The sequence below is a fragment of the Canis aureus genome, chromosome 6, assembly GCF_053574225.1.
Source record: "Canis aureus isolate CA01 chromosome 6, VMU_Caureus_v.1.0, whole genome shotgun sequence".
In the NCBI taxonomy this organism is placed as follows: Eukaryota; Metazoa; Chordata; class Mammalia; order Carnivora; family Canidae; genus Canis; species Canis aureus.
Genome location: NC_135616.1, coordinates 5,527,128 through 5,651,198, shown reverse-complemented (window position 1 = coordinate 5,651,198; position 124,071 = coordinate 5,527,128). Strand labels below are relative to the sequence as shown.

The following is a 124,071-nucleotide window of genomic DNA, read 5'->3' as shown; positions in this document are numbered from 1 at the left end:
ATTTTTATTTATTATTTTATTTTATTTTATTTTATTTATTTTATTGTTTTTGAGTAAAGAGACAGAAGTTTATTAAATAAAGATACAGAGAAAGCTCTCAGGGGTGAGAGGAGTCCCAACAGGCTTGCCCTATTTATATTTTTTTTAAGATTTTATTTATTAATTTATTTAGAGAGTGCAGGCATGTGCACACATGAGGAGGGCAGGGTCACAGGGAGAGGGAGAAAGAAAATTTCTAGCAGACTCTGTGCTGAGCGCAGAGCTGGAGAGGGTCCCAATCTTACACCCACTGAAATCATGACCTGAGCAGAAATCAAGAGTACAATGCTTAACTACGCTTAACCCAGTGAGCCACCCAGGCGCCTAAAAACCCAATTTCTAATAGTATTTTTTTAAAAGTTTTTATTTATTCATGAGACACACACACACACACACACACACAGAGGCAGAGACACAGGCAGAGGGAGAAGCAGGCTCCATGCAGGGATCCCCATGTGGGACTCGATCCCCGGCCCCCAGGATCAGGCCCTGGGCTGAAGGCGATGCTAAACCGCTAAGCCACCCGGGCTGCTCTCTCATTTTTTAGATAGCTTTGCAGTAGACGCATAACAGAACAAGGAGGAAGGATGGAAGAGAAAGGCAGTGATGGGGAAAAGAGGTTTCTCCTCAAATGAGCCTTCTATCCCCAGATCCACCCTCCCACAGGAGCAGGCTGGGAGGCTGATAAGCTGTGACTCACTTCATTTCAAATCTGTAAAACCAGATCAGTTAATTTGGTTGAGTCAGCCAAATAGAGAGATGCTGAGAATGGGACTGTCTGTGGGTTCCAAACCAGAATCCCTAACCTCTGAAGTGCTGGCCCCTTGGGAGACATAATAGTTTTCTCCACTGGAAAAATAACTATACACAATTTTTAATATTAACCATTCTAAAAATATATACACTACTTGTAAATGTTGATGTATCACACACCAACAATATTCATCTGCAATACTAGTTCTCAAAGTGTAATCTGGGGACCCTGGAAATCCCAAGACCTTTGCAGGGGGTTCATGAACTCCAAACTCTTTTTATTTAAATTCTAATACATTATTTTCCTTTTTAATTCTCCTGTCACAAGTTTAGAGTAGTTTACTAGAGGCTACATAATACATGATATTGCAACATTTTAAATGCAGAAGCCAATAGAAAAATCCAGCTGCCTTCTATTAACTTTGACATTTAAGAGCACAAATGTAAAATAATACCCTTTTTCTATTTTTTTGTTTTGCAATATATACTTATTTTTCATACAATGTTGTTCATGTTACCATATAATAGTCCATTATTTTTAAGTGAAACAATGAATAAATATTTCTTAAATTTCTCTTAAAAAAAAAAGGATTTTCTTTATTTAAGGGAGAGAGCAGGCATGTGAAGGAGTGGAGGGGAGGGGTAGAGGGGAAAGAAGAGGGAGAAGGAAAGAATCTCAAGCTGACTTGGTGCCGAATGCAGAGCCCCACTTGGGGCTTGATCTTACCGCCCAGAGATCATGACCTGGGCTGGAACAAGAGTGGGAGGCGTAAGTGGTGCTCTTCACGGGCCAAGAACGGGAAGTGCCCGAGCTCGGTGACTCTCCACGGCAACCCCGAGGGCTGTATCTGTCCCGTCATGGACTTATTAAAAACGCAGGTTTCTGGGTTCTGTCTCAGACCTACTGAATAAGGATCTCCTAGGTGCCTCATTAAATTTCTCAGTTTAAACTTCAAAAATTTTGATAGATGCTGCACACATAAAAACTCTTTGGTGTCCTTAGTACTTTTCAAGAGTGTAAAGGGGTCCTGAGACCAAAAATGTGAGAACCTCACATGTTTTCATCATGTTTTAATAGCTGATTTAATTCATTGCACTGGGGTATCGTAATTCATTTAACCAGTAAGCAATGCCAAAGAACAAAATCCATAGTTAAGTTTGTGTACACTCTTTATGTCTTTAAGATAGTTTTCAGGGATGATTTTTAACATGCATGTTTACTTATTGTAAAAAAATGGACAATGTAATCCGCCCTCAGCTAATCACCTCTTTCCATTCTTTTCTGTTTTCTGCCCAGCAACAAAGGGGAATGTGAGGCATTTAAGATCACTAGTTTAAACTTTATCACTAGATCACCATTTCCAAGGGGAAAATACTTCGTGGATCATCTCGCAAGATGGGCTGCACCTTAAGCACGCTGAAATCTTTTAAAAATGCAAATTCCCAGGGGCGCGGGAAAGAACTGAGCGCATTTCTCAAATGCCCTTAACGGTGTTACCTATTTTTGTGAAGCACAGGCCGAAAAGCGTGCTGCGTCACACATGCCCGGGCGGGGGGGGGGGGGGGGTCCTCCTGAGACGGCGCGGTGCCCGGAGCCAGCTGTGCAGGCGCTGCAGGGCCCCCGCTCGTCCCGAGCCCGGGCCTCCTCCGGGACCAGCACCACCCCGGCGCCCCGCTCCTCCAGCCGGGCTCGCACGAGGGGCGCAGCCAGTTGAGCGACTGCGGCACGAAGGCTCTGAACCCAGAGACCTGCCGCACTTGTAACAAATCCAGGACGGGACAGATCCGGCTGCCTCCGGGGCTGCCGTGGGGAGTCTCTGCGCTCGGGCACGTCCCACTCTCGGCTCCGGGAGGAGCACATGCTAAGTGCAGAGAACAGGCCTCGGACAAGGTCGGCCGCAGCCCCACGCAGGCCAAGAAAAGCCGAGACCGGGCGGGAAAAGAGCGGCGGCACAGCGCGCGTGGTGCCCGGGGCCGGAGAGCGGCCTCGGCGGGGCGTGACCGGAGGGCGGGGCGGGGCCGAAGCCGGGGGCGGGGCCATCGCGCGGGCGGGGCCGGGGCCGCAGTGAAGACGGGGCGGTGGGCCTGGAGGGCGGGGCCGGGGCCGGAGGGGAGGCGGGGCGGTGGGCCTGGTGAGCGGGGCTGGGCTGGAGTGAAAGCGGGGGAGCCTGGTGGGCGGGGCCGGAGGGGAGGCGGGGCGCTGGGCCTGGTGGGCGGGGCGGTGGGCGGGGCCGGAGAGGAGGCGGGGCGGTGGGCCTGGTGGGCGGGGCTGGGCTGGAGTGAAAGTGGGGGAGCCTGGTGGGCGGGGCGGTGGGCGGGGCCGGAGGGGAGGCGGGGCGGTGGGCCTGGTGGGCGGGGCTGGGCTGGAGTGAAAGCGGGGGAGCCTGGTGGGCGGGGCCGGAGGGGAGGCGGGGCGCTGGGCCTGGTGGGCGGGGCGGTGGGCGGGGCCGGAGAGGAGGCGGGGCGGTGGGCCTGGTGGGCGGGGCTGGGCTGGAGTGAAAGTGGGGGAGCCTGGTGGGCGGGGCGGTGGGCGGGGCCGGAGGGGAGGCGGGGCGGTGGGCCTGGTGGGCGGGGCTGGGCTGGAGTGAAAGCGGGGGAGCCTGGTGGGCGGGGCGGTGGGCGGGGCCGGAGGGGAGGCGGGGCGCTGGGTCTGGTGGGCGGGGCCGGAGTAGAGGCGGGGCGGTGGGCGGGGCTGGGCTGGAGTGAATGCGGGGGGCCTGGTGGGCGGGGCCGGAGGGGAGGCGGTGGGCGGGGCCGGAGGGGAGGCGGGGCGCTGGGCTTGGGGGGCAGGGCCGGGGCGTGCGCTGACAGGAGCGCCCCGGGAGTGAGAGACGCCTCCTGGCGGGAGCTGGCGGGAGCTGGCGGGTGCGGGGAGCTGAAGACGGGCGGAGGGCCGCGGCGGAGGGGAGGGCGGCGGCGGCCTGTCTCTTTAAGTGCCGGGGGTTGGGGCGCTGCGCCGGGGGACGGCGCGGAGGCGCGGCCTCCTCCCTCCGTCGCACGGCCCCGCGGCGCGCCCCGGGCTCGGCCGACCTGCGGGGGAACGAGGGCCAGGCGGCCTCGCGGCGCCGCGGCGCACGGTGAGCGGGCGCGGGCGGGCAGCGGCGGAGGCCGGGAGAGGCCGGGGCCGGGGCCGGGGGCGGCGGGCTCCCGAGGTGGGAGGGGCGGAGCGGCCCCCGCGCGGCCTGGGCCCCGCCTACGCGCGGGACAAAGCTGGGGCCGCCGCGGGGGCGGGGCGGGGGGCGCGGGCGCGGGCGCAGCGCGGGGGGCGGCGGCAGAGCCGCGGGGCCTCCGCCTCCCCGCGGGCCTGGGCTGGGTCCGGCCGCACAAAGGCTGCTGTCAGAGCCGCCCGGGACCGCACGCGGGGCGCCGAGCCGGGGCGGTTCCGGGGCGGTGTCGCGTCTCAGCCCCGGGGAAGGGGAGGCCCTTTCCGTACTTCTGCCGGTTGCTCTCTAAATGCCATTATTTACCTGAATACGTTTCCCAGCAAGGTTAGGGGAGTAGGGTGAAGACTACCGTAAGAGACGAAAAAAACATCCCATTTTTAGTGAGTGTAGGATGAAAACTAGTTCTGGAAAAAAAAAAAAAATCACTTTTCAAATACCTTCTTTGGCCTCCACGAATATGCACCAGAAATCATCCGACTTGCTAGGTGCAGTTGAATAATAAGTTAGAAAACTGGGTTCCTAACGGTCTTTACTAATACTTTATGGGCCTCGTAGCAGTCACCAGGGCTTTCTCTTTCAAAATTGAGTCATACCGGGTGCAAAGCCCTGTATCCTTTTCGCCTTCGTATTGCGTTTGCTTTATTGTGCTTTAGGATACTTAGAATAAAAGTTTACAGTGATCATAAAAGCCCTATGAACTCACTTTTTATGTATCTAACACTGGTAGTCATTTATTTTACTTGATTCTATTTTGGAGAGGGTTTGTTACGTATTTCTAAACCACGTTTAAAAGACGTTACATCTTTTTAAAAAGCTTAATAACCATGTAGGTTGTTTAACCAACTATCAGGATTTGTGCTGATCTTTTTTTCAAAGTGTACTATCTGATTAATATACTATCTTCTTAATAACAAACATTGACGGAGGCCTGGGTGGCTCAGCAGTTGAGCGTCAGCCTTTGGCCCAGGGCGTGACCCCGGGTCCCGGGATCGAGTCCCGCGTCGGGCTCCCTGCATGGAGCCTGCTTCTCCCTCTGCCTGTGTCTCTGCCCCTCTCTCTTTCTGTGTCTCTCATGAATAAATAAATAAGAGCTTTAAAAACAAACATTGAGGAATCCATGGTACCTAAGGTATAGAATTAGAAGAATATCTTCACATTTCAATAAATTACCCAAGAGTTTGTAATACAATTAATAATTTACTATTCCCTTTTTTAAAAAATATTTATTTATTATTTATGATAGACAGAGAGAGAGAGAGGCAGAGACACAGGCAGAGGGAGAAGCTGGCTCCATGCCAGGAGCCCGACACAGGACTCGATCCTGGGACTCCAGGATGGCGCCCTGGGCCAAAGGCAGGCGCTAAACCACTGAGCCACCCAGGGATCCCCAATTTACTATTCCCTTTGTTATTTCCTGGGTTAAGGAATGACTGCCCACTCCTTTCCCTAAGCTGCTTCATCCTGCCTAGTTATATTAAGAGGTAAAATGAGATAGTTATAATCATTAGACTAATTTGCATTTTAAAATTTTGTGAAACGTTTTAAGTTATGATTCAATATTAATAGTTTTATTTTTTATTTTTTTAAATTTTATTTATTTGTGAGAGACACAGGCAGAGGGAGAAGCAGGCTCCATGCAGGGAGCCCGATATGGGACTGGATCCTGGGTCTCCAAGATCACGCCCTGGGCCAAAGACTGCACTAAACCGCTGAGCCACCCAGGCATCCCTCAATATTGATAGTTTTAAATAGGAGTTTAAAGTTGAATAATAGGCCTACAACTAAAGTTGAATAGTAGTGGTGCAGTATTATAACTAGTTATTTGCCTCAGCAACCTGATGATTCATATATGTATGCATACATATATTTTATATACTTATATTTGAAGTTGGTTGACAAGACACTACTGTATAAAAAGTGTAGTTTAAAGGTTTAATCATTCATCGAGAATGTCCTTGAAATGAACACTCAAAAGTCTTTTAACACAAACAATGAGTATTGGTTTACTTGTTTTTGTTTTTTTTTGTTTTTTTTTAAACACATTTTTTTTTAAAATTTTTATTTATTTATGATAGTCACACACAGAGAGAGAGAGAGAGAGGCAGAGACACAGGCAGAGGGAGAAGCAGGCTCCATGCACCGGAAGCCAGGCGTGGGACTCGATCCCAGGTCTCCAGGATCGCGCCCTGGGCCAAAGGCAGGCGCCAAACCGCTGCGCCACCCAGGGATCCCTGGTTTATTTGTTTTGCTTTTCATTTCTGTTTGTTCTTAACCTAGCCCTTGCCTTTGAATTAAAGTTTTTTTAGTTTTTCCTTTTGTTTGTTTATTTAGCTTCCGGGAAGTTGATCGTCTTTGAAGAAACATGAAGTCACACGCTGTTATTATGCTTACTCTAGCTGTCCTGGTGTTCCTGACATGGGTCCCTGTGTCGCTGACTTGTAACAAAGCACTCTGTGCCAGTGATGTGAGCAAATGCCTCATCCAGGTAGGACTAAGCATACTTTTTATTAATATTAAAATGTAGAGCAGATATCGAGTGCCTATATAAAGTGTGTGTGTGTGTGTATGTATGTATGGATATATATATATATATATGCCTGAGTATTAGGTAGGTCTGCTCCTGAGGTACTGAACTGCAACACGCTGGTCTGGGTTTTTATCTCCATAGTTTTCTTGCAGATGTGCAATGTCAGATTTAAGAAGTTTGGTGCAGAAAATAATATCCGTCTTCATAAATATGCCACTGCAAAGTGATGAGCACTCCATTGAGATAAAGTAAAAGGTTTCCTTTTATTATCTAGTTTGTAAACCAAGGAAACTCAATTACTATATTTAGAAAATATTTAGGTATACAATGAGATACCACCTCACACGGTGAGAATGGCTGAAATTAACAAGTCAGGAAACGACAGCTATCCTAAGGATGCGGGGAGAGGGGAAACACTCTTACACTGTTGGTGGGAATGCAAATTGATGCAGTTACTGTGGAAAACAGTATGGAGGTTCCTCAAAAAGTTGAAAATAGAGCTTTCCTGTGATCCAGCAATTGCACTACTAAGTATTTACCCCAAAGAATAGAAATAGAGTGTATAAATGTATACATACAAATGCAGTGATGCGAAGGGACACCTTTACCGATGTGGATGGAACTAGAGGATATTATGCTGAGTGAAATAAGTCAGTCTGAGAAAGACAATTATCATATGATCTCACTCATATGTGGAATTTAAGAAACAAAACAGGATCAGAGGAGAAGGGAGGATAAAAATAAAACAAGATGAAACTAGAGAGGGAGATAAACCATAAGAGACTCTTAATCTTAGGAAACAAAGTGAGGGTTGCTTGAGGCTATGGGGTGGGAGGTACGGGGTAACTGTGTGATGGGCATTAAGTAGGGCATGTGATATCATGAGCACTGGGAGTTATATAAGACTGATGAATCACTGAATTCTACCTCTGAAACTAATAATAACAAATTTTAGGGCAGCCTGGGTGGCTCAGCGGTTGGTTTAGCGCCGACTTTAGCCCAGGGAGTGATCCTGGAGATCCAGGATCGAGTCCCACATTGGGCTCCCTGCATGGAGCCTGCTTCTCCCTCTGCCTGTGTCTCTGCCTTTCTCTCTCTCTGTCTCTCATGAATAAATAAATAAAATCTTAAAAAAAATTTTTTTAGCTAATCAGATAATAGTCATATAATTCCCTTATATAATGTAACAGTTGTGTATTCTGTGCAACAGGCTATCCCAAATGTAGCTACTTAATGCAGTAAACATTTATGTCCTGTGGTGTGTGAGGGTTGAGAGTCTAGGAGCAGTTGAGCTGGGTGCTTCTGGCTCGGGGTCTCTCACAAGGTTGCAGGCAAATTGGCTGAGATTGTGGAGAATCTGCTTCCAAAATACTTGACAATTATCTCTCTTTCAGTCATCAGGATAAGCCTAGTTACCATTCTCACTTTTCTGAAGAAAAAGGGAGGGTAAGTAGTTTGGTCAGGTTCATATAGCTAGTGATTGACTTTAGAACGAGGTCTCTGACTCCAAAGCCTGTGGCGTTTCTACCTAACATACTGGTTATTACGCCATAAAGTTGTGTTAATTAGTGGTGAACTTCACGTCTTACAGAGCTGTTTTCTTTTCTCATTGTGTTAGACCATCAACAGTCTTGTGCCTTTTGTGTGTCTGTATTTATTAGTTTTTAGCTGTTGGCTAAGAAATTTGGTAACTACACACATTAGAATTCAGTGTAAGGTATGAGTCAGCTACCTCTTGGCTATAATCCTGACATAGAGCAATTGTGTGTATGTATTAGAAGTGATAATGATTTTTATAGAGTTGAGGCATTTTGTATTTATTTTGGACATTTTGGTCCTTCTCATTTAATAGTTGAGATCCTAGGAAGCCTGACCTTTATCTAGTAGTTTGCCACCATCTCATGCTCTCTTTACCCTAACTCTACATTTCAAACCAAAACATTAAAATAGGGAAGTTTGTTGGTTGGTTTGTTTTTATTTTTTTTTCCACCGTGGACATCTTTAAGAATAAGTAGAAGAGAGGAGTATAGTGAAGGGCATTTCCAGCAATCATTAATTCCGGACCACCCATATTTCATCTCTGTTCCTCTGCGCTGCTCAACCCAGATACGTCTTAATTTCAGGCAAATTGCTGATATTGTTTTATCATAATTCTAATATATACATCTTAAAGATAAGAACTCTGAAACACAGCTATTAGCAATTTTAGGGGTGCCTGGCTAGCTGTGTTGGAAGAGCATGAGACTCTTGATCACAAGGTTGTGTATTTGAGCTCCACGTTGGTGTAGAGATTACTTTAAAAAAAAAAAAAAAGAAAGAATTAACAGTAATTTTAAATATGGTCTAATTTTATACATGAAAGTTTTGATATGGCATGTTTGCTTAGGCTCATGCTGGCAGAAAATTTTGAAATCTATACATGAAGCCCAGCTTTGTGCTCTGGTCTGATGGGGAAGCTGTGTCACTTCCCACGTTGTTTCAATGTAGTTTCATTATTATTAGAAATAAAGTATAGCAACAGTTGCTATATTAATGTTCAGGTGGAATTTCACTTAAATCCTAAATTATTTTTGACTCTCCAAATCTGTAATTTCTGTTAGTTTGAATAATTAAAATTGGATTTTATTAAAATAACTTGCTTGGTAAAGGAATATTTTAAAGATAGCTTTTGGTTAATATTGATAAATACTCTTAAGAGTTTTTGGCTTGTTTCTTTTGTTTTTAAATTCAAAAACATGTAGGGGCACTTGGGTGGGCTCATTCAGTTGAGCATCTGCCTTTGATTCAGGTGGTGTCCCTTGTCAGGCTCTCTGCTCAGAGTCTCCATCTCCTTCTCCCTGTGCCTGCCACTTGCCTACTTGTGCACGTTCTCTCTCTCTCCCTCTGTCTAATAAATAAAATCTTAAAAATGAGTGTAAAAACTGGAAAATTGAGCTTCATTTGTTAAATGGTGACTCTAGTAAATTCATTGGAAAGAAGCTAAGACTTTAGCTTTACCATTAATTCGGTGATGCTGACATTTCTTAGGTTCCTATTGTTCCTTCAGAGCCAGGAATCATCAGATCTTTTTCTGAAGTGGTAGAGACAACACTTCTGGTGCATAGTGGCAGAGTGTTTGAAGTTAAACTTATCATAGGCTCCAGAATTGGGGATTTTCTTGTTCATTTATTCACAAACAGTGGACATTGAAGTAAAATGTAATTAGTTCCACCATTTGACTCATTTTATGGTCTTGGAAACTCCAGCAGATTATTTCACATTCTGAGCTTTATTTTCCTCTTACTCCTCTTACTATGCTATGTAACAAACAAACCACCCCAACAATCAGTGGCTGAAAACAATGTTGATTTTGCCCACAAGTTTGCATTCTGCAAGGTTCAGTGGGTAACTCACTACACAACACTAGGGCAGCTTGAAGGCTAAGGACTGGAGTTATCTGAAGCAGCACTATTCCCTGGAATGTTCTACGATGATAGAAACAGTCTGTAGTAGAAACAGTCCAGTGCAGTAGAAACTAGCCACATAAGGCTATTGAGCACTTAAAATATAATAATAATCGCTTTTGTGGTTGAAAAAATAGATTTTTAGATTTTTAGATTTTAGTTTTAATTAATTGAAATCTAAATAGCTATATGTACCTCACTGATAAGTCTAACTAAATTAAGAAGATTCTTCAGCACTCTCATTCTCTCTCACTCACTCGCTTTCTCACTTTCCCAGTTGTCTCTCTATATACTTCTCTAGTGTGTTGGTTTAAGACTAGAGATATCTCACATATTGGCTCAGGGCTCCCAAGATACCTGCTTTATGAAAGAAAGCTGAAGGAATATGTATTTTATGGTCTTACCTTAAAGGTTACAGTACTACCACCAAAGTCATAGGTCCACCTGGATTTAAGTGAAGGGAACATAGTCCCTACCTCTGATGGAGGAGCATAAAAAGAGTGTGTGGCATAAAATGGCATGGACATCTTTGAAAAATAGAGTATGCTACATATGAAGTGTAAAATAGATTAGTTGGCTAGATGATCTCAAAGTTTCCTTCTAGCTCTATATAGTTCTAATGAAAGAAACCGACTGTTATGTGGTAAATATTCTCTTTATTAAAAATCAGAGTAAGAAAGGCATTTTTCTCCTTTTTTAATTGAAGTATAATTGATATACAATGTTACATTAGTTTGAAGTGTACAACATGTTGATTTGACAATTCTTTTTTTTTTAAGATTTTATTTATTTATTCTTGAGAAACACACAGAGAGGGAGAAAGAGGGGCAGAGACACAAGCAGAGGGAGAAGCAGGCTCCATGCAGGGAGCCTGATGTGGGACTCTATCCCAGGCCTCCAGGATCATGCCTTGGGCCGAAGGCTGCGCTAAACTGCTGAGCCACCCAGGCTGCCCCTGATTTGACAATTCTATAGAGAACTCAGTGCTCACTGATTAAGTGTAGTTACAGTTAAAATATTTTTTAAAAGATTTTATTTATTTAAGAGAAAGAGAGCGCACACTCAAGCGGGCTGGGGGAAGGGCAGAGGGAGAGGGATAAGCAGACTCCCTACTGAGCAGGGAGCCGACTCAGGACTCCATCCCAGGACCCTGGGATCATGACCTGAGCTTAAGGCAGATGCTTAATCAGCTGAGCCACCCAGCCACTCTTGTTGTTACAATATTATTGACTATATATTTCCATCTCTGTGACTTATGTTATACCTGGAGGTTTATAAGTATACCTCTTAATCTCTGTCTTATATTTTTCCTGTCTCCTCACCCCCACAGCCGTTAGTTTGTTCTCTATATTTAAGAATGTTTGCCTTACTTTTTAGATTCCACATTTAAGTGAAATCATATAGTATTTGTCTCTCTCTAACTCTTTTCACATAGCATATTCTAGGTCTGTCCATGTTGCTGCAAATGGCAAGATCTCATTTTTTTTATGGCTAAGTAAGACTTGTTTGTGTGTATGTGTGTGTGTATACTACTCTTCTTCATCCCTTCATCTGTGTGTGGACATGGGGTTGCTTCCATATCTTGGCTACTGTAAGTAATGCTGCAATAAACATAGCACGTATCTTTTCAAATTAATGTTTCCCTTTTCTTTGGGTAGTTGGATTATGGTATCATATGGTATTTTTGTTTTTAATTTTTTGAGTTACCTCCATACTGTTTCCTACAGTGATTGCACCAACATAAATCCACATCAGCAGTGCATGAGAGTTCCTTTTTCTCCACATCCTCCCCAACACTTGTTATTCCTTGTCTTTTTGGTGGTAGCCTTTCTGACTGGTATGAGGTGATGCCTCTTGTGGTTTTGATTTGCATTTCCATGGTGATTAGTGATGTTGAACATCTTATGTGTCTGTTGGCCATCTGGATATCTTCTTTGGAAAAATGTCTCTTCAGCTCATTTGCCCATTTTTAATTGGGTTATTTGTTTTTTGTTTTTTGTTTTTTTTTTTTTTGGTGTTGAGTTATATAAGTTCTTTATGTTTTAAATACTAACACTTTATCACATATATTATTTGCAAATATCTTTTCCCATTCAATGCGTTACCTTTTGTTTTATTGATATTTTCCTTACACTGTGCAAAGGCTTTTTATTTGGGTGTAGTCCCACTAGTTTGTTATTGTTTCCCTTGCCTCAGGAGACAAACCTAGAAAAATATTGCTAAGGCTGATGTCCAAAATATTACTGCCTATGTTTTCTTTTAGGAGTTTTATGGCTTCAGGTCTCATATTTAGGTCTTTCATCCATTTTGAGTTTATTTTTATATATGGTGTAAGAAAATGGTCCAGTTTCATTCATATGTAGCTGTCCAGTTTTCCCAGTGCCATTTATTGAAGAGACTGTCTTTTCTCTATTACATATTCTTGCCCGTTTGTTGTACATTAATTGACAATATGGGTGTGGGTCTCTTTTGGGGCTTTCTATCCTGTTTCATTGATCTACATGTCTGTTTTTATGCCAGTACAATACTGGTTTAATCACTACAGCTTTGTTAACTTGAAGTCTGGAATTGTGATGCCTGTCAGCTGTGCTTTTTCAAGATTGCTTTGGCTATTCAGGGTCTTTTGTAGTTTTATAAGAATTGTAGTATTATTTGTGCTAGTTCTGTGAAAAATGATGTTGGTATTTTGATAGGGATTGCTTTAAAAGTGTAGATTACAGGGATCCCTGGGTGGCTCAGCGGTTATGCACCTGCCTTCAGCCCAGGGCGTGATCCTGGAGTCCCGGGATCAAGTCCCGCATTGGGCTCCCTGCATGGAGCCTGCTTCTCCCTCTGCCTGTGTGAGAGGCAGACCTCTCTTTCTCTCTGTGTCTCTCATGAATAAATAAATAAAATCTTTAAAAAAAAAGTGTAGATTGCTTTGGGTAGTATAGACATTTTAACAATTTTTGTTCTTCTAGTCCATGAGCATGGAATGTCTTTACCTTTCTTTGTGTCATCTTCAGTTTCTTTCATAAATGTCTTACAGTTTTAAGAGTATAGGTTTCTCAGCTCCTTGGTTAAATTTATTCTTAGATATCCTTTTTATGCAACTGTAAATGGGATTGTTTTCTTTCTCTTTTTGCTACTTTATTATTAGTGTATAGAAATACGATAGATTTCTGTATATTAATTTTGAATCCTGCAACTTTATAGGATTCATTTATCAGTTCTACTAGTTTTCTGGTGAAGTCTTTAGGATTTTCTATATATATATAGTATCAAGTCTTCTTTAAAGAGTGAGTTTTATTTCTTCTTTACCAATTTGGTTGCCTTTTATTTCTTTTTCTTGTCTGACTGCTACAGATAAGACCTCCATTACTGTTGTGAATAAAAGTAATGAGAGTGGACATCCTTGTCTTGTTCCTGATCTTAGAGGAAAAACTTTCAGCTTTTCATTATTGAATATGATGTTATCAATGGGATTTTCATATGTGGCGCTTTCTGTGTTGGAGCATGTTCTCTCTAAACCCCCTTTATGGAGTTTTATCACGAATGTACTTTGTCAAATGCCTTTTTCTGCATATACTGAGGTAATGATATTGTTTTTATCCTTCCTCTTGTTAATATGATGTATCATGTTGATCACTTTGCAAATACTGAATCACCCATGCATCCTTGGAATAAATCCCATTTGATCGTGGTAAATTATTTTTTTAACGTACTGTTGAATTGGTTTGCTAGTATTTTGTTGAGAATTTTTGCATCCATGTTCATCAGAGATATTGGCTTATAGTTTTCTCTTTTTGTGGTGTTTTTGGTTTGGGTATCAGGGTGATACTGGCTTCATAGAATGAATCTGGAAGTTTTCTTCTATTTTTTTTTTTGGAATAGTTTGAGAAGAATGGGTATTAACACTTCTTTATTTCTTTATTTTTCACACTTTTATATTTTAAAAAAGATTTTAAGAGGGACTGAGAGGAGGGCCCGAGGGAGAGAATCTTCAAACAGACTCCCTGCTGAGCCTGGAGCCTGAGATCCTGAGATCCTGACCTGAGCCAGAGTCAGATGCTTAACTGAGTCACCGAGACATCCCAACACTTCTTTAAATGTTGGGTGAAATTCCCCTGTGAAGCCATCTGGTACTAAACTTTTGTTTGTTGGGAGTTTTTTGATAACTGATTCAATTTCCTTAGTTATAATTGGTCTGTTCAAATTTTCTATTTCCTCCTGATTCAGTTTTGGAAGATTGTGTTTCTAGGAAATTACCCATTTCTTTTCAAGTTATCCAAATTGTTGGCATATAATTTTTCATGATACTATAATCCTTTATATTTCTCTGGTGTTAGTTATTTATCCTCCTTTATTTCTGATTTTGAGCCCGCCCTCTTTTTTTCCTGATGAGTCTGACTAAATGTTTATCTGTTTTGTTTATCTTTTCAAAGAACAATCTCTTGGTTTCATTGATATATATTTTTTTTAATTTATTTATTTATCCATGTGCAACACAGAGAGAGACAGAGACACAGGCAGAGGGACAAGCAGGCTCCATGCAGGGAGCCCGATGTGGGACTCGATCCCGTGTCTCCAGGATCACGCCCCAGGCTGCAGGTGGCGCCAAACTGCTGTGCCACCGGGGCTGCCCTCATTTATATTTTCTATTATGTTTTTTATCCCCATTTTATTTATTTCTGCTCTAATGTTTATTGTTTCCTTCCTTTTTCTAGGTTTGGGCTTGGTCCTTTTTTTTTTTTTTTTTTTAAGCTAATACAACTAAATTGTAAAGTTAGGTTGTTCATTTAAGACTTGTTTTTTGATACATTAGACCTGTATCACTATAAACTTTCCTTTTTGAACTGCCTTTGCTGCAATCCAAAAAGATTTTGGACTGTTGTGTTTTCCTTTCCATTTTTCTTCATGTATTTTTTTAATTTCCTCTTTGATTTTATGGTTGACCCATCTGTTGTCTAGTAGCAGGTTGTTTAGCCTCCAGAAATTTTCCAGAATTATTTCTTGTAATTGATTTCTAGTTTTCATTGTGGTCAGAAAAAAAAAAGTCATATCAAACATATGACTTCAGTCTTCTTAAATTTATTGATATTTGTTTTATGGCCCAACATGTGATCTATTCTGGATAATGTGTATTTGGAAAGAATGTGTTTTTTGCTGTTTTGGGATGGAATGTTCTGGGAATGTCTGTTAGGTCCTTCTGGTCTAATGTGTTGTTCAAAGCCACTGTTTCCTTGTTGATTTTTTTTAAAGATTCTATTTATTAAAAAAAATTATTTATTTATTTGAGAAAGAGAGAGAGTGAGTATGAGTAGGGGGAGGGGCAGAAGGAGAAGCATGCTCCCCACTGACTGGGGAGCTGGATATGGGGCTCTATCCCAGGACTGAGATCATGACCTCAGCTGAAAGCATACGCTTAACTGGCTGAGCCACCCAGGTGCCCCTCTTTATTGATTTTCTATCTGGATTATATATCCATTGATGTGAGTGGGGTATTAAAGTCCCCTATTATTACTATATTGCTATCAGTTTCTTCCTTTATGTCTGTTAATATTTGCTTCAAACATTTAGGTGCTCCTATGTGGGATGCATAGCTATTTATAATTGATACAGGGATCCCTGGGTGGCGCAGCGGTTTGGCGCCTGCCTTTGGCCCAGGGCGCGATCCTGGAGATCCAGGATCGAATCCCACGTCGGGCTCCCGGTGCATGGAGCCTGCTTCTCCCTCTGCCTGTGTCTCTGCCTCTCTCTCCCTCTCTCTCTGTGTGACTATCATAAATAAATTTAAAAAAAATATATAATTGATACATTCTCTTGTTTCCTTGATCCCTTTATCATTGTGTAGTGCCTTCTTTGTCCCTTGCTATAGTCTTTTTAACAAATTAATTATTTTGAGAGAGAGGGCACACAAGCAGGGAGAGGGGCAGAGAGAGAGGAAGAGAATCTCAAGCAGACTCAGTGCTGAGCGCAGAGATCCACACAAAGATTGATCTCACAACCCTGAGATCATGACCTGAGCCAAAACCAAGAGTCAGGCACTCAGCTGACTGAGTCACCTAGGTGCCCCCTATAGTCCTTGGCTTTTTTGTTTTTTGTTTCAAAGATTTTTATTTATTTGTTCGTAAGAAACACAGGCAGGGGGAGAAGCAGGCTCCCCACAGGGAGCCCAATGTGGGCTCAATCCCAGGACCCTAGGATTACAACCCAGGCAAAGGTAGATGCTCAACCACTGAGCCACTCAGGTGCCCCCACTCCTTGTTTTAAAGTCTGTTTTGTGTGACACAAGTATTGCTACTCCATTTATTTTTTCTTTTTCATTTGCATGGTGAATGTATTTTCATCCCGACACCTTTAGTCTTTATGTGTCTTTAGGTCTGACATGAATTTCTTATAAGCAGCATATAGATAGGTCTTGTTTTTTTGTCTATTTAGTCACCATTCGTCTTTTGATTGAAGCATTAGTCTATTTTCATATAAAGTAATTATTGATAGATATGTACTTTTTCCTGTTTTGTTAATTGTTTTCTGACTGTGTAGTTTCTAAAGGCCTTTTTTTAAAAAGTTAAATTGTGGGGCACCTGGGTGGCTCATTTGGTTAAGCATCTGCCTTGGGCTCAGGTCATGATTATGGAGTCCTGGGATTGAGCCCCTAGTCGGGCTCCCCACTCAGTGAGGAGTCAGCTTCCCCTTTTCCCTCTGCCCCGCCCCCCCCTTGTACTCTCTAATAAATAAATAAAACCTTTAAAAAAATAAATAAAAAGTCAAAAAAAATTTTTTTTAAAGTCAAATTGTTGGAAGGATACATAAAGAAAAATAATCCCTTGAATAATTTTTTCTACTCTTATTTTGTTATTCGGTTAAAATACTTTTTAAAAAATATACTTTATTTGAGAGAGAGAGCAAGAGAGAGTGGGAAGCAGGCAGAGGGAGAGGGAGAAGCAGACTCCCTGCTGAGCAGAGAGTGTAATGCATGGCTTGATCCCAGGACCTCAGGATCATGACCTGAGCTGAAGGCAGGCACTTAACGTACTGAGTCCCCAGGTTCCCCAAGTTTGAAATACATTCAAACTTCCAAGTAATAGCTTCTGCTTGTTCTTCATTTAGTGTTTTTGTTTTTGTTTTTGTTTAGCCATATGGTTAAATAATAAGCTTCTACTACTGTTTTTTAACTTACCAATTCTAGATTATGTATCTAACCTGCCTTTCTGCCAGGACAGAACAACAAGCTTAGATTAGGCCATGGCTTACTTACCGTTCTCTCCCCGTCAACTCCTGCTCTGCCCTAATTGTTGCACTGTTTTTAGTTTCTCTCATGATTCTCTCTCTTTTCGATTTCTACTGTGTACTTAAACCTTTTTTTCTGTCCTATCATTTAAAAACATTATCTCTTGGGATGCCACACTTCATTGATCGCCACACTTAATATCATAGAAAGTAAGGAAGTCAGTTTTCTTGCATCTTGTGAATACTGCCTTCAGAATTTTCTACTTTTGGAATAACTTCTTTTTTCTTTTTTTTTTTTTAATATTTTATTTATTTATTCATGAGAGACACACAGAGACAGAGAGAGAGAGACAGGCAGAGGGAGAAACAGGCTCCCTGCAGGGAGCCTGATGTGGGACTCCATCCCGGGACTCAATCACGGGACTCCAGGATCACATCCTGGGCTGAAGGCAGGCGCTAAACTGCTGAGCCACCCAGGGATCCCCCTACTTTTGAAATAACTTCTGATGGCTATCTCAAAGTCTGTGGGGAATGGGGTATAACCTGTACTCTTACTTTTATGTCATCAAGCTTGATAGCATCTATATTCTGAAGGCACATAGTGTAATAGTTAAGAGCATGAACTCTGAAACCAGACTGAATTTGAATCCAGTTCTGTGATGTACAAGCTATCTGAACTTGGGCAAGGGAGTTAATGTTTCAGTGCCTCAGTTTCTTCATCTGTGAAATGGCGATGATAACCATCCCTATTGTGTGTGGATTTTGTGAGGATTAGATATAGAGTACTTAGATCTAAGCACTTACAAACTATTACTTATATATTGGTATTTACATATTAATAAGTATTAGTATGTAAGTGCTATATCCATAATATTATGGATTATATTTATCTGTAATTTATCCATAAATGTTACTAACCCTAGTTCTTTGTTTTGTAACCATTTTTAATCTTCCATGCTTTATTTACAGATATATTCTAAAATTGACAGTCAATAAGCCATGTTTATTTTGTAATGATTTTATAAATATTGTTGACTGTATGGTCCCACAGGGCACTATGATTACATTTTCTTTCTTGAATGATTTTGTTTTTCGAGAGTTTCTAATTGTCTTTCTTGATTTTGCATCATCAGTCATTAATACCTTATGTTGTTTTAAATTCTTAATCTGTTTTTCCACCACCAAGGAGCCTCCTGTGTTGTTGTTTTTAGACTTAACTGATGACTCTCCAGATCTAATGCAAGTTTTCCTGTAGTGGATCCCCACTCTTACTTTCCTAAGTTGGCTCCACTATTTCTTTGATTCCATGTCTTGTTCTTCTCCTGATTTAGTCTCATTTTGTTGTAACATGCCCTTAGACTATCTTCTGACAAAGGCAATATAGGGAGGAAACATTCTGGGTACCATATCTCTTTAAAATACATTTATTCTCATTTTATTTATACCTGACTGGTAATTTGCCTGAATATAGAATTCTGTGTTACATTATTTTCCCTGGAAACTTTGAAGATACTTCCTGTCTTTATGTTCCTGGCATTCTATATTGCTAGTAAGAAGTCTGATGCTGGTTTTTTTTTTTTTTTTTTTTTATTCTCTGTAGGTGACTTTGTTAGTTTGTTCCTTTCTTTTTTTTTTTTTTTTTAATTCATGAGAGACACAGAAAGAGAGAGGCAGAGACACAGGCAGAGGGAGAAGCAGGCTCCATGCAGGGAGCCTGATGTGGGACTCGATCCGAGGACCCCGGGATCACGCCCCAAGCCAAAGGCAGACGCCTAATCGCTGAGCCACCCAGGCGTCCCTGTTAGTTTGTTTCTTCCTTCTCTCTGGAAACCTTTAGTTTCATACCCTTACCTTTGGTGTGGGCACTGTGATGGGTACCTTATGAATCTCTTTTAGGAGACAGGAGGTGTGTTGTGAGCTCAAGACTGGAACATTTCCTTTTATTATTATTTTTATATGTAATACCCACTCTTTTTTCCTGGAACTCTGGTTTCTGTAAGTTTAAGTTAGATACTCTAAGTCTTAGTTGTTTTAAACAGCTTTATTGACTTATAATTCTAATACTATAAATTGCACACATTTAAATGTCCGATTCACTGGTTTTTAATGTATTCACAGAGTTACACAACTATCACCACAATCGAATTTTAGAATATTTTGGTACCCTAAAAAGAAACTCATACCTAGCACTCACTCCCCATTCCTTCTTCGCAGCCCCTCGGCAACCACCAGTCTACTTTAAATCTTTCTGTATGTCTATTCTGGACATTTAATATAAATAGAGTCATATATGTTGTCTTTTATGTCTGGCTTCTTTTATTAAGCATAATTCTTTCATGATTCATCCATGTTATAATAAGTACCAGTACTTCATTATTTTATGGTCAAATAGTATTTCACAGGATAGATCTGTAGATTACCACATTTAACTTATACATTCATCAGTTAATGAATATTCGGATCGTTTCCACTTTTTGGCTATGGCAAATAATGCTACCACGAGTATTCATCGACAAGTTTTTAATTAGGACATATATTTTCATTTCTTTTGGGTATATACCTAAGAGTAGAATTTGTAGGCCATACTTGCTGTGTTTAACATTTTCAGGAACTGCTAAAGTATTTTCCAGAGTGACTTCATACATTCCCACCACCAGCGTTTGAGGGCTCCTGTGAACCTATGCCCATTTTTAAATTGGCTTTTGTGTCTTTTCATTGTTGAGTTATAAGAGTTCTTTGTATATTATGCGTATAAATCTCCTATCAGAAATATCAGTTGCAAGTAATTTCTCTCATTCTGTGAGTTGTTTTTTACTTTCCTGATGGTATCATTTGGAATACAAAAATTTTTAATTTTGATACAGTCTAATTTATCTACTTTTGTTGCTTGTGTGTTTGTTTTGTGTGTGTGTGTGTGTGTGTGTGTGTGTGTTTGGTGTTTTGGCTAAGAAACTATTGGCCTAATTCAAGGTCACAAAGATCTACTTGTATATTTTCCTCTGGTAATTTTATAGTTTTAGCTCTTTAGGTCTGTGATTTATGTTGAGTTGATTTTTGCGTGTCCAACTTTATTCTTTTATGTATGGAATTACCCCATCAACATTTTTTGAAACAATTTTTTCCCTATGGAATTATCTTGGCACACTTGTTGAAAATGATTTGACCAAAAGGATAAGCATTTATATCGGAACTTTCATTTCTATTCCATTGATTTATATGTTTATCTTTATGTCAATACCATGTTTGTCTTGATTACTATAGCTTTGTGGTATATTCTGAAATCAGGAAATATGAGTTTTCCAGTTTTGTTCTGTTCAGAGACTGTTTTGACTATTTTGGGTCCCTTGTATTATCATGTGAATTTTAAAATCAGCTTGTCGATTTCTTTAATAAAACCAGCCACGGATTTTTTTTTTAATACAGACTTTACTTTTTAGAGTAGTTTTAGGTTTAAAGAAAAATTGAGCAGAAAGTATGTGAAGATCCAGTATACTCTTTCCCCTATACACACCCACTGTTTCCCCTATTATTAACATCCTGCATTAGTTGGTACATTTGTTATAACTGATGAACCCATACTGACACACTACTGTTACCTAAGGCCCATAGGGCTTAAGTTAGGGTTCACTCTTTGTGTTGTATAGTTCTGTGGGTTTTGACAGATGCATAATGTCATATATCTGCTATTATGATATGACACAGAATAGGTTCATTGCCCTAAAACTCCTCTGTACTTCCACCTGACCCTCCCTTTCTTTCCCTCCCCCAAGCCTCTCCCCAGCCTTTGGCAACCACTGTTCTCTTTCACTATCTCTGTAGTTTTGTTTCCAGTATGTTGTATAATTGGAATTGCACAGTATATAGCCTTTTCAGACTGCTGTCTTTCACTTAGCAATATACATTTAGGGTTTTTCCATGTCTTTTTGTAGCTTGATAGCTAATTTCTTTTTATTGCTGATTTATATTCCATTGTATAGATGTACCATAGTTTGTCTATTTACCTGTTGAGGGACATCTTGAATCCTTCCAAGTTTTAGCAGTTAACAGGAAAGATGCTACAATCAGCCATGTGCAGATTTTTATGCGGACATAAGTTCTCAGCTCATGGTAAATGCCAAGAATCACAATTGCTAGGTCATATTCTAAGAGGAACTGCCAAACTGTCTTCCAAAGTTGTACGTTGTAAGGAACTGCCAAACTCTTCCAAAGTGGCTCTACATCCTTGTCAACATGTAGTATTGTCTGTGTTTTGAATTTTAGCCATTCTGAAAGGTGTATATTAGTGTCTTGTTATTTTATTTGATTTTATTTTTTTTAAGTAGACTCCATGCCCAGTGTGAGGCCTAGAGTGAGGCCCATTGTGGGGTCTGAACTCATGACCCTGAGATTAAGACCTGAGCTGAGATTGAGAGTTGGATGCTTAACCAATTGAGGACACTCAGGTATCCAATGTCTCGTTATTTTAATTTGCAATTCTGTGCCAGCATGATATTGAGCATCTTTTTTTTTTTTTTTTTTAAGATTTTATTTACTGGGATGCCTGGGTGGCTCAGTGGTTGAGTCTTAAAAAAAAAAAAAAAATCTTAAAAAAATCTTAAAAAAATAAAAAAAAATCTTAAAAAATAAAAAAAATCTTTAAAAAAATCTTAAAAAAAAAAAAGATTTTATTTACTTATTCATGAGAGACACAGAGAGCAGAGACACAGGCAGAGGGAGAAACAGGCTCCATGCAGGGAGCCTGATGTGGGACTCGATCCTGGGACTCTGGGATCACGCCCTGAGCCAAAGGCAGATGCTCAACCACTGAGCCACCCAGGTGTCCCTTGAGCATCTTTTCATATGCCTTATTTGCCATCTGTACATCATCTTTTGTAGATGCCTATATCTTTTTTTTTTTTAAAGATTTTATTTATTTATTCATGATAGTCACAGAGAGAGAGAGAGAGAGAGAGGCAGAGACACAGGCAGAGAGAGAAGCGGGCTCCATGCAGGGAGCCCGATGTGGGATTCGATCCCGGGTCTCCAGGATCGCGCCCTGGGCCAAAGGCAGGCGCCAAACCGCTGCGCCACCCAGGGATCCCAGATGCCTATATCTTTTGCCCACTTTTAAAATAGAATTGTTGGGATCCCTGAGTGGCGCAGCGGTTTGGCGCCTGCCTTTGGCCTAGGGCGCGATCCTGGAGACCCAGGATCGAGTCCCACATCGGGCTCCCGGTGCATGGAGCCTGCTTCTCCCTCTGCCTGTGTCTCTGCCTCTCTCTCTCTCTGTCTCTCATGAATAAATAAATAAAATCTTAAAAAAAAATAAAATAAAATAAAATAAAATAGAATTGTTCATTTTCTTAATTGTTGGGTTTTAAAAGTTCTTTGTATATTTTGGATAACAATCCTTTATCCTTTATGTCTTTTGCAAATATTTTCTATCCGTCTGTGGCTTGTGTTCTTATTCTCCTGACAGTGTATTTTGCAGAGCTTCTGCAAAAACTTTCTGCAGAAACTTTTTGTTTTTGTTTCTTTAATCAAAAAAAAAATTTTTATGTAAGTAATCTCTACACCCAATGTGGGGCTCAAGCTCATGACTCCAAGATCAAGAGTCACATGTTCTTCTGACTGAGCCAGCCAGGCACCCCGCAGAGCAGAAGTTTTTAATTTTAATGAGGTCCAACTTCTCCATTTTTTTCTTTCACAGGTTATATCTTTTGGTGTTGCCAGCTGGGATTCTGAGAGGGATTGCACTGAATCTTAGATCAGTTTGGAAAGTCTTGCCATCATAATAGTGTTATGTCTTCTGATTCATGAATGTGAATGTCTTTCCTTTTATTTAGATTTTTCTTCAATTTTCTTTCAACGGTATTTTGCAGTTTTCAGTGTACAAGTCTTATATTTCTTTGTTAAATTTATTTCTAAGTATTTTATTCATTTTGCTGATGTCATAAATGGAATTGTTTTCTTAATTTCATTTTCAGATTGTTCATTTCTTGTATATACTGCTGTAGATATTAAATCTGTTTTTACCATCCTGTTTGGCATTCTGAGAGATGTCCTTGACTTTACCTTGAACCCTTTCTATTAAATTTTTAAATTTTAGCAATAACTTGAATTTCAGGAACTCTTATTTTCTACTTGTCAGTTTTTCATATTAACACTTTTACTTTTGAATGCAGTATTTTCTCAGATATCTCTGAAGATACTTATTAGAAGCTTTACTGTATATGTTTCTCCCTCCACCCCTCCATTTTGTTACCTGGATTTCTTTTTCTCCCTAGACTGTTTTTTTTTCTTTTAGCTTATATATTTTTCATATGGCAGGCTTTCCTCAAATATACGGCATTCCTTAGCTGTCCATTATAGTTAAGAATGAGGCAATTAAGCCTGGTTGGGAGATTGTGTTCTTAGGCAAGGCTGACATACCCAACAATAGAGGACATCACTTGAGGGGGTGGGAAGCCCTTGAATGCTGAAATATGTTCTCTGCTCTGAGACTGATCGTTCTTCTAAAGAGAAGTTTTTAGTTAGTTTTGATTGGTTGGTTATCTTGCTGTGGTTGGGATGGTTGAATAGTCAGTAGATGCCTAGTTCTTGTCTTTTTGCTCCAATGCAGGGAAACAGCTGGAACAGTCTGATAGAAATGTGACCTTTAATGTCCTCTTTTATTTATATTTCTTAGGTTGAAGAACAGATTGGCTACTGATGTTTCATGTGCTAAGAATTGGCAGCTAGGGTTATTGGATCCTTTAAAGGCTTTAGGGGATTCCCAAAATTATATTCAAAATTGTTTGTGTACAGTTTTCATGGCAGAAATGTTCATACCGGGATCCCTGGGTGGCGCAGCGGTTTAGCGCCTGCCTTTGGCCCAGGGCGCGATCCTGGAGACCCGGGATCAAGTCCCACGTCGGGCTCCCGGTGCATGGAGCCTGCTTCTCCCTCTGCCTGTGTCTCTGCCTCTCTCTCTCTCTCTGTGTGACCATCATAAATAAATAAAAATTAAAAAAAAATTAAAAAATAGAAACGAAATGTTCATAGCTTTTTTTTTTTTTTTTTTAAAGATTTTACTAATTGGGCAGCCACGGTGACTCGGCAGTTTAGCGCTGCCTTCAGCCCAGGGCATGATCCTGGAGACCCAGGATCTTTTAAAAAATGATTTTATTTATTTATTCATGAGAGACACACAGAGACAGAAAGAGGCAGAGAGACAGGCAGAGGGAGAAGCAGGCTCCCTGCAGGGAGCCCGATGTGGGACTGGGACTGGGACTCCATCCCGATCCCGATCCCGATCCCGGGACTCCAGGATCACGCCCTGGGCCAAAGGCAGGCGCTAAACTGCTGAGCCACCCAGGGATCCCCCCCCCCCTTTTTTTTTTTTTTAAATGTCCATACCTTTCAGTAGGTTCTCAAAGTGTCTGGAAAGGTTAGGAATTACTGGGATTTTGCTGGTTTCCATTCCAGGTATTAAGTTGTCATTAAAATCCTTTCAAATTCAGCAAAGTACAAGACATGTTGACATTTTAGATGACAATAATAGCTTTTCTCCTTTAACTATGGAAGAACAGGTATAGAAATGAAGGTGGGAGATAAGTACTTTAAGAAAGGCAATGCTATAGAAGTTTAGGAAAGATGTTACTTCCCTCTTACAGGGAATTTCGGTTCTCTTTTTGTTATTTAGATTTGGTTTGAACAACATCTGTAGTGTTGAAGTGGTGTATGTGAGGTTAAGTTAAAACATTTATTTATGTTGAACCCTCTGCAACTCATGAAATAACTGAGTATAAAAAATTTTCTCTGGAAGCTCACATCATGTAAATGTTTGTTACCAGCATGGTTGCAAGGCAGCATGGTCATTCCTACCACTCCTACAAGTTGCTATGCATCAGGGTGGTCCCTGTATAAATATTTATTTTTTTGTTTCTGGCAGGAAAGAAATCTAACTTTAAACATTAAGAAAGTAAAATTGTCATCTTGTGTATTTCCTTGCTTATATAATGAATGGTTTAAATGTTCTATTTCAGAGGGAAAAAATGGTCATATAAGATTTTGCTTTTAACTATATCTTTATTTTTTTCTGTAAAAGAATATTTAAAATTTGTATTAGTATTGTACTTTTACCCCAGAAATCTTAAGATCTATATTTTATTATGAATGGAAAAAACCATTATTGCTTTGTGAGTACCTTTGGCTAATGTTTATGGTCATATTTAGTATAGTATAAACATTATATTTCATGAAAAAATTCAAACTTATGTTCAGAGATCATTGATGCATTATTTTAGCACTTTACTGGTTATCTGAATATTTATTTAGCACTTATTTGTACTAAATCAACAGTCTGCTTTTTAAACTGCCAAATCTTAGATTTTTGAAATAAGTTGGGATTTCTAAATAATTTTTTATTAATCTATTTTCTACAAGTGTATTTTGTCTTAAGTTAAAAATGTAAGTAGTTCAGATAACTTCAGGCCTTCTTAATCACAATAACCTAAAAAATTAACTTTTTCTTCCTTGCTTTGGGTAGTATGGACATTTTAACAATATTTATTTTCCCAATCCATGAGCATGGAATATCTTTCCATTTATTTGTGTCCTCTTCAATTTCTTTCATCCATGTTTTATAGTTTTTGGAGTATAGGTCTTTCACTTCCTTGGTTAAGTTTATTCCTGGGCATTTTATTCTTTTGGTGTAATTGTAAGTGGGATTATTTTATTTTTTTTTATTTAAAAAAATTTTTTTTTTTAAATTTATTTATGATAGTCATACAGAGAGAAAGAGAGAGGCAGAGACACAGGCAGAGGGAGAAGCAGGCTCCATGCACCGGGAGCCCGATGTGGGACTCCATCCCGGGTCTCCAGGATCACGCCCTGGGCCAAAGGCAGGCGCCAAACCGCTGCGCCACCCAGAGATCCCCTAAGTGGGATTATTTTAATTTCTCTTTTTCTACTTCATTATTAGTGTATAGGAAATGCAGTGGATTTCTGTGTGTCAGTTTTTTATCTTGCATCCTTACTGAATTCATTTATGAATTGTAGTTTTTTCATGGTGTCTTTAAGGTTTTCCATGTATAATGTCATGTCATCTGCAAAAAGTAAAAATTTTACTTCTTTCTTACTACTTTGGATGACTTTTATTTTTCTTCTCTGATTGCTGTGGGTAGGACTCTCAGTACTATGTTGAATAAAAGTGGTGAGAGTGGACATCCTTGTCTTGTTCCTGATCTTAAAGGAAAGACTCTCAGTTTTTCATCACTTGCACATTGAGTGTGATGTTAGCTGTGGGTTTTTCATATATGGCCTTTATTGTGTGAGGTATGTTCCCTCTAGACCTACTTTGTTGAGGGTTTTTATCATGAGTGGATGTCATACTTTGTCAGATGCTTTTTTCTACATCTATTGAAATGCTCATACGGTTTATGTTCTTTTTCTTGTTGATGTTGATGTATCATGTTGATTAATTTGTGCATATCGAACCAGCCTTGCATCCCAGGAATAAATCCCACTTAATCATGGTAAACAATTTTTAAATGTATGTTTGGATTCAGTTTACTCATTTTTTTTTAAAGATTTTATTTATTTATTCATAAGAAACAGAGGGAGAGAGGCAGAGACACAGGCAGATGGAGAAGCAAGCTCCCCGGGAGGAGCCTGATGTGGGACTTGATCCCAGATCCCTTGATCCCAGATCCCATGCCCAGAGCCAAAGGCAGATGCTCAACCACTGAGCCACTCAGGCGTCCCAGTTTTACTAATGCTTTGTTAAGGATTTTGCTTTGTGTTCATCAGAGATACACACCCTATATTTCTCTTATTTTGTGATTTCTTTTGTCTAGTTTTGGCATCAGGGTAATGTTTGCCTCATAGAATGAATTTAGAAGGTTTCCTTTTTCTTTTATTTTTTGAATCTGGCTAAAGATTTGTCAATTTTGTTGATCTTTTGAAAGAACCAGCTCTTGTTTCATTGATTTGTTCTGTTTGTTTTTTTTTTTTTTTCTATTTCATTTATTTCTGCTCTAGTCTTTATTATTTCCTTCTTTGTACTGGTTTTGTGTTTGTTTGCTCTGTTTTCTTCCCCAGATTCAGGAATTTTTCAGCTATTATTTCCTCAAATAAATTTTCTGCCCCTTTTCTCTCTCTCCTTCTAGGATCCTTATAATGTGAATGTTACAATGCTTGATGGGGTCATTGATTCCCTTAATCTATTTTTATTTTTTATTATTTTTTTTCTCTCTTCTGTTCAACTTGATTGCTTTCTATTACTCTGTCCTTCAGGTTACTGATCTGTTCTTCTGCTTCCTTTAATTTACTACTTATTCCATTTCATGGAATAAGTAGTAAATTTTTTACTTTTAGTTATTTTTTATTTTTATTTTTAGTTATTAAGTTCTTCATTTCTGATTGATTGGTTCTTTATGTTTCTTATGTTTTCTCTTTTTTCATGTTTCTGTCTCTTTGTCGAGGTCCTCTGAGATTCTCTACTCTTTTCTTAAGTCCAGTGAGTATCTTTATAATGATTACTTTAAATTCTCTATCAACTATATTACTTATTTCTGTTTCATTTAGCTGTCTTGTTGTGATTTTGTCCCATTTTTTTCACTTGGGACTTATTTCTCTGTCTCCTCATTTTGACTAATTCTTGTGTCTGTTTCTGTGTGTTAGGAAATTCAGCTATGTCTCCTGCTCTTGAAAGTAGCAGCCTTATGAAGAAGAGGTCCTATAGTGCCCTCCAGTGTAGTGTCACCTTTTCATAAGAACTTGGCACTTCATGAGTATCTCCTATGTGTGCTGTATGTGCTCTACTGTTGTGGCTGAGCCACTTTGCTTTCAGTCATCTGCAATGGCTGTCTTTGCCTGTTGTGGGCAGGATTTGGTCCCTGTGTTGTTAGAGGGCCCAGTCGGGGGCTGCCTTTGGCTTGCCAGTCAGACCAGGCATTTGCCAGAGATGCAGTAGCACCAAACTGCAGGGTGTTTTCCTTATGTTTTCCCCTGAGAAGCTTTAGTTTCATTTCAGCATGGCTACAATCTGACTGGTGTGAGATGATCTTCCCCTCTCCTTGGGACAGAAGTCACTTTGGAGTGGTACTGGCCCCTGTCAGGGCCCCTTGAACACTGCCAGGCTTGTGGCACTGCTTTGGATGGGCTCTAGCCAAGGGCCTATGGGAGGGGCAGGTCTGCAGGAGACGTAAGCTGGGAGGAGAGCTAGGTGGAGAGCGTTGTGGTGTGCTGGTTCCCGCAGGTGTCCTCTCATGTGTCTGAGTATCTAGGCTGGGAGTCTGGGCAGGCCATTGGCACCCTCCAGCTCTTTTATGTTTGCAGAAGCCTCCCAGCATTCCAGCACCTCTTGCACACGCTCTAAGATTCCTAACCAATTTCCCTTCTCTATACTCAGGCATTTTTCACATCGCTGCTTCTGTGCTGTATCTTTGAGGGCAAGAACTCCCGTTTCCTATGCCCTTTGGCTTTTCCAGAGCTGAGCTCACTGGTTTTAAAGTTCCGAGTGTTAAGCCCCACTGATTGTGAGAACTTGAAAAATGATGCCCCTCTGACTTTCAAAGCCAAATGTTGGGAGGATTCATCTTCCCCACGATGGTTCCTCGTGCCAGGGGTGCTTGGCATGAAGGTCTTTTTCTCTCCCCTCTCGGCACCACGGCATCCTGCCCTCTAGCAGATAGTCTCACAGGTCTGTTTGGCGCCCCTGCATCTTCCACCTTTCCTGTTCTCTTCAGTGAGGCCTCTCCTCTATATTTAGCCATGGAGAGTCTGTTCTGACGGTCTTCGGGTCGTTTTCTGGGTTATTTACACTGATGTGGGTGTTACCTGGTTGTAGCCTTAGGATGAGGTTAACTTAGGGTTCTCCTACTCTGCCATCTTCTTGCAGGGCCTTATGGGGGAAGGGGTTAAGATCAAGATACTATAAATACTTGTAGTTTGCTTAATTTAATGTTTAAGAACCTTGGTTTGTGTTTTTTAGTGTCTTTTTTTTAAATCATACAAACATTAAACTGGATTAAGAAGTCACAGTAGCCAAATAAATATTTAGTTGCCATTATAAAAATATTTTATACTCACAAAATAGGAAATTTTTTTAAGGAAATTCACAAAATACATTGAAGTAAAAAAAGGAAAACAATCATTCACAGTACTATTTTCCAAACACAGACTACTCTTAATACTTTGATAAGCCCTTTCTAGGTTTTTATTCTATGTTTAGGTGATTTTTTTAAAAGATTTTATTTATTTATTCATGATAGACACACAGAGAGAGAGAGAGAGGCAGAGACATGGCAGAGGGAGAAGCAGGCTCCATACAGGGAACCTGATATGGGACTCAATCCCAGGACTCCAGGATCACGGCCTGCCTAGTCCAGGGCTAAAGGCAGGCACTAAACCGCTGAGCCACCGGGGGATCCCCTGTTTAGGTGATTTTTTTAAAAGATTTTTTATTTTTAAGTTAATCTCTACACCCAGTGTGGGGCTCCAGCTTAAAACCTCAAGACCAAGAGTCACATGCTCTACCAACTGAGCCAACCAGGTGCCTCTGTTTAGGTGATTTCTAACAATTACATATACAAGTTTTGTGTTCTGCATTTTTCACTAGCATTGTTTTAGATTTCTTTGTAAAAAGAAAAGTATGTCAGAGAAGTTTAGTTTTAGCTTAAAAGTAAAATAGAGAAATACATTTTCAGAGTTAGAATTGTCTTCTGCATTGCTTTCTTTAGTACCAGCTTGTATGTATTTTGAATTCAGGTTTATCTAAATAATAAATTTACAGCCCACAGTGTACCATACCAGTCTTTTAAAGGTGAAATAAAGTATTCCCTCATCTCTCAAACCATTTTTTGGAGTCAGATTTATTGAGGTATAACTCACATACAATATAATTTACTTTTTTTAGGTTTATAGTTCTATGATTTTTGACAAACATACTCTCGTGTGTAACTACTACCACAGTCAAGGTAGAGAATATTTTCCCTTAAAAGTCCTCTTGGGTCTCTTTGTGGTTGAAACTAGCCTCCTTCCCAGACTCAGCACTTGTCAACCACTAATTTGATCTTTTTCCTTATGGTTTTGTCTTTTCCAGAATGTCTTATGAACAGAATCGTACTATTTGTAGCCTTTTGTGTCTGCCTGACTTCTTTCATGCTTTTGAGATTAATCCCTATTATGCATATTAGGTTACTGCTGAGTAATATTTCATTGTGTGGATATACCACATTTATTTTTCCATTTACAAGCAGATGGACATTGGATTATTGCCAGTTTTTGGTGATTATGAATAAAGTTGATTTTGCTTTCACTTACAGGTCTTTGTATGGATGTATGTTTTCATATCTCTTAAGTAAATATGTAGTAGCAGGACTGCTAGGCCACCAAAGCCCTTTGATAGCCATTATCTGCCTACGTTGTCAAAACCTATATGGGAAAATCCAGCAGTACTATCCTCTTTTTATGACTGAAAAACTGAGAACTACTGTTACACAGAGCAGTTATGGGCTAGGAGTCTAGATCCTATAAATCCAACTCATTTCCTATCTTCTAGACTATCATGTTTTTTTCAGTGATGTTCCCCGGTTTTAACAACAGTATTAACAAATTTCTAGATTTGGCAATGGTTAGAGAATGGAAATATTTATCAGTAACCAAACACTGGAATATAAATAAGATTCTTCCTTAAGTTATTAGTTTTTCATTGTTGGCCTGGAGATTTCGAAGTTTACAAAATTAACTTTTTTCTCTCTTTTTTTTTAAAGAGAGTTCGAATGGAGGGGGTAGGGCAGGGGGAGAGGGAGAGAGAAAATCTTAAGTGGGTTCCATGCCCAGCCCAGAGCCCATTGCAGGGCTCCATCTCACGACCCTGAGATGATCTGAGAGCAAGATCAAAAGTAATATGCTTAACCAACTGAGCCACCCAGGTGTCCCAATAAATTTTAACTCTTAAAGTCTAGTCTTAGATGAATACCACCCTTTCCCCCCAATTTATTTTGCAGAGGAAGTATAGACAATAGTAGACAATAGATTTGATGGACTCTTGATTGAATAATTATGTAAAATCCTTGTCTTCTGGCCTTCAGAGATTTGAAATTTCTGAGATATTTAAGATTTTTCTAATACATTAAAATGTAATACATTTTAAATTATTAGACTCTACCTAAAACTTTTCATCCTGTCAGATTTTCATCTCATACTGGCTTTTTAAGCGGCTTGCCAAATTCTTTCTGGATACTCATTCTGGTTCATATAGGGTAGCCCAAATGTAAAAATTTCTATTTCCTCTTTAGTATAAAGTTTTGATTTTTTTTCCATTATAAATTTATTGAACCATGCGATTACTTCACAAACATCTAGCATAGTACTTGTTGCGTGTTCCTCTGACTCCAGCATGCAAGAGCAGTGTTGATAGAACGGCCTTGAGTCAGAAAACCTGATGTCAGAGCCCGGGTTGCAGGAACTCAGACAAATTAATCACTAACCTCCTCAGCCTTCTTCTCATCTGTCCCAAGAGCAACATCCACACTTTCTCTGAGAGTTGCAGACTAAGAAAGCAGATGAGATAGTCTTTAGCTGAAACAACAAAAAGAATTAAGTATTAAATTCCAACTCACTGGTTTTGCAACTCTTAGCCAATGATACTTATTTACCTCTACAGGCAATGATTAAACTTGGGCAATAGCACTTTTAATCGTATTCAGGTAGAGAGTGAAAGATATAATAATGCCTTTGATTGAACAACCTAGAGTATTATCTAAGTTTAATTATGGGTTCATTCTCTCTAAGAAAGTAATAACTATAATTATTGAAATGCTAAATTAATAAGAAATAAGCTTTATATTTCTCATTCCAGTGTTTAAAAAACAAGAATATCTAACCAAAACTGGCATCAAATTTCATCCCCTTACTAAATGAATGTTGTATAAATTTTATAATCTTACTTGAAAAATGAGGATAATAACTGCCTTGAAAGGGCCTTTATGAGAGTTGAGATAATGCATATAAAATGCTTAGAACGGTGCCTATTAGTATTATATAACGCTTACTTAGGAACTTTAGGGGAGGTAGTAGTTGTAATCATGGAAGCATTGAATCAGTCTTTATTTTGGACTTATGTGAACTTTGCCTTAGGTTGTGATCACATGTTCCATTCAACTGAGCAGTACTCAAGTTTGGTCATTGTACGGTTAGGAAAATATATAAATAGCCAGTCCAAACAGAAAAATTCCACATCTCAAGTCAGCCATCTTTTCTACTAAGTAGAAGAATAATGATGATAAAAATTTTGATAAAGAATAAGAAAGTGGGAAACCCAGAAAGTGAAGGGGTCCAACCACATTTATCTGTGTCTGTATCTGCCTTGTGTCGGGAGCATTTTCTACAGCAACAGCTTGACCTCCTCGACCTCCACGTGGGGACATCCATGGTATCAGGGTCTAATAAGCCAGACCCACAACAACTTGCAGCATGCCCCAATGCCGCTCTGCCACCCGTCTGTGCTGCCACATGTTTCTGAAGCCACTGCAGGTGGCAGAGCAGTGCCAGTGCATCCCGATGGTGGCCATTAAAAAAAAAAACCCAAGATTTAAAAAAAGAAAAAAAAAAAAAGGTGAACAAGATGTGGAAGGGATCAGGATTTAAGGTCTATTTCTGAATTTTGAATATACTATTTGAATAGAATATACTATTATGCAGTTATTAAATTATGTTGACAGATTCTACTAATAGGGAAATGCTTTTTTTTTTTTACATTGGGAGAGTATGCAATCATTATTTTGTTAAAAATGTGTAGAAGCTTACCAAAGTGGGTGGAATTTGGGGTGTTATTCCTTTGACTCTAGTATATATTTTTGAGTCTTTCATAATTAAAAAATACTTTTTTTTTTTTTTAAGTATCCCTTGACTATAACCTCTTTAGGAAAGACTTTCTGGATACTGAAGATTCATTTAGGTCTTCATAACTAAAACCATTAACGATAAAGACTTCTTTTTAAGTGAAGAAGACTGCTTAATTTATTTATTTTCTTAAAATTTATTTATTTTCTAGAGAGAGAGAGAGAGGGAGAAGCAGACCCCCTGCTGAGTGAGTAGCCCAGTGCAGAGCTCCATCTCACCACCCTGAGATGATGGTCTGAGCCAGAATCAAGAGTTGAAGACTTAACCAACTGAGCCACCCAGGCACTCCTCGTCCTAATTTATTTTTTTTTATTTTTTTTATTTTTTATTTATTCAGAGACAGAGAGAGAGAGAGAGGCAGAGATACAGGCAGAGGGAGAAGCAGGCTCCATGCAGGGAGCCCAACATGGGACTCGATCCTAGGTCTCCAGGATCACACCCCAGGCTGCAGGCAGCGCTAAACCGCTGCGCCACCGGGGCTGCCCTCCTCTGCTTAATTTAAATGGAATAATTATTACTGTTTTTTTGTGATCCTTGATAATCACAGAGTTACTTACTGAGTTGGGGTTTTTTCCTTTTGTATTTCCAATACTTAGGTTCAAAGCATGTTAGAAGTGTTTTTTATATTTAGAAACATTCATTATAACCATAGTTCTCTTGCTGTCAAGAAAATTATAGTGCACATTTCCAAAGATCTTTATGACCAAACATTCAATAATGTGATTTTGAAAGACATGTAAAGTGAATAGAAAAGAATGAATTTGGTGAGCCACACATGGTTGTTATTCATCTTATTTACACATGGAAATTCATTGCTTTCAATTTTTTTCTTGACTTAACCATAGTCATAGTGCAAAGAGTTTCTATATATTTTTGCTCTCCTGATCTGCAGTGAGGTTTTTGAGATCCTAACTACCATATATTAAATTTGCTGGAATTTTCTTCAAGAAAATAAGAAGTTAAATGTGGGTTTGAAAATTGAAAAGGCATAAATCCTGACTAAAAGGTTGGTTGGAGGATCTCATTTTCTTATTTTTGAATCTCCTGAAAAGAATACTGACATGATGGGGATCCCTGGGTGGCTCAGCGGTTTAGCGCCTGCCTTTGGCCTGGGGCATGGTCCTGGAGTCCTGGGATCGAGTCCCACATCGGGCTCCCTGCATGGGGCCTGCTTTTCCCTCTGCCTGTGTCTCTGCCTCTTTCTCTCTCTCTCTGTCTCTCATGAATAAATAAATAAAATCTTTAAAAAAAATATTGACATGAGCTATGAAGAATAGAGATTATTTGATATATTTTTAGGCTTATTTACTCTGTAAATGTTTTAATTTATGAGATTATTTTATTAAGACAAAGATTTTGCATTCTTTAGTAAGATGGAAAGAAAGAAAAGTACTAGTTGGCTTATTGTTACTTAGTATTCAACCAGGTAGCACAGTAATTTTTATCAAGAAAGACTTAGTCTGGGGCAGCCCAGGTGGCTCAGCGTTTAGTGCCACCTTCAGCCCAGGGTCTGATCCTGGAGCGGCAGGATCCAGTCCATATCAGGCTCCCTGCATAGAGCCTGCTTCTCCCTCTGCCTGTGTCTCTGCCTCTCTCTCTCTCTCTCTCTGTCTCTCATGGCTAAATAAATAAAATCTTAAAAAAAAAAAAAAAGATAGAGTCTTAGCCTGGTTTTTTGTTTTTTTATTTTTATTTTGTTTTTTATTTTGTTATTTTAATAAGGCAGTAATAAAACTTACCTTCAAGTTATTTCCCTCATATTTTGGCTTCCTATAGCCTTTCCTTTTATATCCTATCAGTATATTATAAATCATTAAGCATATTACTAGAGTATATTATTCCATCATACTGGCATGTAAAAGTATAGGCATCTATTAAGAGGGTGTGAAATAGATTTAATCTTGAGGGCTACGTGATCCAGGCAAGTTGAAGCAGCTTTAAATAGTCTTAGTTTTAACCTTCCATTAGTTCTCAGTAATCTTAAGGTATCACCACCCTTTCATTCCAATTTAAAACACCTTACAGATTCATGTCAGTAAAAAGACATAATGAATGGTTTAATGACTCAGACGGGAAGCTGTTACGTTGACATTCATTTTCAAATTATTTAGTATGATATACAGTAATTCATTTAATAAGCATTTGTTTAGAAAAAGGAGAAATATATTCTTTGAGTAAATTTGTTACTTTCTAATTTGCTTCTTCTGAGCTAAATAGATCATGAAATTCAAGCAACTAAGAGAGTAAAGGGATATTTTCTATGTATAATGTAAATTAAAATTTAAAAGAAGCTTTATTTCTTGTGACTAAGTGGTAGCCTATCTAAAACTAAAAAACAATAAATATCAATATCCTTAACTCTGATGGTGTTTTTAAAAGATGTATACTCAGAAAACATTCTCTCATTCCAAAGACAGGATAGACAGATTTTTATGGAGAAACAGTCACAAAGTATATCTTTGGCAACTGTGATTTTTCTAGGTTTCCAAGTAAGCTTGAGTTTGTCTGAATCAAGCATCACCAGTTTTATGATGAAGCACCTGTACTTAGCAAGTTCCTGCCCTTTTAGTCTCTCTGTAAGAGACCTAGCAAAGTTACCTAAGGTCTGCAGTACATGAATTCAGCCTGACTGGACAGTTCTGAAGTTTTAATACTTAAAAAAGGAAGAGGGGATCCCTGGGTGGCGCAGCGGTTTGGCGCCTGCCTTTGGCCCAGGGCGCGATCCTGGAGACCCGGGATCAAATCCCACGTCGGGCTCCCGGTGCATGGAGCCTGCTTCTCCCTCTGCCTGTGTCTCTGCCTCTCTCTCTCTCACTGTGTGCCTATCATAAATTAAAAAAAAATTTAAAAAAAATTTTTAAAAAGAAAGAAAGAGAGAGAGAAAGAGAAAGAAAGAAAAAGAAAGAAAGAAAGAAAGAAAGAAGAAAGAAAGAAAAGAAAGAAAGAAAGAGTCTTAGCCTGTTTTTTTGTTATTTTAATAAGGCAGTAATAAAGTAATAAAGTATTGCTGCTTGCATGTATCATCAGGCTACAAGTATGCGCTGACATGAAACTAATGAACTACTTAGAAAATAGTGCAAATGTTGATTCTTGAAAGTGCTATGAAATAGCTAAGGGACTTGTGGAGAAGAAACAAGGAATTAAATATCAGTGTTGCAAAAATCATGTCATACTAGAATGATGGAATGACTTCAGTAGTCTAGAAATGTAATAAGATAAACTTAATAGGTATAAATATTATGTGCTATGTTTGTTTTAAAAAAATGTATATGGTATCTGAGTAGGATAATGGAAAGCTGAGTAGGAAATGGTGGCTACAGAATTTCCCTTCAAGTTAGCTTTGTTTAGGAGTGGCTGCCTGGTGGCAAGGACTAAAGGAATTACCTTAAAGCCTCATTTAGGAAGCAAAATTTAGCGGCTTAACAATAACCCTTTATTTAGCTCTTCTGTGAGTTGGCAGTCTGGGCCTTTATCAACTGTATGGTTTTTCTGGGCTCATTCTGTGTCTGTTGTCAGCTGCTGGTTGGTTGGAGGCTGGATGAGATAGGGTGCTTCAAGTGGACCAACCTGCCCATCACAGAGTTACTTACTGAGTTGGGTTTTTTTTCCTTTTGTATTTCCAATACTTAGGTTCAAAGCATGTTAGGAGAGGTAGGTTCTGAGAGGAAGAGGAAAAGCACTCAGTGCTATGGAGACCCAGACTCAGAACTGACATGTCACTTTCACCAAATTCTGCTGATTAAAGCTAATCTGAAAATAAATACTGTCCTCCTGATCAGAAGAGCTGCAAAGTTCCGTTGCAAAAAGGGTGGGTGGACACAGGGAGAGAATAATTGCTGTCTTCTTTTAAATAGTCTACCACACTAAACACACTGCTTTAATATGTTGTAGGCCAATAAAAATAGCAGTTTTTGAAAGATGCTTTTATTCATACTCCACATATTGAGAAACCACAGCTCCCACTACAAACTGACTATTTAATTTGAACAATAACTAATAGCTGAAAAGCATGTTTTATACTCCTACTGAATGATTTTTCAAGGCAGTATAGGGGGTAAAGTTATGGGTTATAAAGTAAAAGGTTTTCTCTATTTCAAAATAAGATAAGAGCATCCAAATAGATCACTGAATGCATCCAAAAGAAAAAAATCTGGGGTGCCCAGGTAATTCATTGGTTAAGCATCTGCCCTCAGCTCAGGTTGTGATACTGGAATCAAGTCTCATCAGGCTCCCTGCATGATGGGGAGTCTGCTTCTCCCTCTCCTCTACTTGTGCTTGTCTTGTGCGCTCTCTCTCTGTCTCTCTCTCAAATAAGTAAATAAATAAATAAAATATTTTTTTAAAAAGAAAATATAAAACTACTTGATGTTGTAGATATTTATGTTCCTACAAACAGTTAATGATCTTTAAAAAAATTATGTGACGGGTAGATTACTATAAATGCAAATGTGGGGGTTTTGCTGCAAAAAACTAACAATTTTAAATATAGTTTCAGATTTTGAAATTTAATTATCTTATTTCTAGGAGCTCTGCCAGTGCCGACCTGGAGAAGGAAACTGTTCCTGCTGCAAGGAATGTATGTTGTGTCTTGGGACCCTTTGGGATGAGTGCTGTGATTGTGTTGGTAAGTTGACATGCAGTAAAGCTTAATATTTATCACAGAATCTTTGTCTTTAAGAGACTTTAAAGAATATATGTGTATCTTATTTGTATAGAGTAGTGTGGGTATAAGATGTAGTAGGTATATAGAACATGATTGCATTTGCTTGTTTTGAATGGTATTTATATATATGCACATTTTTATTTTTATAGAGAAAGGTCTGGAAGGAAATTCAAAGTACTTATTCATGGAAGGAGGAATGGAAGAACAATGGGAATTTTTTTACCTTTTATTTTTAATATCTCATACTGTTGAATTTTTATTTTTATTTATTTATTTTTTTTTGTTGAATTTTTAATAAGAATAAATACTATAAAATAAATCTAAATAAAATAAAAATAAATACTATAAAATACTATGAAAATAATCTATAATTATATTAAAAATAGGTTATCTTTCTTCTATATAAAACTTCACTATGGGGTGCTTGGGTGACTCAATCAGTTAAGCACCTGATTCTTTTTTTTTTTTTTTTTTTTAATTTATGATAGTCAGAGAGAGAGAGAGAGAGAGGCAGAGACACAGGCAGAGGGAGAAGCAGGCTCCATGCACCGGGAGCCCGATGTGGGATTCGATCCCGGGTCTCCAGGATCGCGCCCTGGGCCAAAGGCAGGCGCCAAACCGCTGCGCCACCCAGGGATCCCAGCACCTGATTCTTGATTTTGCCTTAGGTCTTGGTCTTCGGGTGGTGAGATTGAGCCCTTGTGGGGCTCTGCACTGGGCATGGGGACTGCTTCGGATTCTCTCTCTCTTTCTCTCCCCCTCTCTGCCCCTCCCTGCCTCTAAAAATAAATTAAAAAATGAAAAGATTTCACTAAAGATCCTTGAGAAACCAAAAGCCTTTTTTTCTTCCTTCCTTCCTTCCTTCCTTCCTTCCTTCCTTCCTTCCTTCCTTCCTTCCTTCCTTTCTTTCTTTCTTTTCTTTCTTTCTTTTCTTTCTTTCTTTCTTTTCTTTCTTTCTTCCCTCCCTTCCTTCCTTCCTTCCTTCCTTCCTTCCTTCCTTCCTTCCTTCCTTTCTTTCTTTCTTTCTTTCTTTCTTTCTTTCTTTCTTTCTTTCTTTCTTTCTTTCTTTCTTTCTTTCTTTCTTTCTTTCTTTCTTTCTTTCTTTCTTTTGAGAAACTAAAAGCTATTTTTAAAGGCTTTCTGAGGAATAGTGCCCGAGATGTATTAAATAAAAAGGGGGGGGGGGCACCTGAGAGTGGCTCATTTGGTTGAGCTTCCATCTCGATTTCTTTTTTTTTTTAAGATTTTATTCATTTATTCATGAGAGACACAGAGAGAGAGAGATAGGCAGACAGAGACACAGGCAGAGGGAGAAGCAGGCTCTATGCAGGGAGCCAACGTGGGACTTGATCCCAGGTCTCCAGGATCACAACCTGGGCTGCAGGCGGCACTAAACCGATGCACCACTGGGGCTGCCCCCATCTCGATTTCAACTCAAATCATGATCTCAAGATTGTGGGATTGAGGCCCCCTTTGGGCTCCACTCTCAGCAGGGAGTCTGTTTGAGATTCTCTCCATCTGCCTTTCCCTCTTCCTCTCCCCCCTGCTTGTGCTCTTTCTCTCTTGGTCTCTCTAAAATAAATAAATGTTTAAAAAAAATGCAGTGTGCAAAAGTGTATTTATGGAATGTTATCACGTGTTTTTGAAAGAAAATTTACATGTGTAGACTGCTGATGGGAGAAACACTCATCATCCTCTCTCCTACCAGTTAACCCTTTTTCATTCTCTAAAACCACAGTTCAAGTGTCCCCTTGTCTCACAAACATTTCTTTTGACTGAGATAGGATCCTCTCTGCATTACTCAGATTGTCTGCTTCTGTTAGGTCATGTACTGCACACTACTATCATTGTTGTGTAGCATGTCTCTTCTAACATAGTATAAACCCCTTAAGAACAGGATGGTGTCATTTCGATCTTTTAAAATTAACCATTATTCTTATAAAAGTGGATTATATGTACATACTTGAAGTACATTCATGTCATACTAAACAACCTGCTGGCATGCTTGTTCCCAATGCTTTGATCCTGTGTCGGAGACAACTTCTGACTCTTTGGTATTGTCTTACTTCCATAATTTTAAGTAATATCCTTATACCATTGTCTTGATTCTTTGATTTTTAGAAACTATTCATTGACTTCTTATGGTAGATGATAGTTTCGCTCTTTTCTTTTATCTTCCCAATACAGTTATCACTACTTCTAGTTAAATCAGTAATTACTTTAGCAATCTTTTTTTTTTTTTTAAGATACTGCACTTTTTTTTTTTTTTTTTTTTTTTTAAGATTTTAAAATCTTTAAAGGCTACATGCTGGGAGCCCGACGTGGGAGTGGAACCCAGGTCTCCAGGATCACACCCTGGACTGAAGGCAGCGCTAAACTGCTGAGCTACCCGGGCTGCCCTTACTTTAGCAATCTATTGAATAAATTAGTGTTCCATATTAGTTTGATGTAAGATAGTATAAGCACTAGTTTATTAAATGAATACTATTATTTTGTCTTTTTTTTTAAGATTTTATTTATTCATGAGAAACACAGAGAGAGAGACAAAGAGGGGCAGAGACACAGGCAGAGGGAGAAGCAGGCTCCATGCAGGGAGCCCGTTGTGGAATTCGATCCCGGGTCTCCAGGATCACGCCCTGGGCTGAAGGCGGCTCTAAACTGCTGGGCCACTGGGGCTGCCCTTATTTTGTCTTTTTTATATTGGAGTATACTTCCTGAAATATTTCTTAATCTTCTAGACTTTGTGTTCGTGTTTAAAATTTTGGCTTTCATTTTTAATTTCCAAGCGCCCTTCTTTGCTTGTCCTTTTTGGGGAGCATACTCTTCCTTTTTTATAGATAAGATATTTTTCTTATCTTCCTAGGACTGTTAATTATGGAGTTGAGTTGTGGTTGAAGTTTTTCCTTCTGTTCTTTGCACTGTTTCCATTTCCTCAATTGACTGGTAATCCTTGGCCATCTATTGATGGATAAAAGTTAGGCATTCTGATCTAATTGGGAGCCCTGTGTACATAGACAGGGCATGGAATCTATTTTGCCAGTCAGATGATTGCAGACTTTTTCACTGAGGAGCTCTCTGTCTCAGTATCTATAGATTTTTCTCTTTGGGATCATATAGCTTTTCAGGGAAGAATCTGAGTGTCTTACCTGGGGTAGGGTGGGTGATATGGCTGGCTGCAAATGTTCGGGGGTCCTGTCGGTATTCAGAAAGCATACTGTCATTTACTTTCCTTATTTCTTCCCATCCTCATCTCCACCCTTTACAATTTTTGATAGTCCCAGTCTAGGCCCTCTTTGGTTTAATTTCTCTAGGGAATAACCTATCATCTTCTACAACTGTGAGAGGAGAGAGGCAGGGACCGATCAGGAGGCATAACTATCCTCAAAAGAAGCTTGCTTCGCCTTACCTGTTTGTCTGCAACTCCTGAGTCTTCCTAGAGTTCTGTGGTGTACATACATTTGCCTGTGGGGCTGACTGCTTACTCTACTACACTTAGCTCTAAGGTTCTTCCAAGGTGGAATGTTTCCATTTCTTGTTTTTCTGATAGTTTTGTAGTGAATTCTGAGAGAACTGGGACAGAGTGTCTTTTCTCTGTCATCTTATGTTCATCTGGTACCTCTAATAGCTGGTATAGTTTCTGACACATAAAAGGTACTTCAGTGTTTTATGACTGTCAAATAAATGAGTTCTTACTGCATTATTCTCCCAAGATTGACCGTTTATAGTTAATGCTCTTGATGGGCATTTTTAAAAAGATTTTATTTATTCATTCATGATAGAGAGAGAGAGAGAGAAGCAGAGGGAGAAGCAGGCTCCATGCCGGGAGCCTGACGCGGGACTCAATCCTGGGTCTCCAGGATCATGCCCTGGGCCACAGGCAGAAGCTAAACTGCTCAGCCACCCAGGGATCCCCTCTTGATGGACATTTTTTAAGTTTTGTTAATGAAAAAAAAAAGAAAAGAAGGTTTTAATTATTTCAGAACATTAAATATAAGTTTATTTAATATGTACAATGAAAGTAAAAATGAGAAAACAAGTCCTTTAACCCCTGAATAAGCATTTAATTCAACATGGATGCCAAATATACAAATATACTTTTAGCATTGCCTAAAATAATGTGTGTGTGTGTGTGTTATGTTTTGCTCATCACACAATGGAAACAGTGCCATTCAGCTTATTTTTTTCAAAAGATTTATTTCTTTAAATGATGTCCACATGCAATATGGGGCTCAAATTCACAACCTGGAGATCAAAAGTCACATGCTTCACAGACTGAGCCAGCCAGGTACCCCCATTCAGCCTCCTCTTCTAGGAAAATAGTTCTATAATTCTGCTGAAAAAGAACACTTAAACTCAGTCATACCTCTACAATTCTAGAAGCAACTGGTGAGCTTCTAGGCTAGTTCATATTTAAAAATATAGGGCACCTGGGTGGCTCAGTGGTTGAGTCTCAGCCTTTGGCTCAGGTCATGATCCTGGGGTCCTGGGATCAAGTCCTGTATCCGGCTCCCCATAGGGAGATTGCTTTTCCCTCTACCTATATCTCTGTCTCTCTCATGAATAAATAAATAAAAATACATATATTATTTACCTATAAGGATTTAATCACTAGTTTTGTTTTTTGTTTTTTTAAAGATTTTATTTATTCATAGAGACAGAGAGAGAGGGGCAGAGACACAGGCAGAGGGAGAAGCAGGCTCCATGCAGGGAGCCTGACGTGGGACTTGATCCCAGGTCTCCAGGATCACACCCCAGGCTGCAGGCGGCGCTAAACTGCTGCACCACGGAGGCTGCCCTAATCACTAGTTTTAAACTTCAAGTAAGTTCATACTGTAACTTTATCTCTCATTTAAAATTCAGTTAATCTTTCTCCTCTCTAGGATAAAATTTCCATCTTCCAGGTTTTGTTTTTGTTTTTTTTGTTTTGTTTTGTTTTTGTAAAGCAGTATTCTTTTTCTTATAAGCAGTTTTCTTCCACACTAGGCTCTTGTGATGTCCTCTGCAAATATGTGGCTGGTCCTCCTTTCTAAGTTGAAAACCACTCCCCATACTTTTCAAGGATGGGGCACAGGCCTCTGGGAGGACCTAAATTAGAGTACAGCCTTCCCTTCCCTTCCCTTCCCTTCCCTTCCCTTCCCTTCCCTTCCCTTCCCTTCCCTTCCCTTCCCTTCCCTTCCCCCTTCCCTTCCCCCTTCCCTTCCCTTCTCATTCTGTGGATTTTGAGCACATAACTTGTCTAGCAGGCTCCTCCAGCAACTTTCCTAAGAGAATCTGTTTCTCTTTTCTGATTTTCTCTTAAGGTAAGAGTAGCCACCGTAGCTCATTTTTATGTTGAACATATTTCTCAAATCCTGTAGTTTTGGGATGCTAGATCCTTACCTGCAGCTTTTTTGGATTTGTTTTAGTGTTTGTTTTGTTTTTACCTTTCCAAATGTACACAAAAAGAGAGAGTACAAGGAACTGCTACGTACCTACTCCCTGGCTTCAACAGCCATACTTGATTCATCCATTCATTCAACTGTGTATCTCCATTCCGCCCCCCCCCGCCTTCTTTTTTTGGAGTATTATAATTTCACTACATCTCCAAAGTCCCTTGCTGTACATCTCAAGAAAAAAAAAAAAAGTAAATTTTCTTACACAATACAGTGTCATCACCATACCTAAAACGCTTAACAATTCTTCCTTCCCTCACCACCTTTTAAAATTTTATGGACTTGTTAAAGAAACTAGTGAATAATGATGGAAAATATATCACATTCTGGATTTGGCTAATTGCTTCCCATATTTAACTTGTTATTTTGTCCTATTTCCTATAGATTGGAGATTATATCTAAAGACTGATTAGATTCTAATTCAGTTTTGGGGAGGTGGGGTACAGTGGTAAATTATACACCATAATTGGTTATCCTCCAGTCTGATCCTTTCATAGTAAGTTCCCAGTTCTTCATTTGTATTTTAACCTTCTTTGTTATTTTTTATCCTGAAAAGCTTTTTTATTTTATGTAGTCAACTTTATCAGTGTTTCCTTTCATTGTTCGTAGATTTTGAGTCGTAGTTAGGTTTCCCTCTAATCCCAGAGAGTATTTGTATGGTCTTGTTTGTTTATTTATCTACATATAATTAACTCTAATACATTTGGAATTCATCCTGATTTATATATGAACTATGGATCCCATTTTTTCTTTTTCACACTACCACTGTTCATTTAAATATTACTTATAAAGTCATACGCCTATTTATTTAAAAGTCTCCCAGTGATTTCAGTTGCCACCTTTATCTATGTACTTTGCTTTATTTCTGAGTTTTCTGTATGCTATACTGTTGGTCTCTGTGTCTGTTCATACATCAAAACCACACTGTTTTCTTTATAGAAGCCTTATAAATGTTTTAATATCTAGTAAGGCTAGGCATCCATTCATTGCTCTTCTACTCACAGTATATTAATTTCAAGCATACCTACATACGTACTAGGGTTAATAAAAGGATTCTTTTCTTCCCTTTAGGCTTACATATGTTCTTTGTAAAAGACTTTCCAACCAGGCTTAGCCCCTGAAAACTGATTCTCAAAAAGTATTAATATATTAGGCTCCCCTTTTTTCCCCTGAGATTTTCTGCCCTGAAGTGCAAAAACAGACCATTGACAATATTAAGTTTTTGTGTGAATGAAATGCTCTATTTTATATTTTGGGTCTGGCATTAGCCTGCACTTTTAGGATAATGTACAATGAAAACAAGTGAGCCTAACAGCTATGAAGGAGCCCCTGTCCAGAATAGCAATTTGGTCTACCTAAACAAAATGTAACCTGAATTAAGCTTCTTGTTTCGACTTCTGTTCTTATTTACTTGTCTGCTTTATAGTTTTTGATTCTTAATTCCCATTTTATAGTTATTGTTCTGAGTTTATCTACTTAGATTAGTTTTGCTTGTTCTTTAATTTCCCATAAATGGAATCATACAGTATCATGTGGTTTAAAATGCATTTTAGAAAATTATGAAATGGTACGTACTATAATAGACTCTACAATTAACCATAAAAATAAAATTGTCAGTTTTTTTTTTTTACAAACAAAGATGAGTTTATTTGAGGATAGCAGGAAATTGCAATTTGGGATATGCAAGCTATAGCAAAACAATAGGCAAGTCCAGAAAACAGAGAGGAACATCCTTTTATAGAGGACAGGGAGGAGTTAGGAGTACTGTTGTAAACAAAAAGTGCACTGGAATAAACTAGGAGTTGAAAGTATAGTGGCTTCTCAGTGGCTCAACTGAGATAGTCTCTCGTTTGGGCTGTTGCTAGGAGAGAAGAAAATCTTCCTTTCTCCTGCTGAGGTAGCAAAGTATGTAGGCTTCTTCCTGTTGGGAATTCAGTGGTCCACTGTTTGGGTGTTAATTTGGAAATACTAGATTCTTTCTGATACTAAAGTCACTATTAGTACTTAATGAAAGAAAGTATCATAGATTCCAAGACTAGGCTAGGGAGCCTTCTGAAAAACTGCTTAGAAACAATAACTTGTCGAACTATTTTGGTCCACACCATTTCAAAGATCCCAGATCTCACCCAGGTGAGGAGAAAAGCCTATGAAAAGGGCAAAAGAAGGTGGAAGGTGTCAAGTAAGAGGCAGTGCCTGCAAAACCCAGGAAAACAAGATGAGACAGCTATGCACTTGGTACTTGAACCACAAACTTGAGCCTTAAGATAACGGCTCTGCCACCCTATTGATCACATGTTTCTTCTGTATTCCTGCTCCTTTATCTACCTTATGAATTCCTTGAACTCTGATTTTCAACTCATGGCTACCATTCTAGTACCAACCTACTTGAAATGTTGGCCTCTTCCTTTTAGCACATCCAGGCTTTTTTTATGATTCTGCCTTTTACAGCTCAGATCAAATCCAGGTGTATCCATTGGCTACAACACAGAATGGATTTCTGTCTTGCTTCACACCAATACTTATTACTATCTAATATTAAAGAACAAATATGTGCTAAGAATTCAACTAAAATACTAGTGTGGTAAGTGTTTGTTTTCTTAGTTATTTTTAGACACAATCAAATTACATTCCTACTTCAGGAAAACATGAATGAAGTTAGAATACAGCAGAAAGCACCTTCATTAAAAATAAATGACTTTGAGACCCTACCCTATGTTGTTATTTTTTGTTTTAATTTTGATTTATTTATTCTTACTGAAGTATAGTTGATATAGTGTTAAATTAGTTTCAGGTATACAGTATGGTGATTTGACAACTCTGTACCTTATGTTATCCACACCATAAGTGTAGCTACTACTTATCATTATAAAATTCTATTTCAGTACCATTGACTATATTCTCTATTCTGGGCCTTTCGTCCTCATGACTTATTCACTCCATAACTGGAAGCCTGTACTTCCCACTCCCCTTTACTCATTTTGCCCATACCTCCACCTCTTCCCCTTTGGTAACCATCAGTTCTCTGTATTTATGAATCTATTCTTGCTTTTTTGTTTCTGTGTTTGGTTTTTAGATTCCATATATAAGTGAAATCATATGGTGTTTGTTTTTCTCTTATTTTACTTACCATAATAACCTCTAGGTCTATCCATGTTGTTGCAAATTCTTTTTTATGCTGAGTAATATTCCATTAGATATATGTGTGTATTTCTACTCTTCATTCATTCATCTATCAATAGACACTTAGGTTGCTTCTATATCTGGGCTATTTTATTTATTTGTTTGTTTTTTTCTTTATATTTTATTAAAAGATTTTATTTATTCATGAGGAACAGAGAGAGGCAGAGATACAGGCAGAGAGACAATCAGGCTCCATGCAGGGAGCCAGACATGGGACTCGATCACGAGTCTCCAGGATCATGCCCTGGGCTGAAGGCGGTGCTGAACTGCTGAGCCACCTAGGCTGCCCTGTCTTGGCTATTTTATTTTATTTTATTTTATTTTAAGATTTTATTTATTTATTCATAGAGACATAGAGAGGCAGAGACACAGGCAGAGGGAGAAGCAGGCTCCATGCAGAGAGCCTGACATGGGACTCGATCCAGGGTCTCCAGGATCACGCCCTGGGCTGCAGGCGGCACTAAACCGCTGTGCCACCGGGGCTGCCCATGTCTTGGCTATTTTAAATAATGCTACAATAAACATGAGGGTGCGTGTATTTTTTTTGGATTAGTGTTTTTATTTTTCTTGGACCAGTAGGTGGAATTACTGGATCACGTGGTATTTCTATTTTAATTTTTTTAGTAACCTCCATACTGTTTCCCAGAGTGGCTGCATCAGTTTACATTCCCAGCAACAGTGCGTGAGGGTTCTCTTTTCTCCACATCCTTTCCAACACTTGTTGGCTGTCTTTTTGATACTAGCCATTCTGACTCATAAATGAAGTGATATCTCATTGTGGTTTTGATTTGCATTTCCATGATAATTAGTGATGTTGAGCATCTTTTCATTTGTCTGTTGGCCATCTGAATGTCTTCTTTGGAAAAATCTCTCTTCAGGTCCTTTGCCCATTTTAAATTGGATTATTTGTTTTTTGGTGATGAACTGTGTAAGTTCCTTATATGTTTTAGATATTAACCCCCTATCAGACATATTATTAGCAAATACCTTTTCCCCTTCACTGGGTTGCCTTTTTGTTCTGTTGGTGGTTCCTTTGTTGTGTAAAATACTTGTATTTTGGTGTAGTCCTACTAGTTTTTGCTTTTGTTTCCCTTGCCTCAGAAGACATATTTAGAAAAATGTTGCTAAGGGCAATGTCCATGAGGCTGTTGCCTTCTAGGACCTTTCTGGTTTCAGGTCTTACATTCAGATTTTTCATCTGTTTTTGAGTTTATTTTTGTTTATGGTGTAAGCAAGTGATCCGGTTTCATTCTTTTGCATGTAGCTGTGCAGTTTTCCCAGCACTATTTATTGAAGAAACTGTCTTTTCCCCATTTATATCCTTTTTGGGGGAGAGAGAGGGAAAGAGAGAGAGAGGATCTTAAGCGGACTCCATGCCTAGCGTAGAGCCCCACACAGGGCTCAGTCTCACAATCCTGAGATCATGACCTGAGCCAAATCAAGAGTCAGACACTTAACCAGCTGAGCCACTCAGATGCCCCTCCATTTATATTCTTGCCTTCTTGTAGATTAATTGACCATATAGGTGTGGGTTTATTTATGGGCTCGCTATCCTGTTCCATTGATCTATGTGTTTGTTTTGTGTATCATATTATTTTGATTACTACAGCTTTGTAGTATGTCTTGAAATCTGAGACTGTGGTACCTTTAGCTTTGTTCTTTCTCAAGATTGTTTTTGCTTTTTAAGGTATTTTGTGGTTCCATACAAGTTTTAAGCTTATTTGTTCTAGTTTTGTGAAAATTACTATTGATATTTTGTTAGAGATTACACTGAATCTGTTTTCGCTTTGGGTAGTATGGTCATTTTAACAATATTTATTCTTCCAATCCATAGTTTGTCTTTTCATTTGTTTTTGTTATCTTCAATTTCTTTCATCAGTATTTTTTTTTTAACAGTTTTTTTTTTTTTAATTTTTTTTTTTAATTTTTATTTATTTATGATAGTCACAGAGAGAGAGAGAGAGAGAGAGAGAGAGAGGCAGAGACACAGGCAGAGGGAGAAGCAGGCTCCATGCACCGGGAGCCCGACGTGGGATTCGATCCCGGGTCTCCAGGATCGCGCCCTGGGCCAAAGGCAGGCGCCAAACCGCTGCGCCACCCAGGGATCCCTCATCAGTATTTTATAGTTTTCAGAGTACAAGTCTTTAACCTCCTTGGTTAAGTTAATTCCTTGGTATTTTATTTTGGTGCAATTGTAAATGGATTTGTTTTCTTAGTTTCTTTTTCTGCTACATCATTTTTAGTGTATAGAAATGCAACAGATTTCTATATATTTATTTTGTATCCTGTAGCAAATATTTATTTTTAAATCCTTATTGACAAACATGATTTTCTATTTTCTCTTTTTAAAATACTGATAGTATTTAAGAAAGCTATGCATATTATTTAGATACATTATGGTCTCCACCATAGCTGTTGTAAATGTTGTGTTGATTTAATAAATATGCCAGAATTGATATATCAAGAAACATAGGATTTTTTTACTTGATTTTATTTTGCTAAAGATGTTTGATTGGCTATTTGGTATTTATAATTGTTACCCAACAAGTACTTAAGGACACCCAAGACTAGGGTCATATATGCCTATTCAGAGTTCACTTTTAAAGCTGATTTATTGATATTGGAAAGTGATAAGTAACAAAACTGAATTTAATTTATCTGCTGTAAAAAAACAGACCAGGAACTAATCCCAAAATGACTCTGGACACAAATGTTTTTTATTGGTAAGAGTCGCTTCTTTAGAGTGAATTTTCTTTAAGAATAGTCCTTAAATATCCTTTTCTTTACTTTCAGCCCACCATAATCTGTTACATATATCAAATATGAGTCACAGCATAATAAATAGGAACAACTTCAATTACATTTTTTCCCAAAATAAGCTATGTTAGGCAATTATTTTTTTAATTAGAGTGAGGTTTTTTTGTTTTGTTTTGTTTTGTTTTTTTGTTGTTGTTTTTTTTGCCAGAATGGAATAGTAATCACTTAACTCGGGTATTTCTTGAGAAGTTGAATAGCTATATCTTTATTTCAAATTAACCTTTAAAAAAATATATTCTGTTTTGTGATATCCATGGGACTATTATTCTTAGAAATGACAATTGGCCCCACACTTCTAACATAAACTACTTATTATCTAAAAGTCCCTTAGGGGCAGCCCCGGTGACCCAGCGATTTAGGGACGCCTTCAGCCCAGGGTGTGATCCTGGAGATCCAGGATCGAGTCCCACATTGGGCTCCCTGCATGGAGCCTGCTTCTCCTTCTGCTTATGTCTCTGCCTCTCACTCTCTCTGTGTCTGTCATGAATAAATGAATAAAATCTTTAAAAAAAATTAAATTAAAAAATAAAAAGTAATAAAAGTCCCTTGGGATGCCTAGGTGGCTCAGTGGTTAAGCCTCTGCCTTTGGCTCAGGGCATCATCCTGAGGTCCTGGGATCGAGTCCTACTCGGGCTTCCTGAATGGAGCCTGCTTCTCCCTTTGCCTATGTCTCTGCCTCTCTCTCTCTCTCTGTGTGTCTCTCATGAATAAATAAATAGAATCCTTTTTAAAAAATTAATTAAAAAAATAAAAGTCCCTTAAGTTGTCATAAAAACAGTTTTGGGAATTACATTATGAAATTATTTTGCTTTTATATTTGTATATGAGCCCCAGCCAAAGCAAAGGGCCTGCTTTGATTTAAAGGATTTTTAGAATCACTCATGTGTATACTATCCAAGAAAGAACTTTGAGTTTGTTTGTAGTATATGTCCTGTATATCTTCTGCCATTTTATTTTTTAAGAAATATTTATTTATTAAAAAAAAAAAAAAAAGAAATATTTATTTATTTATTTATTTATTTATTTAATTTAAAATCAATTTGCCAACATATAGTATAACACCCAGTGCTCATCGATGCCAACAAGTGCTAAAAAGACATTTTAAAGGGGGATCCTGCCCCAGTACCAGTACCATGAGTGCACTTGCACTCAGATCTTGGTTTCTAATATAATTCTCCAATAAGAGAAGCCATGCTTCTTGGAGAAACAGCTGGCTCTAACACCAAGGCAGGAAATATAGAAGATCAGCCTGGAACATGTTAAAGTACCAGAAGTTAAGGAAGTGCTTTAAAAAAAAATAGCCATTTGACGTGTGTGTGTGTTACCTTTACGTGGGAGCCAACTGAAAGAGCTCCTGGTGCCTAAAGCTAGAAAAAATAAGCAACAAAATAAAGTAGTATTGGACTGTAACCAAGAGTATAAAATAAATATTCATGAGTCTGTATTGATATAAATAATTGATTAAGTAAGTTAACTAGTGGAAGAGAAGAGACAGATCTCCAAAGCAGAATTCAAAGTAACTATATAGATGCTCTGCCCTCAAGGCAGGAGAACATAACTGCACCCTTCATGGTGTGGGCTACTCATAGTGACTTCCCTCTGAATGGTTCAGTACAGGAAGGTAGGAGAAATCTGACCTACACTATTTCAGCCAGGTGATCAAGGTCGATATAAGCAGTCAGAAATCTTGTCTGTAGTTTGTATCTTTGATCCAGTTTGATGGAAAATAGCATTTTATCTAGGTGGTCTCCCCCCCAACCTATAACCTAAATCTTATAATGAGAAAAACAACAGACAAATTCTAAAAACAGTGCATCCTACTAAATACCTGACTTAGTACTACTCAAAACTGTCAGAGTGATCAAAAGCTAGGAAAATTGAGAAACTACCATGAGAAACTAAAGAGACATGATGGCTAAATGCAGTGTGACATCCTAAATGGGCTCTTGGAACAAGAAAAAGATATTAGGTAAATACCATAGAAATCTGAGTAAAAAAAAAAAAAAAATCTGAGTAAAGTATGGACATTATTTAATAATAATTTATCAGTATTGGTTCATTAATTATAACAAATGTACCATATTATGTAAGATGTTAATAATGGGGGAGGGGTGCCTGGGTGGCTCAGTGGGTTAAGTGCATTCTGCTCAGGTCATGGTCTCAGGGTCCTGAAATCGAGCCCTGTGTCAGACTTCCTGGTCAGCAGGGAGCCTGCTTCTCCCTCTCCCCTCCCATTCCTGCCACTTGTGCTCTTGTGCTCTCTCTCTCTCATAAATAAATAAATAAATAAATAAATAAATAAATAAATAAATAAATAAATAAATAAAATCTTTTAATAAATAAACTAGGGGTGGGGGTATTAGTTATACTCTGTGCTGTCTTTTCAATTGTTCTATGCAACTGTTGTAAAAAAGGTCTGTTAAAAAGAGAGAGAGAGAGAGAGAGAGAGAGGCACCTGAATGGCTTAATCAGTTAAGTGTTTGACTTGATTTCAGCTCAGATCATGATCTCAGGGTCTTGGGATCGAGCCCTGCTTCAGGTTCCATGCTTGTGGGGAGTCTGCTTGAGATTCTGTCTCTTTCCTTCTGCTCCTTCCCCCATTCACATTCTCTCTGTCTCTCTCAAATAAATCTTTTTTTTTTTTTTTAAGATTTTATGTATTTATTCGTGAGAGACACAGAGAGAGGCAGGAGCCTGATTTAGACAGACTTTCTGAAAACTGGACTATATTGTTAAAGCCCTTCCTAAAGCTGCCTCTGCCCTACTATACTTGGTGTTATGCACTGAGTCTGCTTTGAGAGGCATTGTATTGCTATGACAACTCATGAGAGGACACATGGTGGAGAGATTTTTTTGTTTATAAAAACAGGGCATGGGGTTTAAAGGATTAAAGAAAGTTGCTCTAGACAATGGCATGTCCTCCTTTCTCAGTTTCAGTCATTATTTGCCTTCCCAGTGTCCTTTTTTGCATCACTGTATCTTCTCCATATCATTAGACAAATTGTTTCCTTTTTTTGTAATCTGTAGTTTGAAAACAATAAGAGTTTGTTTTCAGGAAAAGATAATTATACTATTAACTAAGTATTGATTCTTCTTAAAACTATACGTACCCACAGGGGATTCTCATTTATGCTCTATATTCACATGAGGAAACTAAGAGGTGAAAACTTCCATCCATTCTCATATGCTGCTCAAAATGAGGTCTGTTGGATCACATGCTCTGAATCCCACTGCCCTTTTTGGATAACTGTAGGGCACATTCTGCCTTAGAGGTATAGCTACAATGGCTACAGTCTCTTTCCATCTGTTCTTGTAATGCAGCTGTTCCAAAACTTTTTTTTTGAATCTCAGAACTCCTTAATACTCCGAAAAATTCAATCTTTAGTGATCTCTTGCTGTGGTTGAAATATATAAAGAAAATCCAACCTCATACAACTATGTAGTTGGAAAAGAGAAGAGTATTTTAATAACTTTTCCAGATAATTGTGTATATTCTTTTTTGATTCTACACCAAAATGGGACAAGTGGTAATTTCTTAAAGGTTACTTACAAAGTAGAACCTAAACCAGATTCTAAAATTCTTTATACTCTTACTTCAAAATCCACTGGTCTGTCTTGAAACTTTGAATAATTTTACCCATGTATAATTTTGTAATATTATGTATCAGTCATTTGGATATTATGAGTTCACTGAGTTATGTAGATTTTCCAAATAGTGACACATTCATTATCCAATATATATTTTTAAAAACCCACATTAGTTCATTTTACCACCAATCTCATTAGAATGTATTATATAAGTTTTAGGAAGCAATTGAAATCATGGTGGCAGAGAGAAGTTCTCTAAAATTCTAATTTTTGCTGGAAAATCTGTTTTTTCCACAAATACTGTGAGCTACATCCTTGAAGTATCATGTTCACTTCATGCATTTTCAGTGAAATATCTGCTAGATACATAATTCTTCATAATCATAGTTTGGTAGTCATTTTTTTCTTAAGTAAAAATAGTATTCTAAGAAAAAGTAGCTAGTTCAGCTTGCAACTCAGTAAGCACATTTCCTTGACACAGGCATTATATGTAAGTATGCAGCAAGTATTTTCTGCATATTTCCCAGTTCATCACACAGTATATTAAAAAGTCATGTATTCAGGGGTCCCTATTTAATGAATTAATAATTGTTAATGTTTCATTAAGCATTGTCTTAAGTGAAACTGGCCTTTAAAAAAAAAAGCAACAACAACTATATTTGGTGGTGAAGAACACAATGACTACTAGTAATTTGGTGCCACTGCCTTGATTCAAGCTAAGATGCCAGATGTTTTACCCATCATTGCTTTTGCACCATCAGTGCAGATGTAAGACCTGGAAAATAAACAAAGTCATCTAAAAATTATTTTGACTGTCTGAATCCTCTGAAAGGATTTTGAAAACTCCACGAAGTTCTTAGACTGTTTGGGAACTGCTATTCAAATGTATCCTTTAAAAAATATCTAAAGTTTTATATACTCCATATTTTAAAGAAAACTCCTAATGAAATAATAATTTTGCATATCTAAGAATGTTATTTAAGGTGAAAGTACTGTGTTGAATTGTAGTAAAATATAGAAAAGAAAGACCTTCAGTATCTGCTACTATTAACACATACGTATTTTCCTTTAAAATACAATTTAAAAACTAAAATTACTACTTATATACAGTAAATTCAAACAATGCTAGAAGGTATATATATATATAAAATGTCTCCCTTCCTGAATACCTCCATACCTCTCCCTAAAATTAAATATTTCTCATATATACTTCCAGTAAAAACATACATATTTTTTACACTTTTTATTTTATAAAAGTATAATGAACAGTATCCAAGAATACTGTTAGAATAATTTTATTTTTACTTAGAGAAGAAAGCATCTTTTTTTAAATTAAAATTCATTTAATTAACATAGCATATTATTAGTTTCAGGGGACAAAGCATATTTTAATAATAGTTTTGGTCATTTTTTTTTTTCATTTAGGGAAAACATTTAAGTGAATAAGTCTCAAAGAGCTTTTGTTTCCTCTTGTCATGGAAAGTTTTAACTTTTGAAAGAGCAAGAATCAATCTCCAGCTAACTCTAGAAATTATTAACTTTAGTTAACCAGTACCAACAAAAGATTGATGTGAACCACTTAAGATGTCAAAATAGAGGGATGCCTGGGTGACTCAGGGGTTAAGTGTCTGCCTTCGGCTTAGAGTGTGATCCCTGGATCCGGGATCGAGTCCTGCGTTGGGCTCCCTGCGGGGAACCTGCTTCTCCCTCTGCCTATGTCTCTGCCTCTCTCTCTCTCTGTATCTCTCATGAATAATTAAATAAATGTTTAAAAAACATATATATGTGTGTGTGTGTGTGTGTGTGTATCAAAATATAAATATTTTAAATGCAATGGCTAAAGATCCAAATTTGGAAATAGAAAGATCAGTGTGTATCAATATTAGTGATCAAGAGAAAGGGTAGAAGGAAAAGAATGAGAGAGGTGGGTAAAGATCAGGTCTTAGAGGACATGGAAAGGAATTTGGATTGTACCCTAAGTGTAATGGAAACCAATGGAGAATGTGCAGTGGTGATACCTGAATTACATCTTTAAGTGATCACTCTGGCTACTGTGTGGAAGATGGACTTTAGGATGTGAAGAGGACAGATGGGGTGGGAGGGGGTCAATAGTTGAAGTAACATGATAGTAGAATAGGATTATTGATATTAGTCGAAATGGTGCTGCTCAGATTCAGGGGATTCTTTGGAGGTAAGTTGTCAGAGTTTTGTTTCAAGTGGATGTAGGATATGAGGAAAGAGGGGGAATCAATGCTAGACTATGAGTTGGGTAACTGAGATGGGGTGGATTTACAAATCATTTCACTAAGGGGTTCTAACAACCAAAGACCAGGGTATTAGGTGGATCTTAAGGGTGAATATTGAAATTGTCAAGAGTGATAGTGGGTCTAAGAGTGGAAATGAGGTGGTGATCCAGGTATTGGAGTTACTGGTTCGTGAAGGAAAATGTGACTGAGGGCAGCCTGGGTGGCTCAGCGGTTTAGTGCCACCTTTGGCCTAGGGCTTGATCCTGAAGACCCGGGATCGAGTCCCACGTCGGGCTCCCTGCATGGAGCCTGCTTCACCCTCTACCTGTGTCTCTACCTCTGTCTCTCTCATGAATAAATAAATAAAATCTTAAAAACTTTTCAGGGGCACCTGTGTGACTCAGTGGTTGAGCCTCTGCCTTTGGCTCGGGTCATGATCCTAGAGTCCTGGGATCTAGTCCCACATCAGTCTCCCCACAGGGAGCCTACTTCTCCTTCTGCCTATATCTGCCTCTTTCTATGTCTCTCATGAATAAATAAATAAAATCTATATAAATAAATAACCAACCAACCAGACATGCAAGCAAAGTAGAACAAGGTAAAACAGCAGACCAACTGATCATGAAGGAAATCTTTAGGAAACAAATCTTTAAGAAAACTAATGGCTATATTTTGAGGAATTTGAGAAAATATATCTGTAGTGCCAAAAACAGAACAAGAAAGCATTTGCAAATTTAAAATTTGATTAGAAAAAAAAAAATAAATAAATAAAATAAAATAAAATTTGATTAGGAAAACTTATAAGTTAAGAGGGGTTGAAAATAATATTGGAATAAAGATTAATGAGAAAAGACCTACATCTAGACAGAAGCTGATACAGTTTTACTACTGTCAAGTCAAATAATAATCTGAAAGACCTCAGAAATAACAATAGAGTTTATGTATAAGGAATAAGAGTTACATTGTCAGGGTACCTGATTGGCTCAGTTGGTAGAGCATGTGACTCTTAATCTCAGGGTTGTGAGTTCAAGCCCCACGTTGGGTATGGAGCCTATTTTTTAAAATAAATAAATAAATCATGTAAATAGAAAACCTGAGTTAAAAAAAAAAAAAAGAATCACAGTGCTATCAGAGTTCTTCTCATCACTGTCACTGGACCAAAGCCTTAAGTGCACAGTAGGAAAATTATTTTGAACTGACAAATTATTGATCAAGAATGTGAATGTAAAAATTAAAAACATTTTTAAACAGCAAGAACTGAAAGTTACTTCTCACACAGCATATTTGATATGATATCAAACAAAATAAGGCAGAAGACTAAGAGAAAAACGTGAGTCGAATGAAATGATGGCTTTACCCAGGAGTTGATTTAAGGACAGTATTAAGATCATAACTACACGGAAGGCTGTTCTGTGGTCAGTCAGATGTGGCCTCAGAAGAGACACAGAAAAGGCTCAAGGAACAAAGTTCATTATAAATCGCAGGTCTCAAGGAGTTACTGCATGCCATGCAGGATCACAGAAGCAGCACCAGGTTTTGGTCAAGTGGCAAAAGACGGAAGCAAGAGCAAAATCTAGGCCAGAATCTTCAGTGGGGTTTCCACAGGAAAGTCAAGGCAGGGCAGAGCAAGCAATTTAGGTCTGGCTAGTTTGAGTCATTTCCATGGGTTTGGGGCTCTGCCTGTGGTCTCTACTTAGTACTGGGCCTGGCTTAGCTAACTATATGCCTCCTGGGTTGCTTGGGCTGATGGAGGAGGTGTGTCTCAGAATTGGTCGGTTTGCATATCCAAGGCCTGCTCCTGGCTGAGCCCTTTGCTGGCTCCTAGAATTGACTAGCCAGGAAGTCTCTCCTCAGGCAGAAAGCTTTTTCTAAGATGTTGAAACATCATAATATACAGAAAATTGAAAAACATAAAAAATACAGAGGCTTAAGAGATAACTGGCCTGCCTGAAGCAGTAAGTGAGGGCCCCTTGAAGTGTATCTCTGAGAAGAAGATGAGTTCCTTAGGGTACATCAAGCATACAATTGAGAAGCAGAATAATTTTTCAAGATGTGTTATAAGCTTGTTATCTGTGGTACACATATACACACAAATCCAAGAATTCCAAGCATAGAAATTGCAAGAAAATACAAAAGTTCAACAAGGAAATATGAGTCCTAGGAATTAAATGTGTCAGTTGATTGCTATTATGAAAGTTTCAGGATACAGAGTAGAGAGAATAGCATGATGAATTCCTATATACCCATCACTAGATTCAATAGTTATAAAAAATATGCCATATTCATTTCATCTTTCCCTCCCTTTTTTCTGACTTGGCATAGAAGCATTTACAAGCAAACTATAAACTAATTTTTACCCATGCATCCTTCAATTTCAATCTCTAAAAGAAAATAAAGACATTTACTTTATAAATAATGCGATTAAGAAACCTACAAAATTAATTTCTTGGTATAATCTAACATTTCAGTTCATGATCAGGTTTCTCCACTTGTCTCAAGAACCTGTTTTTGTAGTGGATATGTTCAAGTTGATCCAGACAAGATCCTTGTGTGTGTGTGTGTGTGTGTGTGTGTGTGTGTGTTTCTCATGCCACCTGACCTATCGAAGAGTTCCCCTGTAGAATAGCCCACATTTAGGATTTGACTGTTTAATTTCTGGAGGTTGTCATTTAACTTGTTCCTCTATCTTTCTGTATTTCCAGTATTTTGAAGCCAGTTGTTGAAGTTTGATTGGGTTCAGGTTTTATATTTTTTGGCAAGACCTAATAGGTAATGATGTGTGAAATAGTTGATTTTCAGTATTTTATGGGGTTCATGGAAAAGTTCATTTTATTTTAAAAATAGAAATATTTTCCTCTGATAATCATGGCATTGGACAAGGAAATCCTATCATACTATCTGTTTTTCAGTGAACAACATGCATGGAGCCATGTTAAGGTAAACTGCTGTTTACTGGTTTTCCACTTTTAAAATCAAAATATAAAAAAATAAAATAAAATAAAAATAAAGGGATCCCTGGGTGGCGCAGCGGTTTGGCGCCTATCTTTGGCCCAGGGCGCAATCCTGGAGACCCAGGATCGAATCCCACATCGGGCTCCTGGTGCATGGAGCCTGCTTCTCCCTCTGCCTATGTCTCTGCCTCTCTCTCTCTCTCTCTCTCTCTCTGTGACTATCATAAATAAAAATTTTTTAAAAAATAAATAAATAAAAATAAAAATAAAATCAAAATATAGTAAGAGGGGATCCCTGGGTGGCTCAGCAGTTTGGCGCCTGCCTTCAGCCTAGGGTGCAATCCTGGAGTCCTGGGATCGAGTCCCGCATCGGGCTCCTGGCATGGAGCCTGCTTATCCCTCTGCCTGTGTCTCTGCCTCTCTCTCTCTATGTCTATCATAAATAAATTTGTTAAAAATCTTAAAAAAAAATTTATATATATATTGAGATAAGATTTCATGCGTTTAGGCAACAGAATGTAGTTACTCAGTTTGTCAACATAAATTAGGAGAAGTTGGGTAGGGAAAGTAGGAAAGGCACCTGCATCCTTATCTACAAATGAGGGGATTAAGAGATATGGAATAAAAATAATAAGTTTAAATATATTTAAGATTACAAAGGAAACAGATTATAGTTTTAGAATAATACAATTATTAGAAATATGGAAGAAAGTGTTAGTATAAATGACCTTTAATCTACATCTCTCATATAAGAGGATTAATAGATAAAATCTAAAAATGTTTTTACTGCTTTTGTTAAATTAATCATTTTTATTTAAATTCTCATAGAGGTAATCAACAGAGAAACTTAGGAACAGACTTTTAAGGTGGTTGTGTCTGGAGAGTGGAATGGGGGTGGGAGGAGTGAAAGGGATTATTACTTTTTACCGTACATTTTTCTAGACTCTGTTGTGGCTGTTTAACCATGCACATTAATTAAGGAAAATAATACCTTTTTTCTCCTTAGTCTTAATTTTGACCCTAAAATGTAGTTTTATCAAGTAAAGTCTACTTTAATGTGACTTTAGTTTTCAAATGTGTGATGACAACAGGTCAGATATATGAAAGAATTAAGCATACATCAGAAAAAGTCTTTGTACTTGGTAGTTGTAGATCTAGAGCCCAATAGTAGTGAATTCTGGCTTGCTGAAAGAAATGTTATCAAAGTCCTATGCACTTAAAGGATTTGAAATGCTTGCCTTTTCAGTTGTTGCCATTTGTTTCCTGATTTGGGGCCTCTCTGTCATGTGCAGAGCCAGTGTCTTTAAAATTTTAGTATATTTAGTTTTTAAATTTCAGTGTAATGACAGCATGCCACAAAGTAACAAACTGCCTCAAGAAAATGATCCTGAAAAGAAATGAGAGCTCCAAAAATAACTTCTGTGGTCAACTAAAGAAAAGCTAGGGATAATAAACTTTAGGAGGGTGATAGATACTTCACAGAGAAGTTTCACTAATTTTTTTTTTTTTTTTTTTTTTTTTTTTTTTTTTTTTTAATTTTTATTTATTTATGATAGCCACACAGAGAGAGAGAGAGGCAGAGACACAGGCAGAGGGAGAAGCAGGCTCCATGCACCGGGAGCCCGATGTGGGACTCGATCCCGGGTCTCCAGGATCGCGCCCTGGGCCAAAGGCAGGCGCCAAACCGCTGCGCCACCCAGGGATCCCCAAGTTTCACTAATTGCTTTAAACTATGAATGGTTAGTATCTCCCTATCCAGAAACTGATCCACTATATATAATGAATATAGACAACTGAAGAATTTCCAGAAATTTCAGAAGGTTGCTTTTCAAAAAAAAAAAAAAGAAGAAGAAGAAGAAGGTTGCTTTTCCTGAGCAGGAGAAATCCCACATTTCATTGGAAGATCAGATTTCATAACTCACCATACTTGAAAGAATGCAGAATTTGAAGAGTGCTTTAGGCAAGAGATGGAGGGTCAAAATAATCTCTCTGGACATAATCCTAGTTGAAAAGAGAAAGATGTATGAAAGCTTTGAAACAATGCCATGGAAAAATGTTACCTGGCAACCATTTATTTACTTCATGCTTATTAGTTTTAGCATGATGTATTCAGATTTAAATTACAGATGTCTTTAACCTAAGTTTGTTAATTGCACAAAACTCTTCCCTCAGAACTTATTTTAATGTAATGAAATCTCTGGTAATGAGCCCTGAAGTTTCTTTAGTCTCAGGAGATACTGAGTTTAGCTCTTCTGTTGAACTCCTTTGTTTACTTTTTCATCTCAGATTACTAATTTTCATTCATTATAAAATCTGGTAGAAGAATATATTATGTATATTTATATAATTCATGTATTCTAAGAATTATTTACTTTTCAGTGACAATGATTATAGAATCTAGTTATTAAAATGAGCAGCGGATATGAAATCAGACTGAATCATAATCTTGGCTCTAATCCTAGATTATAAAACAGTGGACAAATCATTTAATTTCTCTGGGCCTATTACCTCATTTATGAATAAAGGAGTCAGATTCAACCCTTTAATCCATGATTCTGTTTCACAATCAAAATCGTTAAGGTATATATGTAATGGAAGATTTTATGAAGAGTATGTACAAACTTATTATCCTCAGCTCTTGCCATGTTCCTTAAACTAATGAAGTGGAAAACATGAGATGATTTTTCCTTTTGCCTAAATTTATAAACTGACAGAATTTATAAATCTGGCTCAACTTTTCCTGGGAGGAAAAAGAAAAACTCCATATTAGATCTAATAGATACTAAACCAAAATGATATATAATTTAATTTTTTAAAGTATTGAATTCACAAAGGAAATCCAGAGAGTTTTTTCCAGTAATTATTGCTACTAAATAATGTACTCCAAAACAGTGGCTTAAAACAATAATAATAGTTTAGTTAGCTGATGAACCTGCATTTGGGTAGCTTTCTTCTGCTCCACACAACATCAGCTGAAATAGCCCAAAGATTGGGGCTGATTAAGCATTTTCTCCGTTCTCCCCTTTATAACAAAACACCTCAAAAGAGTAATTGTCTTCTGCTATTTTCCCTTTTTAAGATTATTTTTAAAAATGCTTCACTTTGAAATAATTTCAAATATAGAGAAAATCTGTCAGAAGGGAGAAGATTCCTGTATCCCCTCAGCCAGATTCCCCAGTTACTAACATTATTGAATTTGTTTCATTGTCATTACTCCTTCCTCTCCCTCTCCCTACACACACACACCCCTAAACATGCATGACCATTCATTCTTTATCGAACCTTTAGAAATAAAGCTTTATACATGATATCCCGTCACACCTAAATGTTCCAGTCTATATTTTCCAATGAGAACATTCTCCTATGTAACTGACATGCACTTTCCAAACAAGGAAGCCAGCATTGTTAAAACACTGCCACCCAATCCACAAACCTCACTCATATTTCACCATCTCAGCAGTATGTCTTATGATATATTTTCTGATCCAGGCTCCTATCGACAATATGTGATTCATTTAGTTGTCATATCTGTTCAGACTCATTCAATTTGAAATAGTACTGTGGTCTTTTCCCTTGATAGTTTTATTGAGTACAGACTTGACATTATGTAGGATGACCCTAAACCTTGATTGACTTGATGGTGACTGATAACCATACTTAAGTCACACATTCTTGGCAACAGCACCCTGAAATGAAGTTAAGAATTACACGAAGTGATACAAAACATCAACCTGTTGATCACTGGTCATGTTAACCTTGATATCCTGGTCACCTTGGCATCTGCCAGATTTTCTACAGTAAAGTCACCATTAGTCCTTTTGTAATTGGTTAGTATTTTGTAGAGAGTTTTCCAAGAGTATGTTCCTCATCTAACCTCCACCCACCAGCTTTGGCATCCATTGACAACTCCCATATGAATCAAACACCTGTGTGATAGTTGCCAAGTGGTGATTTTCTATTTCATTTGTTCCTTCTACATTTTTCAGTTGGACACTCTACTAAAAGGAGGAGCTTTTCCTTCATTTATTTATTTATTGATAACATAAAGAATCATTAATAACCATTTTATTTATAAGAAGTAATCCATTATTTACCATTATTTATTTTGAGGTTAAAATGGTCTATTTGGCCACTGGGAGCCCCTTCTGGTTGCTTCCTGTGTTTTTTTTTTTTTTTATAACTCCCATCATTCACTGAGTATTTTCTTTCTTTTAAGCATAGAAAGTATCCCAGAGTCACGTTGTATTTTCCCTGGCCCAGCTCTGGAATCAGTCTTTTCTCCAGATAGCTCTGGTTCCTCTTAGCAAAGGATAGGTATTTAGAAAAAAATATCTGAGCCCTTGATGTGCTTAATGCTATGGGAGTGTCATCACCTCTAGGGCCCCTCAGTCAAAAAAGCTAGGAAAATACATATGTTAGAAGGAAGTTAATTTTAATATATTGGAGCTTTGATTGCAAGGCATTAACTAACAGCATTGCATGCTATTACAATCAGTGAGAAAAAATTAACTTTTATTTTCTTTCTTCCTCCTCCTCTAGGTATGTGTAATCCTCGAAACTATAGTGACACACCTCCAACCTCAAAGAGCACGGTGGAAGAACTTCATGAGCCAATCCCTTCTCTCTTCCGAGCACTCACAGAAGGAGACACTCAGTTGAACTGGAACATTGTTTCCTTCCCTGTTGCGGAAGAACTCTCACATCATGAGAATCTGGTTTCATTTTTAGAAACGGTGAACCAGCCACACCATCAAAATGTGTCTGTTCCTAGCAATAATGTTCACGCACCTTATTCCAGTGACAAAGGTAATTCCCCACAGTTGACTTTCTGTCTTGCCCCCTCGTTTTCTATGTGGTCTGTGAAACCTTTATTTATCTTTTAGAGCAGTTTTTGGTTTTGAGTTTGTCTTCTCTTGAATTATGGACTTTAATAACCCTAATCCCTAAGTAGATAAGGAGGCATGTCAAGCATATTGTCACCACTCCATAGCCTCAGTGATAGAGATTGTGTTGAAAGATAGATAACTTGGTTCTAATTTTGATGTTTGTATTAGGCTTTAATGTTCTTTCTGTAAGATAGCAACAGAGCTGCTTGCTTAATATAGTATTGCTCACTGTCAGATAACATTCAGAGTGTCCTAGGCAGTCACATTTTTGTAAAAGCATTGGTACTACAAATGATGCCACGCTCATCAGCTAAATTTCTTTATGAGCCAGTTGGTATCTAATTTCCAGGTATAAACTAACTCTAGTACTCTTGGTCAGAAGGGGAACTAAATGGAAGAATGGCTTATATAACTTTGAGAAGCATATTGAAGAATACTTATTAGTGGGGATAGATCATTCCTTAATTTTGGAATGTACAGGGCATATATAACTTCTATAAAGTCTTTGAGGGGATCCCTGGGTGGCGCAGCGGTTTAGCGCCTGCCTTTGGCCCAGGGCACGGTCCTGGAGACCCGGGATCGAGTCCCATGTCGGGCTCCCGGTGCATGGAGCCTGCTTCTCCCTCTGCCTATGTCTCTGCCTCTCTCTCTCTGTGTGACTATCATAAATAAATAAAAACAATTTTTTAAAAAGTCTTTGTTATTTTCAAATAAAAGACTCCACAATTTTACTGTGTTAAAATAAGGTAATTATGAAAATTTCAGTTATTTCTTAAAATATGAGGTGAATTATACATAAATAGTATAATTTGTACTCTTTTTACTTGGCTTTTTGTCATGCCCTCTATTACAGTCCTGCCAATCTGAAATAGTATGAACTTTGGACATTAGTAGTAAAAGCAAAATAGCATTTGTTAATGATCTCAGAGTAAGAATTCTTACTGTTTTTAGCTAAACTGCTTTATTTTTTTGTTTAAGATTTTATCTATTCATGCGAGACACAGAGAAAGAGGCAGAGGGAGAAGCAGACTCCATGCAGGGAGCCCGATGTGGGACTCGATCCCGAGACTCCAGGATCATGCCCTGAGCTAAAGGCAGACGCTCAACCACTAAGCCACCCAGCCGTCCCTTAGCTAAACTACTTTAAAAGACAAATTCTAGATATTGGAAAACATCAGAAATATATGAAATATGCCTCATTCAGATATTTTGCTACCATTTTCCCCATTAAAATATAACCTACACAATAGATATTAAATAATAATTCATAAATTTTATTCAAATATTTTTAACTTAATGAAATAATTACCAGGCAGCCAAGTTTCCTGGAAACACCAACTATCTTTCAAGAGTTAAAATATTTCCTTTTTTGACACCTTCTCTAGGTATCCCTGCTCCCAGTTAGAGTAAACTACTTACTCCTATTCTTTCTCCTCATATTGGTGTTTCGATTTGTTGTGTGTTTTTAATTTATGGGTCTACCATTTTCTACTTAGTTCCTTGGATCCTCTGATTACTCTTTGAGTCCATAATGGCTCTTCCATAGTAGGTGTTTAATAAATACCTGTTGAATAATTAAATGAGAAAAAGTTGATAGATACTAATCACCTGAGATTCAAAGCTACCCTATTCTGCCCACCACCAATCCCTAGTCTGCCTGGTGTTGTGCTGTACTGGCCTCCCTGTTTTCTGTCTTGACCTGGTACCCAGTGGTGGTTCTGCTATCTCCTGATGCTAACCATTCACTGCAGTCAGACTTGCCTCCATTCCATTCCCCATGTACACTACACTGGTCTCCTTGTGACTTTCCTTATTTTGTTACTGATAATTTTGCTGTCAATTCTTCTTCCTAATACAGCTTTTTCCATGAAGCCTTTCCTTACTATACAGACCTCTGGTGATATATCAGTTCCATATATGGCTCCGTAAAATAACAGATTTTAATCATACCCCCTCTATTAATGGTTTTTATTGTCTTGTATTTATTTCATGTACCTTATTGTCCTAGCTAGGTCATCATAGGGCATTAACCACCAGGAGCACTAAAAATTGAAACAGTCAAAAATAATTGTGTGGGAAAACAAGACTAGGAAATTGCTACTGATAATAGTAATTTTTATTTATTTATTTTTAATATTTTTTAAAGATTTTATTTATTTATTCATAAGAGACACAGAGAGAGTCAGAGACATAGGCAGAGGGAGAAGCAAGGCTCCCTGTGGAACCCACTCATGGAGTTCAGTCTCACAACCCAGAGATCATGAGCTGAAACAAAGTCAAGAGTTGTCCACTCAACCAACTGAGCCACCCAGGTGACCCAAGAACAATATTTTTCAGACATCTTTTAGCTAGAGAATTCTCTCATCTAAGGAAATCTTATCAGAAATGCCCAAACTAAGATTTTTTTTTCATTTATTTATTCATGAGAGACACAGAGAGAGAGGCAGAGACATAGTCAGAGGGAGAAGCAGGCTCCCTGTGGGGGCGCAATGTGGGACTCAATCCCAGGACCCTGGGTTCACGACCTGAGCTGAAGACAGGCACTCAACCACTGAGCCACCCAGATGCCCAGAAATGCCCAATTTATTTTTTTTCTTTTCTTTTCTTTTTTATTTTTTTTTAATTTTTTTAAAATATTTTTTTTTCAATTTTTATTTATTTATGATAGTCATAGAGAGAGAGAGAGAGAGGCAGAGACATAGGCCGAGGGAGAAGCAGGCTCCATGCACCGGGAGCCCGACGTGGGATTCGATCCCGGGTCTCCAGGATCGCGCCCTGGGCCAAAGGCAGGCGCCAAACCGCTGCGCCACCCAGGGATCCCTCTTTTCTTTTTTTAAGATTTCATTTATGTATTAGAGACAGAGAGAGAAACAGAGACACAGGCAGACGGAGAAGCAGGTTCCATGCAGGGAGCCCGACGCGGGACCCGATCCCGGGTCTCCAGGATCACACCCTGGGCTGAAGGTGGCGCTAAACCGCTGCACCACCTGGGCTGCCCAAGAAATGCCCAATATAAAAAGCACAGCTCTGAAGCACAGCAAATGTTAAGCCCAGTAATTTCAACTTTGAGATCAAAGTCCAGAATCTGATAAAGTGACTAAGGAAGCCCCTTCACCTTCTTAAAGCAGGAGTGGGGACTCTGACCTCCTTCTCAATATAATTAACAGATATGATCTTTTTTCCTACAACTCATCCACTGTCCTGTGCAGACTAGCAGTAAGAGAACTAAGAATAACTATTTTTTTAATTTTTTTATTTATTTATGATAGTCACAGAGAGAGAGAGAGGCAGAGACATAGGCAGAGGGAGAAGCAGGCTCCATGCACCGGGAGCCCGATGTGGGATTCGATCCCGGATCTCCAGGATCGCGCCCTGGGCCAAAGGCAGGCGCCAAACCGCTGCACCACCCAGGGATCCCAAGAATAACTATTAATATCAGCCAGGTATTAAAGCATTTCCTACTTTTCCTCTTTCTTGCTCTGAGCTCTTAATTTTTTATTTTTCAGAACATATGTGTACTGTGGTTTATTTTGATGACTGCATGTCCATACATCAGTGTAAAATATCCTGTGAGTCCATGGGAGCATCCAAATATCGCTGGTTCCATAACGCCTGCTGTGAGTGCATTGGTCCAGAGTGCATCGACTATGGTAGTAAAACTGTCAAATGTATGAATTGCATGTTTTAAAGAAGGAGAAGAATGTAAACCAATTTAGTCAACAAGAAAGATATAAAAGCTATTTGGTGAGGTCTACTGGTTGCACTAGAATGCCGGCAGGTTAAGAAGATGAAAGAATTTGGACTGAGTTAAAGTGTGACAAATTCAGTAATGTGGTAAATCATAAGTAAAACTACTCTAGTTGATTTTTTAGCCCACTGGCAATAAACCCCCTCCTCTATATACATTTACAACTTGGCCATATGAGAAGCAAGCACACAGAGAATTCCTTGAAAGATCTGAGAGTCCTGACATAAAGCCTGGTGTCATTTTTTTTCTAGTATTCCAAAGTCTTTGATTTTGAAAATGTTAGAGCACATTAACATAAGTTATAATTTCTTCATTTACTACTACTGGGACACTGTCATTCACTGTGCCTTGTCTCGTTTATCTCTTCTATAAATAGAGTAGATATTCAAATATATCACCCTGAGAATCCACATAAAAATCACTGTTAAAAGCTTAATTTCAAACCTTGTAAAACTTTGTTAGTTTTAGAAAGTAAATGCTTACTACATTTTACAATTTAAAACTTTTACGTAGTAGAATCTATCCTATAATACACATGCTGTCAGAACTTTGGGCAAAGTTTCTCCATCTCTTACATCCCTCTGCCCAAAGTGCTTTTGTAGGTAGGTAGTGATGAAGAATTTTGAACAAGAATTTCAAGGCACACCTATGACACTGCATTAAATATTCTGCTAGGATAAATAGAGAGTTAAGGCATTTCTCTAACTTAAGGTACCAGTTTAACGAGCACTAGGAAGGGGAAATGCCTGCCAAGTCAGACTCCACTTAAAGCACCAGAGAAACAGCTTGTCTCATTGTACAGAGATGGTGAGGTGAAAAGGAAAAGCTGTAATCTTGGGTAGAATGAATGAGCCTCTCAGCCTTAGCATGGGCAGAGCCATGTTCCCCAATAATGAGTGATAGGAGGGAATAAAGAAGGAACTTACAGGTGTGAGCAGGGAAGGTTGAAAATGCTGGTAATTCTTATTGGAAACAAACTTAAAACTATTTACATTAATTATTTTGTTATATTGTAATCCTTCCTTTAGGTTTCTATCTGGATCGAATGTTCTTATTAAACAAGTATAATCATACAGTGAGAGGTTAAGATTATGAAATGAAAGAGAAATCTGTTCAAGGCAATGTTAATTTCAAATACACAATAGACTATTTTGTTTTATATGTTCCAGTAATGAGAAGCTTAAATACTATGTGCCCTTCATTGTAATAAAACCTGTCTTCAAGCATGAATCTAAAACATAAATATTTATAACACAGAGACTCTTTACAAAATTATTGATTTCTTCAGTACATTATGAATTACACGTAACTTGTAGGAATACCTTTTTATATGTCTAAGTATTTTAGTACATAAAAATAGATAATGCTCTTAGACACTTTGTATTCATTATATGAACAGTAGTAGTTAGTTACAAGATCATATGTAATATCATGATTAACCATCATAAAATCTGAAGCCTTAACACTTTTTCTTGTTCTTTTTGGACAACTCTAATGAATACTCAAGGTACTTTAGCCTTTTCAGAAACTTTTGGCCTTTTAAAAAAAGCTAAAATTTAGCTCTTGTATGTATTTTTTTAATAGCAAAACATTGGAATATCTGTTTCTTACTTTTATCTAGAATGCCTCTGTTTAAAAGTGCCTTGAAAACATTTTAGCTCCCCTTCTTCATTAATGCCTGTAAAGCTAAAGGTTTTCTTAAAGCCTTTTAAACTTAAAAGAGAGAGAGTTTTAAAAGAATCTGCATCCAGCAGCTTTATTTCCACTTTGCTATTCTTCAAAATAATTTCATACTTATGAACAGAGAAATCCTTTTGTGTTTATTGACAGCATGCTTAATGTTGCCTTAAAAATGCCAACAAACATTTCTTAACCACATTTATCATCTTGATTAGGCTTCCATTCTTAAATTTTTAAGTGTAATATCTCTTCTGCCCCTATACTGGAAGGGTAATTTCTTGAACCATATTGTATTTTAACTAATTTTCCTTACAACTTTTTCTCCCAATGGAAATTAATCCTAAGTGTAATGGTAAATTTTATATTCAGTTTTGCTTAGTTTTTGTGGTTTATAATCGGGTTGAAAGAGTTCACCTAGAAGATTCCATTTCCAGTTTATAATGTATTTCAGGTTTTGAATAACAATATTTCCAAATTAAAATGTAAGTGTATTTTCCCCCACTAAAATGTAGAACTTGTATTACCATTCTAAAAGTATAGTTCACTTCCATATTGAAACTTTTTTAAAATTCTTTTTAAAAAAATCAAAAATTATTGTTAACTTTTTTATAACTAGATTTAAAAAAAATAAACCTCAATCAGCAGCTATTATAAAAGCCATATATAAAAGGTTCTTTCCTAGAGTAAGACATGTCTTTGCTAGGTAGATTTTTGGTCCTTTCCTACCCCATAGCACCTAATTATTGGAGAAATTGTACTCAAAATAATGGCACCAAATCAAACGATAATTCAAACAAAATAAGTTTTTGTTTACATAGAATGCTATAAAATGATTTTATTTAGAAAAACTATTTCTAAAGATTCAGAAAACAAAATTGGTAAGATATTAGAATTTTTGAACAATTATTTATAAAGCAGAGTAGCATCAAAATAGGGAAAAGAAACTAAGACTTCTGAAAAATTAGGTAAATATAAATAAGCCACATATTTAAAGTTTGTTTTTGTGATACTTCTTTGAAGATTTTTAAAAATCTATTCTACATTCCCCAGAGTTTATGTTAATTGTGTTTCAAATGATCTACAACATACAGAATTATGTATTTTTTCTTTGGTTGTCCCTATAAGCAAAAGAATATTTTAATAAAAAATTAAAATGAGTGTGTCATGCTTTTTTTTTAACTTCAGCATAGAAGAAACACCAGAATAAGTTTGAGATTTCTGTCTAGTGAAGTTATAGTTTAAACGAAGCATGTCCCCTTGTCTCTGGATGTCCCTACAGATTGTGTTGAAGCAAATGCTCTTTAACAGTATGCTTTCTGCCTTTTCATGTGCTTTATTCCAATACCGGGGAGATTTTGAAATGAAATACTTAACATTCTCCTTGTTCCTCAAGCCTCAGGAGAACTATCTGATGATGATTGGAAGAAGTTACAGGAAGGTCAAGGTAGGAAAATCACTCCTCACGCTCCCACAGTAATAATTCTCACAGGGTTGTGTTATTAGATTCGAGAGTCCATAGGCTATCCTCTATGGTAGAATCCGTGTTATTTCACAGAATCTACATTCTGAAAGCCTAGTGGACAGGAGGATCTAGAGAAGGAAAAATTCAAGAGGACAGGTTGCCAGCCCAAGTGACTTAACCGAATGAGAGATCTAAGAAATTTGGGGGGTAGAATTCATTTCCAGAAGGACTGTACATTTGATGAAGAAAGTTGTTGCTTTGCTGAAAGTGTCCAGCGGCAGTGAGCCATGTGGCACTAAGAGGCAGAGGGTCAGTCTGGAGGTGCAGAGTTGGGATGGAGCATCCCAACTGGGAAAATCAGAAGGCAGGCAGGCTGTGGTATGGCTGGCTCCACCCAGCAGCCCACACTGGCGGGTTTTAAGTTCCTTAAGCCAGCAGACACTCCGTTAGCTTATAGGTGTTAGGAGTTATGATTCTTAGGCCTCTTAGATATTTCCTAACCAATTAAAAATTCATTTTACATCTTCTTAGTTTGAAGTCTGTGCTTGAAGGATGGAGTCAGCAACAACCCCAAGGTCCAGCTTTTGAGGTGAGAATTCTCAGTGCAAAAGCAAAGAGAAAAGATTTCTGCCCTCCCAGAGTGGTGCTGGGACCCAGAAAGAAGCCTGGAAAAGTGCAAAACCCTCATCTGTCACTGACAGAAATGTCCTCATTTGATTGAAGTTAGCCACTGAATTTAGACACAGTCAGTCACCACTGAAATTCCTCTGTGACAAAAATGATAGCATTGTCAGCCCTCCTAATGCACATCATTCTGCAGCCAGAGTGGTCATTCTAAAACACATGTGCACATGGCTGAGTCAGTTAAGCATTATCTTCAGCTCAGGTCATGATTGGGATCGAGCCCCACATCAGGCTGCCTGCTCAGCAGGGAGTCTGCTTATCTCAGTCTCTCTCTCTCTCTCTCTCCCCCCGCCCACCCCTCCCCACCACTCATATTCTCTCTCTCTCTCTCTCTCTCTCTCTCTCAAATAAGTAAATAAAATATTTGAAAAAAACAAAAACAAAAACATGCAGGTAATGACTATCCGAACCCTAGTTCCAATTCCAAGCAAATTGCAAGGCTTTGCCTAAATTGGCTCCAGTTACCTAGTAGGAAGTAAGAACAAAGCAGACAACCTGCCTTTTGTTTTCTAGCAGTCTCACCTGCTTTAGGGGATTCTCCAGGAGAGAAGCAGGTGCAGAATTGAATGCCTTTGCCAGAAAGACAAGAGGCCGGAGTCTCCCAGACCACAGTCTGGAGCCAGATCTAGGCTGGATCTCAGGACTCTGAGACCATGACCTGAGCTGAAATCAGGAGTCAGATGCTTAATCGCCTGAGCCCTCATTATTTTCTTTAAATCAAGTAAAATCTGATCCAGAGCCCTATCACATCCAAAATCTGCCAAGAGCAAGGCTCTGTTACCTACCCTGGATCTCAGAATCCTAGAGGCAAGTTTGGGGACCCTAGACAGTGAGGGTTTGGCTGCTGATATCTGTAAGTTGAAACCTCTAGGAAGAGGCAACTTCAGACTTTGGAGTGGGGCAGTTTGAGGCACATTGAGGCCTAGGGCACAGACCATAGCATAGGTCATTCATATGCAAGGGTGCCTGGGTGGCTCAGTTAAGTGTCTGCCTTAGACTCAGGTCATGATCTCTGATCAGGTTGGGATGAAGCCCCATGTCAGGCTTCCTGCTCAGCAGGGAATCTGCTTTTCTCTCTCTCTCTCTCTGTCCCTCTTTCTCTCTCTCTCTCTCTCAAACAAAATCTTTAAAAAAATAAAAAAGGGAAGGGTTTGCAGGGAATGGCAGACTACAAAAGTGTCTTTGAATTTCTACTTGTAAAACGACTTTTGCAAGATTTCTCTGGTGCCTATCATTCAGTTTGATATTAGCTAGAGGGGAGATAAACAGGCAGTCATGAGAACCTTAAAGAGTGTAGGAATGGGCACATATCTGTTGCTTATATCAAAATGATGAAGGCTTTCGTTCAGCCTTCCAGACAAAGAGTAAGCATTTTTCTGCTTCACTGTTTTCCTCATCGTTTTCCCTGCTGACCAATCTTCGGTTCTTAAATCTTTAAGGTTGCTGAAGGGCAAAGGGCTCATCTTCTATAACTTCAAGCTGACGGTGTTATAGAGATGTCCCTACTTATGGACCGAAATTGGTCACTCTCTGTTTCTATGAAGAATAATCACAGAAGACCACCAGAGTGGACATCAAGGAAGGACTGATCATCTGTTAGCTGGGCAAAGGAGTCAGGAACTGTTTACATGTACTTCGACAATAGGAGAGAATAAAGCAAAAGAGATAACACATTAGGATTAATATGATAAAAGTAAGTGTGATAAAGACCCTTTAAGGTCTACTTCCCAACCAATCGTTAAGTGATGGTGTAGGGTCTTTGAGAGCCCCAATCTGTTTACTAATATCTGTAAGTAATGCTCTTATATTTTTGTCATAATCCGGAATGGAGACATAACATTCTGTTTTAATAATGACATTCTTTCCTCCTCGTCCTGCTATTAAGATATATCTAATGCCATTCTGTTTTGTTGAACTGCTTTAAGCATTTGAATCACTTTGGTGTTTAATAAATAATGTAATGCTGGGGTACCTGGATGGCTCAGTGGTTAAGTGTTGGACTCTTGATTTCAGGTCATGATCTCAGGGTCCTGAGATTGACACCCTCATTGGACTCTGTGCTGGTCATGGAGCCTGCTTAAGATCCTCTCTCCCTATCCCTCTGCCTGCCCCTCCCCCCATCCCTGCTCTTTTACACTTGCTCTCTCTCTCACACACAAAAAAATGATAATGTATTGCAGTTTTGAAGTCATTTAAGGTCTTAATTGTGTAGCATATGGTGTTACCCATCATATAGACTATTTTGTTTATTGGCAAGCAATCAGGTAATTAATAAGAGGCACTTCTATGGAAACAAAAAAATTTAAATCAGTGGTTAGAACAAATTACAAATCCAGTGTCTGAGTCTCAAATACTGCCAGTGAAAAGATTTTTTTAGATGTCAGGCTTAAAGCATCCTCAGATGGAGTGGGACAAGCAGTGGGAATCAGATGAATTTTCCTGATTTGTAATTCAAATGTCTCTCTGATACTTTTTTTTTTTAAGAGAGATTTTATTTATTTATTCATTTGAGAGAAACAGTGAGAGAGAGAGAATGAGCAGAGGGAGGGGCAGAAGGAGAGGGAGAAGCAGACTCCCTGCCAAGCAGGGAACTCAATGCAAGGGCTCTATCCTAGGACTCTGAGATCATAACCTAAGTCCAAGGCAGATGCTTAACCAGCGGAGCCACCCAGGTACCTTTCTAGTGATCCGTTTGAATGGCCTGTAGTTCAACAGGCACAAAGATTGTCTATACATAACTTTAGTGGCAGTGTCTCTGAAGCTGACCTCAAGCTGACCTCAAGCTGACCCATCAGTTTGCAGGGGTTTAGGAAGAAAGGGCAGTTTTAGTTTTTAATGACTTTTAGTCAAGAGAGTGAAAGAAGACTGGAAACCTTAGTTAAAGAGCCATAGCCAGATATTTAAGGAAACCATAAGAACTCAAGACCTAGTTATAATAACTAGTATTAAAATTGATATCTATAAAAATGTGTTATTGACACACATTTTCTCTCTATAATCACCCTCATTTTTATCAAAGGTAGCCAAATCAAGACTAATTTGTTTGTAAAATAAGTCTAATTGTAACAAACATGGCCTTATTACTTACATAAGTTCAGCAAGAATGGTGATTGATCATATAGATCTTTTAAAATCTGGTTTCCTAGAACTTTTTATAAGGAATCTCTAGATTGCCACACCAAATACTTGCCATCAGTCTCTGCCTACAATACCTATGGAGATGGGTGAATTTCTCTCTTCTCAGGGTCTTAATATCCCGAAGCTGATCTTTATTCACAAGATAAGGCTGCTGAGAACTCTGTAAGCAAGGTATCAGGCTGATATTTCCAGGGAGGATTTATTGGCTCCATCAAGTCAATCTGAGTTTCTTAAAGCTGTCTGGTTATATCTGAGTCTATGCATGTCTCTCCCAAATATGACAGGCTAGTCAAAGCCTTGGTAATGTAACCAGTGTTTCCAATGGTGTCCTTTTACAAAAAGAACAGGTTCATTGAACTTATACAAATAATTATATTGCTATGAAAGAAAGAATACTCACTGAGAGTTTCTGAATTTCAAAGAGTCCAGGTAGGGAGAAAAGTTAAAGGTTACAATTTGTTCACAAAGTCATATTTTATTATAGTTCTGTAAGTTACAGATATCTTAAGAGAAAAAACTTCATTAAATCTAGAAGAGCAAACATTAGAGAATCAGCAGTATTCCAAACAAGAGTCATAACAGAGTGATAATCATCTTCCTTAATTCATTCAATCCCATGTTACTAATTCTCATTCTCTTTTGATGCGGCTTTCCCATTAGTTCTGGAAATTCCTTTTTTATTTTTAAAGATTTTATGTATTTATTAGAGAGAGATCACAAGCAGCAGGGAGGAGTAGATAGAAGCAGACTCCCTGCTATGCAGGGAGCCCAATGCAAGACTCGATCCCAGAGTCCTGGGATCATGACCTGAGCAGAAGGTAGACGCTTAACTGAGCTACCCAGGTGGCCTAGTTCTGGAAATTCATATCCAGTTTAGTTTTATGATCTTAAGGATATCAAAAATCTGTTTGTTAGAAAGTCCTTTTCACAAATCTCCTTGAAGACAAAACTTACCTGGCAAAAGCATCAGAATGATAACTAAAAATGATAAAAGACTAAAAAATGGACATGGTTAAAGATCTGATGAGAAAGCATGACAACACAGTTGAGAAGAAAATCTGGTTATTTTTGTGACACATAGCATTTTAATAATTAGAATGTCCAATGATGACCTTATACCAGAACATATTTAAAACTTTAGATATTTTGTGTATTTTCTAGAACAATTACATTTACTCAAACAACATAACCTAAGTTTTATCATCATTTCTATGACATGCTTCCCAAACAACTTAACATACCAAATAAACAAGCCTAATTAGTTGAAAAGACTTCATTTAGAATTAAAATCCTTGAAAGTTTCAAAGCACGTTGCTAAATAGGATCACAGATGAGTATAAAACTCAATATTTAACTAGCCATGCTGGCAATAAGAGATTCTACAGAAGGTTGTACAGTTATTAACAAAACTTAGTTCCTTCAATATTGAGAAATTTTAACTTTCATAAGTAATCAAAGATCTGATAAAGACAAAATATAGAAGCTTTGGTTTTCTGGGCAGAAAAGAAGAAAAAACTTTGTTTACAATTTCTTATCAAGAACAGAACAATAATCCAAAAGAATTTTTGTCTTTTTAACAGAAAAGCAGAATTTTAATCATATACCAGTATACTTTTAAAATCCATTTATTTCAGTTTTAGTCCCGATGACATATAAAATTCTTTTCCAGAGATTTCCCTTCACAAACGTTCTACAAATTTCTTTCAGATTTTGTTCTAAGCTTTTTCTCTCTAAATAACCAGTCTGATTTTAGGGCACAATTACTTTCTTTTTCCCTCAACAAAATGTGTTCTTATTTCTTATACCTTCTTTATTTCCTGACTTTGCTACATACAGAGTTGCTTTCCTTATCATTTCCATCAGTCTTAATACATTTAGCAGAATTTTAACTTAAGAAACCTTAGTCTACAGTGAAAATCAATTAGTAACTGGTATAGAAATGTTGGGGTTCAGACCTAATGGCCAAGAAAGAATTCTTGAGACATTTTTGGTGCAAAATGTGTTCTATGGGCAGAAAACGCTGCACTGGGATTGTGAAGAGCAACTGATTATATACTTAGGAGATGAGGGAAATAAAGACAATGGGAAGTTTCCAAAAGGTTTTCGTATGTTAAAGAAGACTTACAAGATCTTGGAGGCCGAGCTATTGTTATAAGCTAAATTTACCTTTCTCTCTAGCAAAGTATTAACATTAAAACAGTTGGGAGTTCCTGGAGGAATACAGACCCTGCCAGACTCAAGTATTGGTCAGTGGGCTGCAGGTTAGAAGGAAATCTAATTTTATCTACATTTTCTTTTGCCTTTATTTTCCACATCATTTCCTGCTGAACAGTTCTGACCCTTAAATCTTTAAGGTTGAGGGTAGAAGATCTTATCTTCTTAATTTCTTCCTGCTGAATAGGAATGTAGAGCTGTCTCTACCTATGGGTGAACATTGGTCTGTTGGGGATATATATGAGTTACCAAAGACAGACACAGAGAATCCAACGTGGACGACATATATCAACCTCCTTGAAGTTATAGCAATGAAGGAGTCTCAGCACCAGACAGGGAGATGTCAGAAAAGACAACAAAATAAGTTTATTATTATGAGAAAGAGAAGCCTGAATAAAAGACTTTGATAATTAACCAAAATGTTTCTCCAGTACAGGAGTTTAACTGATCACAAAAGGAAAGAGATCGTCTAAAGTGCCAATGTGGGTGTCTGTGAAGGGTCTTCTTGTGCCATATTACTTTTTAATACAACAGATGGAGCCAAATGATCATACTAGTGAAAAACAGACTATGCCCATCTTTATTTTATTTTATTTTATTTTATTTTATTTTATTTTATTTTATTTTATTTTATTTCATTTTATTTTTTTGGGTGGGGGTACAGTATACTTTATTGATGGTACATGACAAGGTAGGGCTTCCCAAGCCCCTCCCCTTCCTTGGGGTCTGGGATGTAAATTGGAGGTCAGGAGATTCTCAGTGTGTTGGGGGATTAAGTTGGGGCAGGGACTCCCCAGCAGCTGAGGGCCTCTCTCTTCCTCTTGTTCTTGCTGGGGCTAGTGGTCCAGGAGGCTCTTACAACTTGGAGGCCATGTGGACCATTAGGTCCACCACCTGGTTGTTGTAGCCGAATCATACTGGAACATATACACCATGTAGTTGAGGTGAATGAAGGGGTCATTGATGGCGACAATATCCACTTTGCCAGAGGTAAAAGCAGCTCTGGTGACCAGGTGCCCAATACAGCCAAATCCATTCACTCTGACCTTCACCATTGTGTCTCGGGGATGTGGCTGGCACTACACCAGAAGATGCGGCTGTCTGTCGAATGGGGAAGAGCAGAGAGCCTCCATCTTTATTTTAAATTGGGAAGATTAGCTGGAGTAGTGGTAGTTTTAGTAACTCACCCATGAATCCAGGCAAAACCTAAAGTACAACGACCTAACCCCCTGGAAGAAGCCAGGGCCATAGATGAGTTTCACATAATCAGTGGGCTCTGTCTGGAGCTAGCGATCTGATTTCAGGTAGCCGTATCCAATCAGTAGCAAATCGTCAGTAGCCTGAAGTACAATGGTTTGAGAACATGCTTCTAAACATAGCCATCCTGGGACGCCTGGGTGGCTCAGCAGTTGAGCGTCTCCTTTCGGCTTAGTGTGATCCTGGGATCCAGGATGGAGTACCGCATTGAGTCTCACATCAGACTCCCTGCGAGGAGCCTGCTTCTCCCTCTGCCTGTGTCTCTGCCTCTGTGTGTGTGTGTGTCTCTCATGAATAAATAAATAAAATCTTTTAAAAATAATAATAATAAAAATAAAGATAGCTATCCTAAATGGCACGTGCTATTTGCCCAGGTATTGTATGTATGATTTCTTTGTTCCCAGCATAAAACTGCCTTTGGACTGAGCTGTCCAGTGGTGGAGCCATAAATATGTATCCCAAATTTTATATATGCCAGCATAGCAATAAGTAGGGTTTTGTAACTTGGGCACTTTTGATGGGTATTAATTTGTGGGTTGGTAAAGTCAATTAATATTTTAAGAGTGTGAGGGTATGAAAAGGTCTGGTTATGTCCTGGTAAATTCCATGTCCTCTGATCAGGGGCCAGGAAAAAACATTCTGATTAGTGATAGATTGATCATGAAACATGATATCATTATATATTATTTCTGAGATATATAGAGAGTGCCCATCAGTGCCTTGTAAAGGGGAAATCCACCCGGTAACCCAGAGGTACTTGACATGGGCAGAAATCCACAAGCCGTTTGATTTTGTGGTTCAGCATAATCTGTGCCTATTGTGGAAAGAAATTGTCAGCTAAGATAGGTGAATAGAAAACATATAGAAAATATACAACCTTCATTGTCATCTGAAGAGGAGTTTGAGATCTTCTGCAGGTTCACAGGAGTAAGAAGGTACGTTACTCTGCTCATGGGTCTCCTGTGAAGGAGGTGCAGGTTTTATTCTAGATATATAAGCCCATGAAGTATGCCCCTTTAATTTTATTGCAGTGGGAGTACATAATATGACCTAATATGGACCTTTCTATTGTGGATTTAAGTCTCCTGCTGTGGGAATAAATCCAATCTTTCAAAGTTTCCAGGACTTACATGAGGTAGACTTTTAGTTATAGTTATATATAACTATATAACTATATAGTTACACAGTTTTAGTTTGGTTATAGTTAAACCAGATTTTGGGAGCATGTGATTAGCACACTCATTAAGTAGTTCAGGAATTAAACCAGCCTTGAGTGAATAATTTAATAGATCACTATAGTCTTTATCTATTGATAGATCTACAGTGAGAAAAGGCTTTACATATACAATTGTTGGGGGACTCCATCCTATTTTCCAGTTGTTCACATAATCATATGCCCATAGAGTCTTGTTATTATCCCCACAGAATAACAAGCAAGATTATCTATACATGAGCTATTTCTCTAAGTTGCCTAGCATCAGTTTTTAGGGTTTTTAGGAAAAAAGGCAGTTTTAGTTTTAATGACTCTAAGTCAAGAGAATGGAAGAAGATTGGAAACCTTAGTTAGAAAGCCATAGCCAAAGATTTGAGGAAACCAGAAGAATTCAGGATCTAGCCTAGTTTTTATTATAAACTATTTATTATATAGTATTAAAATTTAATATCTACAAAGATGTTATTAAAACAATTTCTCAAAAAAAATAAATAAAACATAATTTCTCTATAATTACCCTCCTTTCCAGAGATAGCCAAATCTAATTTCATGTAAAACAAGTCCAATTTTAACAAACTTGACCTAGTTATTTTTATAAGCTCAGCAAGAATGGTGATTGATCATATAGCTCTTTTAAAATGTGCTTTGCTAGAACTTTTTATAAGGAATCTAGATTGAACTTTTAGTAGCCTCTTTAAGTTAGAAGCCAAGCCAAGTACTTGCCATCACACATGCCTGCAATCCTGTAGATTTGGTTGAATTCCTCTTCTGGAGGTCCCCAAAATAGCCTGAGGTTCGGTTCCTGCACCTGCCAGGAAGTGACATTCTTCACTCACCTGGTAAGGCTGCCAGGAACTCTGTAAGCAAAATATCAGGCCATTTTCAAAGGCTTTTATTAGCTTCATGCTTCATAAAGTCAACCTTAGTTCCTTAAAGCTGCATGGTCATATCTGAGTCTAAGCATCTCTCAGTTATGACATTCCAGTCAAAGCCTTGGTTAAAATACCAGGGTTTCCAATGGTGTCCTGTTACAGGTAGAACAGATTCTTATTGCAAATAGTTGTGACTGCCATGAAAGAAAGAATCCTCAGTGAGAATTTCAGAATTTCACAGGGTTCAGGTGGAAAGTTAAATGCTTCAATTTGTTCACGAATGAATATTTTATCACATTTCTGTGAGTCATAGATATCTTAAAATGTCCTTAATCAAGAAGAGCAAACATTAGAGAACCAGCAATGTTTCAAACAAGAGTCACAAAAAACACAGTCCTCTTCCTTAATTTATTTAGTCCCATGGTACTAATTCTTTAGTTTGCATGCAGCTTCTAGATAGTTCTAGAAATTCTTACCAATTTTAGTTTTATGATTTTAAAGGTCAAAAAAACCTTGTATATGTCAGAAGATATGAATCTCACTGAAAACGAAACACGTTTCACAAGAGAATAACTATAATGACAAAAGACTCAAAAATGAACGTGGTTAAAGATCTGATGAGAGGTTACAATATATCTGGCAAGGAAATCTGGTCATTTCTGTGACACAACATTTGAATAATTCTTGAATAATTAGAATGTTAAGTGACAACCTTACTACCAAAACATTAAGACTTCAGGAATTTCATATAAATATATATATATGTGAAAAAAAAATATATATATATATGAACAGTTATAGCATTTACTCAGGCAACGTAACCTAAAGTTTACCGTTATGTGTTTGACAGTTCTTCCAGAGTAACTTAACATACCAAATAAATGAGCCTATTTGGTCAAAAATTAAATTTACATTTACAATTTAAAGCTGGGAAAATGTATGGGTTTTTTTGGGGTGGGGTTGGAAGAAAATGTGTTTAAAAACCTTAGGAAGCTATAAAGCACATGCCTAAATATGATTTAAGATCATTACAAAGTTTAAAACTTAATTATTTATTTAACCAAGATGGCAATAAAAGATTCCAAAGGCAAATATATAGAGTTATATAGTTGTTAGCAAAACTTAGCTCCTTTAACATTGACATGTAAGTAATCAAAGACCTGATAAAGACAAAACATAGAAACTTTGGTTTTCTGGGCAAAGGAGAAAAAAACCTTGGTTGATATTTTATCAAGAGCAGACCAATAATTAAAGAAAAAAATTTTTAACAGAGAGAAAAGCAGAATTTCAATCTTATACCAGTCCACTTTTAAAATCCATTCATTACAGCCTTTATCTTGACCACATATAAAATTCCCTTCCAAAGATTTCCCTTCATAAACCTACAACTTTTTCATTCAGAGTTGCTTCCCTTATTTCCATCAGTCTTAATTACATTTAGCAGAATTTTAACTCTTAGAAATCCTAGTCTCTAGTGAAAACTAAGTAGTAACCAATTGTGAACTGTTACACCAGAATTCTTTAGATGACAACTTATGAATCTATTAAGCACAAATCTATTAAGCACACGTTTTCCAACAGACCCAAATATTCTTAGTTTTTCTGCAGTAAGAAGCTGAAAGTGCAAATCTACGTTCAGTAATCAATGCCTTTAGCACTTTATCCTATTTGGAAAAGACCTAGATATCCAACAAATTCAGTCCCAATTTATCATCCAAGCAAAGCTTTAAAGTCTCAGGTTACCAAAGACTTTGAAAGCTGTCTTAACAATTACCCATGGAAACTCTGAGACATACAAAAGTAACCATCATTTTAAGTCATCTTTTTGCTAACAAAGATAACACAAGCTTATTTGACCTTCAGTAATCCCTAGTAGAATAAAAGTTTCATATTTAATGCTGATAACTCTAAAGACATGTCTACTTTAATTAAACCAACAAGCTTGACTTAGTTTAAATACTGAATTCTGTTTCACTGAGTCCACTGTAAAAGTTAATCAATTTGTCCCCCATGGTCAATTTTTACCTGGGACGCTGCTCTGGGAATCTGAAGTGGGTGGTGTAAGTCCAGTGGGGTACTGCAGAGGGGAGAGGAAGAGGAGTCAATGGTGCAGGAGGCACCCAGAGGGTGTAGGAGCCAGTTACGTAGGCTGCACCCACAGTAGTGTAGAGCCAGGAGGAAGGGAAGAGGAAGGCAGAAGAGGTGAGATGCCTCCAGGAAGGCTGGAAGTGGATGAAAGCCAAGAGGGCAAAGAGAGAGAGGTCTCCCGGTCTTAGAGATCATCTGCTTGGACAGAAACAGTCCAGGGATGACTGAGTGGTTGAGTGGTTAAGCGTCTGCCTTCCATGGATGCTTCCAGTTTCTCAAGATGCATCCCAAGGGAATGTCAGATGGAATTGAGGATTGAGAGGAAAGGAAGATAGTGACCATCTCCTAGGTAGAGACATCCCTGTTGAACCCCAAGAACAACGCCTTGAAGTCTAGGCCCCAGAGACATGTCCCTGGAACCATCAAACTATCATCCCTGGTGCAAGAGGGCATTCTCAAGCTGCCCAGCTCTTCAGCCTCCTAGGTGCCCTGAAGACCATACCCCTGCCCATTCTTCCTGTCAATCAGCATGAGTGTCCTTGCGAGACAGGAAGTCTCCCCTGCACTGAGCTTGCATTTAATCTGGTGAACCAGTGATTTTTGTTTCCTTTTTTAGGGTCTTTCCCAGGTAGATTGGGAAGAAAGAGTAGAACAGAGGAGAATAGTGACTAAGCAACTCTCCAGCACAAGGAAGGCGAGAGTTGGAGACTCACTGATGAAGGGGATCACTTGACCTGCTGTTACCTCATCCCTTCATGGTCACCAAAAAGATATTGCCAGGTGAACTGGGGAGACCTCGGGCCCTGGGGCTTTGACCATTCAGACCGAAAGGAGTGGCCAAAAGTTCTTAGTCTTGTCATGAAAAAGAATTCATGGACGGACATAAAGCACAGCATATGAGTAACAGAAGCAGGAGAGTCCATTAAAATGAGAAGTACATTCTGGAGATCTGAGAGCAGTCAAGCTCAAGAGAGACCTGCACATCCTGGGGAATGGGTTTCTATCTATTATTGACAGTTGTTAGGTAAAGGGGTGGAATATTTATTATTTGGGGCAGGAATTTTTATTATTTGGCACTTTAAAAAAAAAAGTCCAAATTGACTCCAACTCCAATATGTTAGGAGACAATCCAAGAGGGAATCCTTTGGGATTGAGGAAGTTGATCCGATAGCTAATTCCAACAAAATGAGGAAAATATATTGACCAAGAATCCATTACCAAAATCCCCCTTGGCTTCTGAATGGCATCCCGTCAGGAATATTGCCAAAGGTTCCCGGGGTTCAGGGTGACAAGATGTGTCCCTCTTCCTGATGGCTCTGATGCCCTTGTACCACTTGAGAAGGGATGTTGACCTCCCTTCACTTTCCCACTGCGTCCTTGGCTTCAGTACTTGCCGATATATGGACTGAAATGCCACAAAGATCGAGGCTGCTATTTTATATCCTATTAAGCATCCTATATCTAAGCTAGAAGAAGTGCCTTTAATCTAAGAGCATGACTGAGAATGCCAAATAGCCCAGGGGAAGGACAAATGAGAGATATGATAAAAGGGAAGTATGGGGACTCCTGTTTAATCCAGGCAACTTTCTCATGAGGTTTATCCATGGTCCAGTCCCAAGGGAGCAGTCTCCTGTTGGGTGAGTGCCCCAATTGGGCACTAGCTCCAGCCAGTCCCTTTCTAGAAGCATGTGGTCAGATGTATCTTGATTTTATGCTCATCAGGGGATCTTACCAGGTTATTTAGAAGGAAATCTTACACTCTTAGGACTCTTAGGATTCATGGCTGTCCTAATGACCCGTATGACTGTCCAGTGCCTGAGAAGAATACAAGTATTCAAAGAACAGGTAAAACAGGAAGAGCCTGATCTCTGAGCCCTATGCCATTACGGCCAAGGCACTAGCAACCAGCCCAGTGGCAGGAATTTGTCCTTCCCTGCGGTGTAGCCACAGGCTAGAGGTGCTCTGCTGAACACTCAGACAAGGCACATTCTGAAGGGTCGTGCTATTCAGGACATCTCTGAAAAAGAACACGTAGGAAAGACAGAGGAGGGTGGGAGTGTCAAGAAGACTTACTGAGCTGCACTGAAGCTCTTGAATTCTTTTTGCCCGGTCCCTGTACCCCGCCCTGCAAAATTATGCGGGGTTGTCAAGTGCATCGGTCAAGAAAGCGTTCTTGAGACGTTCATGGTGCAACTTAGTTTATCTAAGCACAGGCGCAGGACCCACAGGCAGAAAGAGCAGCACTTTTTGCTGTGAGGCTGGTTGTTACAGACCTAGTAATCAAAAAGAAAGCGGGTATGCAGGGAGTGTCAGATTTCAAGAGTCCTTGAATTTCTACTTGTAAAACTACGTTTGCAAGATTCCTCTGCTGCTTATCATTCAGTCTGACATTAAGTATAGGTGAGATATATAGGCAGTCACGAGACCCTTAATCACTGTAGCAACCAGCACGTATTTGATGTTTATCAAAACAATCCAGGCTTTAGGTCAGCCTTCCAGGCTAATGGGAAGCATTTCCCTGCTTCAGTCCTTCATCTGTTTCACGATCCTGCTGAACCGCTTTCAGGCCCCTTGTAGATGATGTTTCATCAGCCTGGGACACATCTCCCTTTGTGCATGACCTTCACCGCTTTCACTGGCCTTTGACCCCAGGAAATTCCACAACAGCGTTTTAACCGAGTCATTACCCTAAGCAGAAAGTAACCAGGCACTGTGAATAGCCACTCTCCCAGCCAGTGTCCTGGTTTTGAGTGGACATGTGTAAGTGGTGCACATGCACCTTTGCTGTGTGGTTTAGGGTTTTTCTAGACTACTTATACTCTAGGAGGCTTAACGACTGGGAGACTTCTCTAGCAGCCTAGCAAGAAGACCATGCATGTTGCTGACACAAAGTTTTTGGTATCCTTGAGGGCACTTTTTGTTGCAGAAAAGACTAATCATATATCAATATGCATTTTATAAATTAATGTTCAATTTATTTGATTTACAAAATTAAAAAACCTAGGGACGCCTGGGTGGCTCAGCAGTTGAGTGTCTGACTTTGGCTCAGGGCGTGGTCCCGAAGTCCCGGGATCAAGTCCCACATTGGGCTCCCTGCATGGAGCCTGCTTCTCCCTCTGCCTCTGTCTCTGCCTTTCTGTGTGTGTGTGTGTGTCTGTCATGAATAAATAAAATCTTAAAAAAAAAAAAAGTTTAAAAACCTAGTTCTTCCACAAGTTGCAAAAAAGTATTATTTCTAACAGTTTAACAATGTAGGTATATATTTAACGATCAAGTTTTCATACCTCTCCTTCAGTGTTTGCTGAGTACTTAAACAACTGATTTTTTTTTTCTTAAAGATTTTATTTATGTCTTCATGAGAGACACAGAGAGAGGCAGAGACACAGGCAGAGGGAGAAGCAGGTTGCCTGCGGGGAGCCCGATGTAGGACTCGATCCCAGGACTCCGGGATCATGACCAGAGCCAAAGGCAGATGCCCAACCACTGATCCACCCAGGTGCCCCTGCTTAGACAACTGTTAAATTAAACTTATAATAATAAGATGAACCTGTTGAAAGTTCCAATTCTACACAAAACCTAGGAAGATGTCAACTGAAAATTAAGCCTAATTCAATTACTCAATTACACACTTTAGATTGGATTTATGAAGCTGTACTCTAATAAGCGAAATCCTCTCCAACATTCAATGAAATATACCAATTCTTAACACAAAAATACTGATAATATAGTTTTGATTCTCGTATCCTAGATCTACTAAATCATTCCAAGATCGAAAAACAGATTGCTATTACACGAGACAGGACAGCTACTTGAGGTTTCCTATGACCTCAGTGAAAGTGGATGGGAGAGAACCTGATAGCTGACAGAGGCCAGATTAGAGGATAAGACTTGAACCAAGATTTAGCCAAAAATGCCCCTAAAAACCATGTCCTCAAGGAGGGCCTGCCCCTGGAGGAGCTGGACAAAATCTGTGTTCTTTACAGATAGCTTACTACCAAGGGGACGAGCATGCCAAGTTTTCCTCCCAAATTTGCCAATCAAGTTAGAAATAGGTAAAATGAATATTTTCTTTAATTTAAAATATCCAAATAAGCATTTTGCCAAAAGTTCATAAATAGGAACTCCTGGGTAGCTCAGTGGTTGAACATCTGCCTTCGGCACAGGGCATGATACCGAGGTCCAGGGATCGAGTCCCACATCAGGCTCCCTGCAAAGAGCCTGCTTCTCCCTCTGCCTTTGTCTCTGCCTCTCTCTGTGTGTCTCTCATGAATAAATAAATAAAATCTAAAAAAAAAAATCGTAAATAACAGAAGTAAAATCAATGAATTACCAAAGTACTATTTAAAGGTTTATTGTATATGCACCAAAATCTTTGCAAATGTGGGCAATCAAAGCAGAACAGGGAATGGAACTCAGAGGTATATTGGTTTATTTTTAAAAGTAAGAAGAAAAAAGACATAAGACATATAGAAAACAAATATCATTATTTGCCCTTTTAAAATTTGGGGATCATTAACTATATTTTCTTTTTTTTTTTAAGATTTTATTTATTCATTTTAGAGAGAGTGTGTGTGCATGTGAGTGATGAGAGGAGGGGGAGAGAGAGGGGAAAAGAATCTGAAGCAGACTCCATGCCCAGCAGGGAGCCCAATGCAGGGCTCAATCCTATGACTCCAAGGTCATGACCCAAGCCAAAACTGAGTTAGATGCACAACCAACTGAGCCACTCAGGCACCCCTAACTATGTATTTTCTAGTCCCAATTTTAATTCTCTTGCTCTTTCTTTGAATTATTTTCTTAATAATTGCACTGGGAATTACAATTAACATCTTAATTTATAACAACCTATCTACTTCAGATTAATTCCAATTTTTAATTAATTAATTATTGTTTTTAAGTAGGCTCCATGCCCAACATGGAGCCCAACACTGGACTTGAGCTCATGACCCTGAGATTAAGACCTGAGCTGAGATCGAGTTGGATACCCAGGACACCTGGATGGCTCAGCAGTTGAGCATCTGCCTTAGGCTCAGGGCATGATCCCAGGGTCCTGGGATCAAGTCGCTATCAGGCTCCTTGCATGGAACCTGCTTCTCCTGTCTCTGCCTCTCTCTGTGTGTCTCTCATGAATAAGTAAATACAATCTTTTTTTTTTTTAAAAAGTTTTTAAAAAAAAAGAGTTGGACACCCAACCAAGTGAGCCACCCAGGTACCCCTGGATTAATGCAAATTTAATTTCAATAGCATGTAAGAACTTTGTTTCCTTGTAGCTCTATTTCCCCTCCCTTTTTCCTACTCTTGTAAAAGACACTTGTTTTCTTTACTCATGACTGAATGCCACTCTTGCTTCTGACACCAGATGTGTGGGGGTTCCCACACATCAAGCAATTTTCCAACTCTCTGGTGGACACTGAATAGGTGTTATATGATTCAACTCACTCTCTACCTAGAGATGGTCTTAGATCCCACACAGGTTGAGGGCTCAGTTGTGCAGCACCGCCCCCACCCTCCCCACCCCCAGTTCAAGTCCAGGCTGTCACTTGTGCCTTTGACTGGCTATAAATCATGGGTTCCCACTACCCTGTTCTCAGATTTCATTAATTATCTATAGCACCTCACAGAACTCAGAACAGTTTACTTCCTAGATTACTGGTTTATTACAAAGGTTAAAGGATAAGAATGAACAGCCAGATGAAGCCATACATCGGGTGAGATCCAAAAGGGTCCCAAGCATAAGGGCTTCTATCCCCATGGACTTTGGGAAGCCTCCCAAGAACATGTGGATGCATGCATTCTTAGTTACCAGCCTAGAAGCTCTCTAAATCCTGTCCTTGGGGGGTTTTATGGAGCCTTTATTACATAGGCATGATTGACTAAACTGTTGACCATTGGTGACTGAACTCAATCTTCAGCCCCATCTCCCCTCCCCAGAGGCTGAGGGGTAGGTGGGACTGGAGATATGGAAGTATGGGCTAGCCTCAGGGCTTTCCAAAAGTCACACTGTTGGGGCACCTGGGTGGCTCAGTCAGTTAAGCATCGGACTCTCAATTTCACCTCTGGTCATGATCTCAGGGTTGTAAGATTGTGCCCCACATCGGGCTCTTCATTGGGCATGGAGCCTGCTTGGGATTCTCTCTCTCCTTCCTTCTCTACTCCTCCCTCCCCTCGCTCTCTCCTTCTCTAAAAAGCGAAACAAAACAAAAAAGTCACATTATTAACACAAATTCAGATGTGGCTGAAAGGGGCTTGTTTTGTTAACAAAAGACACCTTTATGGCTCTTATCACTTAAGAAATCCCAAGGGTTTAAAAAAAAAAAAAACAATTTCACATCTCTCTTTTGTGATGTTATTGTCATACCAATTACATCTTTATATTTCATATGCCCATCAATACAGATTTATAATTATCCCTTTATGCAGTTGTCTTTCAAATCAGATAAGAGGGGGGGAAAGAGTTACAAACAAGAAATACATTTATGCCTTTTTAAGATACATTTACCTTTTTAGTTACCTTTACCAGTGTTCCTTATTTCTTCATTTGGAAAGTTACTGTCTGGTGTCCTTTCATTTCAGCCTAAAGAACTCCCGTTAGTATTTCTATAAAGGCAGGCTAGGCTGCAAGTGGCAAAACCCAGTTCAAACCAGTTCAAAGGGGAAAAAACCTTGAGAGGCACACATACCCCAAAAGTTCAGGGTTACCATAGCGTTGGAAGTGGCTGAATACAGGAATGGGTCTCTCTTGCTTGCAGCTCTGTGCTGGGTTGGTTGGCACACCCCTAGGGAGCCGCCTCAACGGCTGGCTCACTCCTCCGGCTGGCAATGCCAAGCATGAAGAGTGCATCACTGTGCAGATAGCTCCAGAGGAGGTCCCAGGTAGCCCTCCCGGATCACATGGACAGAGTAGAGGAGTAGAGGGTCTCCAAAGAAGTGCACAGATTACCCAGAAAGGGGCACTTAGGTAAAGTATTCATAAAAACTAAAGTCTCCCCTAGCTCAGCTTTAGGAAATGTTTCAGCTTTATTAAGGTGTTCTCTTGACAAAAAAACACTTCTCTACAAGGCAGATTTTAGACTTGGAAATCCAATTTTAAATAACTGTACTCTTTTAAAGAGGGGTGCCAAAAAAAGAGGGGTGCCTGGATGGCTCAGTCATTTGAGTGTCTGACTCTTGATTTCAACTTGAGTCATAGTCTCAGGGTGGTGAGATTGAGCCCTGCATTGAGCTCTGCACAGAGCAGGGAGTCTGCTTGAGATTCTCTCCCTCTCCCTGCCCCACCCCCCTTGCAAATGCATGTGCATGCTCTCTAAAATAAATCTTAAAAAAAAAAAAAAAAGAAAGAAAAAGAAAGAAATATGTGAAGTTTCCAGAGTGCTCCAAGTTTTTCTCAACTATATTTTGGTGCATTCTGCTCTCCTTTCAGGAATTTACTCCCCAACTCTCCTCCCAACCCCCTCCCCACCCCCCGCATTGTCCATCACAATTGTCCCTATTTGTCTCATTTCCTCTGGGAAGACTTCATCATCTCCAAGGCTAGGTTAGGCTTCCCCACTGAAACTCCTTTAAAATTCTCTCTTCATTCCATCATGGCCTTTTTTTTTTTAAGATTTTATTTATTTATTAATGAGAGACATACAGAGAGAGCGGCAGAGACACAGGCAGAGACACAGGCAGAGACACAGGCAGAGGGAGAAGCAGGCTCCATGCAGGGAGCCTGACATGGGACTTGATCCTGGGTCTCCAGGATCATACCCCGGGCTGAAGGCGTCACCAAACGGCTGAGCCACCTGGGCTGGCCCATCATGGCCTTTATACTCTGTTTTAATTGTTGGCTTCTTGAAGTTACAGGATGTACCTTATTCACCATTATATACCCAGTAAGCAGCATATTCCGTCGCATACTGAATCATCAATGTATAATTGCTGAATAAATAAGGTCATGACTAATTAAAAAAAAAAAAAAAACCTGTATTTTTAATTTGAGGCCTGGTAATTTTTTTCCTTGCCTGGCATGTTAAAAATTCTTACTAATGTAATCTAGTAAATTAATCAAGGAATATTCCTTTAGCTAAAGTATGAAAAGAACTTCTGTGAAGGCTAATTTTAATCTCAAGTATGTGATATATTTTCTGAGGATAAAAAATGTATTTTGAGTTCTAATAATGGGCATTATAAACACCTTACCTATTTTGGATTTGCCTCCTGTATAAGTAGGTTTTCTCCCTGGATTATTGCTGAGATTTTCTTCAGAATACTGCTAATATAATTTATTTTATTTTATTATTTTTAAAAAGATTTTATGTATTTATTCATGAGAGAGGCAGAGACACAGGCAGAGGGAGAAGCAGGCTCCCTGCAGGGAGCCCGATGTGGGACTCAATCCAGGGACTCAGGAATCATGCCTTGAGCCATAGGCAGATGCTCAACCGCTGAGCCACCCAGGCATCCCTATTTTAGTTTAGTTTAGTTTAGTTTTAATTTTAGTATACTTAACATACACTATGTTATGCTGGTGTTAGTTTCAGGTGTACAATACAGTGATTCAACAAATTTACACATTACTCAGTGTTCATCATGAGAAATGTACTCTTAATCCCCATCACCTATTTCATCCATTGCCCCACCCACCTCCCCTCTAGTAACCATCAGGTTGTTCTCTATAGCTAAGAGTCTGGTCTTTGGTTGGTCTCTTCCCCCCCCCCCCCCCCCGTTCATTTGTTTTGTTCCTTAAATTTCACATATGAATGAGATTGTATGGTGTTTGTTTTCTCTGACTGCTTATTGTGCTCAGCATTATACCCTCTAGATCCATCCATATTACTGCAAATGGCAAGATTTCATTCCTTTCTATGGTTGAGTAATATTTCTGCATGTGTGTGTGTATCTACCACTTCTACTTTATCCATTCATCTATTGATGGACACTTGGGCTGCTTCCAGAATTTGGCTATTGTAAATAATGCTGCAATAAACATAGGGTGCATGTATCCCTTTTAATTGGTGTTACTGTATTCTATGGGTAAATATCCAGTAGTGTGATTACTGGATCATAGGGTAGATCCATTGTTTAACTTTTTGAGGAACCTCCATACTGTCTCCTACAGTGGCTGCACCAGCTTGCATTTTTACCAACAGTGCATGAAAAAAAAAAAAAAACAGTGCATGAGTTCCTTTTCCTCTGCATCTTTGCCAACACATGTTTCTTGAGGTTTTTGATTTCCATCGTTCTGACAGGTGTGCGGTAATATCTCATCGTAGTTTTGATTTGCATCTCACTGATGATTAGTGATGTTGAGCATCTTTTAATGTGTCTGTTGGCTGTCTGTATGCCTTCTTTAGAGAAATGTCTGTTCATTTTTTCTATTTTTTAATTGCATTATTTGCTTTTTTTAAGATTATTTATTTATTTATTCATGAGAAACACAGAGAGGAGAGAGAGAGAGAGAGGCAGAGACACAGGCAGAGGGAGAAGCAGACTCCATGCAGGGAGCCCGACGTGGGACTCCATCCCGGGACTCCAGGATCACACCCCGGGCTACAGGCGGTGCTAAACCACTGAGCCACCCAGGTGTTCTACATTATTTTTGCTTTTTGAGTGTTAAATTGTATACATTTTTATGTATTTTCCATATGAAACCTTTGTTGGATGTTTCATTTGCGAGTATCAAGTGTGTTTCTCATTTCATTAAGTGAGCCCTGTATCTCTGCTTTGTTATTCCTTATCTCTGTATTAAGTGTCTCACTCATGTCTTCCCCTTTTTCCCTCCAGTCCAGTGAGTATCCTTATTTATTATTATCATTATTTTTTTTTAAAGAGGCGGGCGGAGGGAGTGAGAGTGTGCATGAGAGTTGGGGGTGAGAGCGGAAGGGTAGAAGATGAGGGAGAATCTTAAGCAGACTCCACGTCCAGTAAAGAGCCCAATGCAGGGCTTGATCTCACGATACTGAGATCATGACCTGAGCTGAAATCAAGAGTCAAATGCTTAACTGACTGAGCCACCCAGGTGCCCCCACTGAGTATCCTTATGATCATCACATTAAATATTCTATCAGAAAAAAAAAATACTCTTTCAGGCATGTTACTTATATCTGTTTCACTTAGACCTTTGGCTGTGGCCTTGTCCTGTTCTTTCATTTGGGATAAATTTCTCATCTCATTTTGTCTAAGTATCTGTCCCTGTTTCTGTGTATTAGGATAGTCAACGACATCTCCTGTTCTTGAGGGTAATGGCCTTATGAAGAGGTGGTCCTGTAGCATCCTGCCATATAGTGTCCCCTCCTCCCCAGGGCCTGGCCCTTCTGGGAGCGTCTCCAATGTGTGCTGTGTGTGCCCTGCTGTTCTGTACTGGCCACTCTATCCTTCAGGCCAGTCATCTGCAGAGGCTGTCTTTGCCTGTTGTGAGCAGTGTTTGGTCTGTGGTCTGAACGTGGCATGTTTCAACTAGCTGTGCTCTGGTCTGTTTGTGAAATGAGCCCTGTGCCCACTGCTGCCAGAACTGAGGCTCTGCAAAATATCAGGAGATGTGGTGTGAAGAGGGGTTTGGGTCAGTCTTTTGGAGTCGACTGCACTGGGACTGAGGCAAACATGACTGGGAAGGGTGGTTCCACTGGAGAGTTGGGGGGGTGGGGAGGGCTTGGTGCCAGCAAGTTAAGGTAGCAAATATTGGCACTACACTGGGTCCTGCAGGTGGCCCTGGCTTGTGCTGAGGGGCAGGGGAGGCATTGGGCACCCGCCAGTTTCTTTGTTCCCAGAGGGCTCTCCCTGTGGACACCGTCTCTCTAGGACACTGTCTGAGATGAGCGAATAACCTCCCCACTGCGTGCCTCAGGTGCTCTCAGGTGGCTACTCCCATGCTCTGCATCTGCAGGTGACTTGCCTGCCTTCTCTCCAGGAACAGTACAGTGTCCTCTGGGGTCTCCCAGCCAAGCCCACTGACCTTTCAAACTCCAGTCTTCAAGCCCTGCTGGTTGCAAGAACTCATGCAGTTTGGCCCCTCTCACTTTCTAAGCCAATGGCTATGGGGATTGGTCTTCCCTGTGTGCTCCACTGTGTGTTAATGTGTCTCTCACCCTCCTCTGTGACCATGGCTTCCCCCCTATCACAGTGTCTCTCTCCCAATACGTCTCTGCACTTCCTGCCTTTTTCAGATTGGCCTCTTCTCTACCTTTAGTTGTAGAGTTTCTTCTGCCAGGCTTCCAGTCCATTTCTAGGGTGTTTAGGATGATTTGATCTTTTTTCTAGTTGCATTCTTATGATGAGGTGAGCCTAGGGTCTTCCTATTCTGCCACCATCTTCCCCACTGGGCAGTATATACATTTTAACAATATTCCTTCTTTCAATTCATGAGCATAGATTGTCTTTCTATTTGTTTATATCATCTTCAATTTCCTTCATCAGTGTTTTATAGTTTTCAGAGTACAGGTGTTAAGGAGTTAAGTTTATTTATGGGTATTTTATTATTTTTGGTGCAAGTGTAAATGGGATTTCTTCTTTTTTTCCTTTTTTTGAAATTTTGATTTATTTATCAAAATAAATTTTGATTTATTTATTTATTTGTCAGAGAGAGAGAAAGAACACAAGCAGGGGGAATGGCAGGCAGAGGGAGAAGCAGGCTTCCCGCTGAGCAGGGAGCCCCATGTGGGACTCAATCCCAGGATTCTAGGATCATGACCTGAGCTAAAGACAGATGCCCAACTGACTGAGCCCCCAAGTGCCCTGGGATTGCCTTCTTGCCTTTCTTTTTCTGTTGCTTCATTATTAATGTATAGAAATACAATGGATTTCTCTACATGGATTTTGTATCCTGCACCCTTACTGAATTCATTTATCAGTTCTAGTAGCTTTTTGTGGAATCTTTGTGTTTTCTATATAGTATCGTGTCATCTGCATGTGAGAGTTTTACTTGTTCCTTACTCATTTGGATGACTTTTAAGTCCTTTTTCTTGTCTGATTGCTGAGGCTAGGACTTCCAGTACAATGTTAAATAACAGTGACGAGAGTGGACATCCCTGTTTTGTTCCTGACCTTAGGGGAAAAGCTCTCAGTTTTTCACCATTTTTTTTTGAAAGTCAATGTGCATATATATACTGCTTTTATCATGATTATTATGATTGTTAGCTGAATGAGAACAAATAATAGCTTAAAAAGTCTTCAAATGATAGAAAAACACATTTGGTTAAGTTATGACACAATTGTTTGAGTTCATAGACAACAGAAATAGAATTTTTTTGCATCAGTTGCAAATGCAAAGTTAATGATAAAATTGGGGAACTGAAAGGTTGGAAAGGGCCTTAAACATATTCACTATCTTTTAAATTTTAGACAAAGGAGCTGAGAATAGAAAAAAAAAAACAACATATACACCATAACAGTCTTTTATGACTTCCAATTTTAACTCTTATCTAAAAGCATTAGGGGCATTGAGACCCTTATTGTAGGTTGTATATCATCTCCTCTTTGGCTATGAGGTGTGTAGTTTTGTTAACTAGAGACATCAGTGAGTTCAGTTTCTGAGACCAGTCATTTAATAAATTACTTGGATCCTTGGGTCTCTGGAAGTTGATAATTCTGGCCAACCTGTCTACTTTAGCAAAGATGGTCTTGTTAACTACTAGATTTGAAAGAAACACTTCTGACTCATCAACAGACAGAGAAGCTAAGCCATCCTCTTCATTGTTATCCTGGTGTAATACTTGGCCGTTATTATGTTCCACAACTCTGTTCTTTCAGTCTGTCCACCTCCTTTTGCCTTCTTCTATAGAACCAAAAACATCAGTCGCTGGACTCTCAAGAGACCATTTCCTTAACTCCATTCCACAGTCTTCAACAAGGGTGGACCAAAGCATGAGCTCCATTGTAGTAAAGAGCTGTAAAAGATCCTTGTATTTAGGAATTTCTTCTAACTCCTTGTCACCACTTATTCGGTGAACCAAATCTGACTGTTTGTTGTCAAAAGAAGCCAAGATCACATAGAGGACAACACTTTTCAGAGCTTGTTGCCACTTTTCACTTACTGCCTATATAGAGAGAGGATCATATATTGCTCTGTAGTGCTTACAAATAGACAAATAGGATCCCTCATGTTGATCCAGCTGAATCATTAAGTTATAATATTTCAACTTTTTTTTTTAATATTTCAACTTTAATTTATCTGTATTTTCTTCCTGGAAAAATTTGGTGTTAATTTTCTTGCTGATGATTTGTGTATGAATGTAATCCTTCACAGCTATGCAGAGCCTCATTTACTCCAAAATACACTCCACTCACTCATTCTTTTCCATTAACCTATAGGTTTCCACCTGTAACTCTTGTAAAATGGAGGCTGCCTCTTTGACGTCACCATTTTACTCTTTTATAGTTGCTAATGTTTTAGTCAGGCGAGCACATTCACTTTCAACATAAATCTTTCCTTCTGTAACCATTCATAGAGTATCAATTAACCGAAGTTTGATTGGAAGGTCTGTGATTTCCTCAACGTAGGTACAAGCACTGTTGAGCCATTTTTGCAACAGCTTGTTTTAACTGACTCCGTCTTTTTGACAAAAGCATAGTATTTTCATTAAGTAAATCCCATTCTTTAGCCTCATTGCACATTTTCACTACTGCAACTAAGATGCGGGATGTAGACACTATATCAGAAGCAGTGTGGGTCTGTTTCTCCAAAGAGAGAAGGGTTTCAATGACTTCTTGAAGTCTTCCTTCCTTGGCCAGCTTTTGCACTCGGGCAGTCTCTGATCCACTGTGGCACTGTAGTCCACCTCCATCTTGACGATGTGTCCATCAGCCCGCTCCGAGCTGCCATCTGCCATGGTCCCTGCCTGAACATCCAGTTTTTCACTATTGAATGTGATGTTAGTGTGGGGTTTTCATATATATAAGGCCTTTATTATGTTGAAGTATGTTCCCTCTAAAACTACATTGTTGAGGAATTTTTTATTTTTTAAGAGAATAAATTGAGGTATTGTTTAATAAGCTTTTAAAACTCATATCTGTTGGTATTTGGGGAGTAAATCACCTATTGGTAGAGTCAATGTCTAGACTGGTTATAAGGTATAGACAGTTATTGACAGAAAGCTGTGGGAGTTTCTGGGTGTTTTTAGTAATAGGACAATTTTATTCTGAGGGTCTGTCAGCAAGTAAAGTGTGTGTTTAGTGTTAGATGGTCAAAGGGTATAGGCAATTAATCAGACAGCGATGGTACCCATAGATAGTCGTTGTACCTAAAGATTTTGCCAGAGTAGCATTCTGATGGCTTTAACTCCAGTGATTAAACTTTTCATGTCTATTTCACTTTTTATGCCTCTTTCTACATACATTTTATATTTTGAGGGGGTAAACTTGTGTTCAACAGGGCTATCCCATTCCTAGGAGACCTGGGTTTGTGTATATATACTTTATGGGAGGATTTTTTTTTTCACTTCTGCAGCTGCCCCACAGTGTTACTAACCCAGAAATTCTTACTGTGAATTTCTAGATTTAATAAGCATAATCAGTAATAGAATTTGAATTTGAACTCCAGAGCAGCATGAAGACAAGCTCATGGTCATGAACTCTCAAGGAGACATTTGCCCCATCCAGAGCAACACAGACAGTTGTTCTTTTGTCCTCTGTTCTCCTATTGTCAGAGAGAGAATCTTTGCGAGTCCTCACTTTATAAAACTACACCCTTTCAAGAGTCTGAGCTTGCTGGGAGGTAGGAGAGGGCCTCCAATCTATAACACCTACTTTGTGTGGGCTGATGTCTCGTCTTCTGTCTTCTTGCTCATTAAAACTTGAGTATCTTGTTCGTTTGAGATCAGCTAATACTCTCAGGGCAGGGGTGACAACAGTGCCAGTGTGGCTTTTAGCTTCAGCATCAGATTTTTCTTCCTTTTTTTTTTTTTTTAAGACTTATTTATTTATTTTGAGAGAGAGCTAGCAGGGGGAGGAGCAGAGGGAGAGGGAAAAAGAGAATCCTCAAGCAGACTCCCCACTGAACGTGGAGCCCAACACAAGGCTTGATCCAGGACCCTGAGATCATGACCTGAGCCAAAATCAAGAGTTGGATGCTTAACTGATTGAGCCACCCAGGTGCCCTGGTTTTCTGTTTTATTTTTAAAGATTTATTTATTTATTTGAGGGAGAGAGAGAGAGTGGTGGGGAAGGGCAGAGGGAGAAAATCTTCAAGCAGACTCCCTGCTGAGAGCGGAGCCTAATGCGGGGCTCCATCTCATGATCCATAAGATCCTGACCTGAGCCAAAACCAAGAGTCAGGGGATTCCTGGGTGGTGCAGCGGTTTGGTGCCTGCCTTTGGCCCAGGGCGCGATCCTGGAGACCCGGGATCGAGTCCCGCGTCGGGCTCCCGGTGCATGGAGCCTGCTTCTCCCTCTGCGTGTGTCTCTGCCTCTCTCTCTCTCTCTCTCTCTCTGTGTGTGACTATCATAAATTAAATAATAAAAAAAAAACAAGAGTCAGACACTTAACCAATTGAACCACCCAGGTGCCCCTTTTCTTTTTTAACCTAGAAACTTTCTTTAGTTTTTCACAAGTGCAGTTAAACATTTAACAAACAAACAAAAAAACGCCCATTGGTTATATTGTATCAGCATTTCTCATTATCTGGAATTTTTTCCAGGATGCTAAGTTGCTGATAATAGAAGCCTGGCCATTTACTTTTCAATATAGAAATGTATAGTTAGCAAGGATTTAGAAGGATGGTGTCAAGAATCTATATGTGTGGTAGATACATTAACGGGGGCAACTTCCTTCTCACCGTGACTTTCTCACTGTGGCCTCTTCTCTGTTGATCCAGCAAGACACCTGATCTAAGCCAGTACAACCCATCTCTAGCTCAAGAATTTGGAACTTGAAGATAGTGACACAGAAATTAAATCACATTTATGGCACCACTCTGAAGAGAAGCTCTACTATTGGAATTCCCTGGAGTTGACCTACTTCCTACACTTCCCAGTTTGATTCCTTTGATTCTGAGATCTACCCCAAGAACCTTATATTTAAAAGCTTTTCCTTGCTTAAGAATCTGTTTCTGTTGGGGGCACCTGGGTAGCTTATTTGGTTAAGCATCCAACTCTTGATTTTGGCTCAGGTCATGATCTCAGGGTCCTGGGATCAAGCCCTGCATTAGGCTCTGCACAGTGGGAGTGGATCCTGCTTAAGATTCTCTCTCTCTCTCTCTCTCTCTCTCTCCCTTTGCCCCTTTCCCCCACTTACTTGTGTGCTCTCCCTCTCTCTCTCAAAAAAAAAAAAAACTTTTTCTGTTGGTTGCATCATAGAACACCAATACTAAATTATGTATGAAATGCACTTAAAACCAGGTCAGGGAAATTAAAACATGATAGATGGTATAGTAATTAAACCAGTGTGGTACTAGCAGATTAACATACCTATCTATGGATATGCCCAGAAATAGTTACAAATGTACAAAATGTAAAGTATAAGATAAAGATGGCATTACATACCAGTGTGAAATTGTTATTAGGTAAATGTGGGAACAACTGGGTAACTTAGCTCAGGTTGCTATCAACAAATGCTACAGACTGGGTGTCATAAACAGTAAACATTTATGTCTTGGGGACGCTCAGTCAGCTAAGCTTCTGCCTTTGGCTCAGGTCATGATGGAGCCCCACATTGGGCTTCACGCTCAGTGGGGAGTCTGCTTCTCTCTCTGACCCTCCTCTCTGCTTGTGCCCTCTCTCTCTGTCTCAGATAAATAAATAAAATCTTTTAAAAAAATTATTTCTCATAGTTCTGGAGACTGGGAAGTCTGAAATCAGGGTGCCAGCATGGTCAAGCACTTGGCAAAGACCTTCTTCCTGGTTATGCGCTCACATGATCTTTCTTTGGTATGTATACACAGAGAAAGATATCTCCTGTCTCTTCCTTTCTTTTATAAGAACACTGATCGCATCATGGGGGCTGTACTTTCAAGACTTTATCTAAGCCAAATTGCCTCCCCAAAGCCTCACCCCCAATACCATCATATTGAGGATTTGTTGGGACTTTAACATATAAACTTTGGGAAGGACACAAACTTTCATTCCATAGTGTCAACCATCTGAGAAAGAATGAAACTGAAATCATACCTCATACCTTATACCTTATTCCATACCAATCAAAGATTTATATACAAAAATATTAAACCACAAAAGTACCCCCATAAAGAGAATTATTTTTTAATTTTAGGGTAGGAAAGGCCATCTTAATTACAATTTAAAAATTTTACAGCTTCTCTTTAGAAGATTGTTACATTTTACTACAAAGCCAAAACTTGAATTTGGGAATTAAAAAAAAAAATCCTAAACAATGAAAAAGACATGATACGTTGAAAAAACTTTTTCATGTCAATAAGAAAAAGAATTACAACCCAATAATAAAATAGTTGGAGTATATAAATGGACTATTCAGAGAAAAAGAAATGCCAATGACTATGAAAGATTCCTAACTTCTCTCAAAATTTGAGAGATGCAAATTAGAATACATGTCATTGTGGGAATGCAGCTTTCCACATCCTCTTTGCGGGGGAGGAGTGCGTTTGGCATATGTGCATTGATCCAGCTATTTCGTGTTTAGAAGCTTACCTTACAGATGATACTGTCACAAGGGCATCCACTCAACATTGTTTGTAGCACAAAAGATTGGACCTAAGTGCCCAACATTGGTAACTGAGTCAGCGATGATACATTCTTATAGTGGGATAATGGTGAACAGTAGAGACTCTCTTAAGATATATTGTTAACAGAAAAAAGCAAGATGTAGAATTGTGTATAATATTCTACCATTTGTGTAAAACAGAAAAATGTATGTACGTATTTGCTTGTATGCAAGAAAGTGTCTGGAAGAATTCACAAGAACATGAAAATGTTGGCCGCCTCAAGGGAGGGAAAATGAGAGGCTGAAGGACTGGGTAGGAAGCTGACTTTCACTTTTTATGCCCTTTTTACCTTTTTCTTTTCTTTTCTTTTCTTTTTAAGATTTTATATATTTATTCATGAGAGACACACAAAGGGGGGGGGGGGGCAGGCTCCATGCTGGGAGCTCGATGTGGAACTCGATCCCAGGACTCCAGGATCACGCCCTGGGCTGAAGGCAGATGCTAAGCTGCTGAGCCACCCAGGGATCCCCGCCCCTTTTTACCTTTCAATTGTGAGCCAGGAGAATCTATTACCTTAAAATTTTTTTTTGAATTTTAAAAAGATGTGAACAGATATTTTTCCTAAAAAATTCGATTTTTGCAGAAAAAAAAATGTCTCTATGAGTGACTAGATACCCAAAGTCTCTGATAAAAATGTTAACCTAAAGGAATGCCTGGGTGGCCCAGTGGTTTGGCGTCTGCCTTCGGCTCAGGTCCTCAGGTCGTGATCCCGGGGTCCTGAGGTGGACCTTCCTTCCTTCCTTCCTTCCCCATAGGAAGCCTGCTTCTCCCTCTGCCTGTGTGTCTGCCTCTCTGTGTCTCTCATGAATAAATAAATAAAATCTTTAAAAAATGTTAACCTAAGGAGTCTTGGTAATAATTGATAGACTCCACCTGTTGATCTAGTCACGTTTGGGATGACATATTTTTGGTTCTCAAATTCTAGTAAATAGTTTCCAAATAGGACCTAAGATTTTAGCAGTAAGATTTTGGGACAGGTAGTCATGTGGTTTGTGCCTTTAATGATCATGAGACTTACTTCTTTGTTCTTACGGAGGAGTTCAGGAGTAGAAATTCAGTCCATAGCATCCATTTAAACAGCTGCATTCCACTTCCTTAAACTGCTCAGAACCGAAGAAAACACCAGCAAGTAACTCCAAGCCTTAATTTTAAGCTTCTTTAAGAGGAATGTATTTGTGATCACATAAAACATGCTAACCAGTAGTTTGCATCTAGTTGCTTCATTAATAATCTGTGAGATTACTGCCTCCCCCCAGCTTTTCTGTGTCCCCTGTTCCTCCTGCCCTGATAGTGGGGCCTCCGTCACATTCTTGACTTGGAATTTCCTTGCTGTTGCCAGTTTTATAAAAAGCTCGGTGCATTTGGCAGGACCCAGAACCCCCAGGGTGGGGAGGAGGAAGCATGCGAGTGTAATCATTTTAAGGTAATCGTTAATTTATTAAAGCCAACGTTGTCTATCAGAGTGTTTACAACCCTCCCTTTTGTGAGTTGTTCTGAATAGACATACCAGATTACCTCCCAGGGACCATTATACACACATGCAGGACGCAGAACAAAGAGCTCCTTCCAGAAGGGCCCAGAGTACAGACTTTCAAGAGATTCCCGGGGCTCGTGGCAGGATGCCAGCCACACTCATGCTCCAGGCTCCAGAAATGTTTGTGACCTCTTGAAAGAACACATTCTCTTATTGATGAGGAATCTTGAATGAAATTCAAGAGGTGCAGGTGTTCAGCAGTTCTGGAGACGAGATGCGAACAGCGAACCTCTGCTTCCCCTGTGGTTGCGTAGACTTCTATGTCGGTGGAAGACGGCGTGCTCACTTCCTCAGAGGCACGTCTCCTGCACACAGATCAATCACCCACCATCTGTGGGTTTTTGCCATGTCTCCATCCCTTTCCTGGTTTTGATGCCCAAGTAAAAAGAAAAATAAACATCCCCTTTTTCTTTGAATATTTGATTTTCTTGATAAGGAGCTCATCAGACAGACTGAAAAAGCAACTCAGAAGTCGATCATTCTCAAATTTCGATTTCCTGCTGGAAAACAGGAAAACTGAGCAGCTTAGGCCTGGCAGGCAAGGCTGGGGGAAGGGGTCCTCCTCTGGGTGCTGCGATCTCAGGCTACATGAGGAGTGTGACAGCAGTGAGTGGCATGTGGTCACCACACGCTGGCTGTGTCCTGGGCGCGGAGCCTGCCAGTGATGACCACACTTCAAGGAAGGGTGTCCCGTCACCAGTGCGGGATTGTACCCTTTCCAATCGTTCCCGTTTCAGTCAGCTTGATGTGTCATGTGTGTGGTCTGATTGCACTTACATCGCCCCCCTGGCCATGGCCCTGAGGAGCGCAGTGTCGCACGTTACCCGGATCCTTGCACACGGTCCAGGAGCGCAGGCATGCGACAGTGGGCTGATCTCCATGGGCCGCGCACAGACGGGGTGGCCCAAGCTCTCCTGTCCTGCGTATGGGAACCAGGAGCTGCTCAGAGTGGTGGCCGCCAGTGGGGACCCAGCTACAAGAATCTCGTGAGGATCAGCGCAGCCTGATGGGTCCTGTGCAAGCCGAGATTGTGGCGGCACAGAAAACGCGAGAAGGTGTGAAAAGGAGAGAAACTATGGAGGAGGGTGTGAGGAAGCCGACCGGTCACAGAGCAAAGCTTTGGTAGGTCCAACTCCTGTTGCAGCAAAGCTTTGGTAGGTCCAACTCCTGTTGCAGAGGCCTCTGGACCTATCTTGATTCCAGAATCATCCTCACTCCTAATAGTTCCCAGCTTTTCCTGTGCCTCTGTGCAGGTGTTGCCTTGCAATGAACCACATTTTTTTGGTTTGTTGGTCTGTTTGTTTTTTGAGAAGTCTTGGGGAGTCTCTGTTCTTTGCAGCCTCAAATCCCAAGTAATGCGATGCTCTCCCAGTCTTTTTCTCCACCCAAATGTACAAAACTGGATCATAATGAACTGTTATTTTTAACTTGACAATATGTTGTGGGAAGTCTTCTAAATATCACTGAAATTTTAGAGAATTTCCTTGCGAGGTACCCAAACTTCTGAATAGCTGTCATCACAAAGTCCAATTCGCTGCCATCCTGCTGAGCAAACACCTGCGCAGAAACCCACGGCAAAGTTGAGTGCGATCCTCTCCCGATCTGCCTGCCCTGGAGCCCCTCCAGCCCCGAGCCCCCCGAGAGTCCCAGCAACAGCTCTCACTTCCTCTGTCCCAAATCAATTTCTCAATAGCATAGACATATTGCAACTGTCCAAAGGACATGAAATGAGCCCCAGAAAAGCAGGAAGCCTAACTTACAGTTCTGTTTATTCTGTGACATTTTAAAAAGAGCAAATCTGTCATCAAGATAAAAAAACCTGAAAAACTGAACTCTTTGGTCTAACTCCAGCGAAGACGGCCTGGCTGTGGAACCGCCTTACAGGGCTGTGAAGACACAAGAAATGCAGGCCGTTTACACAACTTCAGTCAACTTCTGCCTATCCCTTTCCTGCTCCGATGACTTTCAACTTTTTTTTTTTTAAGATTTTATTTATTTACTCATGAGACACACACACACACACACACACACACAGAGGCAGAGATACAGGCAGAGGGAGAAGCAGGCTCCATGCAGGGAGCCAGACGCGGGACTCGATCCCGAGTCTCCAGGATCAGGCCCTGGGCTGAAGGTGGTGCTAAACCACTGGGCCACCCGGGCTGCCCATGACTTTCAACTTGTGTCCCTGGAGCATTTTTCTCCGGCAGCTGCAGCCAGCAGGTGCGTCAGCCGCGTGGCAGCCATGGGCCTGCGGATCTGACCACGGGGAGCCCTGGCTGTCTCTCAAGATCTCCACAGCCCTGCGGTGCCCCTCGCGTGAGCTGCGCAGTGGTGGCCTCCCTGCTTGGCCATCGTTCACCTGGGCCAAGCTCCATCCCCATCTCTGTGCTCACGGGAGGTGATGAGCGCTGTCACTCTTGCTCTGTCACTATTTCAGGGGTCTCTGCCAGGAGCACTCGTGGGTGAACACTGTGATGTGGGAGTTCCCATGAAATGTCCGTTGTGTTGGACTTCCAGCTGTTGGCGCTAACGACCTATTTCATGGTTTGGTTGCCAGGCTGCCACTGGGAGGGTTAGTGCCACGATACTTGTTACCCCTGGCATGTAATTTCCTGTCCCTTCCCCCTCGGTTCTCCCCAGGGCCATCCAGAAGCCTGGGGACAGGGAAGAAATCAGAAGGCTATAATGCTGGCACTGTTCCATGATAACACATCTTAGGTGGTGGGTGGGAAACACAAAATAAAAGTGTAGCTCTCTTCTCACACTTCCTGCACCTGGGATTACCTATCAGCCGCCATCCTTGTGGCCACAGGGGTCACACAGTAGTCAAAACTCATCCCGCTGATCAAAAAGGAATGAAATCTTGCCATTTGCAAAGATGTGGATGGGACTAGAGGGTATTATGCTAAGTGAAATAGAGAAAGATAAATATCATATGATCTCACTTGTGGAGAATTTAAGAAACAAAATAGGGGATCATAGGGGAAGGGAAAGAAAAATAAACTAAGATGAAAATAGAGAGGGAGACAAAGCATAAGAGACTCAACTCTAGGGAACAAACTAAAGGTTGCTGGAAGGGTTGTGGTTGGGGGATGGGGTAACTGGGGAATGGGCATGAAGGAGGGCACGTGATGCAACGAGCACTGGGTGTTGTATGCAACTGATGAATCACAAAATTCTACGTCAAAACCAATAATACGCTATACGTTAATTAAATTGAATTAAAATTAAAAATTAAAAAAAACAACTCATCAGGCTGAGCATTTAACACCTGTGCATTGTGTTGGATGTTCATTAGGTCTTCAGGTTTTTTTCAATAAAAGCTAGACCCCGGAACGGTGTGCCGCATCCCGCATTGTAATGTCAGGATGCACGTAGGTTAGCCTTTCTCATGGGCTCGGTGACTTGGACCTTGGGGCCTGGTGTTCCTTCCTGCGCCTACCCTCTTGCCCTCTCATTTGGCCGGTGTGTAGCCTGTGGTTGATCCCTCTGCCCTTGGTTCTGGCGCAGTCAATTCATTCTTCTGGTGGTCCCCAATGACCTTTTAAAATGCAAATATGTCCCTAGTACTCCTTGCTGAATGCCCTCATGGCTTCTTATCTGCTAGCGAGAGGATCACATCCAAGATCTCCATGGCATGCAAAGGCCTTCTTCCCTGGGCTGGCTCCTGCCCTCGTCCCTGGCTTTGGCTCTCACTGCTGCCCAACCACCAGCTCCCTGCTCCAGAAATGTAGACTGCTTATAATCCCCCACACTCCCAGCTTGCCCCTGCCGGAACGGCCTTTTCCAAAATTACTAAAATTAAAACTGGTGCCAGGACAAACACACACTGTGTTATGGGCTTCCAAAGCAGTGGTCACGTTTTTTTTGTTTTTTTTTTTTTAAGTTTTTTTTTTTTTTTAAGGTTTATTTATTTATGATAGAGAGAGAGAGAGAGAGAGAAAGAAAGGGGCAGAGACACAGGAGGAGGGAGAAGCAGGCTCCATGCTGGGAGCCTGATGTGGGACTCGATCCCGGGACTCCAGGATCACGCCCTGGGCCAAAGGCAGGCGCTAAAGGCAGTGGTCACGTTTTACGTACATGTACTCCTTCAATAGAGACATCTCCTCCATTTTGTAGCTGAGCCGGCTGTGAGGGTGGAGAGCTGGGCTGGGGCCTCAGGCCATCCTTTCGGTGCTAGCTTTGCCCTTTCTGACTACCTCTTCTTGGCCTGGTCACTTAGGATGTTGGAATCTGACTTTCTTTTACATATACCCAGGGTTATGAAAGAGGAGGGACGCATGAACTGTTGGGTGTCAGGCAACTTTGGAAACTCCCCAGGGCTACACGAAATGCATTCTGAGCTTAAGGTGACCCCCGTGCAGTGAGCAGAAAGTGGCAGAGTCCATGGTGAGCCCCTGGCAATGTTTGGCTGGCTAGGTTCCATTTGAGAGTCTCTTGAATCTTAGGAAGAATTTTCTGTGGCCAGCCCTGGCATGTAGAACACACTACTACTGATTGTTCCATCAAACACCATAAGGATCCCTTCTCCAAGGGCAAATTTTTAAAAATGGAGCATCTGCCTTTAATTGTGGTTGATGGTAATGAGAGCACATCTAATGTGCTCCAACATGGACAGGCTGGGGAAGAATTTAGGATACAGTGGATAGAGCACTGGACGCAGAATGATGTTCTGATTCTCTGCCACCAACTTGATTTCCTTGAACTTAATTCTCTTACCTCCCAGGGCTCAGCTAAATTAGTGCTAGGGGCCTTCTAGTTCTTATGTTCTATGCATGGCCAAGATAGAGTGGTGCAAAGTGGTTGCTTTAAAACGGAGTTTTGGCACAGTTGGTTAAATGCGACTCTGGGTTTTGGCTCAGATCATGATCTCAGGGTCGTGAGATCAAGCCCCTCGTCAGGCTCCACATTCTTGGCAGAGTCTGCTTATGATTCTCTCTCCCTTTCCCCCTGCCCCTATGTCCCCACCTCTCTCTCTCTCTCTCTCTCTCAGGTAAATAAATAAATCTTATAAAAAATGAATACAAATTGAGTTTTGAGGAACGGCCCTTGTTAGTTCCAGGATCACTCAAACCAGATATTAATTGACCTATAATATGCTCAGCATGTAGTCTAATCTGACTATTCTTACCAGAAATGCCATCAATGAAATACACCGATAGCTCAGTCTGTCTATTCAGATGTCAATTTCTCAGGAGAAATCTTTTTGCGGGACTAAGTGGTACCTCCATTTAGAAGAGCAACCATTCACCCTTGAATGACATAGATTTGATCTGCTCAGCTCCACTTAAATATGCAGATTTTGTTCGATAAATACCATATAGTACTGTAAATGCATTTTCCTTATGATTTTCTTTCTTTCTTTGTTTCTTTCTTTCTTTCTTCTTTCCTTCCTTCTTTCTTTCTTTCTTTCTTTCTTTCTTTTTCTTTCTTTCTTTTTTTAAGATTTACTTCCTTATTTGAGAGAGAGAGAGCTTGCATACATGAGTGGGGGAAGGAGCAGAGGGAGGGAGAGAGAGAGAGAATCCTTGAGCTGACTCCCTGCTGAGCACAGAGCCCACGACCCATGAGATCATGACCTGGGCCAAAACCAAGAGTCATACACTTGACCTACTGAGCCACCCAATGCCCCTCCTTAGGATTTTAACAAATTTCTCTTCTCTAGCCTGCTTTATTGTAAGTATACAGTGTATAATACATAGGCAAAATGTACTTTAATTGACTGTTTATGTTCTCAGTAAGGCTTCCAATCAACAGACTATCAGTAGTTAAGTTTGGGAGAGTCCAAAGTTATACGTGGATCATTGACTGTGTGGGGGGCCAGAGTCCTCAACCCCTGTGTTCAAGGGTCAACTGTAGTTAGAAACTAGTTACAGTCACTGCCTCTGGGAGCAGGACTTGATGGGAAGGGGACCAGAGCACCATGACTTATTTCTTCTCAATTTTGCTTCCTACCTTTTGAATTTTGTGCTGTTTACATGAACTAAACTCTAAAACAATCACTTAACTATTTAATGATGAAATGATATGGTGTCTGGAATTGCTTACAAATACTCCAGTGGTGATTGGGGAGGATGAAGTAGGATCAGCCATGTACTGATAATTATTGAAGCTGGGTGATGGGTATACAGGGTTACTTATACAGTTCTTTCTACTTTTAGATATGTTTGAAATGTCCCATTATGAACATTTTATTTTTTTATTTTATTTTATTTTTTATGATAGTCACAGAGAGAGAGAGAGAGAGAGGCAGAGACACAGGCAGAGGGAGAAGCAGGCTCCATGCACCGGGAGCCCGATGTGGGATTCGATCCCGGGTCTCCAGGATCGCGGCCTGGGCCAAAGGCAGGTGCCAAACCGCTGCGCCACCCAGGGATCCCCCCATTATGAACATTTTAAAATAATAAACATTTCAATTTGTCGAAAAGGGTACTTAAAATTAGTCATATGCTACACAATTTTGCTTTATTTCACCTTTTCCTTGAAATTTTTATTACTATAAATGAAAGCAAAATGAAAGTTCTTATGATGAATTAAATTATTCCAAGAGGAATGAGAAAAACCAGGAATGAGCCTGGAGTCAGAGGTCGCCCCCCTCCCCCATAGGCAGAATGTCTGTGTCTTCCCGCCCAAATTCATGTTAAATTCCTAATCCCCAATGTGATGTGCTAGGAGATGGGACCTCTGGGAGGTGATGAAGTATGATCATCACCCTCCCTCACCACCCCCATGAATGTGGGATTAGTGTCTTCTTTATAAAAGAGACCTCAAAACTGTCTTTCTGTCACATGAGGACACAATGAGAAGTCAGCATCTGTAACCCAGAGGAGGGTAGTGACCAGAATCCGACCATGCTGGCACTCTGCTCTCAGACTTCGGCCTCCAGGACTGTGAGAATAAATGCCTGCTGTTTATAGGCCACACAGTCTTCCGTAGTTACAGCCGTGAGAAGGGACTGAGAAGGTCCCATTAACTCCTACTGAGTGGCAAAGCCAGCTACGATGGCCACTCTGGGTCCTGATCCTCTACACTTCTTCTACTTTTTTTTTTTTTTAAGATTTTATTTATTCATTTGAGACAGAGAGAGAGAGAGAGAGCACACGTTAGAGGGGGAAAAGACAGAAGGAGAGGGAGAAGTAGGTTCCCTCCTGAGCAGGGAGCCAGAGGTGAGACTTGATCCCAGGACCCTGAGATCATGACCTGAGCCAAAGGCAGACACTTAACTGACTCAGCCACCCAGGCACCCCACTGACGACTTTTTAAAAGCACATGGCGGGGATCCCTGGGTGGCGCAGCAGTTTGGCGCCTGCCTTTGGCCCAGGGCACGATCCTGGGGACCCGGGATCGAATCCCACGTCGGGCTCTCGGTGCATGGAGCCTGCTTCTCCCTCTGCCTGTGTCTCTGACTCTCTCTCTGTGCGTGACTATCATAAATAAATAAAAATTTAAAAAAAATAAAAAAATAAAAAAGAAATAAAAGCACATGGGGGCAGAGCAAGGGCTGGGATGCAGATCCTCCGACTGCTGGTAGTTTGCTCCAGAGAACCCAGCTCACAGGCTGGAGATGGACGCACCAGTAGGTGAAACCGATGGCCCGAGGCGCCTCCCTGGCTGAGGAGCTGCGTCCCTGTGCTGTCTGGACTGGCACATCCCACACATCACTCACCTCAGGCATTTCTGGTGGAGCAAGAGGATCTCAGAAAGGCAGATTTTCTCAAAGGGAAATGAATAGGAATCTAGGGCACAATTTGCCCACCTATTAAATACCTGATTGTTTCCCTTTAAAAAGAAGTCCCCCCAATTTCAGCTGTTGAAGCTCTAGCCCCCGATGAGATACTCGGAGGCTCTGGAAGGTGATTAGGTTTAGATGAGATCTTGAGGTGGAGCCCCCATGATGGGATTAGCATCCTTATAAGAGAAGGAAGGGATCGGAGGGCCACCCCTCGCCCCTCTGCCACAGGACAACTGTCTGCAAGCCAGGAAGAGGCCCTTCTCACACAAGGAATCTGCCAGCGTCCTGACCTTCACCTTCCAGCCTTCAGAACTGTGAGAAATGAATCCTTGTTGTTTAAGCCACCCATCCTGTGGTGTTTGTTAGAACAGCCCAATCTGACTCAGGTGATGAGGATTCTGACGGGGCAAACATCTACAAAGTCTACAATCATTCATATAAAAAAATTGATGATGCTTATTTTAAAACAGTGGATTTGAATCTATTACCAGTTCGCCTTTGGAAAACCATGTCCTTCAGGATTTGACTCACTTGAGAAAGTAAGAAATCTGTATTCTAGTCCTCCTCCTCCTTCTTTCCCTCTCCTCTCCTCTTCTTTCTAGATATTCTGGATTTCCTTTGCTGCTCTCTAAAGCAGTGATGCTAAATGGGAGTGGGGGTGGGGCAGTGTGAGCTTCTCTTCTTGGAATGAGAGCTGTCAGATTCCCTTAGAAGGTAAATATGTTAAACTACAAGATCATGCTGGGACAGTATAAATCACAAATGGATACAAGCCTCAGCCAGTATAGACCACTGGCTGTGGTGCATGTGTTTGTAGCCTAGAAGTCATTCTGGAATCCTGCACGCCCTGCATGGTGTCGTAAAGGCCAGGGAACTATGTGTCTTGGTGAACTATGTGCAGCAGAGGTGTGCTGTTGCTGTTTCTTATCCAGGTGGGTGCTAAGTCTGCAGCCCCCACAAGGTCTGGAAAGCCAGGGCTTTGAATTAAATCACCTCTGACTGTTAGCCCTTCAGGAATATTTTACTTCCTCAGAAATGCTCTAAATGTCTCCCGGCAGGACCTGTAAACTTCTGTGTGTGAAATGAAAGGCACACACAGAATAGTGACTCTGGATATGATAGGTAGCCCAAGATGTCCAAGACCTAGTACCACAATGGGGAAGGATAGAGACCTTATGCTTGAGAAGCCCTTGGTCAAGCATCCTTCCAGGTTGCATATTCAGTAGCTGGAAAATTACTGAAAACTTGGATATTGGCAAATGGAAAAAAAAGTTGGAAGTAGGAGTACAAAAGAGGTTTTGACAAGCTCCCTTGTGTAACAGCATGACCCATTTCAGAATTCATAAGGTTTCTCCAAACTAGGTTTGCATGATGCACAGATGCTTCAAGGCATCTGTGAAGCAGCAAACACATTGAAATCTTATTCAAAGCAAAACCACATTTGCATGATGAACATTGGAACAGTGCTCTAAACAAAGGCCAGTCCCTGGAACTTGATGAAAACCGGGGAATGCAGAACAATGTGGATGCTTAGATGGGACAAAAGGCAAGATGGTGAACAGCTCCAAGCAAGCAAACCCTCCTTTTTCGGACGATTCCACCGCTAGCTACCTGGGGTACATTTCGCACTCTTAGCCCAGGTAATTTGGCTGTTCCCATTACATCTTCCATGGAGCACACTTAGAGACCAAAGTCCTGGGATGCCTGGGGGGCTCAGTGGTTGAGCATCTGCCTTCAGCTCAGGCCATGATCCCGGGGTTCAGGGATCAAGTCCCACATCGGGCTCCCTGCATGGAGACTGCTTCTCCCTCTGCTTGTGTCTCTGCCTCTCTCTGTGTGTCTCTCATGAATAAATAAATAAAACCTTGAAAAAAAAAAAAAAAGGAAGCAAGAAAGAAACCAAAGTCCCGGGACGCCTGGGCTGGCAGTCAGTTCAAGTGCCCAGCTCTTGGCTTCTGCTCAGGTCTTGCTCTCAGGGTCCTGGGCCCGAGCTCCGAGCTCGGCTCAGCAGGGAGGGTGCTTGAGGCTCTCACTCCCCCCGCACCCCCCCACCGCCTGCCTGTGCTCTCTTCTTCAAAGAATGAAGGAAAAAAGAAGAAAGAAACGGAAAGAAATAAAAGGAGAAAGAAGCAAAGTCCCTTATGAAGCTGTGCCATCCAGTATACCCTTTTTTTTTTTTTTAAGAGTTTATTTATTTGAGAGAGAGCGAGGGAGAGCACCAGCAGCGGGAGGAGCAGAGTCCCCGCCGAGCAGGGGGCCCAGGGCTCCATCCCAGGCTCAGCATTGGGACCTTCCCTGGCGCCCCTCCGTCTGTCCGTCTTTAAAATGGCTTAAGGTGCTAAGTCTCATTTGTCCTGAGGTTCCATGTAAATAGCATTTAAAGAGGGTCACTTTTGTTTTGGTAATTCTGATACAGTTCATGCCCTTGTTAACAGTGGCCACATTTGCAAATCACGGCTTCAGGCGTTTTGTTTTGTTTTGCTAAATTAATGACGTCCACAAGGAGGTCAGTTGTGTCCTCCGCGTTTGAGTTCACTAAATCATCAGGTGCAAGCTCTATGTTTACTTTCTACGTTCATACTTCTTAGGTAATATTTTTCATTTTCTTATTCAGATGTTGCTGTATTATTAACAGAGAGTAGTTACAACAATGTGCTCTGCAGACTGCTTTTACCCAGCCAATGGTTTCAGCAGCAAGAATAATTGTTCCCATTTTTATATTCAAAGTTTCTAATTTTTCAGCTATTATGTAAGATTTCTCTTCCCTAATCCACATCATCCATTAGTCAACATTTCTGTCTTATGGGGGAAGTGTTTGTGTCTGCTTCTTCTTGAAAAATTATGATAAAATTCCACATTCTAAAAAATGAACGAGGACTACAAACATGTCTTCATATGTGGGATTAGTTGGTTTCACATCAGTTATAACCTCCTTGACCTTCTTTGGCCAGATTTCGACTGTGAGCAGATTCTTCTGATTACTGCTAAGCTTTGTAGAATGTCACAGCCAGTAAGACAAAATTGATCTTGGTGCTTTCCATTTATATTTGTGTAGTCAAAGTAGTTCTGAACACAGGCTGCCTCTAAACTTAATTATCTAGGGCACGAACACCAGCCAGTTTGAGAAAGCCCTGTGCCTGTGACAGCTCGCTCACATTGTTTTCCATTATTTTGCACGACGTCTTCACTTTAGAGAGTATTTCTGGTCCATGACAAGAAGGCAAATTAAAAATGTATGCGTAAACCCACAACTCATTTAACCAACCAAGCCTCTATTTTTACTCTTGTAATTACACAAGTAAAAAACGAATCCATGATCATTGCGGAAAAAAAAAGCAACAGTACAGAAATATATGGAGTGAGAAGTGAGAGCTCCTTCATACACTCTCCTCCCGTCTTACCCCTCCCACAGACCTTCCAAACTTTTCTCAGAGGATTTATAAATTCGATAGATAACCTCCCACTCTAGCCCCTAGAAAAACCAGTCCCTCCTCCTCTTCACTCATCAAGATCACAGAACCAAGAATTTTATTCTAGGGGCACCTGGGTGGCTCAGCGGTTACGCATCTACCTTTGGCTCAGGGCGTGACCCCAGGGTCATAGGATCAAGTCCCCCATCGGGCTCCCCACAGGGAGCTTGCTGCTCCCTCTGCCTATGTCTCTGCCTCTCTCTGTGTGTGTCTCATGAGTAAATAAATTTTTTATTTTTTTAATTTATTTTTTAAAGATTTTATTTACTTATTCACGAGAGACACACACAGAGAGAGAGAGAGAGGCCGAGACACAGGCAGAGGGAGAAGCAGGCTCCATGCAGGGAGCCTGATGCAGGACTTGATCCTGAGACTCCAGGATCACGCCCTGAGCCCAAGGCAGACGCTCAACCATTGAGCTACCCAAGTGTCCCTAAATAAATTTTTTAAAAAAGAATTTTATTCTGGAGCACTTGTTCAAGTGGCAAAGAAGGTGCAGTTTCACCAAGTAAAGGAGGAAGTCCCAAACGCTGCCATGCACTCGAGGGGGCAGGTGGGGGCAGGTGGTGAGGCTGGAAGAGGGAAATGTTTGAGCAGGTGATAAGAATCTGAGCAGAAAAAAAAAAAAAAAAAAGAATCTGAGCAGAGTCTGTGTAGACAAAGGTCAGGGTGCCCATGGATCAGGCCTTCCCAAGGAACAGCCCCCCTCATTAGAATCGACCATTTCAGGTCCAGGAAAAGGTACAGGGAAGCGAGAATTCTTCTATGCCTTTATTTCCTTCCTGTAATGGACACCATCCTATACCACCTTGGGTGCTAGGCTTCAGGAGACCCAAGGTGACACTCTGTCCCCGGGTGCTCCAGCAGACTCCAAGAGGTGGCCTCATGGCCACCCTGGGGGTCACAGCTGAGGACATTCCAAGCAGGGCATGCTCAGAGGACAGTTTGTAGATCTCGGCTCTCCTTGAGGGTGGGAGGAAACTGCCCTCCTAATGGGTTTTGTTAAAAAACTGAGTGGGGGCACCTGGGTGGCCCAGTGGTTGAGCGGCTGCCTTCAGCTCAGGGCCTGACCTGGGGTCCCAGGATCGAGTCCTGCATCGGGCTCCCTGCAGGGAGCCCGCTTCTCCCTCTGCCTGTCTCTCTGCATCTCTTTGTGTCTCTCATGAATAAATAAATTTTAAACAAACAAACAAAAACAGTGAATATTAAGACTCTAGTGGCTTTATTCAATGCTTCATGAATCAGGCGGCAGCCCTTCTAGCAGATAGAAAGGAACAGTGAGTGGCTGTACAAAGTGAAAGACTTGTAGGCAGAAGGGCGTGGGAACAGGGAAGTTACACCAGGCAAAAAAATCAAATTGGTTATTGCAATGTCACCTTCCTTTAGGGAATGATGACAGGGGTGTATCAGGCACATTACCTCACTAGTGCTGATCGGGCAATTCCTGACTGACTGGTTTAAGATTCCATTTCTGGGAGAGCCAACACTGTAATTAAGTCACAGTTTGGTGACGTGGGGCTTAGCATAAGTGACTCCCTTTGGGGCCTGCTACTTCATTTTTAACTTTTCTTTCTTTCTTTCTTTCTTTCTTTCTTTCTTTCTTTCTTTCTTTCTTTCTTTCTTTCTTTCTTTCTTTCTTTCTCTTTCTTTCTTTCTTTCTTTTTCTTTTTTTGTATTTATATGTCTATGTGTGTGTGTATGACTCCCCCCCTTTTTTTAACCATGCATACACACACACATTTTTATTTTTTTATTTTTATTTTTTTCACACACACATTTTTAAAAACATGAATGGAATCATTGAATTTATTTTTCTGTGTCTTGCTTTTTTCACTTAATATATTACAGTATTTCATGTCAATATAGATAGAGCCACCTCTCCTTTTTAACACATATTGCCTACCTTTTAAAATTAGAAGACGATGGTTTGCTTGTGCTCTTTGCTGATTTAGGATTAGGAGGCAGGCCATGAGAATGACCTGGAGAGGGCTGGAGAGAGGCTGGGGAGGCCAAATGCCTGGATATGTGGTGACCTGTGGGACGGAGACCTGCTATTGAGCAAGTGATGTCAGGGGTGAGGGACGCTAATGTTACTCGGCCTCAGCCTCTACATCTCTGCAGAAGACGGTGGGGAAAGTTAAGGAAAACCCCCAAATTCTATCCTTTTGAAAAATGTCTCCATGTCATTTTAGGTTTCCGTAACACAAGCCTCTCAAAACTTCCAAGATGTTCTAATGATGTTAAATGACCTTCCCTTCCTTTTCCTTTTGTTGAAAGAATCAAAGACAAACTTCAAATGTTTAGAATGTCAACTTCATCCAGTTCAATGCTTTTATATGTTACTGAGAAAGAAATTCCCAGTAGCAAACATGTCAAAATGATCTCTGTGAAAGGAAAATAAAAAGCTGATTTCAAATGTCAGTGGCCAGCCATATCCTTGACACATAATTATAGCCTTTGAAAATCATGTTTCTTAAAATTAATTAATTGTCCCAATATCACACTTCCTTGGGCTTTCATTTCACAGAGCTTTGTTTTCTTCAAGATTTTATTTATTTATTTCAGAGAGAGGGAGAGTACAAGCCAGGGTGGGGGGCGGGTAGGGGGAGAAGCAGACTCCTGGCTGAGCAAGAACCTGACACGGGACTCGATTCAAGGACCCTGAGATCATGACCTGAGCCAAAGGCAGATGCTTAACTGACTGAGCCACCCAGGCGCCCTTGACAGAATTTTCAAAGAGCCTCAAATGTACAGCCAGCTGGTTATCTGTTTTCCATAATGGCACTGGATGTCCTTAGCAGTGAGCCTAGAGAAATTAACCATCATGAACCGCGGGGCAGGCCTCGGGGTGGGAAGCACCGGGGACAAGCAGATGGGACTTTTGTGCTCCCCACTCAGCTTGGAGCTTCTCTAGGATAGTTCTGCTTTTTTTTTTTTCCTTAGAATTCACTTGTTTTAACAACTGCCAAGACATCAGGGGACACCTTAGGAGCCAGAGATGGAGAGTCAAGATTTGAATCTTCTTCAAGTTAGTGCAGAGGGGATTTCACCAAGTGTAATTCCCTTTGCAAAATGTCAATGTCATTTTTCAATAGTAAAACCCTAGTTTCAAATTCTCCTCACCAGCGTGGGGTAACAGAGGACCCACATGAATGGCTCATCCCATAGAATCTGAGAGGGAGGAATTGTTTGGGGAATTGGGAGAAAATTCTAGAATAGCATTTTCCACACCTGGAGAGGGAGCCCCTTGACGAGTCCTGTGCGATTTCAAAGCAGTGACTTTGCAAATCAGATTTATTGCAGCAGGGCAGCATTTCTCAACTGAAGGTTCAAAGGATTCACTTTGTTAGAAGATAGAATGATCACTGTTCTCTTTCAAGTTTTAAAAATAATTACTTAAAAAAGTTTCATCCTTAAAACAGAAAGTTTGAGAGCCATCCAATGCTCATCCAATGAACAAGTCAGAGGAACCAGCTCACATATCACTTACTGCGGGCAGGGCAGTAGAGGGGGGAGAGGTGGGGTTGCCATTCAGCTGGCTCACTGGGTGGGGTGGGGTGACCATTATCCTTAGTTCTGCATTGTTTAGTTCATATAAAACTATAGTGTATCTCTGTATCTCTCATGAATAAATAAATAAAATCTTAAAAAAAAAAACCTATGGTGTAAAGTGGGGAAGCACAATGAAAAGGAAACCCACTGAATGGGAGAAAATATTTGCAAATCATGTATCTAATAAGGAGTCAAGATCCAGAACATGTAAAGAGCTCCTAAAACTCAATAACAAAACAAACCTGATTAAAAATAATCAATCATCTCGAGTAGACATTTCTCTGAAGAACATATACAAATATTTGCCACAATCAGTAAGGTGTATTTCTCGAATCACAGTTCTTATGCTGCACATCAAACTATCTCTCATTCTTCACAAATCAATATTAAAAGAGAAAATATAATTCAAAAAGCCCAGTTTGGCTTTTCACTTATAGAGGAAAAAAAGTCCTCTATTCACAATGTATGATTTCCGAGCAAATAATAACAAATAGCAGTTTGAAACTTTACAAAAATATCTATAAAAATAAACCAACTGGTGTTTTTCAACCAAGAACTGAATGCATTTAAGACAGCTGCTTTGGTCTATTTTTGATGCTGATACATTTCAATCTAAATTTTATTCTTGGGCAGCCCGGGTGGCTTAGTGATTTAGCGCCTGCCTTCAGCCAGGGCCTGATCCTGGAGACCCAGGATTGAGTCCCATGTCGGGCTCCCTGCATGGAGCCTGCTTCTCCCTCTGCCTGTGTCTCTGTCTCTCTGTGTGTGTGTGTGTGTCTCTCATGAATAAATAAATAAAACCTTTAAAAAAATAAAATTCTCATTTAATCAAAATTTTATATCAACATAATAGATGTAAATTACTTTTTGAAAAAAAATCACAAGATTTGTGATGGAAATCATGTCTCTCTCCACTCTAGGGCTATTCTCACAGACAAATACTTCTTTATTTTCAATACTTCTGGTACTTACCTTCATAATCCTAAATATTGTGTCTATATCACTACTTCTAAATTAGATAGATACTATCCAATAGCTCCCTGCTCCAAAATAGAAAGAATTAACCTACACAATAGACCTTCTCTTTTCAATTTTTGATAGTTACTTTATTTATTTTTTAAAGACTATTTATTTATTTATTATTCATGAGAGACACAGAGAGAGAAGCAGAGACACAGGCAGAGGGAGACTCGATCCCCAGACCCAGGATCACGCCCTGAGCCGAAGGCAGATGCTCGACTGCTGAGCCAACCAGGCATCCCTGATAGTTACTTTATTTTTAGTTCTTTTTTACAAACTTTGTAACTTGAAATAATGCACTTAGATCTCTAGTTCTTGTTTCATTAATTTATTTTTTGTTTGTTTCAATTTCATACAATATTTCTTGTCTCTCCAGGACATAAAATTAGAATTCTTCTCCAGATTTTACCTCTCAAATTAGGTTCTTTCCTAAATCTTCTGTGGATTATCTAAAGGTTACTTTTCAAAGTTGAAAACCATGAGATGGCTTACACATTATTATAACTATATAAGTATTATTAACCGCAGAGATTTTTTAAAATGCTAGAATCCCAGGGGTGCCTGGGTGGCTCAGTTGGTTGAACATCTGACTCTTCATTTCAGCTTGGGTCATGACCTTGGGGTTGTGAGATCAAGCCCCACATAGGGCTCCATGCTCAGCACGGGCTCAGCTTGGATTTCTCTCTCTCTGCCCCTCTCCCTGCTCACACACTATCTCTCACTCTTTCTCTAAAATAGATGAATAAATCTTTAAAAATAAATAAATAAGTAAAATGCTAGGATCCTATATCCTCTGTACATGGTCAATGTCAACACTCCAGAGTCACCTAAAAGAATGTTCTTAGAACTATAAGCAAACTGATTCCCTTTTCTAATACTCTACCAATTGCTCAAAATTATACTGCCTTCCAGATTGCTTCCTGTTTGAAACATGACTATCCTATACAGCTTCCTGTATTTTTCTGCTGTTTCTAAGTGCCTTTCTTTTATCTTGTCAAAAAAAAAAAAAAAAAAAAAAAAGAGAGAGAGTGGTTTCTTCTCAATTGATTTTTGGGTCAGTTTTACTCTTTCCTGTGTCCCATGTCTTCCTTTTTCTTGGCTTTACACTCATCTTAAGAACTTTCTGAAAAGAAATATGTGGGAGGTATATTTTAAAAATTCTCGTGGGACGCCTGGGTGGCTCAGCAGTTGAGCATCTGCCTTCGGCCCAGGGTGTGATCCTGGAGTCCTGGGATCAAGTCCCACGTTAGGTTCCCTGCATGGAGCCTGCTTCTCCCTCTGCCTGTGTCTCTGCCTCTCTCTCTCTCTCTCTGTGTCTCTCATGAATAAATAAATAAAGATCTTAAAAAAAATTCTTGTATGTGTGCAAATATCTTAATTTACTTTTTCATTCAATTGATAGATTGACTCTATATAGTAGTTCAAATTGAAAATCATTTAAAATTAATGCCAGGATACCTTGGCTTACCACTTGTTCCAAAATAAGTGTGCCTGTTTGTTTTGGCATTTTCCTTCTTGTTGCTTATTTTTTTTAAATATAACTGGGGTTCCTTAATTGTTCATATTTACTCTCTTGCCAACTATTCGTGAAACTACTCTTCATGAAGGGCTGCCGTGTACTACAAGATGGCAGGAGAGACCTTTTGGTAGTCAAGTCAATTTTCCATTAATAAGTTTCTTTGACACAGAAGATCATCCTAAATTTAATATACTGGAAGCTTTGCAGTTAAGAGGCCACAATTTCTTACCTCTGCATTTTACAACATTCTATAAGTAGTAAAAGTGACAAACTTGTTAATGTAGCTAAGTCCCCAGAAAATTTTAAGACAGCAAAAAGCATTTGATGAGGGTATAAATGTTATTCAATAATAAGATAAATGTAATAACTGAGAAGTCTGCTACTTCAAAATATCTGGCAAATGAATTATTAGTTTTCAGGATGGAAATTTTAAGGTACAAGGAAGAAAATATGCATTAGGCAACTTTAGTAAAGTGATAAATATTAAACAGTGGTTAGCCAACTTAATTGTTTATATGCTTGATATTTACTATAGATTTTTAATATTAGCTTATTATATCTCAAGATTTTCAGATATTTTTACTGCTAAACTTTCAAAAGTACATGTTGACCTTCTGATAATTCTTCAAAGGTTTTCTATAATTTTACTTTTCTATTTTGTTTGGTAATTCTTTAGTTAGAACAAATTAGTTAGGAATGCTACTTTAGGTAGGCAATTAAAAATATATTATAATTAGATGAATGCCAACAACATAATGACTACTTTATTTGTTCTCACTTTAATTTGTTTCATGCTCACTCTTTCTAGAACATGACTATTCTAATTAGGAAAATTGAAACAGTCTAATAATACTAATCAGAATATCCTTTCTAAAGAGTCAAAACAAACACATCACATTGTCAGGTTTTTCTTATATAATTAATGTTAATCAAATTACATGGCATCTGTAGCATGTCAAATAAATTAAAAACTCAAATTACCTATGTATATGGATTTCGAAATATTAAATAATTAAGAAAAGTATAATGCAGTTATTTAAATGTATTTCTGATTGCTATACTTTAAATAACTTTTCTATTACATAGCACACAAAAACTAAATATCTATCTATCTATCTTCCAAGGAAATTTTAGAATTCCTATGAAAAGGCATGTGACCTGGATTATCCAAAGTAATCTTGGAAAAGAAGAACAAAATTTTTAAATTTACACTATCTGACTTGAAGATTACTATTAAGCTATAGTAATCAGTATGGTACTGGTGTAATGATAGATAAATTAATAGAACTGAATAGAGAGCTTAGAATTGATCCACATTTATACAATTATTTGATTTTTACTAAAAATTATTACTAAAATATTTACTAAAAATTATTTGATTTTTACTAAAGCAGTTCAACGAGGAAAGGAAAAGTTTTTCACAAAATGGTGCTGGGACAATTGGATATTCATATGGAAGAAATTAACCACCTTTACCTCACCCTTACCCAATAAATAATTTAAAATGTATCATAGACCTAGACTTAAGAGTTAAAACTATAAAGCTTCCAGAAGAAAACATTTAAAAAAATCTTCATGACTATGAGGTAGGCAAAGATTTCATGGATAGGACCCAGAAAGTAGTAATTATAAAATTAAAAGTTGATAAATTAGGGCTACCTGGCTGGCTCAGTCAATAGAGCATGCAAGTCTTGATCTCAGGGTGGTGAATTCAAATCCCACATTGGGGGCAGCTCCGGTGGCACAGCGATTTGGCACCGCCTGCAGCCTGGGGGTGATCCTGGAGGCCTGGGATCGAGTCCCCCATCGGGCTCCCTGCATGGAGCCTGCTTCTCCCTCTCCCTCAGCCTGTGTTTCTGCCTTTCTCTCTGTGTCTATGAATAAATAAAATCTTAAAAAAAAAAACACACAAATCCCACATTGGGTGTGGAGCCAAATTAAAAAAAAAGGTTGATAAATTGGACTTCAGCAAAAATTTTGAAATCCTATTTCCTGAAAGGCACAGTTAAGATAAATAAGCAAGAAGAAAATATTGGCAAAATATATATTTAGTAAAGGATGTGTGCCTCCATAATAATAGAGAACTACTACAACTCAATAATAGAAAGACAAAAACCTATTTTTTTAAAAAAGATTTTATTTATTTATTCATGAAAGACAGAGAGAGAGAGAGGCAGAGACATAGGCAGAGGGAGAAGCAGGCTCCATACAGGGATCCAGGATCAAACCCTGAGCCAAAGGCAGACGCTTAACCGCTGAGCCACCAGGCATCCCTATCAAAAACCTATTTTTTTTGAAAAGGCAAAATTTGAGGAAACACTTTCCAAAGGAAAATGTACTAATGGCCAATAAGCAAATAAAAAAGTGTTTGACATCATTAGTTGTCAAGAAAATGCCAAGTAAGCTACAATTAAATTACCACTGTAGCTAACTAGACTGGCCCAAATTTAAAACACTGACAATACCAACACAGGGGGAATGGAAATAACAGGAATTCTCATACATTGTTGGTGGGTGTATAAAATGGTGCAGTCACTTTGGGAAAGGTTCTGATAGTTAGACAAACATCTATCTTATGACTCAGCAATTCAGGTCGTAGGATTTTACCCAAGGGGAAATTAAAAACTCCTTCACAAAAGGACTTGTGCAAGAATGTTTTGTTAGGAGATAGTTCTCCATGGGTCTCTGGTGTTATGCATGGTGTGGGAGCAGGATCACTGGCTGCTTTTTCTTCTGAGCTATGTTTGTATAGAGAACAGCCTTGGAAGATAAAGATCAAGTCTCCCTTCAGGGCAATCCTAACAGATTCAGGTTCTCTAAGCTCAGGGTTTGTTCCCTGTGACATAACTCCTGGATGCAAGGTCACTTGGCCCTTTATGTCACTCCATGGAGATGGGTTTAGAGGGCAGTAGTCCAGTTACTGATGCTCTGATTACCACCATAATACCCTTTATATCTGGCTTAGGAGTCTCATGTTTTCGGCCAGCATCTGTGAAAGCATGGAGGGCTAGTTTGCAAGTGGGATAAAACCTTAGACCCAACAATCTTGACATTTTCAAAGCAGCTTTTTTCCCTAATTGCCCTGAGGTGGAAACAACCAAATGTCCATCAAAGGAAGAATGGATGAAATGAATTGTGATACACTTACATAATGGAATACCACTCAGTGATAACCAGGAATGAACTACTGAAACACAACATGAATGACTCCCCAAAACACAGTGAGTGGAAGAGACCTTACACAAAACAATACTAATTGAATGATTGCACATACATGCAGTTCTAGAATAGGTACAACTAATCAATGATGTACAAAATGAGGACAGATCTAGTTAAGAGTTGGATTGAGTGTTGCATTTTTCAAAACTCATAGAATGGTGGTACACTTAATATTTGTCTATTTTACTATATGTAGACTTCTCTTAAGAGTTAAGAATTATAAGCAAATATTAAGATTTCTATAAGCAAATAATAAGAATTATAAGCAAATATTAAGTACATGTGAGCTGAAATGTTTAGGGATAAAGTGTACTCTTGTCTTCTGTTTATTTTGGAATACATAAAAAATGGGCTGCTTGTCTGGCTTAGTTGGTGGAACATGTGACTTTTGATCTCAGGATTATAAGTTCAAGTCGTGTGGTGGATACAGAGATTACTTTTTAAAAAGTAATACATTATAATAATATATATTATCTTATTTTTTATTTCTTTTTAAAACTTTATTTACTTATTCATGAGAGACACACACACACAGAGAGAGAGAGAGAGAGAGAGGCAGAGACACAGGCAGAGGGAGAAGCAGGTTCCATGCAGGGAGCCCGATGTGGGACTCGATCCTGGGACTCTGGGATCACACCCTGAGCCAAAGGCAGATGCTCAACCACTGAGCCACCCAGGCAGTTCTCTAAAATAAGATGGATTGGTGGGTAGATAGATACATGGATGAAGAAAAGATAGATCTATGATCAAACAAATACAGCAAGATATTAATACTTGCAGACTCCAATAGTGGGTATATATCGCTTTATACTTCCACCTGCCAACTTTTCTATATATACAGCATTTATTCATTTAAAAGATTGGGGGAAATACACATAAAAATTCTAATGGGGCTCAAGATATATTTTATCATGAAAAGAATCTCTTAATGAAAATGTATCAGTGCCAGATACATCTGTCTTTTCAGTTCTAGCAGGTAAATCTGGTATAAACTAAGAGATATCTCTCAGACCAGAGAGAAACAGAAAGAAAGGGAGAAAAATGAAAGATGAAGTCCAGGTTTCCAGGTCAGCATCAATACAATTTTGAAAATGTGTCCCTTAGCTACATAAACTTCACTAATAAAGAAGAAATTATCTTTTAAAATTATCACGGACAAGTTTATTAGCAACATGATCCATAGAAGTCATCCCCAAATCCATTAAAATTCTAATAAGCCAATCAAAATTTTATTAAATAATTGACATTTATTATATATTAATTGTTTCCATTTAGATAGTTCAGGTTTATGACACTGTTACATGTTTATATGTTGTATGGATGTCTTTTTAAACTTATGATATGATTTTGATCTTTATAATGCTTTTAATGCTGAAATAAATTATTACTTTATATATTTCCTTTGAAAAATGTGTCATTTATTTTGTATCACAGTTCTCAGCAACATATTTTGGAAAAAAGATGTACTACTTTTTTTGGGTGCTACTTGTATTTTTAAGTAAGGGATTATGTTACATGAGTTTTAAAAAGTATCTTACTATGTATATCCCATGTGAGGAAACTGGATCCGATGACCGCAAATCTGTTCAGCCCGATGGTTTGCTCTTTGCTCTATCTTCTGTGCAGTGAAAATACAAATTACAGCTGCGTATTTTTTTTCCCCAAACAGAAAGCAACATTATTTTCCTCCTTCATAAATGCACCATTTTTATAAATAGTTCAAACAATACAGGGACAGTGAACACATTCTCATGCATATTCTGTCCAGATAACTAAGTCTGCTGTTTGCTGGCTATCATGGATATCTTTTATGCCAAAAAAATAAAAATACATAGTATTTTTGAAAGGTACCCTGTATTCTACTGCAGTGAATATATGATCATTGATTCAATCAATCGCTGATTGATGAATCTTTAGGTTTTAATGTTTTCATTACTAAAAATAACAATATTATAAATATTCTAATCCATCCCACACTTGTCCTATTTTACCACTGGAATAAGTTTTGGCTTACAGTTTATATATTTGAATTTTGTTAGATATCCTGAATTTCTCCTTTGGAAGGCTGTACCAGTTTACAGTTCCACCAACGGTATAAGTTTTTAAGGTACTCCTTCAGCTTCCAGAAGCCTGCAGCTCCTGTCTTGCAAAGCAAAATATTTAACAAAGGAACTCTTAAATATTCACTGGAGGGACATTTCTCATCCTTTATTTACCAGAAAGACTTCCAGCCGTTTCAATCAAAGACTCTATAAGGGTTATTTCAATTGATACTCCTTTGTTGTAATTAGATCCACACATAAACTTCCCAGGAGATGGTAACCCACTTTATTTTTAAAAGCCTGTCTAGTTTTAAAAGCTTTCAACAGCCACTCCAAGGAAATCCTTTTGATGGCAAACTTCAAAGCCTTGTTTTGGCTGAGGCTCTTTTCTTTTTGTTTCAACTTCAATAAAAAAAGATGGAATACCTGATTTCTTTACTTGAAAACTAGATTTTTTAGTCATGAAAAGCATGTCTTCACAAGTACAGCTGAATCCCACAGGACTGAGATGCTGTGTTCATTCAACGAGGACAGAACTTTCTTCTCCTTTCTGGAAAGCTCTGTGGTGGGCACCAGAGGAAGGAGTAGGAGGATGGAAGGGCCGGCAACCTGAGGTCTGTTTGACACCCTGACAAAACAAAACTGTTAAGTGCTTTGGAAAGTCTAGGAACTAAAGTGAATGTTTTTGGTTGAGTCACAAATGGCATATTTGTGCGGCTGCAACCAGAGCCAGAACCATTGTTATATCAGTGAACCAGAAATTCTAATGCTCCATTAAACAACCTTGTGCAAATTAAACTTTTCAGGCTTTGTCCAATCAAACCAGATCATAGAATTTAGAGAGGTTTAGAAACTTCCCCTGGGTCATCTGTAAGTAGTTGGTGACAAATCCCAGACTCAACCCCAAATCTATCTGACTTTGGGGCTCATTTCACTGTCTTGGTTCATTTTTTTTTCCAGCTTAAAATAGGAGTTTTATTTTATTTTTAGGTAGTTGACATATGTTACATTAGCTTCAGGTACACAACATGATTTGCTGCTTGTATTTATTGCAAAATGATCAGTATAGTAAGTCTAGTTACCACCCATCACCAGACATAGTTACAAATTCTTTTCTTGTGATGAGAACTTTTAAGAGCTATCATACTATTTTAAGTGCCAGAACAACCTTACAAACTAGTTAGCATTAGGGTTGCTTTTGCAAATGA

General features: G+C 39.4%; 1 protein-coding gene and 1 pseudogene across 2 annotated transcripts; one reads left to right on the top strand and one right to left on the bottom strand.

Moving 5' to 3' along the window:
• Positions 1 to 2,462: 2,462 nt before the first annotated feature.
• Positions 2,463 to 69,357, top strand: TWSG1 (twisted gastrulation BMP signaling modulator 1). 2 transcript variants are annotated; one of them, XM_077899971.1, is made up of 5 exons: positions 2,463 to 2,683; positions 6,288 to 6,441; positions 37,533 to 37,632; positions 62,425 to 62,691; positions 66,278 to 69,357. In XM_077899971.1, the coding sequence occupies exons 2-5, from the start codon at positions 6,319 to 6,321 to the stop codon at positions 66,457 to 66,459; spliced, it is 672 nt and encodes a 223-aa protein (XP_077756097.1). In that variant the 5' UTR covers positions 2,463 to 2,683; positions 6,288 to 6,318; the 3' UTR covers positions 66,460 to 69,357. The 2 variants fall into 2 exon arrangements, with proteins under 2 accessions (XP_077756097.1, XP_077756096.1); XM_077899970.1 differs by lacking the exon at positions 2,463 to 2,683 and adding an exon at positions 3,709 to 3,869.
• A 24,018-nt stretch (positions 69,358 to 93,375) lies between these two features.
• On the bottom strand, positions 93,376 to 94,932 carry LOC144315101 (26S proteasome non-ATPase regulatory subunit 12 pseudogene; annotated as a pseudogene).
• Positions 94,933 to 124,071: the final 29,139 nt, after the last annotated feature.

Coding starts and splice junctions, on each gene's coding strand:
- TWSG1 (XM_077899971.1), top strand. CDS start 6,319: ATGAAGTCACACGCTGTTATTATGCTTACTCTAGCTGTCCTGGTGTTC. Junction 6,442..37,532: donor TGAGCAAATGCCTCATCCAG/GTAGGACTAAGC, acceptor TCTTATTTCTAG/GAGCTCTGCCAGTGCCGACC. Junction 62,692..66,277: donor ACCTTATTCCAGTGACAAAG/GTAATTCCCCAC, acceptor TTTATTTTTCAG/AACATATGTGTACTGTGGTT.